General features: G+C 48.2%; 4 protein-coding genes across 5 annotated transcripts; all 4 read left to right on the top strand.

Annotated features, from left to right (window-relative positions):
• Positions 1–10,667: 10,667 nt before the first annotated feature.
• On the top strand, positions 10,668–26,402 carry LOC128324530 (lymphocyte antigen 6E-like). The gene is made up of 3 exons (XM_053249218.1): positions 10,668–11,069; positions 23,287–23,406; positions 25,026–26,402. Exons 1-3 carry the CDS (start codon positions 11,018–11,020, stop codon positions 25,232–25,234), a joined length of 381 nt encoding a protein of 126 aa, XP_053105193.1. The 5' UTR covers positions 10,668–11,017; the 3' UTR covers positions 25,235–26,402.
• A 4,791-nt stretch (positions 26,403–31,193) lies between these two features.
• LOC128325222 (lymphocyte antigen 6E-like) lies at positions 31,194–50,702 on the top strand. The gene is made up of 3 exons (XM_053250786.1): positions 31,194–31,529; positions 45,495–45,614; positions 49,887–50,702. Exons 1-3 carry the CDS (start codon positions 31,478–31,480, stop codon positions 50,093–50,095), a joined length of 381 nt encoding a protein of 126 aa, XP_053106761.1. The 5' UTR covers positions 31,194–31,477; the 3' UTR covers positions 50,096–50,702.
• A 9,605-nt stretch (positions 50,703–60,307) lies between these two features.
• Positions 60,308–72,397, top strand: LOC128324510 (weak toxin 2-like). 2 transcript variants are annotated; one of them, XR_008306907.1, is made up of 4 exons: positions 60,308–60,829; positions 66,505–66,609; positions 68,047–68,148; positions 71,472–72,397. XR_008306907.1 is itself a non-coding variant. In XM_053249180.1 (3 exons), the coding sequence occupies exons 1-3, from the start codon at positions 66,555–66,557 to the stop codon at positions 71,675–71,677; spliced, it is 363 nt and encodes a 120-aa protein (XP_053105155.1). In that variant the 5' UTR covers positions 65,574–66,554; the 3' UTR covers positions 71,678–72,397. The 2 variants fall into 2 exon arrangements, 1 of the variants encoding a protein (XP_053105155.1); XM_053249180.1 differs by lacking the exon at positions 60,308–60,829 and having other exon boundaries at positions 65,574–66,609.
• Positions 72,398–84,197: 11,800 nt separating this feature from the next.
• Positions 84,198–91,315, top strand: LOC128324227 (ly6/PLAUR domain-containing protein 2-like). Its single transcript, XM_053248503.1, has 3 exons — positions 84,198–84,328; positions 86,700–86,819; positions 90,909–91,315. Exons 1-3 carry the CDS (start codon positions 84,250–84,252, stop codon positions 91,118–91,120), a joined length of 411 nt encoding a protein of 136 aa, XP_053104478.1. The 5' UTR covers positions 84,198–84,249; the 3' UTR covers positions 91,121–91,315.
• The last annotated feature ends 10,693 nt before the right edge of the window (positions 91,316–102,008 follow it).

Here is a 102,008-nt window from a genome sequence, read left to right as displayed (position 1 = left end):
CTGTCACCAATGCTTTTCAATGTCTACATGAAACCACTGGGTGAGGTCATCAAGAGATTTGGCGCTGGGTGTTATCAGTATGCTGATGACATCCAAATCTATTTCTCCTTTTCATCTTTAGGAAATGGCACTCATTCTCTAAATGCCTGCCTACAGGCAGTAATGGGCTGGATGAGAGATAACAAATTGAAGCTGAATCCATGCAAGACAGAGGTGCTCATTGTGGGGGCTCAGAATCTGAGGGGTGAGTTAGATCTTCCTATGCTGGATGGGGTTACACTCTCCCAGAAGGTGCAGATGTGCAGCTTGGGAGTACTCCTGGACCCAGGCCTCACCCTGGTATCTCAGGTGGAGGCCATGGCCAGGAGTGCTTTCTATCAGCTTCGGATGATTTGACAGCTGTGACCATTCCTTGAAGAGGATGACCTCAAAACAGTGGTGCATCAGCTGGTAACCTCCTGGCTTGACTATTGCAATGCGCTCTACTTGGGGCTGCCTTTGAACATGGTCCAGAAACTTCAGTTAGTTCAGAATGTGACAGCCAGATTGTTCTCTGGGGCAACTCGGAGAGACAATATGATGCCTGTTTTGAAACAATTACACTGACTGCCGAAATGTTTCCAGGCAAAATACAAAGTGCTGGTTATTACCTTTAAAGCCCTGAACGGCTTGGGTCCGAGATATCGTGGAGAGCTCCTTCTTTTACATGATCCCCACCGCACGTTAAGGTCATCTGAGGAGGTCCATCTCCAGTTACCACTGCTTCGTTTGGTGGCGACACAGAGGCGGGCCTTCTCTGTAGCTGCTCCTGGGCTGTGGAATGCACACCCGGCAGAAATTCGTAGTCTTAATTCTTTACTGACCTTCAAGAGAGCCCTTAAAACCCATCTGTTTGGCCTGGCCTTTCAGGGTTTTTAATTAGTTTTAATTGTTTTAATGTAAACCTGGTTTTCAGGGTTTTAATTGTTTTGATAGTTTAATTGTTTTTTAAGATGTTTTTAAATTAGTGTTTATATTTGCATTTCTGTTTTAATTGTTTTTAATGATTTCTGTTTTTCATTGTAAACTGCCCTGAGCCAGTTCGGAAGGGCGGTATAAAAACTGAATAAATAAATAAATAATCATCCATTAAGAACATAAGAACAGCCCTGCTGGATCAGGCCCAAAGCCCATCAAGTCCAGCATCCCATCTCACACAGTGGCTCACCAGATGCCACTGGAAGCCTACAGGCAGGAGGTGAAAGGGGCCTGCCCTCTCCCCTGCTGTTACTCTCCTGCAACTGTTACTCAGAGGCATCCTGCCTTTGAGGTTAGAGGTGGCCTATAGGCCTCTGACTAGTAGCCGTTGATAGACCTCTCCTCCATGAAGTGATCCAAATCCCTCTTCAAGCCATCCAGGTTGTGGGCTGTCAACACATCTTGTGGCAGAGAATTCCACAAGTGCATTATGCTTTGTGTGAAAAAGTACCTCCGCTTGCTGGTCCCAAATTACCTGGCAATCAGTTTCATGGAGTGACCCCTGGTTCTAGTGTTATGTGAGAGGGAGAAGAATGTCTCTCTATCCACTTTCTCCGAGAGAAGCTGCACACTGGCCAGTCGTGTGTGTGTGTGTGTGTGTGTGTGTGTGTGTGTGAAGCCTCCGCTGCTGCAGCCACCACAGGGGGTGGCCTGCACCCCTTGGCAGTGAAGATTATGGGCAGTATGAGTGGCAGGGCTGCAGCGGAGTGGAGGGCAATGACGGAGTGAGTAAACCTCCCCCCCCATCAAGGGTCCGCCTCACAGATGGAGGGGCCGTGGATTGGGTGGTGTGGTGCACGTGCGAAGCACGCACACCACACCCCCCCCCCCCGTGGAACTTTGTCCCTGGGCCGCCGGGCAGCTTGCTACACGCCTGCTTGGAAGGAGGGAGGCCCCGCTTCGTGCCTCTCTCCAGAGAGGAGTGAGCTGGGGTCCTCAAGACGTTGTTGGATTACAGCACCCATCATCACTATTCCAAGCGCCTCCCAAGCCCGATGGGGATAGACAGTGTGCCTGCCCTTTGATCCCAAAACAGGGCATTCCGTTCCTCCTGCTGTGTGTCCCCCACCTCGAACTTGATGGCCAGTGGAGATGGGTAGCAGCAGCAGCTGCGGCAGGCATCAGCCTGTGCTAGGAGCCACCTTGGCAAATGGGGGGGGGGTGGCGGCAAGCTACTGAGGGTCCCTTGAGGGTCCCATACCTGTCAGGGGACTGTGTTCTTTGAACACAGAGAAAAACGGGTATCTTTGCTGCTGGGTCCAACAACGTCTGCAGACCCAGATCTGAGAACCGCTGGGGTATACCACCAACATTTATAGATATACATAAATACTTGGCTAACCTGTTTTTGGAAATTACTTGGTGTTACCCTTGAGTCAGCTAAAGACATTGTAGATTATGTAGATTATGCATAGTCTAATTGCAGATGATGATGATGATGGGCAAATGCATAACAAGATAATTTACAAATTTCTTGCATATTCCCTGCAGGTGATTTTCATAACATGCAAATAGGTTCTTCTGTTTATAGGGGCAGCTATCATTATGTTATTTGTGCTTTCTGAGCAAGCCACAGCTTTTCTCACTGCACCCACGCAGAAGTCCTCATTATGCCAAGCGGAAAACAAAAAGCAGAGAGCAAGATAATGTGGCTTTAACTGATATGTCAGGTCTTCTTCTGAATCACCATCCACTGCTTTCATCTAGTAGGCCCTAGAAAACCCAACCCTAACCCTACTGTGGTGTCATGTTGAATGATCATTGGAGCAAAGGTTCTCAAATTTTGGTCCTCAGATGTTGTTGGATCACAACTCCCATCATCCCTAGCAAAGGCCATTGTGGCTGGAGATGATGGGAGTTGCAGTCCAAGAATATCCTGGGACCCAAGTTTGAGAACTACCCTAGAGGAATAATATCTAGGTAAGGGGCAGACCTAAAGGTTCACTAATCCAACCCCTTGTTGTGCATATACCCCAACTGTGGAGGTTGTGCATACTCCACAATTCCAACCAGGTTATAAAATTTTAATTGATTGATCCAGATTTTTTGTAAAAGGGAAAATGTAGAACCGCACAGTGGTATGTGAGTGCAATTTATGCACGTATCAGGTGCTGTCAGAACACACACCTGTGAATTTTCTTTGTTTACTTGGTTGCCTAGAATTAAATTCAATGACATTGAGAAGGTTACGTAGAGTGGGAGAAAATCTTCAGAACCAGGAAACTGGCAGCACTGACTGTTGCAGAAGGGTGTGATATTCCTTGCTGAAGGCTTTGTGGGAAGTAGCCATGGAGTTTCTAGGAAGCATCTTTGGCAGGAAGAAGAGAAATGGGGATGTTTGGTCAGTGATTAGGCTCTAGATTACTCACTTCACTTTTCTCTTTCTTATCAGTCACTTTTTCACAAACATAACACAACATTTTCACAACTTGGATTTTTGAACTGCGCAGATGTCCTTTTATAGCTGTACATTGTTTTTGGCACGGCATGTTTTGTGTCTGGTTGCCCTTTAAAAAAATAAAAAATCCCTTGATAAATCATTGTTGGCACAGAAAGGCAGGGATGGATAGATGAAGAAGTTATGTTTCTTGGTTTATTATTTACATTTATAGTGGAAATGGGGTCCAAGAGGCCACATCTAAGAGACCACAGTGGTGCTGCAGGTGATTCTGTCGATGCCCTGGTGGGAACCTGGGATAAGGAACTTGCCAGAGCAGTAGACATGATAAGTGTTCCTCCAGACCCGCTTCAAAGTTGGCTCCCTGGTATACCAAGGAGTTGTGAGGGTTGAACCGGCTGGGTACGCAACTGGAGCACAGGTGGAGGAGAACTCGGCTCGAATTTGACAGGATGGAGCATGTGACCCACTTGAGGGCTTACGCGGAGGCAGTGCGTACAGTAAAAAAGAAGTTCTGGTTGGCTCGCATTGCTTCCACGGGTTCACGTTCGGCGGAGTTATCCTGGGTAGTGAGGAGTCTAATTTCTACTCCTTCTGTTTCTAATCAGCTCTTGGAGGTGCTCTGCTGTGATGCCCTCAGTGGGTTCTTTGCGGATAAAATATCCTGTATTCAGGCCAACTTGGATTCCACTTTTTCTGCAGGGTCTACGGAGGAGGTGTCCAGCAATCCTTCTTGCAGTGTTAGGTTGGATCAGTTTCAGTCAGTGATTCCTGAGGATGTGGACAAGCTGCTTGGAGCGGTGCGGTCCACCACTTGTTCTCTGGACCCTTGCCCGACTTGGCTGCTTCGATCTAGCAGGGAGATTATTCGAGGAGGCCTGGTGAATATCATAAATGCATCGCTGGGGGAGGGTAAGGTGCCTCCATGCTTGAAGGAGGCAATAATTAGACATTTTCTTAAGAAGCCTTCCCTGGATCCCTCGGCGATGGATAGTTATAGGCCAGTCTCTAATATCCCTTGGTTGGGCAAGGTGATTGAGAGGGTGGTGGCCGACCAGCTCCAGGTGGTTTTGGAGGAAACTGATTATCTAGACCCATTTCAAACTGGCTTTAGAGCGGGCTATGGGGTTGAGTCAGCCTTGGTCGGCCTGATGGATGACCTATACCAAGGAATCAACAGAGGGAGTGTGACTCTGTTGGTTCTCTTGGATCTCTCAGTGGCGTTTGATACCATCGACCATGCTTCTGTGTCGCCTGGAGGAGTTGGGGATAGGAGGCACTGCTTTGCAGTGGTTCCGTTCCTATCTCTCGGGCAGATCTCAGATGGTGGAGCTCGGTGACAGTTCTAAATGAGAGCTGTTATATGGAGTCCCTCATGGCTCCATTCTGTCACCAATGCTTTTCAATATCTACATGAAACTGCTGGGTGAGGTCATCAGGAGATTTGGTGCTGGGTGTTATCAGTATGCTGATGACACCCAAATCTACTTCTCTCTTTCATCTGCTTCATCAGGAAATGGTGTTCATTCCCTAAATGCCTGCCTACAGGCAGTAATGGGCTAGATGAGGGATAACAAATTGAAGTTGAAAACAAGCAAGACGGAGATGCTCATTGTAGGGGCTCAGAATCTGAGGGATGAGTTGATCTCCCTGTGCTGGATGGGGTCACACTCCCCTGGAAGGAGCAGGTACACTGCTTGGGGGTACTCCTGGATCCAGTCCTCACCCTGGTATCTCAGGTGGAGGCTGTGGCCAGGAATGCTTTTTATGGTGCACCAGCTGGTAACCTCCAGGCTTGATTACTGTAATGCGCTCTATGTGGGGCTGCCTTTGTACATAGTTCGGAAACTTCAGTTAGTTCAAAATGCAGCAGCCAGGCTGGTCTCTGGGGCAACTCGGAGAGACCATATGATGCCTGTTTTGAAACAGTTACACTGGCTGCCGATATGTTTCCAGGCAAAATACAAAGTGCTGGTTATTACCTTTAAAGCCCTGAATGGCTGAGGTCTAGGTTAACTTAGAGAGCGCCTTCTTCGGTCTGATCCCCACCGCACGCTAAGATCACCTGAGGAGGTCTGGCTCCAGTTGCCACCGGCTCCTCTGGTGGCGACCCAGTGGGGGCCTTCTCTGTAGCCGCTCCTAGATTGTGGAATGCATTCCCTGCAGAAATCCATAATTTGAATTCTTTATTGGCATTTAGGAGAGCCCTAAAGACCTACAAGTTTGGCCTGGCCTTCCAGGGTTTTAACATTGTTTTAAATGGTTTTTAATGTATTTGGTTTTTATAAGGTTTTGAATAGTGGTGGTTTTTTTTAGCTGCTTTATTGTATTTTAAAATCTTTATTCCTGATCATTGATTGATTTTAACCGTTTTGTGATATTTGTGAACCGCCCTGAGCTATTCTGTAAGGGTGGTCTAGAAATTGAACAAATAGATAGATAGATAGATAGATAGATAGATAGATAGATAGATAGATAGATAGATAGATAATCTTGGGAAAATACACCAGGGAGAGAGATTAAGTGCAGGACCTGAGCCAATCTCCAGTCTTAAAGAGCTGCCAAGATGTTCTCGATCTGGTTACCCATCTCCCAGTTTGGACTGGGTTGTGGCTTGTGGCTCCTTCCTAGCACCTTTCCCCATCATCTGAAGCTATATCCCAACAGGTATTTACTCTCTGAGTCATCCTGCTAAGTGATTAACTTTGCTTTTGTTCTTCCCTCCTCTGCAACATTCCTCTCCTTCTCATGCTCACAATTCCAGCACGGAATCCTCCCAGGTGACCTTTAAATCAGGGAAAATCCCAGCCAAGGCTAAATGCAAACCCAAACAACTAATTACATCAGCGGCATATAAATAATCTCTAACAACTAATTTTGGGGTTTAGAATGTCATGGGAGAAGATGATATAGATCAAGCAACAAGAGAAGGTTGTGCAAAGAAAAGAAAGATGTATTAAAAATAGTTCATAACCAAAACGATGGAGGACAAGGTGTTGCATTAATCTTCATTAAGGCCACAGAATGCCTGTCTGTTTGTATTCATTTTTGTCTTGATTTTTTAACTTCTAACATGCCTTTTGCCCAAACTGCTCAATCCTCCAGAGAGCTTGCATCACTTGGATTTTTGAACTGCACACATGCTCTTTTAGAACTGCACATTTTGAGGGGTGGGGAGGGAAACTGCACATATTGGCCAAGTTCAGACATTTTGCAAAACCAGAGTTAAATGGAGCACAGGTTGGAACTCCAGAACGTTCGAACGCGTGGAAACCACGGTTTCTCAGGAAAAGTGACTTCCTGTTTGCCTCGCCAAACTCCAAATGAATGAATGAATGAATGAATGAATGAATAAAACCTTCGATTTTCACAAAGATTCGCCACTGAGACCTCCAGTTTGGCCACTGAAGCATTACATCCGACTCCAGATGTTGCCTTAACTGTGGTTTTGCTCCAATTCCCAAGCCACAATCATAGAAGCAGCGGCACAGACCCACCCAGGGATGTGGCAGCCCTATGCCAGTGGTGCTTCTTGCGGGCCGCCTCTCAGAGAACCAGCCCCGCCCCTCCTGTCACCTATCCAGCATCTCTGGAGTTGCCTGGCGATAGAGATGCTGCCACATCCCATTGCAGGCTTGTCACCCTCTCAAGAGGGACATTCCATCTTCCCACACTGTCCCTTGCTCCCACCCACCCACCCCCACCGGGCAAGCGGGATGATAGGAAGGGCACTCAGTGCTTTGCTCCTGGAGAAGGAAGCGACTGTGATGTATGTTCAGAAGCACAAACATTCCAGTTGGCTATATAAGCAAGGCACCCCATCACAGTGCTGGGAGGGGGAAACATAGTGGGGTGTGTGTGTGTGTGTGTGTGTGCGCGCGCGCCCAGGGTTAGGTCCAAAAGAGAGCCCCAAGCAGGAATTATGGAGCAGCCAAGTTCTGTTTTTTTTTTTAATAGAAGGATTGGCGGAGGGGACCCGAGCCCTAGGCCTGCTCATGAGAAGAACCACCTGTGAACAACAGGCTCAAATTTACTAGGTGGAATACTCGTTGTGTTTTGTGAGTTTGCCCCATTTCCCAAGGATTGCTCGCTCATGAGAGTGTCAGGCCGTTGGGGATCGAAATTGAGCCAGGATGCTCTGTGGAGGAAAGCTGCAGGGACGGGTACCTGGGCGAGTGCTGTCATGGTCCTGCTGACTGCCGCCAAGCAGCTGTCAGAGCATGCCCCCGGCCAGCCTGTCCGCCCATGTGGCATGTGCACCCTTGCCTGTGCCCTGAAATGGTGACCCCGCTATTTGGAGACTGCTGGAAACCAGGGCTCCCCTGTCGCACGATTCCATGTGATGGCAGATCTGCATACGGTGCAACTCTGGACCAAACCTGGGAATTTTGAATGGGTGCATGCAAGGCTTCACAGAGAATTGGGGTGGGGTGGAGTTTGCAAACATCCTCTTCTATTTTTTGTCATGGAGAGTTGGAGGCTCCACATAAGTGGCGCCCCTTTAGGTGGGTTGGTTCAACATGTGAGCACACAGTCCAAGGGTGGACCAGCACCTTCACAGCCACATGGCCCTCCCCAGTAGACTGGCCCTCTCATGAAAGGGCAAGCCAATCGGCAGCTAGCTTCCAGTGGACCTGGATGTTGGTCGGGTCTGCATGGCTTGCTTTGCAGAGGTTACTGCTGGCATCATCATCCCAGGTTACGGTGGGACAGACACACCTCTCCTCCAGCATCCTTTGCCCTTCCTCATCCCCTCCTAGAATGTCTTCATGTTCCCCTCCCTTTCCTGAATAACAGGGAAATAGGGCCCCCCAAGACACCCCACCCAAGAATTGTCCTTGTGAGGGATTATGTGGGTGCAGGTCTCTTGCGGGGGGGGGGGCGGTGGTGCTGGCATGGCATCTAAAGGGGTCAAAATGCCCATTCCATGCCGAGGGCAGGTGGTTTGCTCCAAAAATGCATGATCGCATGCAGCACACCCCTTCTGAGATCGTGACCAATCACGGCCTCTCTGCTGACATGCTGATGCTTTGCCCACTGTCTGGCTGTGGAGCTTGCTGAGATTGGCCGTGGCAGCCGGGCTGCAGGGAGGGGCTCCCTTCTCTTGCAACTGTAAGTTGGCAGGCTGTGGTTTGATAAACGTCTGCGGTGCGATTCACAGTTAGACATTGAAACCGTGGGTTCGCCAACCTCCGGTTTTGTGCTACGTCTGAACTCAGCCATCATATCTGATTGCACATCTTTCAAAGCCCTGGATTGCAAACTCAGGACTTCTTAACCCTTATGACAGAGGCTTCCAAAGGCTGTTTTGTTTGGGGACGATGGGGAGTTGCAGTCCAACAACATCTGGCGGACCCAAGGTTGAGAACCCCTGTGGGTGTAGCTATAATTGAGTGGATGGGTTCAAAGAACATGGGCCCCACAGCTCCTGAGGGGCTCCCAGTTCCACCCCTCCCTATCTTCTTCATTATCTCCCTCACTCCGAGAGGCTGCCAGGAGAAGGGTGAACATGGGGCCCCTCTCCCCTAGCTACGCCCCTGGTTTCTGAATTATTCTGGGTGCTTTCTTAGCTCTGTATGAGCAGCAGCTGGAGCCTGATGAGATTTGAAACCAGTTTAACTAGCATAAGGAGTGACATTTTGTTTTCTAAGCTGTGGAAAAGCTTGGAGGGATATAATGTTCACTTAGATTAGTTTCTGAGCATTATAAACTGGGCAATCCCTCCCCACAACCGCAGCCACGGCATGCTGAGTTTTAGCAACATCACTGTCCCTAGCATTTGAAACTTCCTCTCTGAAAGGCTACAGGACCTGCCTCTTTTCCAGGTTTTTGGAGGGGCCATTACGCTTTCTTTTTCAGTAGGCCATGCCTGATGTGTGGTTTTTCTTTCCCCTGATTTGTAGCTCGTCTTTTCTTTTATGGGTTTGGATTTCTTATTCTTTTCAATATTGCTGTTTTAAGTTTGCATCTTTTCTTTTTTGGTAAACAGCTTTGGCATATATTTGAAAAGCAGTATGTAAATGTGTTGAATGAGTGAAGACCAGGTCCAGATGTAACCACAAGTGTAGTTGGCTATTAAGTGTCCAGGCTGGAGGCTCACACCTTTGGCATTCACCTTGCATGTTCCCTTCCAGCGCTACAGGCAGCTGTCAATTTCCTGTTACACCTGAGCTCAGGAAATGGTGGTTTGCACAAAGCCAACCTTAATTAACAAGCCAGGATACTCCCCACAACTTCTGCACTTCTTAATTTTGCAGGTTTTTTTTAAAAAAATCTTGTCTTATATCTGTGTGTTTTTTATAAATGCTCTTGGCTTCTATGGAAAGCCTTTTGGTGGGGCTGCAACAAAGCAGCCTATACATTTTGAAACAAACACATTGGTAAACCAGTCCATGTCTACTGAAGCAGGCGAAGCAGATACTGGCCAGGTTCATACACAATGACAGACCCTGCTTGTTGCTACAAGCCCCCACTGCCAGCATGGGGCATCGCGTGAGCCTATGAAGCTGCCCATTGGTGCATCTGTCCATTGGCTCATGGCGCCCAGGGGTTCTCAAAGTTGGGTCCCCAGACCTCAGATGTTCGACTACAACTCCCATCATCCCCAGCCATGTGTCCTTTGGCCATTGCGGCGAAGGATGATGGGAACTGCCGTCTGACATCTGGGGACCCCACTTTGAGAATGCCTGAGCCAGCCTAATCAGGAGCCTTTCCAAATGGTGAATGGATGCAGCTTCAGGCTAGGGGCCGGGGTGGGAGCGTCCATATGAGGGAACCATTTACAGCGGCATCAGGATGGCGTCGCAGAAAGTGCCGTCCACACAGCCAATGGCCATATCCAGCTTTCCCCCTGATGATTCGCAGCTACGGCGCATTCTGTGCATCCTGAAGAAGCAGCACATATGTGCCATGCTCGGAATGGCTTGACTTTAGGAGGCCGCAGTCAAGCTGCCTGTCTGGGGAAACTCCAGTAGCCTCCGTGCTTCGTTGCCAAGGGTTCTCCGAGGCGCTTGGCCTCCTGGACCTCCTAGAGGTGCCGGGGACTGGAGAGGGGAGCTTTTGCAGTCCAAGCATGTGCTCGTCTGCTCTGCTGCCGCTGTGCCGTGTGGCCCCTCCCAGCCTGTCCCCATTTCAGTCTGCTTGCAAAATGCCAGCTGGGTTTCGTGGCGCACAGCAGTCATTGGTGCTTGTGTTTCTTTTCAGGGAGAGAGCCTCTCTCTTGAGAGTGCAGCTGCACCCCAGCCAAGGAGGAGAAGCCGTCCGGGTTGAGAAGCACAGTCCTTTGTCCTCCTTTGGCTGAGGGAGAATGCGCCACTGTTTCCCACAGGAGCTCAGCTGAGGGCTGCACACTTACCTCACTTGGAAATACATGAAGCAAAGCAGCCTGGTGAAAGCCAGCCCCTTCCAGCCTCACCCTCCTCCCTGTGGTGTGGAGCCGGAGACTGGTGAGGAGCTGGCCAACCCTCCCTGAGTCCACACCCCTTTGCCTCTCTCTTGCTACATATTCAGCTGACACACTGCTTTTAAGGGAAGAGCAAGCAGTGTCTGGGTCGCCAAGAGAAGCTGAGCCTGCCTGCCTGGATTGCAAGCACAGCCCTGAGAATGAAGACTTCCTTTGCAGTGGTGCTGGCCGCCCTCCTGTGCGTGGAGAGAGGTAAGGCCTTTTGCTCCTCTGTTGCTAGGCTCGGACGCAGCCCCATCTTAGATGCTCCTGCAAAGCTGCAAGCCAGACCCATCAGAAAATGGGTGCCTAGGATCTTACGCTTCTTTTTGGGTGGTGTGAGCCCTCTGGGGACAGGGAATCGATGGTCCTTGCTTTGAGCCTTTTTGTGGTAATTCCACACGGAAGAATATTACTGTATCAGTCATTTTTTTCCTGGTTTTTTTTTTAACCTTTATTTTAACAGCTGTCATTTTAACTTCTTTTTAAAATTATTATTATTATTTACTGTCATGATATTATTGTTGTGAACCACCTTGGGAATCAGTTGTGATGGGAAAGTGGGCAATACACATTTGTAATGAACAGGTAAATGTCCTCCTTCATCCTGCTGGAAACGGAAAAAAAAGGCTTTATCAGGTCACAACCACCTACTTTTTGGCTTCCCTTCTTTTGCAAATGGTTAGTATTAATGATGACCTTTGTGGGTGTGGTACCACTGCACACACACACACCCCTTACTACGGGGATTCTCAATCTTGGGTCTCCAGATACTATTGGACTATGATTCCCATCGTCCCCAGCCACAAGGGCTGTTGGATGATGGGGAGCTGTATTCCTGCATCACCTGGGGGACCCAGTTTGAGAACCTGTACCTTCTGGGTCAGCAGTGGCTCATCCAGGGGCCGGAGGGGCGTCAAATGAGGCGCAGTGATCCCGCCCTACCTCAGCGTTAATGAGAGCCATACTGGCTGCAGGCTGGTCATTCACCAGGTACAGCTGTGCAGGCCAGGGGGTGTCCATCCCCCCATATCCCTGCATTTGCTGTGCTGAATGGGTAGCCAGCAGGCAGCCCAGGGACAGGGCTGGATAGGAGAAACGGGTGCAATTGGGTTGTTGGGAACCACAGGCAGCTGTGCCTGGTTGGGCACCCCCCACAACCTGGCTCGTTAGAATGAGTCACAGCTGTGCTGAGTTGAGAAATCCCGAGTCTATATTTGTGCTTAAGAAGCAACTTGCAGCAGCAAAGCCTGCCGGATCTCTTCAGGCAGTCTCCGTCGGCGGGATTTCCACTGAGTGCAAAGGTCAATCCCGTGTGTGTGTGTGTAAAAAATGCAGTTGCCTGGTTGCACTGCAGGAAAGACCAAGACGCCTGTGAGGTTTGGCAAGAGGATGAAGCAAGCGAATCAGTCGGATGCTTCGGACCATGTGAAGATTCCTCTTTGCGCGCGTGGGTGGGTGGGGGAAACCCCTGCAAAAGCTGGGCAAAGAGGCACCTTTTAAGGTGGCGATTCTCTTGACTGAGCAGGGGGAGAGTCACTGGCTTCCGTCCTCTCCTCCAAGTGATGTCTGCAAATGTGAGAGGCTCCGTCGTGGCAGCCCCCTGCGCTCTGATCCCGTGACAGAGGTCAGCCGCGGCAGGTCTTGCCCCAGGATGCACAAGTGCCTTTCCTGAGCCAGGGGTGGGAGAGGAGGAGTCCCTTCTCTCTCTCTCTCCTCCTTCCCTTCTCCATCCCCCGGGTTGCTGTGGCCAGAGGGGTGGGTGAAGCCAGAGAGAGGGAGAGGGAGGGAGAAGTGTCTGCGGAAGAGAAGAAGCCGGGTCCGCTGGCACAATCACGGCTGGGGTAACAAGTCACAATGTTTTCAAGGCCTGAAGCCGCATTCCTGTCTTCAGAGGCCCAGCCTCGCCTTGGCAGGCTCCTTTGTTTACACCCGGGTCTGCCCCCCCCTCAATTGTATATAAAATGGGGGGGGGGCTTGGAAAGATCTGAGTTTCCCAGCATAGGGCTGTGCAGTGGTGGTGGTGGGTTTAATTCTGCAGAAGCCCACCCCCACCTCCAGGGTCCCTCCTTGGCACCTCTCCCCACAAGGTGCCCCCTCCCCGGGCTCATTTTTGGCCCTGGAGGAGCTGACTCGGCAGAGGGGGAGAGCAGTGGGGGCCCCTCCGTCCAGGGGCCTGTCGCCTTCGCACTAAAACCCAAACCTCGCCCCCCCGCCCACCTCAAAGCAGACAGGCCTGCCGCCCCCATGGCTGCTCTGAGTCCCAGGAAGAGGGGCACCGCCATACTCTGGGCATCGCTTTCTTTCCAGAGGAGAGGTGATGACTAGCAAGCAGTTATGAGAAACTAGGTCAGCAGAGGAGAGAGAGCCGGGGAGGGGAAGGAATGCGCAGGGCGGGGGACTCCTCTGAGGATACAGGCGGTAGCAAGCCCCCTCCCACGCAACATCAGCCTCGGGACCGAGCCCCCTTCAAACCAGCTGATCCGGATCCTGCCCGGAATAGGAGCTGAGGAGGCGGCTCTTCCCCTTCCCGGATTCCCACGCAGGATCGGCTGGCATTTTGTCAGGGCACGTGCCAGGCCTGCAGAAGGCCCCAGGTTCTCATCCTGCCATCTGCAGCAAAGGGATCTGAATCCAGATGAGGAGAGAGAGACTCCTCGCCGCTTGAGACCCTGGGCTGCTGCTGCTGCTGTGCATGAGAGCAGTTGCAACTGAGAGCAGCTGCAAGGGGGAATGATGGCCAGAATACGATAACTACGCTGAATATTTCTATGCCATTTTAGATTGTACTGATATGCCACTGATGTAACGCTAAACTTCAGTCTGGGTGCATGGGGTGTGTGCATCTGCGTGCGCATGTGCGCCCTTGATAGTTTCTTCCAGGCAGGGGCTCGCTGAATGTCACACAGGAGATGCACCGACAGCCCCACACTATCAAGGGCGGCTCGTCCTTAGAAATCAGGGGGTTGCCAAAAGAGGCCCAGCTGCTTCTCTTTCCTGGCGGCTCTATTTGCTCCTCTCCCCCCACCCCCGTCCCGCCCAGCCCAGGTCTTAGCAAGACCGGCGCTGCCTGCAGGCCGGCCATTCATCAGGTAGAGCTGTTGTGCACAACAGCTCTACCTGGTGAGTGGCCAGCCTGCAGGAAGTGTGGCTCTAGGGGGAGCAAGATGGGGTCGCAAATGGAGCCGCCGGGAAGGAGAGGCCTTGTTTGGCACCCTCCCGTCTCGTTAGGCCGAGCCGCTCCGGCCCCCCCCTTTTGACCGAAGAGTAGCTGGGAGAGGCGGCCAGTAGGAATGGAGTAATGGCCTTGAGGGGCTGAGTAACCCTTTCCCACCTGCCCTCTCCAAACCCCTCTCCCTCAAGCTGCTTTCCTCTTTGCAAAAGAGAGAACCTACGGAGTCCCTGCTGGTTCTCTTTCCCTACGGGTGGGGGAGCAGCTTGAAGGACCATCTGGAGTGGATAATGCTGGCAGGAAGGGAAGGGTTGAGCTCCCCACCACCCGCCCAGCCCATTGCTCCTCTGTGCCCAGTCGTGGGTGGTTTTTCCTTTTCCCTTTAAATCCTGCCAGGAGACCTCTGCCCGTGGCCCTCTGGGACTGCCTGCTTGCCCTGGTATAATTAAATCCGATGTTGTTTGAAGGACACACCCAAGCTTCAGATGCTTTCTGCTTTTGGAAATATAGCTCTGGCTGCCTACCAGTCCCGATGAGCAAGACACTCCAGTCTTGTTTCATCTCAGTGGGACGGGGGCGCCACCTTCAGGGGGGAAAGGAATAACCCAGGACATGATCTGGGAGCTGGCCACAGTGCCTCGGCTCCCAGGCTCGGGGTCCCCCGGATGTTGTTGGACTACAACTCCCATCACCCCCGGCCATGCTGGCAGTGGATGATGGGAGTTGTAGTCCAACGCCGCCCAGAAACCCCACGCTTGGGAACTGTGGCCATGATGAACAGAGTGAAACGGCTCCAAGAAGACCCTTAAACCTTGTGAAGGTGGCCCGCCGCGTGGCTTCCCCTCCCACGCCCTCACTCTGCTTGTCCTTCTGTATGTTGCCCTTGCTGGTGCTTCTTATCAGCTGGCCTTCATTCCTCACCACATGCATCATCACAGCTCTCCCCCCTCCCACCGCCCCCGCTGGCTTACACAGGCAATCCTGAAGTCCTGTGGTCTCCTTGTGAGGTGTGCCTTGGAAATCTCCGCCCACAGAGTCGGCTTGCCTGCAGGTGTCTGCCAAGGCACTGCGTGACTGTTTGGGGCATCCTTCCCTGGGTCCAGCCACATCAACTTGCTCAGAGTTGCCTCCAGAGGGTGGGAGGTCAGGCATTGCACCCCACCCCGTAAGGGCTTCTTCCTCCGCCAGAAGCATGGGGTGATTCTCAACTTGTTTTCTTCCTGTTTTTTACATGAATCCAAAATGACTTAATATCAGCATGCAGACGACGTACAAAGAGGGTAAACTGTAAGCACTGAATTGCCATACATTACATGACATAGATACTGAATTGAGGAGAAGAAGAAGAAGAAGAAAATCATTCTTAACAAATGTACAGGGATACGTCAGAACTTTGCTGGATCAGGCTCTCAATCTAGTCCAGCATCCTGTTTCCCACAGTGGCCCAGCAGATGCCTCTGGGAAGCAACTGGGATTCAGAGCCATCCTGCCTCTGAGGCTGGAGGTGGCCTATAGCCATCAGTACTAGTAGCCATTGATGGACCTGTCCTCCATGAATTTGTCTAAGCCCCGCTTAAACCCATCAAAGCTGGTGGTCATCATAATCGCATCCTGTGGCAGAGAATTCCATAGGTTAATTGTGGGTTCTGTGAAAAAGTACTTCATTTTGCTGTTCCTAAATTTCCTGGCCATTAGTTTCATGAAATAACCTCGTCTCTAGTGTTGTGAGAGAGGGAGCGGCCGGGGGAAATCCCCGCACTAGGCATAATTTTATCAACCTCTACCATGTTTCACACAGTGAAATTAAAAGCTTGGGAGAACTCTTTAGGGCCATTTAAAGCACTTTAAAGTCAGATGTTGTTGTGTTACCTCATAAGGAAGGATGATGCTTGTAGGAAATTATTATTAACGTGGGACAGTCACTTTTCTCCACTGAGATATGGCCAGTCTGCCCAGCAGACGCGTCCTGAACTTATAGTCAGACCCTCCAGAACTTGCTTCATTAACCCACTGAAAAATGGTCGGACAATTATCTAGTTAAAGATACACAAACTTGCTTTATTATGCTTACCACCGACCAAGATGAAAGCATTCGTTTTCAGCTAGCTGAGGTTTCATACACCTCAGTCATGTCTCCCCGTAGTCGCCTCTTTTCCAAGGTAAAGAGTCCCAGATGCTGTAGCCTAGCCTCATAAGGAAGGTGCTCCAGGCCCCTGATCATCTTGGTTGCCTTCTTCTGCACCTTTTCCAGTTCTACAGTGTCCTTCTTAAGATGGGGGCAGTGGGGGGTGTGTGTGCCCCTGAGCCTTGAGCCGACCCTGCTCCTGAGCACCCACCTTGTTTCCATCAATGGGACAATTTAGCTGAAAGTTGTGAACTTAGGCCTTTTGCAAAAGATGTTGGCATGCCACAGCCGGCAGACCCCATATTGAGCTAGGCGCCAATGGTCTGACGCAGCTTGGTGTAGCCTCCTTGTTCTGTTAAAACATACGTGTTTACTGACACTGCTTATTGGACCTTTTAACTCGGGACTCACCTGTGCACGGAATGGCATTTATTTATTATTTATTTATTTACTAGTATTTTGAAGCCCGTTATAATAACGGGTGCTAGCCTTTTCCTCTCCCTCTTTTTTTTTTTTAAAGTACTGCCGCCGCCGTTGCCGCCGAAGTCCCACCCTCCCTCCCTCCCAACTTCCGAAACCACCTCACCCCGGCCCGTGACAGTTGAGGAAAGGAAGAGCTCAATTGAAGAGGGAAAGAGGAGCTCGCAAGCAGTGCTCCTCCCTCTGCAAAGCCTCTTTCCGAACTGGTGCTTGGGGCCGAAAGGACGCCTCTTGCGTCCTTTCCGCCTAAAGCGCCAGTTCGGGCAGAGCCTTTGTAGAGGGAGGAGCACTGCTTGCGAGCTCCTCTTTCCCTCTTCAATTGAGCTCTTCCTTTCCTCAACTGTCACGGGCCGGGGTAAGGTGGTTTCGGAAGTTGGGAGGGAGGGAGGGTGGGACTTCGGCGGTGGCAGCATTTTCGTCTCCCTGGGCCGGTCTGGACCCCCGCCGCCATTCCCCCTCCCGCCACCCACCACGGCCCGCGTCTCCGGCCGGGCCGGCCACCCAGGTCTCCGGCGGGCCTGCCACCCGCCGCAGCTCCGGCCGGGCCCTCCGCTGCCCGGGCCCATTCCTGTCTTCCTGGGGCGGCTTTTTCTGGCCACCCAAGATGTTTGGCGGCTCCTGGCGCTTGGTCCTTTGCCGCTGCTAATGGCCGAGGCGGCGGCTCTGCCGCCGCCTCAGCCAGTCTCTCCCTCCTCCGCAGTCCCGGCTTCTTCGGGGCGGACGTTTGTGGCCGCTCAACATGGCCGCCGGGTGCTGGCGGTCGTGTCTCTCTTGGACTGTTCTGAGCATGCGCTCTGCGCATGCTCAAAACAGTCAAGGCACGAACGCACGCTTGGTGTCCGTCCACGGATGGACACCAAGCGTTTTATTAGAGAGGATTGTTAAATTTATATACCACCTTTCATTAAAGCAATCCCAAGGCGGTTTACAGCAAAAATTTTTAACACAAGATGGTAAAAAAGACACAATTAAAATATTAAGTGGGGAAAAAAATTAAACAAATCTGATTTTTTAAAAAAATTTTTAAAAAGGCATGATAGCATAAGGGGAGACAAGAGAAGCTTCTAACGCATAATACTGCTATTCATTAAAGAAGATCCTGATTGGTTCAGAGAGAGCTAAAGGGAATTGGCAATAATGCACTGAATTCAAATCGTAAATCTATATAGTAAGACGATGACGATGGTATCATGCATTTCGCCAGGGAGTGCAGAGACTAGAGAGAGTGGAGGACCCCAGAGAGGGCGGTTCAAGCAGGCAAGGGAGTCTGAAGAGAGGAGCGGGAGGCAAAGCAATAGAGCCACCAGGCCTGCTGTTAATCAAAGACACTGGTGCAGTCCCAAATTCAGAGGTGCAGGTGCTGTCCATGACAGCCCCCACAATAATTTGGGGGGTGGGGTGGGGCTTCTGTAACAGGAAGTCAAGGAGAGGAGAGCTGGCAAGCATGACTTGTCCCCTTAGCTAAGCAGGGTCCACCCTGGTTGCATATGAAAGGGAGACTAGAAGTGTGAGTGCAGCAAGATATTCCCCTCAGGGGATGGAGCCACTCTGGGAAGAGCAGAAGGTTTCAAGTTCCCTCCCTGGCGGCATCTCCAAGAGAGGGCTGAGAGAGATTCCTGCCTGCAACCTTGGAGACGCCGCTGCCAGTCTGTGTAGACAATACTGAGCTAGATGGATCAATGGTCTGACTCAGTATATGGCAGCTTCCTATGTTCCTAATCCTATAGAGCTTGAGCTGCTTGTGGTTATTCACATAAGAACAGCCCTGCTGGATCAGGTCCAAGGCCCATCTAGTCCAGCATCCTGTTTTCCTACAGTGGCCCACCACAGCAACCTTGGAGAAGGCGCTGCCAGTCTGTGTAGACGATACTGAGCTAGATGGGCCAGCAGTCTGACTCAGTAGAAGGCAGCTTCCCATGCCTCTGGGAAGCTCACAGGCAAGAGGTGAGGGCCTGCCCTCTCTCCTGCTGTTCCTCCCCTGCAACTGGTGTTCAGAGGCATCTTGCCTCTGAGGCTGGAGGTGGCCCAGAAGGGCCATCTGGATGGTCAACCACAGACTGCTCCCGTCAGACCGCAGACAGCAGTGGTGGACGGGAAGGTAGGAAGGATGGCCATAAAACCAATTGTAGTCTGATTCAATTATGTTAACATAACTGAATTGCAAGAGCAGCAGCATAATAGTAGCCATGTTTTATGCTTTGTGGAATTTTATTGTTGCTACCTGCCCTGGGGTCTTAGGATGGTATATCAATATAGACATCTAAATAACACTCAACAGCCTGTGGATCCCACTGAAGGTGTGACCTTTCCTTAGTCTGTGCAGAGATCTGGGAAGCAGGGGTAGCAGTGGGTGATGAAGGGCAGAGACGCTGGGGGATAACCATCTCCCCCCTCAGTGCCGGGTCGGGCAGTCTGGTTCTTATCTGGCAGTCATAACTCCTGCTCTAGAGTATAAGAATCAGACTTTGAAAGTGGTGACTCTCTTATATTTACAAGGGGTAACAGTCCCTATTGAAGCCCAGCCACTCTTGCTGGTGTCTACTGTGTGTTTTTGTTTGTGGGCCCTTTTTGGACAGGGAATCCTCTTATTTCTATATTGTGACCTTTTTAGGGGGTGGGTGGGTCAAAAAGCTGTCTCGAAAGATTTGTAAAACTAATGACCGACGGCCCAATAATGTTGTGTGCGTGCAAGTTGCACAAGTTCAAGATCTGCACATTGCACTACAGCAAGCCCATGATTCCCAACGGGCTTACTCTTGCATGGCCTTTATCCAATTTTGGCACTCCCCCGATTTGCACAGCTTGCGTGCACGCAGTATTCCTGGGCTGATGTATCCTTGCATGGCGTGTCAGCCACCAGCAAGAAGCTGGAATTTGCTAGGCAAAGGAATTTCTAAAGAATGGATTGTCCTGCAAAGCTGGGTCTTTTCAGATGGACAGACAGTAACCAGGTGTAGGACTAAGTGGTTTCCTCTTTCCTCCCCCCCTCCCCATCGGCAATGGCGTGAATCCCTTTCCATGGTAGGGCTTTCTGTTAGCTAAGAGTAAAATGTAGGTGGGGGAATTTCTGGGTGTTTCTTTCCCACAGGAAGGTGGGACTTTTGATTGCCTGGTTTCTCCTAATCTTGTAGCCTTCCTTTGTGAGCGAAGTGTAACATGATGGATAGCAGGACATTCTGATCTGTTGCCAGCCAGGTCTTCGCTTTGGAGACTGGAAATATCTGGAATTCCTGAGGAGGAGTCATTAAATGTTGCGTTCTGGAGGAGGCTTCCTTGAGACAATCTCACCCTTGAGGGGTTCACCTACCGGAAAGTCTTAAGCCTTCCCTGCTTTCAAGGGCTTTCTCTGCTTGCCTGCTGTTTCTGCATAGGTGAACTGGGTGGGGGGTTGTCCTCTCTCTAATGGGGAGATAGCTGAGAGTGGGTTACACAGAAACAGGGGTGCTCATAACAGTTCATTGGGAACATGATAAAGAAACAAGGTTTAAAAGGATTTTCGGTGCCGCACACCTCATTGTTGTTTGCTTATTTATCAAATTTTTATATCGCCCCAAACTTGCATCTCTGGGTGGTTTACAACACCATAAAACAAGTTAAAACACAGAAAACAAAAATCTTAAAACAATTTAAAGCCACAAATTAAAATCTTGAGTGAAGAGAGGTATGAGCCCTATGGGAATTGGTAGGAGAATGGTGAACTGTCAACATGGTGACATTCAGGATGTGGTTTTATATTCAGCGAGCAGAGCAGGTGTTATTTCCTGAAAATAACATTGTCTTGAAAACAATGATCTGATGACACGACCCTTATCTTAATCCAAAGGCATGGTAAACAATATGCCATTACCAGGACCAACAGAGGTTCACAATGTAGGGTGTAAACATTTGATTACACAAAACTCTCACTCAGCCTGAGCAATTTTAAAAGGGGAAAATGTTTCTGGGTGGGAGTATGCTGTTGTGTCTTCCTAGAACACAATGCTGAAACAAACATTCAGCCTGAGAAAAAATTCTGTGTAACTCAAAGGCACACATACTATGCTGGGGGTTTCTTTTGGTCCCAATAACGGTTTACTGTGCCTGTGAATTTTGTTCAAAGGGGCCAGCATGGTGAAGTAGAGGCAACGCCCCTTGGTAACCCATGTTCTGCTCATTCAAGTGGGCCAGCATGGCTACCTGTTTTCTAATGAATCTTCACTTGGGTTGCATTCGGTGGTAGCGCCACACCAGTGGAATTCTCTTCCCATAAAGGTCTGCCAGGAACCAGCATGAACAAGCTTCAGTGAAAACCCCTTTTATTCCATGAGACTTTGAACTGACCTTTTAGCTGGTCTTCTCTGCAATCCTATTGTCAAACATCTTACATTTGCTACTGTTTTATCTCACCTGTGATTATTTTTAGCCTGCTTGCCAAACAGAAAAAGGCTTACAATAGGGAAGTTGAGCCGGCTTCCACCTGAACTGGCCTTGAGCCTGACTGGGCTCAGATCCGGCCACGCAAATGTCCAGTACTCATGTGCAACGGCCTCCAAAAGACCACTAGCAGCACAGAGAGGCCTGGAATGTGCTGAAAACGGCCCCAAACAGGCCATTTGGGGCAGGCTGGCAGCGGGGAGGGGGGACCTCAGGAGACAACCCCCCCGTGGCCACAACAGCACCTCCCAAAGCCCTGCAATGGCAGTAAGCTCACCATTTTAAAAAAAGTTTGCCCCCCCCCCACCACCGGGATCGAACTGGTTCAGACTTGAGCTGAACTGGACCCGGTTCAAGTCCAGTTCTACTAAAACCGAATCTGGTTTTGTGCATACCCCTAGCTCACAAGAGGGTGGCGGTGGTCCTAGGGGACGCTGATGTATGGTTATTACTTTTACCGATCCACCAATTTGTTTTAAGGTGGTGGCCAAAGTACAGGCAACACCCCTTTGTAACCCATGTTCTGACCGTCATAGACCAGTAGCAGCCCATATGGGCGGACCAGGTGTGTCAGTAAAGGAGCTGCTGGTGTGCCTCGTTCCTGCTCACCACCACTCCCTGCCCCAGCTGTCTCGGTCTGCCTTGCTTTCCCCACCACTGCGGTAACCCCAGGTATATGGGCTGCCCCGCACGCCTGGGGTTAACACTGCGGTTGGAATGGGGAGAGGTGAGAGGGGTAGGGAGAGGGAACCAGCCATTCCTGCGGCTCCTTTACTGCCCCACCCATATAGGGCTGCTACTGTCATATGCAAACCAAATTGGCATAACATGGGAGGGGGTCCGAGGTAAGAGCCACTGTGTTAAAAGAAGCAGCAAGTCGTCCCCATTTGTTCTGCTTTGACTTACTCCTTATGCTGCTCTTTTGGCTTTTACTCTGCTGTAATGTTTTTGTTTGCTGCTTTTTAAATGCACCTTTTTACATTGTGAGTTGCCTTGCAAGGCCTTGTGAGTCTGAGAGGTGGGGTAAAGCCCTATTATATAAATAAATAGTAGGACTGGGTGTATGTTGGAAAAATGGCCATTCCAGTGTTGGAATTCCTAGTCCCCACCACCAGGGGGCATCAGAGTACAGGGGAGGTGGCGGTGGCTGGGAATTCCGACGTCGGAATCCCCGTTTTTTCCAACATGAACAGTCCTAATAAATATAGATACATTTCAAAAATTTCTTAATAACCGCACAGTATTTCTGTAATGCTGTCGGAGGCTTCAAGCACTCCAAATATTTCTGTTTAATTAATTAATTAGTATACTGGCCAGTGCCCTTGCGGCGGTTTACAATCAAAAGATAAAAATAGACGGCATTAAAAATAAACACTAGAATGAAGATATTTTTTAAAAACTAAAGTAATAAAACAGCCAGTGAAGCAGATAAAACCAGAAAAAAACACCTAAGAACCATCATTTTAATTAATGCAAACTTTCAGTTTAAACAACCCTGTAAGTTGACTCAGTATTATTATCTTCACCTTGCCTATCAGTGGAGAGGAACATCAGCCAGTTCTTCTATATCCAGATTTCACAGTCCTGTAAGGGTCCTTCTGGACAACCATCAGCTCTGCTGCCTGTTGGCCAGCTTTCTGGGAAGAACAAGCCTTTCCCCCCATTTGCTGGAAAAGCAGTAATCCATGGATCCCAGCCTGTGGTCCTCCAGATGTTGCGAACTACAACTCCCATCATCCCCAGCCACAACTGGCTGGGGGTGATGGGAGCTGTAGTTCAGCAACATCTGGAGGACCACAGAATTGGGAACCCCTATAGTAACCGGTTCTTTCCAGAAAGCAAGAGTTGGCCAGCAGGTGGCGCTGCAAAAATCACACAAGGTCCTCACGGGTCACCCAAGGATAAGACGGCACTGAGAAGGAAGATGGAAGCCAGCCCTAGTGTGTGGAGGGCGAGTAAACTGATGACTGCAACTTGCGGGCAGGCGTACAGTTTCTTGCCGTCTGGAAGTAAACTAAACTTTGTACGAGTGAGAGTGTGGGAGATGCTACAGCTGTGTGATTAGTGGATTTCATTCAAAGAGAGGGGAAAGGGCAGGGAGATGGCTGCAATTCAAGATCCAAGCATCCTGGCAACTGGGCTGCTTGTGACCCCTGAGCTGGGGCCCTGCACGGATTCCACCCCCCTGTTTTCCTCTATGTCTAATGAGTGTGTGTTTTTCTGTGTGAAATCTTTTGCAGTGTCCTCGCTGATGTGCTTTCACTGTGACAATGCCGAAAACAACTGGGGCTGCATGAGCGTGAAGACGTGTAGCGATGCGGACAATTACTGCATCACCAAGTATTTGGGAGGAGGCATGGGTAGGTGTTTCTGCATTATGGATGCTCTTGGGTCCAGTCGTGCTGGAATAACAAGACAGTACCAGATCAGGCCTGCAGAACTCACGGCCTTGGCTAGAAGCAGTCCAGAGTCCAAGTGTGCACTCAAAGTGCCAGACACTTGACAGCCCAATTGGGTCTGTTTCTCCCATCCCGCCCCGTGTTAAGGAGAACCGTGCTGCCTGCAGGCTGGTCATTCATCAGGTAGAGCTGTGCATCCACACAGCTTACCTGATGAATGGCTAGCCTGCAGGCAACGCAGCTCTCCTTAACACGGGGCAGTGCGCGAAACAGGTGCAGTTGGGCTGCCGGGAACCAGAGGCAGCTGTGCCCCCAGCGTGGCTTGTCAGGACAAGTTGTTTCTGCCCTGTACATAGGGGTGATGGCCATAAACGAGAGCAGCAATTAACCCACGAGTGCAATTTAGACACCACCTAGGCCAGTTACAGAACTGTCCCAGCTAGAAGATGACTCTGGATTTAAGACTACTCTCTTAAAATTATAGATTAAATCCAGGCTATTTCTGTATTTAACCAAGAGAAAGAGGACTCTGGAATTAAGACACACACACACACACACACACACACACACACACACACACACACCAATTTCTAAAATCAAAGAATGTGGGGAAGAACCTAGTCTTGGATACAGGTAAATACAGGAAGCCAGGAAACTTGGGCTCTTGGATACTGTTGAACTACAACTCCCATCCTCCCCAGCAGTGTTCCCTCTAACAGGGGATTCCAGATGTTGTTGACCACAATTCCCGCAATTCCTAGCCAAAGGCCTTCACAGCTGGGGATGCTGGGAGTTGTCGTCAATAACATCTGGAATTCCCTGTTTGAGGGGGCTGATCCCCAGCCACGATGACCGAGAACCCCTGAATTAAGTTGTGCATTAGAATAGCTCACAGAGACACCATATTCAGTGTTGTTGGCCAGTCTTCCAGGAATCTTCCTTGCCAGACAGCACCCGCCCCCGCTGCCCTGGCAAGGGTATTTGTTGAACCTCATGGTGGGGTGGCCCAGGGCATTTTGGTACCGGAGGTTTGCCAGCCTTGCCCCTCTGGAGGGTTAAGAGGGCACTGGTTGAAGCAAGCAGACCAGCTGGATCGGACTCTCCCAATCTGACCCTCCCAAGCCTCTGCAAGGAGTGCCGAGAGAGGAGGAAGGACGTTGCCAGGAGCCCCTTAGGAACCTCGGTTCATGCACGTCCCTAGAGCACCCTGCCCAGCATGCAAAGGCTCTCAAGGACTGGGCCCAAGGCGGCCACTGCAGCTGGGGATGGGTTGCACGCAGTCCAGCAACAGCTGGGCACCCAAGTCTGAGAACCCCTGAAGTAGGTCATGCTTTCAGCACCCTTTTGCCCCCCTGCACCTGCCGGGATTTCAGGCCAATAGCTCCAACGCGAGAACGTTCCGTGCAGCTCTAACAAAAAGCACAAGAGCAGCAGGCTGCTTTTGATCCGGACAGTTGGCAACCCCAGGAAGCACAGTGATCTGAGGGGACAAGTGATTGTCTGAGCTGCTTTTATCATGCAAATGGGCAATCGCCAGGGATTAACCTTTCTCTCCCTCCCCCCCACCCCCTTTCTCTTAGGGGAAAACCACAAGCAGTCCATCAGCAAAGGATGCTCTCCCATATGCCCCGAAGGAGGAATTGACCTGGGCCTGATGGCATTCTCCGTGAAATGCTGCAAGACCAGCTTGTGCAACACCAGTGGGGCCGTCAGTGTGAAAAGCAGCACCCTGATGCTGGCCGTGGGCGCCCTGCTCAGCTTATTCTACATCCTCGGGGCCAAGCTGTGATGGGACCCCCGAGTGCTGAAGAAGCTTCTCCCGCAGAGAGAAGCCCCAGCCCTGTCCTATGCAAAGTTGTGTGTAAATAGAGATTTGCGGGCCCCCCCGGCACTTCCTGTGACCCTGTTAGCTAATCATAGCATTGGGCTTTTGTACTTTTGGGGGACGCCTATCCTGGGTCTGCAGCAGCACAGGTGTTTTTGCAGGGCCAAGGAGGGGTAGGCAGTCCTTCCCCCCCCCCTCGGGACATTCTTGTGCTGCTCTTTGCACACTGACAACCCATCCGCACAAAGAGCAGGGCTGGAATTCCGGCAAGGTTGCTCCTTGCTCAGGCAGGTTGGGGCCTCTCACCCAGTGAGCAGATCCACTCCAAAGCCAGCAGCCCCAGCCTCTTGCTGGAAGGAGAAGGCCGGGACACTTATCTGTGAGCCAAGCTACTTACGGGGAAGCAGCCTAGCTGGCTTACCTGCAAGTGGGTTTACTCACGAGTAAGCACCTTGCCATTTCAAAGGGCCCGCCGACGAGGATCGCCTTCCTCCCGATGTCTGTCCACAAGGGATATTGTGGGGGAAGTGAGCAGCCCTTTCCTAAGAGTCTGACTCCACGGCAAGAAAACCTGGAAGCAGGGTTTAGGTTAGGGTTGTTATGACACCACCTGGGACAAAGAATAAACCGCACTAACGTCTCCTGGGACGCATCCTGGAAGAAACAGCTGAGGCAGACACAAACTCCTAGAGGGTATGCTTGGACAGAGGCTGTCATCCTCGGGCCCCTAGATGTTGTTGGACTACAACTCCCATCATTCCCAGATGCAATTGCCATAGAGGCAGTCTTCCTGCCCCCTGGGAGAATCAAATCATTCCTTAATTTTCCTTTTTTTGTACTGCTGTGGGCTTTTTAAGGCTCTAGTCCTGTGCTTACTGACTGAGGAGTAAGACCCACTGAGCACATAGGATTGCAATGAATGTCTGCTTTTTGTAGGAGTCACAGGAAGGTCAGGGATACAAACCCCACCTAAGGGGGTGGACAACCCACCCCCTGAGGATCTAAGTATTGCACTAACTGATTGGAACTTGGTATTTTTGCTTGTTTCATATTTCCTCCACCGCCTCCCCATGTAAAGTGTGTATTTTTCATTGAGTCTTCTGAAGCTGAATAAAAAACAATCTAACTCCAAGTGCGTTTTCTCTGCGTCTCTGTGGATTCCAATACTTCTTTTTGTCCATTTATTTTTGTGTGGGTTGGCTTTCACTCTCTCGGGGCAAGCAACCTCAGCTCCCCAGCTGTGTGGAACTACAGCTCCTACATCTCCAGCGGCAATAAACTGCTGGTGGGCCAAGGTGGCCAACCCAATCACTAAAAAAATAAAATAGAATGGTAGACCTGCAGGAGATAAAAAGGCCATCTATTCCAAACGGAGAACCGGAAGAAGGTGCACCCAGAGAAACCCTCTTAGTGGAAGACAAACCACCGCGTGACTCAGGGAAGTGAGCCAGGCTGCAGGCCACGGTTAGCAGGGGTGGCTCTCCCGCGAGGCGAGGCGATGCGAGAGAGGAAACCGCCTCAGGCGGTGAGTGTGCAATGGGGCAGCCAGTGCAGGCACCCCACTCCACTCCAGGCATCTCTCCTGGCATGCTTCTTCCTGTTGCCCCTCTCCTGCCAGCCTCAGCAGAACTGGGCATGCCAGAAGGTGAGGGAGAAGCTGGGTGGTGTCAGCTAGGGATGGGCCCGGACCGGTCCGGAGGCCATTGAAAAGGCCTCCGGACCTGGGTGGTTTGGTCTGGGGGTGGGGGGTAGCTTTAAGAGCGGCGGGAGGGTTTACTTACCCCTCCCACCGCTTTCCCGCTCTGGCGCCGTAATGTAACAAGTAATTGGGGCGGCAGGATACCTCCCTGCCACCCCCTCCCCAATCCTGCTCTACCAAAACTGCCAGTAATTCTTTGTGCACGCGCATGTCGTGCGCGCGCTTCACATCACTGACATGCGCACCCGCAAAGGATTCCTGGGAGTTTTTTTACAGCGACAGCGGGGAAGGGGCGGCAGGGAGGTATCCTGCCGCCCCAATTACTCATTACATTACGGCGCCAGAGCAGGAAAGCGGCGGGAGGGGTAAGTAAACCCTCCCGCCGCTCTTAAAGCTACCCCCCACCCCAGTGCCGGACCGCAGTGTGGCGGTTCCGTGCACACCCCTAGTGTCAGCCCCAGGCTTGGAGGTGGGGCCACAGCTGAACCGCTGCTGTGCTGCAGACAGGGCTGGATGATGACCTGCCGAGGCCTTAAGCGATGGCAAGCTCAAGGGGCCCCATGGCCTTGCAAAATGGGTCTGAACTCCTGCCCCGGCGTGTCACTCAGTCAGTCCCCCTTGACACGCTGTATCTCCAAGGAGGGCTGGCAGAAACTCCTGCTTGTAACCTTAGCAAGTCACTGCCAGTCAGTGGCCAAGACTGAGCTAGTTGGACCAAGAGTGTGTGGAGGAACAGCCCCCTATCCCTCCTCACTGCTGCCACCAAGGCGCTTTCCAGATTGCACGCTGTTCAGCAGTAAAATGCTTCGGCTTCGCCGGATCATTCGGAAAACGTAAATAGCTTGCGCAACCCTCCTACAACGGGAAAATGCGGCGATCCTGCTGAGCCGGAGCATTTTACTGCAGAACGGCGGGTCATCTGGAAAGGGCCTACAGCTATTTATTTGCGACGCACATGCAACGTTGTAGGACTAAAATGCAAGGATGAAACCTGAAAGGAAGCATCGAGAACGTGAACACCGCCTTGCTGACAGCGCAGGGAGATGATGTCGAAGCACACTTATTAGACAGTCGTGACACTGTTGTCGCAGCTAATCTGGAAGGCACCCAAGTGGACATTTGGTGTGGCCGGGTCCACTACAACAGCCCTTCACCTTTATCAAGAATTACAAGCAGCAACAACAATAACAAAACCCTCAGCTTAGAGGCGTGGGGTGGAGACGAATTTTAGAAGAACTTTTAGAAAATCTGGTTCAATTGAAACATGACCTTTGCAGCAAAAAATGCAAATTCAAAACAGTTACTTACAGAGCAGGCCAGGGAGAAATAAAAACTGGGGAAATGCAGTCACTACCTGACTCTATCCTGGTCCCTACTCAGAGTCCTCTGTGCTTTCTTTCCAGCTTCTGGCTTGCTGGGTAGTCTCTTGTTCTAATTACAGCCCAGGTCTGGGGCTCCATCCAGCCTGGCTCTTGCTTTTCTTCCAGCGATTTCAGCGAGAAGGCTTCTCTTCTTCTTGCTGGCTGGCTGCTCGCTCTCTGCATGGATTCACTGGATTCACTCTAGTCTAGCAGTCTTCCAGACTCTCTTCCTTCTTCTGCAACCTCCAGCACTGACTTGCTCCAGCAGCAGACTCTCTCTTGACCTCTCTGCCCTCCCTCTGGACACATTCCCAGTTTCTCTGGCCCATCAGTTCCTCAGCCCAGCCAATCAGAACAAACAAAATTTTTCCTCCATTTCTTTAAACTCTCTTTTCCCTCCAAAAACCAACTGTCAAACTACATGTACAAAAAAACAAGTTTAAACTTTTGACCCTGCCAGCCTACTCCATGCACGGGGATTTGCAACCCCAGAATCCTATTTACAATAATGTGCTTTTGGGAATATAATCCATAATACAAGGACTATTTACAAAAAGAAGTTTGGGAATATTAACAACCACACAGGGGCTTCTTTACAGAAAACCAAGAGGTCTAGGCCTTGTTCCTCCACAGTCTGACTCTATATAAGGCAGCTTTCTATGTTCCTATAAGGTCCTGACCTCTGAAATCCTCAAGGTGATAAAATTCTAGGGTCCAAGGGGAGGGAGGATGTGGGTGTGGCTGTGTTTATTCAGAGGAAGTGCAGAACAAAGGGGCTCTCTTGGCTTCAGTCTGCATAACTGGATTGGGTACCTGGCCTTGATTGCATTCCAGGAAATATTTATACAGGTCTGGTATCCCTTATCCAGACTGCTCCGGACCAGCAGTGTTCCGGATTTTGGAAATGTCCGGTATATTCTATCGTGAGGTGGAACTCTCATGAGAGCGCACGAGAGTCCCAGGCGCTACAATCAATGGTGGCAGCGAGGAGGAGGAGGAGGATGGCTGAAGAGGCGAGCGGAGGAGGTGGGAGGTGCTGGTGGAGGTGAGCGAGCAGTGGTGCTGGGGGTGGATGAGTGGCGGCGGGATGGCCTGGCCCAGCCCGGCCCTGAGGGAGGCGGCTTGACTGCGTTTTAAAAGAGAGTTGAGGTGCTCCCCCCCCCGCGCCGCATCCTGTCTGGATTCTGGAGTATTCCGGATTTCAGGTGTCCAGATAAGGGATACCCAACCTGTAGGCTAACTGCTCACCAACCTCCTGTGTTTTGGGCACCTCTTTTGTTTCTCAGGAACTCAGGCTTACTCACTCAGGAGGACTGCATATGAACCAATGCAAGTGTGCTTCCCTGTTTGCCAGGAGGCTCCCCCACGGGCAGAGACAGCATTAAGCCCAGACTTCTGGGCGCACGTTTGGCCTCCCTGCTCCCCAGCAGCGTACCTGGCGGACTGGTGCTGGCCATCCAGAGACTCACTGGCCTACTCCAGTGGTCTAGCATGCTTGAGTTGCCAGTAGGTTGCCTATGCTGAGTTGTGTCAAGTCAGAGTTTCCTAATGGGGGTGGGACGGGGAGTGAGCTGGACGTCTGCTAACAATACAAGGCATGGTCCCAGGGGCGTAACTACCATTAGGCAAGGGGAGGCAGTCGTCTTGGGGCCCCACAGCCTCGAGGGGCCCCCCAGAGGCACATCACATGACTCCCCACCCGCCCGTGTTGCACCCCCTATGAATTATGTTGAGTCTCTTGGAGATCGGCAGGAGCAGAGAGGAAAAAAACTAGATTCAATGTGAACTAGATATCCACCGTATTCATAATGGGGATGTGAGTGTGAGTGCACGATATATTGTGAAGTGTGTTTGTGTGTGTATCAGCGAGGGGCCCATTTTAAATTCTTGTCTCTGGGCCCCCTCCAACCTTGCTACGCCCCTGAACGGTCCCACGGACCCTCTTCCCACTGTGCTGTTCTTCTGATGCTCACCCCCCCACCCCCCCACTGCACCAGTTGCCCCCAAGTCTGATGTGCAGTGTAACCCCCTGCCCCCTCTATCACATGGCAGGGGGAGGGCAGTGCAAGCTTTTCGGGTACAAAAGGTCCAAGCCATTTCATCAAATTCTTTCCTCCCGGGTGGGTGTGGGTGGGGTTGCCAACCGACTAGCAAAAAGCTACTGCAGCCTGCTCTTTTACCTAGGTCAGCTCGTTGTGCAGAAACCGGTAGGCCATCATCCCCCCACCCTGGCCCAACAGCATGGAGAAAAACAGGATGGGCACCAGCTTGGAGGGCTGTAAAGGGGGCTTAGACAGATTCATGGTGGACGGGTCTATCCATGGCTACTAGTCTGGTGGCTGTGGGCCACCTCCAGCCTCTGAGGTAGGATGCCTCTGAGTACCAGTTGCAGGGGAGCCACGACAGCAGGAGAGAGGGCATGCACAGACCCCTTACCTGTGGGCTCCCCAGAGGCATCTGGTGGGCCACTGTGCGAAACAGGATGCTGGGCTAGGTGGGCCTTCTTGTTGGGCCTGCTCCAGCTGGGGCCTGGGGAGAGTGCACAGCTACAACTGCTGCTGGAGAAGCGGGCTGCCTTTGGGTCTTTCCCCCAGGGAAGCTTGCCCAGATGATCCACTCCCTAGATGTTGTGGAACTGTCTCTCCCGTCAGGATGTCAACTGGGTCCCCAAAACATCTGGCGAGCCAGAAGCTCGGCGAGCCCCCAGAGGCAGGCGGCCAGGGCGCGCGCCCCCCCCCCCCCCCGCTCTTCTTGGAGGCATGCCAGTTTTAAGAAAGCCCCCCCCCCGCCCCCGGGCTAGGCAGGATGCGCGCGGGGGCTGGCTTCAGGCGGGGGAGCTGGAGGTGACCCAGCAGGTGTGGCTGCTGGCGGCGCGCCCGGGCGGGCAGCGGGCTTTCGTTTTTTGGGGAGGCAGAGGATGCCGAGGAAACGAAAGGGAACGGCGGCTGGCGCGAGGGGGGCGAGGGGGAGGCGCTCCTTGCAGCCACCCCGATTCGAGGAGAGCAGCACGTGGGCCGCCCCACCCAGCCCCTCCGAGCAGCCCCAGCAGCAGCAGCAGCAGCACAGGAGGGGAGCAGGAGCCGCCGCCGCCGCCGCCCGTCTAGTCGCCCTGCCTGCGCTCCAGTGTCGTTCCGCGCGCCAGCCAGCATGAAGGCATCCCTGGCGGTCCTTTTGGCAGCCCTGCTGGGCGTACAGAGAGGTGAGCGAGGCCCCACCCACCCCCGCATCCCTGGCTGCGTGGCTCTACCGGACGAATGGCCAGCCTGCAGGTTAACACCCAGGCGGCGGCAGCGCGGTTCGCCTGAGCGACCCTCCTTTGGTTGGGTAGGACGCGCTCGCGCCTGGGGCTGCTGCGGCGGCGGCTCTCCCTCCGCCCCTTGCTCGCCCCCCCCCCCGTTGATGGCAGTCCTGAGCAGACCCCCCGCCGCCCCCGTTCTGCAGGAGCAACAGCTGGACTCCCCCCCCCCGCCCCCAATGGAGGAATGGTGGCTTTGGGCGCCGCTTGGGGCTGCTGCGCGGCATTTCTTCGAAGGCGTAAGCCGGCCGGCGGGGCACGCTCTGGAGAGGGAGGGGGCCCGCTGGGTGCCCCGGGGCTTACTCCTGGGTCACTGCGCCTTGGATCGGGGTGGAGGGGGGCAGGAAAGAAGGGGTCGGGGGGTGCCTCCCGGCTTGCAAGCCGCGCTCGGCCTGGCAGGGCAGGAGGCCGCCGCCGCCGCCTCCTCCGCCTCCAAGCAGCGGCTTCACGTCGGGAGGGACTGGCTGAGAAAGCCCTCCAACGTTTTCCTTTGGGAGGAAGCCCGGATTTTGGGTCGCGGTTGCCCCTTGAGAGGGGTCCCGAGCTCCCCTTTGGAGTTCCATTTCGCAGCGGTGCTCAGAGGCCCCCCCCCCCGCCCTGGTCTGGCTCCTGCGCCCTCCCCACACACGTCCCACCGCCCTCTCAGTGCCCCCAGTCCGGCTGGGTAGGCTGGCGGTGCTTCCCGAGCCTCAGGGCAGCACCTGCAAATGGAGAATGGCCTGTGACATAACAGGGTGTGGACGGGCTTCTGCTCCCCACGTGGGGTTATGTGTACCCTAGAGGAGGTAGGGGCAGTTGACACCCTAGGGAATGCTTGCAGACCTCGTGTTTGGGACACCCCAGCAGAATCCAGGGGGCTGGTCCCAATGTTCTAAAAGGGCCTCGCTGCAGCTGTTTACATAGGGGCAAAGGGGGAGGACGTACCCCCACCTCTGCCATATCAAGTCACCCTCATGCCCTGCCTCTCTCATTTTCAGTGGGGCTAGCCGTATCCATGATGGTGGGCACTTCTGTGACCGCAAGGTGGTAGGATAGATCCAGTCTTGCAGTCACCCACCATCTACCATCTTCATGCATTGGGCTTTCCCCTCTTCGGAGGAGCCCAGTTGCAAGCGTGAGGGGCTGGGGGTGAAAGTCATTGACATGGTAGAGGGCAGGACCTTCTCCCCCCTTCACCTCACGGTTCCCTGGCTACACTGGGGGTGATTTTATAGTGTCCGAATGAGGCCTGAACCTTAGAGTTGCACAATTTCCCCAGAGTCTCAGGAAGGTCTGCTTCCCCCTCCCACCCACATGTGAGCATCTGCTTCCTACCAGGCTTTTGCTTGTGTGGGTGCTTTTTCAGCTGGGAATTTGCTCCTCGAGCTCTACTTCTGTTCCTTCTGTAATTTGGATTTGCATCGTCACTTTCCGGGCAACAGGCTTTATCACATAAGAACAGGCCTGCTGGATCAGGCCCAAGGAGGCCCATCTAATCCAGCATCCTGTTTTGCACAGTGGCCCACCAGATGCCACTGGGAAACCCACAGGCAGGAACTGAAGGTATGCCCTCCCTCCTGCTGTTACTCCCCTGCAAGCAGGAACTCAGAGGCATCCTGCCTTTGAGGCTGGAGGTGGCCTATAGCCTTCCTGCTATGGTAGTAGCTGATGATAGACCTCTCCTCCATGAAGTTATCCAAACCCCAATTAAAGCCGACCAGGTTGTTGGCTGTCACCACATCTTGTGGCAAAGAATTCCACAAGTTGATTATGCGTTGTGTGAAAAAGTACTTCCATTTGTTGCTCCTAAATTTCCTGGCAATCAATTTCATGGGATGACCCCCTGGTTCTAGTGTTATGTGAGAGGAAGAAGAATTTCTCTCTATCCACTTTCTCCACACCATGCATGATTTTATAGACCTCTATCATGTCTCCCCGCAGTCGTCTTTTTTCTAAATAACCCCAGGTGTTGTAATCTAGCCTCATAAGGAAGATGCTCTAAGTCCCTGATCTTCTTGGTTGCCCTCTTCTGTACCTTTTCCAGTTCTACAACGTCCTTTTTAAAATGTGGTGACCAGAATTGTACGAAGTACTCCAAGTGTGGTCGCACCATAGTTTGGTATAAGGGCATTATAATATTAGCCGTTTTATTTTCAATCCCCTTCCTAATGATCCCTAGCATGGAATTGGCCTTTTTCACCACAGCTGCCGCACATTGAGTCGACACTTTCAACGAGCTGTCCACTGCGACCCCAAGATCCCTCTCCTGGTCAGTCACCGACAGCTCGGATCCCATCGGTGTATACTTGAAGTTGGGGTTTTCCGTCCCAATGTGCATCACTTTACACTTGCCAACATTGAACCGCTTTTGCCATTTTGTCGCCTCCCTCGCCATGAGGCAGGAAGACCACCCTTAGTGGTCATTGCTTCTGGTTGCTACAACACATATTTGTGTACTATTGTGAGGATGAGCAGAAAGTGGGTTGGGACCTGCTGGTAGATCTCTGGGTGTTCTGCAATTGATTAGCAAGGGTTTCCAGTGCTCAGTAGTGACTCCTCCCAGTTACTGTGCTGCTGAGATGGTTCCTGGTTTCCAGTTCCTTATTCCTCACAGGCTGCATAAGCAACCTAAATAAGGAACAAAGTGTTGCATCACTGCACACTAAAATGACCTTTGGATTACCGCCACTCCTATACTCCACCACCAGGAAAATGTCCGATGCAGAAGGATTCTGCCTGGCTTGGTAGTCAAGCCATTTCCCCGCTGCGCCATTAGGTGGCCTAATGCTAATTTAGGCTTCATTAATTGAACCACAGGATCCGAGGACAAGTAGTAAAAGTTTCCTCTTGTTAGTCCACATGTGGGGTAGTCTGTCCAGCTCTCGACACCACACTTCAAGAAGCATGGAGAGAACTTGTTATGGGTCCAGAGGAGAGCCGTAAAGATAGTTGGGGATCTGGACAATAAGTCCAATGAGGAAAGGTTGAAAGGACTGGCAGTGTTCAGCCTGGAAGAGCAAAGACTTTAGGGGGAGGGATGCTCAGAGGCACCAAAGGCTTCCCCACAAAACCCGAGTTTTAAGAACGGCTTGGAAGGCAAGAAGAGAGGAGGTCTTGCACAAGTGTTCGGGCATCAGAGGCAGAAAGGGAAGAAGGATGGAGGAGCAGGAGACCTTTGCCGGGTTGAGGGTGGTGGGGCTGGAGTAGGGAAGGCCATTGCGGCATGGCTTGTCCCCAAAGCTAAGCAGGGTCCACCCTGGTTGCATATGAATGGGAGACTAGAAGTGTGAGCACTGGAAGAGATTCCCCTCAGGCAGTCGTGTCCCGTGAATGTGCCGCTGGGGAGGCAGTGGGAGGCACAGTTATATACAAAGTGGTGGTTTGTACATCATATATCTACAAAGATCTACACACACAGGATTTGGAGACCCACAGGATTATAAAGTATATGCAGGCAGTACTGTAACTTGGGGATGGGGGATTACAAGGCACATCAGGTAATCGGGGGGGGGGTACGTCCAACGTCCATTTCCACAATTTGTCTCATTGCTGTCTATTTTTTAAAAATTAAATTTTTATTAATTTTAACAATAATCATTCACAACACATTAAGCAAATATGGACTTCCCACTCATACCTCCTCGTGAATCACCAACTATATAATTGACCCTTGCTATAATAATAATTCAAAACATAGATTTAAACCTTACAAACATAATTTTGATCTACTCAACCTGCTAATATTACTAAATTTCAAACCCTGTTGTAAAATCAATATTAGGAAAATAGTTCTTTAAGTACAATAAAAATGGTTTCCAATCTTCTTTAAAACATTCTAAATTTTGATCTCTTATCCGTACTGTAAGTTTTGCCATCTCCGCATATTCCAAAGTTTTTATCAGCCAATCTTCTTTTGAAGGCAGTTCATTGCTCTTCCATTTCTGTGCATATATTATTCTGGCCGCCGTGGTAGCGTACATAAAGAATGTTAAATTAGTTGCAGAAAGCACTCCTTGTGTTATTCGCAGCAGGAAGGATTCTGGCTTCTTAGGAAATGTCATTTTAAATATTTTCTTTAACTCATTATATATCATGTCCCAAAATGCTTTAGCCTTCCTACAAGTCCACCACATATGAATCCAACTTTAAGATCCTTCTTATAAACTTCATTCAGCTGATGGTACTGAAACCAATCACTAACCAAATTTTGTACTTCAATTAGACTTTTTAACTTACAGTCCCTTTCCTGAAAGTATAACAAATCCCTATAAGTACCCCATTGCGATTGGATATTTACCTCTTTACATGCTAAAGCTTCAATCGGAGATAGCCATAACGGAGTTTTAGGTTCCAGCCATTTTTTGTATTTTACCCATACCCTCATGAGACTCCTTCTTACATAGTGATTCAGAAAATCTTTATGTATTTTACTTTTGTCATACCACAAATATGAATGCCATCCAAACCTTCTGTCAAATCCTTCCAAATCAAGTATTCTAGGATTTCTTAATGTTATCCATTCTTTTAACCACGTCAAACAAACAGCATCAAAATACAACCTTAAGTCTGGTAGGGCAAGACCACCTCTTTCCTTTGCATCTGTTAAATTCTTAAAATTAATTCTTGGTCTTTTCCCTTGCCAAACAGATTTAGTTACGTATGTCCTTCAGTCCCATTGCTGTTTAGAAGAGATACTCTTGTCTTTCTGCACATAACCATACAAACTTTTCCAGAAGAGATTTACTGTCTCATCTACGTGAACCTCTTGGTCGCGTCTTCCCTCCCTGTTCCTATGCAGGAGCATTGCATAAATGACACACGGGTTTACTAACCTGATTACGAGAAGGGGGACGTTCCAATTCCCTAGTAGGAGAGAGAGACTCCTGCCTGCAACCTTGGAGAAGCTGCTGCCAGTCTGTGAAGACAATACTGAGCTAGAGGGACCAATGGCCTGACTCAGAATAGGGCAGCTTCCTATGTTCCTATGAGAGGGGTGGGCCATGGAGAGCTTTGGCAGAATGACAAGAAGCTTGTGCTGTTTCCAGGCCCAGACAGGAAGCCAGTGAAGAGATTTAAGAAGGCGTAGAAAGTGGCGAGGTTTAAAACATTCGCTTTTGTTTCTTTATACAGTGGACTCTTTTCCTCTGTATAAAGGACAGGTTGCAAGGTTTTTATGTTGCAAAGAGAGCTGGCAGGGTCAAAGGTTTCTGCTTTTGAGTTCAGAGTTCAGGCTTCTGCTCACAAGATTCATTTGAAGACGATGCAAAATACCGAGTTAATTGTGGAGGGAAAGGAAACGTTGATATGAGATTGGTTGCATTTTGTTAATTTAATGTTGTAAACCACCTAGAGACTTCGGTAGTGGGTGGTATACAAATAAGCTAAATAAATACATTTTGTAAAATGAAGGGAACTTGCATTACACTGATTGGATTGTTTAAAAAGCTGTTAAGCAAAAATTGTGTATTAAAGGGATTGCTTTTAGCACAGTTCAGTGGAGTTTTGGAAGTCAGCAGTCAGAGTTCAGTTTGGAAGACAGAAGAGTCAACCGTGGAAGAGTGAAGAAGTTCAGTGTGGGAAGTCAGCAGTAATGTTCTCTCGAATTTTTTTCATCTGTGTGCAGAATGAGTTTTGTTCTGGGCAGCAGTATGAAGTCAGTGTGTGTGCATGTGCACTCAGAGTGAGGCCTTCCTGATTCAACCTGAGCGGGATCTAAAATCAACTGAGTGGACATCCAAAAACTTGTGAGCGCGCACACAGGCGCACGCCTTAGAGGGAACCTTGGTCAGCCGTGAGAGTTCGGTGTGGAGATCCCCATGTGCAAGTCAGAGCTGAGAGTCAGAAGGAAGACAAGTAGCGCAGTCAAGAAACTACAAGTTGGAGAATCTTAGGAGCCAAGTCCAGTCCGAGGGAAGGAGCTGAGTCCAGCTGAAGGTTTGCTAGCACAGACTGGGAGAGTCAGTGCTGTGGTTATAGCAGTTGCTGGAATCACTTGCAGAGAGTGGAGATGCTCTGATAAGGGCTGAAATCACAGAAGAACCAGGCTGGATTGAACCCCAGGTCTGTAACTGTGACCAGGACCTGAGACTGCACTAGGAACAAGCCAAATTGCTGCAAAGTCTGAGATGACGAAAAAGGGGGAAAGAGCTAGGCGTGGGCATAGCAAGGCTGGAGTGGGCCCAGGGACGAGATTTCAAAATGGTCCCCTCGCTGCCTTCCTCTCCTTCTCCTGGCCCCATGTCCTAAGCTTATAGTAGTAGTAGTAGTAGTAGTAGTAGTAGTAGTAGTAGTAGTGAACTCAGAATCAAATTCAAATAGCCCTTTTTACACCAATCACAGCAGAAAAAAGCAGTCTAGTTTGATCGTTTTCTACTACTACAACAAATATGTATATGCCGCTTTTCAACAAAAGTTTCCAAATCGGTTTACATAGGAAAACAATAAAGAAAGAAAGTTGGATCCTTGTCCTTAGTGGGCAGGGATATTTCTTTCTTTCTCTTCCTTTCCTCTTATTTTTCTAGATCTCTTCTATGAACTACATTTAGTGTATGTCTATCCACTACAGAAGGAAAAATCACCAATTTTATTTCAAACGGCAGCAGAATTTAATATATGGAGCTACCCCATTATTTTAGCATTTAAAAACAAGTCAGCATTTATAAGGCTTTTAAAATGGAGTTTTCTATGATGGAGCAAGTGTACATAAATAGGACTTTTGGTGGGGAAGGGGGAAATGCTTAATGTTCATTTTAGCAATTTGTCAAGACACTTTCAATAAGTTTTCACAATGGAGGAAAGTAAGAAGTGGGGTCCCCCAGGGATCTGTACTGGGACCGTTGCTTTTACATTTATTCATAAATGATCTAGGAGTAGGGGTAAGCAGTGAGGTGGCCAAATTTGCAGATGATACCAAACTCTTTCGGGTAGTGAAATCCAAAACGGATTGTGAGGAGCTCCAAGATGATCTCTCCAAACTGGGGGAGTGGGCGACAAAGTGGCAAATGCGGTTCAGTGTTGGAAAGTGTAAAGTGATGCACATTGGGAGGAGAAACCCCAACTTCAAGTGTATGCTGATGGGATCTGAGCTGTTGGTGACTGACCGGGAGATGGATCTTGGGGTTATGGTAGACTGCTCGTTGAAAGTGTCGACTCAGTGTGTGGCAGCTGTGAAAAAGGCCAATTCCATGCTAGGGATCATTAGGAAGGGGATTGAAAATAAAATGGCTAATATTATAATGCTCTTGTACAAAACGATGGTGCGGCGATACCTGGAGTATTGCGTACAATTCTGGTCACCACATTTAAAAAAAGACATTGTGGAACTGGAGAAGGTGCAGAAGAGGGCAACCAAGATAATCAGGGGCCTAGAGCACTTTTCTTATGAGGCAAGGCTACAACACCTGGGAGCCAGTGTGGTGTAGTGGTTAGAATGCTGGACTAGGATTGAGGAGACCCGAGTTCAAATCCCCATTCAGCCATGAGGAAACTAGCTGGGTGACTCTGGGCCAGTCACTTCTCTCTCAGCCTAACGTACTTCACAGGGTTGTTGTGATGAAAACCTAAGTATGTAGTACACTGCTCTGGGCTTCCTTGAGGAACAGCGGGATATAAAATGTAACAATAATAAATAATAATTTTTGGTTTAGAAAAATGATGACTGCGGGGAGACATGATAGAGGTCTATAAAATCATGCATGGAGTGGAGAAAGTGGATAGAGAGAAATTCTTCTCCCCCTCCCATAACACTAGAACTAGGGGTCATCCCATGAAACAGATTGCCAGGACCAACAATCTAGGACCAACAAACGGAAGTACTTTTTCACACAATGCATAATCAACTTGTGGAATTCTCTGCCACAAGATGTGGTGACAGTCAACAACCTGGATGGCTTTAAGAGGGGTTTGGATCATTTCATGGAGGAGAGGTGTGACATTTGTGTGTGACATTTGTATTTGTGTGACAGTTGGAAGGCTACTCTGGGAAGAGCAGACACAGCTGGGAAGGTGAGAAAGCCTTTCTAAACATCTAGCCTTTTCCCCTTCAAACAAACTAACAGGAAGAGGGGAGTTTTGCAGGGGCTGTTTCTCTTTAAGGGTTAGGTCTTCGTCTCTCTATCTCTGTGTGTGTTACTTGTTAGGGTTACTTGTTTACGCAGTGGTGGGGGTGGAGTCAGCTAGGGCTGGGAGAGGCCCACATTCCTTTCCTGTGACTCACATCCTGTGTGACAGTTGGAAGGCTACTCTACATATGAGGTGTAGGCCCGAGAGCATAGCGAACAGAGCATAGCGAACAGGGATAGCAAACAGGACGTAGGAGTTTTGCAGGAGTTTAGCGGGAAGTGTGTGGGGGAGCCTGGAACAAGCCCCTGCGATCACAAGGATCACAAGGAGCCTGGTGGAGAAGAGAACATAAGTACACATCCCTCCCTCGTATCCCTCATATTCTTGGGAAAGGCTGTTTGGACAGTTAAATAGTTGACCATTACAGCTGAGACCTATCTTAGTAAACTATCTAATAAATGGACAATAAGCTCCCTAAATACTGTAAAGAGCCAACCAAAACAGTATGAAGATAGAAGGTCAGCAGGGGAAGGGGCACTTCCCAGTGTATTGCACAGAGTGCCACATGTACGACTATTTGCCCCATGGGCAGAAGTCATGGGTGTGTGCTCGGTGCAAGGAGCTCCTGGCTCTCAGGGAGCAAGTTCGTTCCCTTGAGACCAAGGTGGCGGATCTGGAGAAGCTCAGGGAGACAGAGAGGCATGTGGATGAGACCTTCAGGGATCTGATAGAGGCATCCCACTCCAGGGCTGGTAGCTCCTCTGCTGTCAGGGAGAATGAAGGTCTTGGGCAAGGAGGACATCGGTCTGAGGAAGAGGGAAATGCTCCTTTAGAAGGGACCCCTTCCGTGGATGATGAGCCCATATCCTCTCGCATGGGGGATACTCCTCTGGGGGGTGGGGGCCTCCTTGTAGTGGGTGATTCAAGGGATAGAGAGATGGGTTTGTGACCCGCGTGTTGACTGCACGGTGACTTGCCTGCCTGGTGTGAAGGTTGCGGACATTACGCAGCGTCTAGATAGGCTCCTAGGCAGTGCTGGGGAGGAGACAGCTGTCGTGGTGCATGCCGGCACCAACGATGTGAGGAAATGAAGTCCAGAGGTCCTGGAAGTCAAATTTAGGCTGATAGGTAGCATTTTGAAGTCCAGAATCCCCAAGGTAGCATTCTCAGAAATGCTGCCTGTTCCACGCGCAAGTACAGTGAGACAGGCAGAGCTGAGGAGCTTCAATGCGTGGATGAGACGTTGGTGCTGGGAGGAGGGGTTTAGATTTGCTAGGCACTGGGACACATTTTGGGGCAAGCAAGGCCTGTACAAAAGGGACAGGCTGCACTTGAACCAAGATGGAACCAGACTGCTGGCGCTTAAAATCAAAAAGGTTGCAGAGCAGCTTTTAAAATGACACCTGGAGAATAGCCAACAGAAGCTGGACAGTATCCAGTTCAGCAAATGCCATCCTTTAAAGTGTGAGGGTGCAGAGGATTCAGATAAAATAGAAGGGGACAGAGCAGAACCACATAAAGAGCAGACAGAAGGCTGTGCCAGCTGGTCAAAGAGTCAAAAGAAAGGAGATACCAGGGAAAAGATTAAGCGTAGGTGCTTGTATGCCAATGCCAGAAGCCTCCGAGCCAAGATGGGTGAGCTGGAGTGCTTGGTTGCTAACGCAGAAATAGACATAGTGGGCATAACAGAAACATGGTGGAACAGTGAGAACCAGTGGGACACTGTTATCCCTGGGTATAAACTCTACAGAAAGGACAGGGAGGGGCGCCTTGGAGGTGGAGAAGCACTGTATGTTAAAGAAGGGATAGAATCTAACAAGCTAGAATACCTAGGTGGACTGGAGTCCTCCACAGAAACCCTGTGGGTGACTATACAAGGCTGGAAAGGAATCGTGCTACTGGGGACGTGCTATCGCCCTCTGGATCAAAATGCCGACAGTGACTGGGAGTTGCAGGAGGAAATCAGGGAGGCATCAAGGAGAGGCAGGGCTGTAATTATGGGTGATTTCAACCACCCACACATAGACTGGGTAAATTCACATTCAAGTCAGGACAAAGAGGTCAAATTTCTAGATACACTAAATGACTGTGCCCTAGAACAGTTGGTCATGGAACCAACCAGAGAGAAGGTGACCTTGGATCTAATTCTGAGTGACACCCAGGACCTGGTGCGTGATGTCAGTGTCATCGACCCTTTAGGGAACAGTGACCACAGTGCCATCAATTTCAGCATACATGCGGGGAGAAAATCACCAAGGATGTCTAACACAGATATTTTGAATTTCAGAAGAGGAAACTTCTCCAAAATGAGGAGTATGGTGAAAAGAAAGCTGAGGGGGGAAATCAGGAGAGTCACTTTGCTCCAGAGTGCATGGAGTTTACTCAAAACCACAATACTAGAAGCCCAGTTAGATTGTATACCCAAAAGGAGGAAAGGTACCACTAAGTCCAGGAGGATGCCAGCATGGCTAACGGGTACCGTCAAGGAAGCCATAAAAGGGAAGAAGACTTCCTTCCAAAATTGGAAGGCCTGTCTAAACGAAGAGAACAGAAAGGAACACAAACTCTGGCAAAAGAAATGCAAGGTGACCATAAGGGAGGCAAAAAGAGAGTTTGAGGAACATTTAGCCAAAAGTATCAAGGGGAATAACAAAAACTTCTTTAAGTACATCAGAAGCAGGAAACCTGCCAGGGAGGCAGTTGGACCATTAGACAATGAGGGAGTGAAAGGGATTATTAAGGAGGATATGGAGGTTGCAGAGAAGCTGAATGAGTTCTTTGCATCTGTCTTCACGGCAGAGGATACTGAGCATATACCTGCTCCTGAACCAGGCTTTTTAGGGATGGAGGCTAGAGATCTGAGTCGGATAGAAGTGACAAGGGATGATGTTCTATCTAAACTGTCTGGAAAAACTGAAAGCTAACAAATCACCAGGGCCGGATGGCATCCATCCAAGAGTCCTCAAAGAACTCAAATGTGAAATTGCCCACCTCCTTGCCAAAATATTTAACTTATCCCTGAAATTGGGCTCTGTACCAGAGGACTGGAGAGTAGCAAATGTAACACCGATTTTCAAAAAGGGATCCAGGGGCGATCCGGGAAATTACAGGCCGGTTAGCCTAACGTCCGTTCCAGGCAAATTGATGGAAAACATCCTCAAGGATAAAATTGTAAAGCACCTAGAAGAACAAGCCCTGCTGGGAGTGAGCCAGCATGGCTTCCGCAAAGGTAAATCTTGCCTCACCAACCTTTTGGACTTCTTTGATGGTGTCAACAAGTGTGTGGATCAAGGTGATCTAGTTGACATAGTCTACCTGGACTTCCAAAAAGCTTTTGACAAAGTTCCTCATCAAAGACTCCTGAGGAAACTTGGCTGTCATGGGATAAAGGGACAAGTACATGTGTGGATTGCTAACTGGTTGAAAGACAGGAAACAGAGGGTAGGTATAAATGGAGAGTTTTCACAATGGAGGGAAGTAAGAAGTGGGATCTGTACTGGGACCGGTGCTTTTTAATGTGTTCATAAATGATCTAGAAGCAGGGGTAAGCAGCGATGTGGCCAAATTTGCAGATGATACCAAACTCTTCCGGGTAGTGAAATCCCAAATGGATTGTGAGGAGCTCCAAAAGGATCTCTCCAAACTGGGTGAGTGGGCGACAAAATGGCAAATGTGGTTCAATGTTGGCAAGTGTAAAGTGATGCACATTGGGACGGAAAACCCCAAATTCAAGTATATGCTGATGGGACCCGAGCTGTCGGTGACGGACCAGGAGAGGGATCTTGGGGTCATGGGGGGCAGCTCGTTGAAAGTGTCGACTCAATGTGCGGCAGCTGTGAAAAAGGCAAATTCCATGCTAGGGATCATTAGAAAGGGGATTGAAAATAAAACGGCTAACATTATAATGCCCTTATACAAAACTATGGTGCGACCACACTTGGAGTACTGCGTACAATTCTGGTCACCACAACTTAAAAAGGACATTGTTGAACTGGAGAAGGTACAGAAGAGGGCAACCAAGATGATCAGGGGCCTAGAGCACCTTTCTTATGAGGCAAGACTACAACACCTGGGGCTTTTTAGTTTAGAAAAAAGATGACTGCAGGGAGACATGATAGAGGTCTATAAAATCATGCATGGTGTCGAGAAAGTGGAGAGAGAGAGATTCTTTTCCCTCTCACACAACACTAGAACCAGGGGTCACTCCATGAAATTGATTGCCAGGAGGTCTAGGACCAACAAACGGAAGTACTTTTTCACACAACGCGTGATCCACTTGTGGAACTCTCTGCCACAGGATGTGGTGACAGCCAACAACCTGGATGGCTTTAAGAGGGGTTTGGATGACCTCATGGAGGAGAGGTCTATCAATGGCTACTAGTCGGAGGGCTGTGGGCCACCTCCAGCATCAAGGGCAGGGTGCCTCTGAGTACCAGTTGCAGGGGAGTAATGGCAGGAGAGAGGGCACGCCCTCAACTCCTGCCTGTGGCTTCCAGCGGCATCTGGTGGGCCACTGTGCGAAACAGGATGCTGGACTAGATGGGCCTCCTGGGGCCTGATCCAGCAGGGCTGTTCTTATGTAAGTTGGGATATTTTAGTCCATTACAAGCTTATTAAAAAGACAATATATGAACTACTGTTACACGCATAAAGCTAAATAAAATATTTATTTTAAGGAGAAACATGGTGAAATAATCATTTTTTCATTATATTTAGCTATTCTAACCCATTATGAGAACTTTGCTGCTAAAAAATCAGCACACAGTATAAATATTCTTAATATAAACCCAACAGCACATGCTAAACCAAAAGGCAGAACCAACAACACACAGATCTATTTTGTTAGAGCATCCCCCCCCCCGTTTTTTAAAACGTTAAAAACCTTTACTGATTGCTTTCCTCACAAGAAGGTATACTGTTGGGCCGTGGGTGGATTTTTATTAATGCAGAGTGAGATTAGTTTCAGACCAGGGGGCAGGGGAGAAAAAACACAAGCAGGCTGGCTTTTCAAATGCAGGCACACACACACAGTGGCTTAATCCAAGGGAACAATCAAGCAAAGGTATATGGGATGGGGTTTTGGCTTTACTGTGCTCAGCTGGGCTGAGGCTCCCTCCTTGCCTCCTGGGATGGGGAGAGGGGTGGGGCTCCTAGGGTCCACCCTTTACTGGTGCTGCTGACGATTTCACCGCCGCCGCAGGTAAATCCAAACTCCCAGCCAGCTAGTGCTAAGTTTGCAGGGCGACTCGTGGGCAAGCGGTCCAGGTTCAACTGGCCTCCCTTGTACAATGGACCCTACGCCCATGGAACTATAAGGACCATGCCTCCCCCCCCACACCCCTTTTATTTCTTCCGCTGTGCTTAAATGGTACCTGTTTTGTTTTCTAAAAGATTCCACTGTATGGTAAAACGAAAGCTAACATGCTAAATTGACCAGATTTTTCCAAAGTGAACTTTCTTGTTGCATTTAAAGATTAAAAGCTGTGTCTTGGATTGTCTCCACCCCGTGCCTATACGCCTTTCCATTCTACTGAGGGTTTTTTGGTGGTTTGGTATTACAGCAAAGGCTGAAGGGCTGTTTTAGTAGACAAAGTCTACTTGGTGGCAGCAGCAAAGAATTGGTATCACTGGCTTGGTGAGATCAGTAAGGATCCTTCACATGAGGTATCCCACAGGTGCGACAGGCAGCTATTTCCCCACACCTGTATTTTTAAAAATGGAAGCAAAACAAATTTACAGTTCCTTGCGCAGCTCAAGCCAAGCCTGTTTCCATTTCTCCAGTCCTTTTGCACCATGCATCTAAAGCAGGATGTGTCCTTTGTTTTGCAGTTTCTTCGCTGGTGTGCTGGTATTGTGATGGAGCAGAGTCTAACTGGGGCTGCTGGAGGTGGCAGACGTGTTCAAGCTTGGAAACTTCCTGCGCTACAATATATATGGGTGCAGGGATTGGTAGGTAATTTTATGCGATGGTCTCAGATTCTTAGAGATGCTTTGCTGGGTCAGGCCAAATATCCGTCAAGGCCAGCCTCTGGTGGAGGCGAAATGCCCTTGTTGCATTCTTCTCAGCATCTGGTGTTCAGTGATAGACTTCACTTATACATGGGGGCTCCCTTCAGCTCTCCTCCTGGCTAATAGCCATGGAGAGACCTAGCGTCCATGAATGGGATCTCAAACAAGTAGGTATACATGGAGTTCCTGTATGGAACCTCATTAGTTATCCATTTACTTTCTTATGTTTTTGTTTACAAAATAAAAAGGCAGCTGCCATTTTTTCATGCTCATGGCCATTTTTAAACACGCTGACCTAAAATGATGCTATGTCCCAGGGTCAAATGGGCACAGTCTACCTGGAGAGTGACTGCAAACTGCAGCTCCCGCGATGGCCAACAGGTGGCAGCAAAATCCTAAGTTAAAACAGACACACTGCACCTGAAAATGAATTCTGAAATAAATCGGGATTCTCTGAATGGGTCCCAAACGGAATGGCCTCTGAGTGATAATGCAAGCAATGAAAATGAATATTGTCCTGTGCTTGTGCATACCTCTCACACCTTGGCATTCTTACGATACTTCAGAATGGGCTAGATCTGACGATACGTTTGAGCCAGTGTGCGTATCGTGCAATTAAGGACATGCATCAGCTGCGGTCACTCCTGGTGCATCTTCTCCTTTCTCCTAATTATGTATGTGGGGGGATTTGGATTACTGTGTGACTGAAGAAGTGGAATGCACCTGGGAGGCGGAAGTACCTGTGCCGGTTCTGATATATTGTCTGAACTGACCCTGTAGTGAAGCTGCTCAGTGCAATCACCATTGTGAATCAGTGATCTGCAGTTGTGATCACAGTCATTCTAGCCTACTTTACAAGGTTGTTGTGATCAGCTCTGTAGGGTCATTGGACATGAACCCCACCGCCTACTGAGATTTTATTTATTTGTTTAAAATATTTCTATACTGTCCAAAACCTATGTCTCTTGAGTGGTTTACAATTAAAATCATTTTAAAAATCAAATCAATTAACAATTAAAATCATTAAAAACATTTAAAACCCATTATAATTATAATTATAATTATTATTGTTATTTTTAAAAAACACCCTATACATCTAATTAAAAGCCTGGGTGAATAAATATGTCTTCAGTGCCTTTTTAAAAGTTGCCAGAGATGGGGAGGCTCTTATTTCAATAGGGGGCGCATTCCGAAGTCCAGGGGCAGCAATGGAGAAGGCCCGTTCCCAAGTAGTCACCAAATGAGTTGGCAGCAACTGCAGACGAACCTCGCCAGATGACCTCGACAGGCGGTGGGGCTCATGGCAAAGAAGACGTTCTCTTAAATAACGTCAGATAATGTGGGGAGATCTGGTTACAATTGCCACTGGCTTGTTTGGTGGCGACCCGGGACTGACTCGGTGGCTGCCTAGGGCTTTGGAATGCACTCCCTGTCAATATAAGAACTTCTCCATCTCTGGCTGCCTTTAAAAAGACCCTCAAGACACACTGTTTTCTCAGGCTTTTTGTTAAAAAGATTTTTAAATGTTGTTAATTGTTCTTATTGCTTTCATTCTGTTTTTATGCTTGTTTTTTAAACCATGTGCACCACCTAGGGATACCCATAGCAGGCAGTCTATAGGCCAGGGCTGGGCAAACATGGCTGTCTAGATGTTGTTGAACCACAGCTCCCATCATCTTATGATGGGAGCTGTAGCTCAATAAAATGAAATTTAAAAGACCCGTGACTAAGTTCACTCACAATCAAAACTGAAATCCAAAAGAACCCAGATTGACATAATTACAAATTTGTATTAATAATAATTGTTATTAACCATAAAAGCAGACAATACCTCTTACAAATACAATAATAAAAATTAATACTAATTGATTGATAGATAGTTGACAGTAAGTGCCGTCAAGTCGATGTCGACTCTTAGCGACCACATAGATAGATTCTCTCCAGGAGGAGCACCAAATACAGCCCACCCACTCCCCAAAAAATCCCCCAAGAAACTCTAATCACAAAAATGGATAAATATCTCAGAAATACAATAATACACAAAACCTTATAAAAACCTTATTAATACACAAAACCTTATTATACACAAAAGTTAATGTTCAGTTGTAACCTCCACAGGACTTGATCCTGTGGTTTCTGCATCTTCACGGAACTTGATTGCCAGCAGTCGTAGATCATCAGACGCGTTTCAGCCTATTCAGGCCTTCTTCAGGGGCAAGAGTCTAATTTATTCACAACATCCCAATGGCCAGATGAGAGAGCTTCTCCTTAGAGCCTAGCAAATGGAGAGTCCTCCTTGGAATTGAAGAATTGTTGATGGGTGTTTCTTCCATTGGGATATTGTGAATAAATGGACTGATGCCACTGAAGAAGGCCTGAAGAGGCCGAGACGCATTCGGCGATATAGGACTGCTGGCAATCAAGTTCCGTGATCCAAGTTCCACAGGATCATGAGGATCACGTCCTGTGGCAATGGCTGCAGCTTTCCCTTGCAGGACTTCTATTTGTTTATTGGTGCTAGCCCCTGTAGAACGTGTCAGGAGGTTATCTTATTTATATACCGCCTATGTGCCTTTCTAGGTGGTGTATACATTTTAAAACACAACAAATACAAACCAGACTAAGAACAGTTAAAACAATTTCACAGAACAAAAAGTTAAAACAATCACAAGATAAAAACAATTGAAAAGTTTAACATCAATTTTAAAAGCCTGAGAAAACTGGTGTGTCTTGAGGCTCTTATATTTGAATAGTAACGTTTGTGTGTTTTATAATAAGGCTTTGTGTATTACTGTATTTCTGAGATGTTTATCCATTTTTGTGAATAGTTTGTTTTAGGGTGGTTTTTTTTGCCATATTAGTATTTATTTTTATCATTGTATTTGTATGAGTTATTGTTTGCGTTAATGGTTATTTAACAACAGTTGTATCTGAGCAACATCTTGAGGGCCAAGTTTGCCTAGCCCTGATATAGGCCCATTCACATGATGTTCAGTACTCATTCAATGGGTGTACAGTGTACACAGGTACAGATCCGTACACAGCTACAGTCATTCACATGTTATGCTAAATGCAGGTACAGAAGAATGCTTCCTAACTGTACCATGCTTTTGAAGGGCCTGTGTCCAGGTTCACATTTAAAATGAATACAGTTACAGTTATTCACATAAACCACCTTGGGATTGTTTTTAATGAAAGGCAGTATATAAGTCTAACAATAACAATAAAGAAACACAATGTCTGAATTGGGCTTATGAATATGATAAATAATAAATAGGAACATAGGAAGCTGCCATATATTGAGTCAGACCATTGGTCTATCTAGCTCAGTATTGTCTTCACAGACTGGCAGTGGCTTCTCCAAGGTTGCAGGCAGGAGTCTCTCTCAGCCCAATCTTGGAGATGCTGCCAGGGAGGAAACTTGGAACCTTCTGCTCTTCCCAGAGCGGCCCCATCATCCCCTGAAGGGAATATCTTGCAGTGCTCACACATCAAGTCTCCCATTCATATGCAACCAGGGCAGACCCTGCTTAGCTATGGGGACAAGTCATGCTTGCTACCACGAGACCAGCTCTCCTCTCCTAATAGGCTGATAAATAGGCTGTCTGGTGGCTTGCCTGAAGCCCCTTGGTGATTTTAGCTACCTACCAACCTCCTGATATATACATCTCTAGGCAGTGTACACATTCCAAATTACAATATAAAACCAAACACAAACAAAACACATTCACACGATAAAGGCAATTCACAGAGCGAAACAATTAAAATAATTTCACAGAATAAAAACAATTACAATTCATTTTAATTAAAACCCTGAGAAACCAAGTGTGTCTTAAGGGTCTTTCTAAAAGCAACCAGAGAGGGATAAGCTCTTATTTTGACAGGGAGTGCATGCCAAAGTCTTGGGGCAGCCACAGAGACGTGGACCTCCCCAGATTTTCTGGCTGAGCAGTGAGCTCTTGTCCTGACCTCCCATCCGACAACATCTCAGTTGAGTCCCACATGTAGACTTGGAAAGAATATTTGCCAATGCATTAATTAGAACTGAAGATAATATTTCAGAGAATTATTCTCTGTCCATTCTATTAAACAATTGGAGTATATTCTTTTCCACTGCTTCTGTCTCTGCTAAGCAAAGAGGAGTTGTCTTCTGTGCTGTGTTTGCAGAGCTTCTGTCTGTGGGAACCTTTTCAATGTCTTCCTTTCTGCCAGGTGGAGCTTCGGTGCAGTCGATCTCCAAGGGCTGTGTTCCGATTTGCCCATCTATGAAGGTGGACTACCTCATTGCGGCTGCCTCTGTGAAATGCTGCTCGTCTTTCTTGTGCAACATCAGCGGAGCCGGCAGCGTCCAGACCAACCACCTGGTCTTGGCCCTCGGGATCCTGGCCAGCTTCTTCTGCCTCTTTGGAGCCCGTATGTGAAAAGAGACCTTCGTACTCCAAGGCATCTGCTCGGCCTTCTCTAGAGAGGAGCCAGAAATGTTGCAAGATCTTTTCTATAAATGACATTAACTGTGATGTTTTTGACACTGCATGATACTTTATCACCAGCTTCTGCCTTTTGTATAGCACTAATGTTTCCCCACCTTGAAGTAATTTGCTGGACAACACTGCCCTCTTGCGGCTGCAGAGATCTAAACTCTGATGATTGTTTTTTTAAAACACATTTTAAAATAAATTAAAAATAATTTTAAAAAAAACAAAACAAAAAAACAACAACACCTCATGTTGTACCAGATTCTCAGAACAAAACATTCCTGATCTCTTGAAAGGGCTTTAAATCATTCCAGGGGCATGATTGCAAAATCAAAATATTTTGCTTACATGGTCCCCAAGAGGTAAAATCTTGGCAAGGGGTGGGGGGTGGGGTGGGGTAGGTTTCTGTTTGCAAACCATGGAGTTGAATGTGTTTTTTGCCTTTTACTGTTTCACCTAGTAAGGTTTTTGGGGGTGGGATGAAAAGGGAGCAATGCTGTCAAGCATGTTTTACTCTGCTGTCTGTACCTGAATAAACATGCTTCCGTTCTTATCTCTTTGATAAACTTACAGTATTATTCATAGTATTCCACCAACTCCATACAACACAGTCTCCAGCGGTGCGTGTGTGTTCTTGTTTGTTTAAGAACATAAGCACAGCCCTACTGGATCAGGCCCAAGGCCCATCCAGTCCAGCATCCTGTTTCACACAGTGACCCACCGGATGCGTCTGGGAAGCCCAAACGTAAGAGGTGAGGGCATGCCCTCTCCTGCTGTTAATTCCCCGGATCTGGTATTTAGAGGCATCTTGCCTCTGAGGCTGGAGGTGGCTTATAGCCACCAGACTAGTAGCCATTGGTAGACCTGTCCATGAATTTGCCTAAGCCCCTTTTAATGCCACCCAGGCTGGTGGCCCACACCACATCATGTGGCAGAGCATTCCACAAGTTAATTATGTGCTGCATTCCACAGATAGATTATGTAAAGGGGAAGTATAATTCATGTAAAGGGGAAGTATAATTCCTCCATTTTAATGGAATATGCCACGATTCGGTTTCTGAATCGTGTTCCGTGCACATTCCTGGCTTTTGTTCTTACCTCTCAGGTAACACATACAAAACAATCAAACTTTAAACATTCCTGAAATGTTGGGCCATGACTTCACAGGGATTGCTGAATGAATGAACGAGGGCTCCAGTCAGCAGTACCCCAACTACTGGGAATCCAGTCACCTTCAACTGGAAATAAATTACCATAGTGGGGCAGGGTGAGTGGGAATCAAGGAGCGAGAAATAGGACGGGGTAGGTAATTACTGTTTTAAATTGATTTTAATATTTTAGTGTAATTTTTCATGGAATTTTATTGAATTGCAACTATTGTAAACTGCCTTGAAATGAATTTTATGAAAGGCAGAATAAAATTTGAATTTATTTATGGGCAGGGATGGGTAAAGTGGCTTGAGAGCCAGACAAGTATAAAGGCTGAAATTTCTTGAGCAAGGGGGTGCAGTGTTCCACACCCCATGGGCCCCCTTTCTCTCCCCTCAAATTCCTCCTTTCCCCTTGAGGGTCTTGGCATATGCCAGACTTCAAGTCCTCAACTGAAGAGAAGGTTCAGTCCTTGGATTTTCATTTGCCATCCCTTGTAAGCCCTGCCTCTTCTCTCTTTCCTCTGTGGCCTCTCTTTACTGTCACCATTTAGACTGGAAGTTCCTTGGGGCAGGGGCCTAACCTGCTGAAGATCCATGATGTGGTCTGAAGGCACATTATGCAGATGCCTCACTGATGCTAAGCAGCACTCTCTCTGGACGGTGTCCAGAAAGGAGGCTGCTGGGATCCTCCTTTGAGTTCCACAGTGGAGGAGAGAGAAATCCTAAATGGAGGGTCCCATGTCCCCAAAGGGCTCATAGTTGCCACAGAGAGAGCAAGGGTACCAGAGGGTAGGTCCTTGCACAGCTGTTTATCTGAGATACCTAGAGGGATCAGGTGAAGCCAGGTGCCATTCGGAGAGCCTCTGCTTCATGCACAAAGTCCCAGGTTCAGACTGGCAGCATCCTCAGGCAGGGCTGGGAAGGACTCCTGCCTGAAACCCTGAAGAGCTGCTGCCAGTCAGGGTAGACAATACTGAGCGAGATGGACCAAGGGTCTGACTCGGTAATGATGGCAGCTTCCTATGTAACCCATGGAATAGGTGGGCCCTCTTCCTCCGCCTGCCTCCAGCTCACTATCCAGAGGTGCACCCAGGTCATTTTGGAGCCTGGACCCAAAGGCTTTTGGAGCACCCCCCACCCCCACTTCAAGGTAAGCATCACCCCCCCCCCCCGCACACACAAACACTGTGTTACATCTTTAACACGTGGGTTCCTGTGGGCACAAACAGCCACTGAAGCCACAAGAATGTAAAACGGGTATAGTTCTGCAAATATGCACCAGCAGGAACATTTCGACACACGAGTGAACATATTCCCATCCCACATGTTTCTTTCCCCGCTCCCCTCTCTGTCGCTAAAGCAGAGGTTAGGCTCGGCCGCCTGGCGCAGGACACAGTCACGCTTGGCCACCTGACAACCACACCACACCTGGGGCAGACTAAAGGATGGGGGGGGGCAGGGTGTGTGGAGGCCCTGGACTTTGGCCCGGAAGTCCTGGGGTAAGAGCACCTCTGCTCCAGTCAGGGAGGAAATGAAGGAAGAAAGAGTCCAAACTTGGCATTAGGAAACGCTTAAAAACCAGGAAGCTAACGGAGACACAGATCCATCCTGGTATCCACCACCCTGCTGCTGCTGCTTGCAAAAGTCCCAGTTGGTGAAAAGAGTAAGGGGCAGGAGGGTAAGCCCTCCCTTCCCAGTGGGTTGTGAAAGCAGCAATTGATTGCCCTCTGTAATTAGGAAAAGAAGCCCAAAGAGCACAGATTTCGGACACATTCTTTAAAAGCGGGCGGGAGGGGAGGTTCCATCTATAAACCTGAGTGAGCAGTTGTAGTTGATACACACCTACTGCCCACCTTCCACCCCCACTTAAGAAAAAAGTCTGAACACTGAGGTTTGGTCTAGACTGGGACCCCTGTGGATGGCAGCTCCCATCATCCCCAGCTGCCATGGTCAAAGGGGGATGATGGGAGCTGTAGTTCAACAAACCCCGGCCATATACTGTGCCAGACTGCTGGTCCATCAGAGTCCGCATTGCTTACCCAGAGCGGCCGCAGCTCTGCAGAGTTTTAGAGGGGTCTTCCCCAGCCCTGCCTGGGCGCTTTCCAGATTGGACACTAGGACAGTGTCACTACGTGTCCGTTAACTGTGTTTGGACATCCCAATCCCTGTGCTGACATCAAGGTGCCGTTAACCTTTCCGATGCCTCCTTTCAGGTTTTACTGCCACGTTACAGTCCTATAACGTCGCATGTGCGGCGCAAATAAATAGCTGTATTTCCCCACTGTGGAGTTTCCGCAAGACTGCTCCCCCTGCTGGGGGCTTTGCGCAACAGGCTTTACAGTGTCAACGTGCTCTGCCCAAAAGGCCAAAGTGTTTCACTGTTGTTGAGCGGGTAACCGGGAAAGCACCCTGGAGGTGCTGCCGGGGACTGAATCAGAGACCTTCTGGATGCACAGCTTGCTTGCTTGCTTGCTTGCTTGCTTGCTTATTTATTTATTCATACATACATACATACATACAGCCCTTCCAAAATGGCTCAGGGTGGTTTACAATACTGTAAAAACAATTAAAACAAGTTAAGAGTTGAAATCAAACTATAAAAACAGAATAAAACCAATTTAACATTCAAGCAGGTTAAAAAAAAAAACAACCCTGGAAAATCAGGGCAGCAATGTAAAACAATTTAAAACAGTTTGTGAATCATTTAAAAACCCTGGAAGGCCAGGCCAAACAGATAGGTTTTAAGGGCTCTCCTGAAGGACAGTAATGATCTCAGATTATGGATTTGTGCTGGGACTGAATTCCACAGCCCAGGAGCAGCTACAGAGAAGACCCACCTCTGAGTTGCCACCAGACGAACTGGTGGCAACTGGATAAAAACCTCTTCAGATGACCTTAACGTGCGGTGGGGATCATGCAGAAGAAGAAGGCACTCTCTAAGACATTGAGTTACAGTTCTCGGCTGGTGTAGGAGGTCACCCAAGCTTGGGATTACATCCCCCCCACATGCTCCAAAAGGCAGGAAGTCGTCATACTTGAAGATCCTTAATCCAGTGCATGTGGGCGGATCTCCTCAGTTCTACTTCCTGCCTTTGCTCCAGAAGGCTCGCATTACAGCTCGCAGGCTTTGGCCTAGTTAACTAGGCCTCTTCTTTTCTTCTGCTTATATTCCTATTGTTTTTGACTATTTCCAATCTATTCTTCACCTGGTATTCTACTACTATTAGTTCTCTCTAGTTACTAAAGAAAAAAGAAATAATAATAATAATAATTTTAATTTTTTTAAAAAAAAATTCATATCTGTTCTTCTACTGTCCTTTCTGTTATTCGTTACCTCTCCTCACCTCTTGCCGACCTTTTGGCCGATGTCCGCTAAAAAGACCTTCGGACTCCTGGCTATTAGGGAGAGATCCGCCCATCAGCGCCTGTTCCCGCCAAAAACTCGGGACTGCGCAAATCCTGTAAGAAAAATGGCAGATGTATCAGATGACCTTGCTGGCGCCTGTAGGCCACAGCGGTCCTCTCTGTTGCCAGATACTGGTGAGGAGACTGGGCGCAATTCATGCCACCAGCAATCCACCGAAGCAGGACGCAGGTGGCGGCACCAGAATCGGAGGCTTTCCTACAAGGAGGCCCCGTTGGTGGCCAGATACCGGTGGGGAGACTGGGTGCAATCCATGCCACCAGCAATCCACCGAAGCAGGACGCAGGTGGCGGCACCAGAGGCTTCCCTACAAGGAGGCCCCGTTGGTGGCCAGATACCGGTGAGGAGACTGGGCGCAATTCATGCCACCAGCAATCCACCGAAGCAGGACGCAGGTGGCGGCACCAGAATCGGAGGCTTTCCTACAAGGAGGCCCCGTTGGTGGCCAGATACCGGTGGGGAGACTGGGTGCAATCCATGCCACCAGCAATCCACCGAAGCAGGACGCAGGTGGCGGCACCAGAGGCTTCCCTACAAGGAGGCCCCGTTGGTGGCCAGATACCGGTGAGGAGACTGGGCGCAATTCATGCCACCAGCAATCCACCGAAGCAGGACGCAGGTGGCGGCACCAGAGGCTTCCCTACAAGGAGGCCCCGTTGGTGGCCAGATACCGGTGAGGAGACTGGGCGCAATTCATGCCACCAGCAATCCACCGTAGCAGGACACAAGTGGCAGCACCAGAATCGGAGGCTTCCCTACAAGGAGGCCCCGTTGGTGAGAGAGCTTTCGCCTGGCAGCGCAAGCAAGGTAAGCCTGTGATGTTTGGCCTCGCCCCCCCCCCCCAACTCCTTTCCCTAGCAGTTGGGCGTGCAGGAGGAGGACTGCCTCAGCGAGTATTGGGGCCACGCTGAAAGGAACGTCAGCAGGAGTGGCCGCCCCAGAGCCTGTCGAATCAGACGGGGAAGACGTGCAGGATGATGAGGCAGGTGGTGCTGAGCCCGTGGATGGGGCGTCAGAGCACCCAGAAGGCCATGAACAGCTCCCCCCGGTAAGATCGGGACTTGCTCGGGGGGGAGGAGGTGAGTGCAGATGCCCCCTATGTGGCCCCTCCCTCAGGGCCTACTCCTACAGGGAATGTGGGGGTTCCCCCTGATGCTTCCACTGTAAAGGGCTGGATTCAGGAGGCCGTTCAGGTCTCACTGGCAGCGGCGCTTAAAGCGCGGAAGCCTGCAAGGCATTGCAAGGCAGGCTGTGATCCATGTGTCGCCCTCAGACTCTCAGGAGGAGACGGTGCCCGCTAAGCAGCCCAGGGTGGCTATACGCCAGGACTCTGTGCCCTTGTGTAGGGGGAGGTCTTCAGATGAGTCTGGAGAGGACTCCCCAGATCTATTGTGACCCAGGGTCAGTGGGTCAGAGACATTGCTGGGCAACCCAGACAAGGGGCCCTCCTCCTCGGAAGAGGGGGAGATGATTGAGGACTCTGCTGCAAACTTACACAGTCAGAGGCTCTCTCTTATGGTGGATTTTCAGCCACTAATTAACCAGGCTATTGCTGCGCTTGATCTGTAGCCAGTTACAGAGGAACAGATCTCTCCTGTGTCCAAGGGCTCCTTGGTGCTGCCTAAGGCTAAGGTACCGCAGATTAAATCAGTGATACCTGAGGGCTTTACTAAGACCATCAAGGAGGAATGGGCAGCTATTGCGACTCCCAAAGCGTATGTTGACATTGGCTAGCAAATTGTACAACTTTGAGGAGGAGACTCTGGACTTGCTGAAGGTGCCACTTACGGTTGCTCACTTTGGGGCCCTACTTAGTAGCACAGTGGTACCCAAGGATGGGGACTCCTCTTCTAAGGAGCCAGAAAACAGAAAAGCAGAATCTGCACTGCGCAGGGCCCACGAGGCTTGAGCAGTGGCCATCAGAGCTGACACCACTGTGTCCTTGGTGTCTAGAGCATCGGTCTTGTGGATTGGCGAGTTACCCAATGACCCTCCCACTAATCAATCTAAGATGTGGCGTAAGCTACTTCGTCTGCAGAGGACGGCTGCCTTTTCAGCGGATGCTACTCTGGACAGTGTTCAGTTCTCGGCACGTGCGGTCAGTGCAGGTGTCCTGGCAAGACGCAACATATGGCTAAAATTTTGGAAGTTGATAATACGTCTAGGGCTAAATTAGCCGCTGTTCCCTATGCTGGGGGGAAAGCTAATTGGGAATGAGGCCCTGAAAGAGGTCCTCATTGAAACTAAGGATAACCGCAGGGCTCTGCCATCAGCTCCTAGGAAGAAGGACAAGAGTTTTAATCATAGACCGATGCAAACCTTCAGGGCGTTTAGACCTCAGTTTGTCAGAGGGAGCCTTTTAGGCCTTTTCGATCGCAGTGGAACAGATCCAGAGGCCAAGGCAGGCAAGGGTTCACTCAGCAGAACCATCAGTCTCTCGGAAACCAGCAGCGGGGCCCCCATGCAGCAGTCCTGACTCCCACTCAGGCAAAGTGGGGGTCTGCCATTTGGACTGTTTTGGAAAGAATCCATCAACAGGTGGGTTCTTTCCATTAGCCTACACGGGTACGAAGTGGAGCTGGCCAGCCCCCCAGGAAACAGATTCCTCCTTACGCCTAGATCTGGGAAACCGGAAAAGCACAAGGGGTTGTCCATGGCCATTCAGTATCTGGTGGCTATAGGGGCCATAGAGGAGGTCCCACCTCTTCAGAGAGGCAAGGGCATCTATTCTGTGATTTTACGGTGCCAAAAAAGGACGGATCGGCCAGGGCAGTTCTCAACCTACGCCCAGTCAACCGTTTTGTGATAAAAAGGAGGTTCAGGATGGAAACCCTTTGTACCATCTCAGAGGCATTGCAGATGGGGGACTACATGGCTTCAATAGATCTCCAGGAGGCCTATTTACACATCCCCATTCATCCACGCAGTCGACATATACTCCACTTCTGCTACATGGGGAGGCATTATCAGTACAGAGCCCTTCCTTTTGGTCTCTCATCAGCCACCCGAGTTTTTATGAAGGTTCTAGTCTGCTAGTGGCCACTTTATGCACTGAGAGGGTCCACCTGTATTGTTACCTCGACAACTTGCTCAAGAAGGGGCAGTTCAGTCGGCTTTGTCCAGAACAATGTCTGTGTTACGTGCGCATGGGTTTCTGATAAATGTGGGCAAGGGTCACCTGATGCCCACACAGAGCCTTCGTCATTTGGGCATGGTAATGGACACCTCAGTAGGCAAACTGTTTCTGCCACAGGATCGGATGGAGGTCTTAACGTCACTGGCTCGTGTGATTGCTTCGAGACTGTGGGCCAGCCTTCTCAATCTAGCAAGTTTGTTGGGTCTCATGGTGGCGGCTATGGTCTCGGTGCCTTGGGCGAGGTTTTCATCTACGCCAGTTACAGTGGGGTTTCCTCCTTTACCAGCACAGGATTGCCCTCAAATGTGACAAGAACATTCCTCTCTAGGTGTCTCTTCGCGAGTCGATTCGTTGGACGGCCCGGGGAACCTAGACAAGGGCAAGATGTTCATAGAACCCGAGAGAGTGATGGTCACGACGGACACCAGTCTATCGGGCTGGGGGGCTCACTGTTGGAACAGTTCTGCCCAGGGGCTTTGGTCGGTGGAAGAGTTGCTCCATAGCATAAACTGGCTCGAGCTGTGGGCTGTCTTTCTGGCCCTAAGAGCCTTCACGCCCTTGGTGAAGGGAAGGAATATCTTAATGTGTACAGAACAACTTAATATCCATTCTGGACCATCATGTAAACAGAATTTCCAATGTTCGGGCAGATTGGCTAAGACGGCAGGAGATCCAGCCGGCAGAATGGGGCCTGCACCCTCAAGTATTTAGGTGGCTGACAGAGCAGCTGGGGTGTCCCCAGATAGACTTGTTTGCATATCCTCAGAATGCCAAGATTCAGAAGTTTTACTCACGTTTCCCGATGTTGGGGGCAGAAGAGACGGATACGCTATCGGTGCCATGGCCTCCGTGTCTGCTGAATGCATTTCCTCCAGTGCCGCTGCTCTCCCGTTACCTCAGGAAGCTGCGGGGTTTCCGGGCATCCCTGATAATGATTGCGTCTTTTTGGCCCAGAGGGCCTTGGTTTTCCGAGATCGTCGACTTGACCGTAGGTCATCCACTCAGTTTGCCAGACCATCCAGTTCTGCTGTGTCAAGGTCCGATTTACCATCCTTGCATCTAGAAAGTGTTCAGCCAACAAGATTTACCAATCGACTTGGCGTAGTTTTCTGCACTGGAGGGCAAAGCTCTCCCTGCAGCTGGACAAGTGCAGGTCGAGGGGATTACTAGGTTTTCTTCAGGATGGCCTTGCGCTTGGTCTGAAACCCAACACGCTTAAACACCAGGCGGCATGCTTGATCCAGATGTTGTTTCCTCATCAGCGTTTGTTCAGGCGTGGCACCCTCTTCTACGCAAGTTCTTGAGGGGGGCAGCTTTGTTGTCTCCTCTGGTCTGCCATCGTTTTCCGTCATGGGATTTGCATATTGTGTTGTGGGGTCTGCAGTTTCTGCCATTTGAACCACTTTGATCTGTATCATTGCAGATGCTGTCCTGGAAGGTGGCCTTTTTAGTAGCTGTAACATCAGCCAGGAGGGTTTCTGAATCGCAGGCTCTGTCAGTTCAGAGTAATTTGTGTAATTTCTCTAAGGACTCTGTGAGACTTATCCCGGATCCTTCGTTTATCCCTAAGGTAAAGTCTCAGTTTAATCGTGAGGCGGTCATTTAATTACCTTCTTTTTGTCCGGATGCTCGTCACCCTGCAGAGAAGGAGTGCAACCGGACGCAGGCTTTTCGTAAGTCAGATGCTCTTTTTGTGGCCTTTAAGGCTTCTAAGATGGGATGCAAGGTCTCTTCAGCCATTATTGCTCGATGGGATCATTCATGCATTACGATGTTGTATGAAGCCCAGAAACTTTCGGTGCCTGGTCAGATTACGGCGCACTCAACTACATCGGCAGCCACTTCCACTGTGTTATCTTCACCGGTGTCCCATGAAGAGATTTGCAAGGCGGCTACTTGGTCGTCGCCTTTTACATTTTCAAGGCATTACAAGTTGGATGAACATGAAGCTGCCAGAGCAGCATTTGGTCGGAGGGTCCTGCAACAGGTCCTTCCGGGTCAGTAGCTCCAGCTTGGGTATTTCCCTCCCGTGGTTGGTGCTGTGGTATGTCCCAAGCTTGGGTGACCTCCTACACCAGCCGAGAAAGGTACATTGGTACTCACCGCGAAGGTGTCTTCTGGCTGGTGTAGAAGAGGTCACCCAAGGCCCGCCCGGGTTGTGTTAGGCTGGAGCTGACGATCTGGTTGTAGGGGGACAGTTTTTCTGTCTTTCTCTGCATTATTGTTTGTATATTGTTGTATATTCTCAGTTGTGTTCTGTGGTTTTCATTCCGTAGCTTGAGCTGTTGTAAGCACTGAGGAGATCCGCCCACATGCACTGGGTTAAGGATCTTCAAGTATGACGACTTCCTGCCTTTTGGAGCATGTGGGGGGGATGTAATCCCAAGCTTGGGTGACCTCTTCTACACCAGCCAGAAGACACCTTCACGGTGAGTACCAATGTACCTTTCCTCCCCAAAGCTGGGGAGATGCATAGCGTGGCTTCAGCTTGTGACCAAAGGGAGCAGGCAGGCTTGCCCTTAAAGCATCAGAGTCTCAAGGGCTAGTGCCTGCACTTTGAGTTGGTCCCAGAAGCAAACAGACAGCCTGCGCCCAAAATCAGACAGATTCCAGTGCACAACGCACAACTGAATTGTGCTGAAATGGAGAATTGGTTGCTGGAATGCCCGCTGGTGGGAAGGAGTTGTGGGACAAAGGGATAAGGGTGGGTTGTAGGCTTCCCTTTGGGAAGTGAAGGAGACACAAGGGCACCCACTTTCCCCACTTTCCGACTCAGAAAAGGCTCCCTTGCCCAGGACCCTGACAGGCATGTCACTCGCTGTGGCTCCACAGTTCTCTGGTTCCGGCAGAACAATAGCCACAGAATTCTGAGGCAGTTAGCAGGGGCTGCCTGTGGGAAAGGGCGGTGCGTTTCCGCTGATTTCTTTAGAGAGTGCTGGCGTGGGAAGAGAGGCAGTGGCTGGAAGCAGGTAAGGGGGCCTGGGGACACCGGCAGGTGAAACTGGGTGGGGACCAGGGCAGTTCTCAGCGGCCCCAGGAGGTGGTGAGGGCCACCAGCTTGGATGGCTTCAAGTGAGGCTTAGACGGGTTCGTGGCGGGCCGGTCTAGCAGGAGAGGGGGCATGCTCACCTCTCTTGCCTGTGGGCTTCCCAGACGCAACTGTTGGGTGTTGGACAAGATGGGCCTCATCCAGCAGGGCTGCTCTAAGGAAAGAGGGGCATGATGAGGTTGTAGCCAAGTGACAGAGTGTGGATTTTGTACAACGTAAATCCCATGTGGGAGAGTTCAGTTGTGCGGGGTGGCGGTGGGGGTGGTAAGCAGACCTGTGTGCTTTGGATCAGCTGGTTAAGCAGGTTAAGGATACGGTGGGCTGTGACTGGCACTCCTCTGGGTAGTCCGTTGTTTATTATTATTATTATTATTATTATTATTAATATTATTATCATTGTTATTTTACATTTATTTTTATTTTTATTATATTATTTATATATTTATATATATTATATAAATTTATAAATTTATATTTATAATTACATTTTATATTACATTTATCTTCCTCCAAGAAGCCCAGAGCGGTTTACTATATACTTGAGTTTCTCTTTCACAACAACCCTGTGAAGTAGGTTAGGCCAAGAGAGAAGTGACTGGCCCAGAGTCACCCAGCTAGTTTCATGGCTGAATGGGGATTTGAACTCGGGTCTCCCCGCTCCTAGTCCAGCACTCTAACCACTACACCACGCTGGCTCCTTTACTAACAAGCAAGCATCCCCCACCCTGCCTCCCGTCTTTGGGACTTTAAGCAAATCATGCCAGTGCCTGACTCTTTCTCGCACCTCGCTTGAAGGTGAAAGAGAGGAAGCAAAGTTATAGCTTCCAATTAAAACAAGGCATTTTAGCTGAAATGACTAATCATTGGACCACTTCACAGACCCTGTTTGAAATGCGTGTGTCTTTAATGCAGGAATATATCCTTCTTTTTAAAGAATTCTGAGATTATTGCCTGCTTCTCTTCATCGACAGCCTAACGGGCACAGCTTGGAAACCAGGCCAGTCCAAAATACTCAAGTCGCTTCACCACTCCATAGCCCTTGTGCCAGTTTTTGTCTGCTGTAGGTTGGTTATTTTGTGTTAAAAAATAACACAATAACACTTTTTGGGGGGGTGAGTGGTAGGAGTGTTAAAAGGGGAGGTCCTCAGTGTAAGTGAGTTATATGGTGTATTTTTCAAATTTGACAAAGGATTCTCTCAAGTAAATGTTGCATAGAACTGCAGCAAATTCTATACAGTTTATTCCAAGTAAAGCTTTAATGAACTCATTGCAGCTTACTCACAAGTAATTGCTGTGTGCATAGGATTGCTGCTCAAGGACATATCCTAGAAATGTTTATATTGTGTGTGAGAGAAATAAGGTTTGCCTTAAAAAAAAAAAAAATTAAAAATCCAGGCCCAGGGCCTCCCCATCTCTGACAACTTTTAAAAAATCGGTAAAGATACATTTATTCACCCAAGGTTTTTAACTAGGCTGAGACTGAAATTTGGGGTGGTTGGTAAACAAACAAACAAGTAAGTAAATGAATAAGTGTGAGAAGAAAGGAAACGAGTGGGCAAGTGGGCTCCCTCTGTGTGTGGCGAAATACCCTGTGGTATTTTCAAGCGGTGTGATATGCAGGAATAGGTGCTCAAGATTCAAAACCTGCCCTCCACCTAGGGTTGCCAGCATTGCGTTGGCTGAAATCGGGATGCTGGGCGGGTGGGTGGGTGGGGGTGCTAGGGGGCCACCTAGGTTCAGGGCTTGTTTGGGCTCTAGGTGGCAGCCACCGGGCGTGCTTACCTAGTGGTGGGCATCACCACCAGATGGCTGGCTGCTGCTGCACGCAGGGTCGGTGCTACCGTTAGGCCAGTTAGGCAGCTGCCTAGGGCGCAGACCTCAGAGAAGCGCAGAGTGTAGTGTGTCCATGTGTTTGCCTAGGGTGCAGAATAGTCTGGCACCAGCCCTGGCTGCGCGGCTGTGTCAGAGCGGGACGGTGGTGAGAGCTCTCCTGCCTCCCAGACTATTGTGAAGTTATTATTATTATTTTATTATTATTATTTTACATGTTATATCCCGCTCTTCCTCCAAGGAGCCCATAGCTGTGTACTACATACTTGAGTTTCTCTTTCACAACAACCCTGTGAAGTAGGTTAGGCTGAGAGAGAAGTGACTGGCCCAGAGTCACCCAGCTAGTTTCCTCATGGCTGAATGGGGATTTGAACTCGGGTCTCCCCAGTCCTAGTCCAGCACTCTAACCACTACACCATGCTGGGGCATGCGCGCTGGCAACAGGTGTGCTGTACGGGCAAGACTAGGAGAGGCGAAAGACCCCCTTACCTGACCTGCCTTCCTCCCAAATGAAGCCGATCCAGCCGATTTCAGGCCTCTGCACATGCACATTTAGGAGGAAGGCAGGTTGGGTAAGGGGAGTGTTCTGCCGCCCCTGGTCTTGCCAGTCCAGCGCGTCTGTCACCAGTATGCGCGCCCCGAGCCCCCGACCCACTTCACAATCGTTTGGGAGGTGGGAGAGTTCTCGCCGCCGCCCCACTCCGCCGTGCAGTGGCAGCTTTAAAAGTTTTTTCAGTTTACATATTTTAAATATGTAAAATTTAAAATGGCGCAGTGGTAAAACTGCCGCCCTGTAACCAGAAGGTTACAAGTTCGATCCTGACCAGGGGCTCAAGGTTGACTCAGCCTTCCATCCTTCCGAGGTCGGTAAAATGAGTACCCAGAATGTTGGGGGCAATATGCTAAATCATTGTAAACCGCTTAGAGAGCTCCGGCTATAGAGCGGTATATAAATGTAAGTGCTATTGCTATTGCTATTGCTATTGCTAAATATATTATAAATATATAAATATATTAAATAAAGTTTAAGTGTTACAAGTTCGATCCTGACCAGGGGCTCAAGGTTGACTCAGCCTTCCATCCTTCCGAGGTCGGTAAAATGAGTACCCAGAATGTTGGGGGCAATATGCTAAATCATTGTAAACCGCTTAGAGAGCTCCGGCTATAGAGCGGTATATAAATGTAAGTGCTATTGCTATTGCTATTGCTATTGCTAAATATATTATAAATATATAAATATATTAAATAAAGTTTAAGTGTTACAAGTTCGATCCTGACCAGGGGCTCAAGGTTGACTCAGCCTTCCATCCTTCCGAGGTCAGTAAAATGAGTACCCAGAATGTTGGGGGGCAATATGCTAAATCATTGTAAACCGCTTAGAGAGCTCCGGCTATAGAGCGGTATATAAATGTAAGTGCTATTGCTATTGCTATTGCTAAGTGTAGGCTATACCTGAATTCACCCCGAAGAAACGCTGAATTCAAGGTTGACTCCCACCCTCACTCCAATATCTAACAGGAAAGAAATGGAGGGAAACCTCATCTTGGATTTGGGTAAAGATGGGAGGTGTGAAGTGGCCCAGCTCACCAAATTCAATGGGAGGTTCTTGGGAATGGGCAGCAGGAAGCCATCAGCGGAGACAACAGTGAGATAATTTTGAAGGCTGAGGGAGTCACTCTCTGCCTGTTACACAGTTTGCTAATGAATAGAAGATTGGCAGGGAAGAGAAAAGGGATCCTGCAAGCCTGTGCAGGTTTACTCAGAAGTAAGTCCATCTGAACATAGAGGGACTTGAACAAAAATATCTGGTATCTTTTCATTTTCACGCTTCTACCCAGCTAGCTACTTGTGTTTGTTTGCATCTGCATACATGTGTTTCTATTGTATGTGTTGTGTGCATCGCTGTGTGTATGTTTCTCTGTGCCTGTGTGTATGTTTCTTCCTCTGTGTGTGTGTGTGTGTATGTGTGTGTGTGTTGGGGTGTATGACTTTCTGTTGTGTGAGTTTGTGTTGTGTGTGTTGTTTTCCTGTGCTGTGTGCATGGGCGTGTGTTTGTGTTATGTCTTTGTGTTTCTGCAAGGGTGTGTGTGTGTGTGTGTGTGTGCATGTGCTTGTGTTTCTGTGCGCATGCACTTCTTTTGCATGTGTTTGTGTTTCTGTGTGTATTGTGGTTCACCCAGAGACTGGCCCAGGGCAGACGGAATCAGAGGAAGAGGGAGAATCCACCCTGGTTTGGAAACGAGATCCTGATGGCAGCCCCTCAGACCCATTAGAGCTGATTGCTCCCTTGGAGGAGCCCTTGAGCACAGAGGATCTGGTGTCCCCCAGTAGGGTTGCAACAACTCCTTCCCTAGAGCTCCTCCATTGCCCCCAGGCCCTCAAAAGCAGGGCTGAGCTGTGGGTCCAAAGGCAGAGTGCACGCCAGGCTGCTGGGGCTTCTTTCCCAATGGGTCTACTTGGGAGGAAGGGCAGCCAGCTTGGGTGCCTCCTTGGGCACCGTGCCCTAGGAGTCCAGGAAGGGGAGGACCCTTGCAAGACTTCAGTGCCTTCAGTTGTCGCTGGTTCTATGGTGGTTCAACAGCTCTCCTGCGTCCAGCTTGCTTTGCTCCATTGCTGCCTGGGGTTGTGGGTTCTGCCATGTATCTACAGCAGTGCCACAAAGGAACTCTGGGCTGGATGTGCATTAAAGTGAAACAGAATAACCCAAGAAGAGCCCTGCTGGCTGAGACCAAGGTCCATCTAGGGCAGGCGTCCCCAATCTGCGGCCCTCCAGATGTTGCTGAACTACAACTCCCAGCATACCCAGCCACAATAAATTGTGGCTAGGGATGATGGGAGTTGTAGTTCCGCAACATCTGGAGGGCCACAGATTGGGGACGCCTGATCTAGGGCATCATCCTGCTTCGTACAGCAGCCAAGCTGATGCCTCCAGGAAGCTCACAAGCAGGGCAGGAAGGCAAGAGTTCCACCAGTATTGTTTGCACAATTGCCCCCGTCCTCCAGTTTAGTATTCTGTTGCATCCTGCCTCTGAACCTGATATTTCCAGGTAGTCATCATAACTGATAGCCAATGACAGACATGTCTACCTCCATGAATTTCTCTTAACCCTTTCGAAGCCATCTGAGTTGGTGGGCCATCTTGCCACCTCTTGCAGCAGTGAATTCCCTAAATCAATTATGTGATGGGAACCTATTTTCATCTTTGGTGGACCTGCCCACCAGAGTGTTTTTTCAGACCTGTCGCATTAGTTGCAGAGATCTAGATGCTTCTATCTTATCAAAGAGAAATCAAATCTGCCATTTTCCAACCTGGAGGCTTTCCCCAAGCTGGATTCTTTGGGACTCTCATTGACTGACAGATCTGCTCTGCCTCCAGAACTGCTTGGTGCCACTCAAATATATGCCCCTGAGGGCTGTGTGACCCTCAAGGGCATTTTTTTCAAGTGGCTCTGGGCACTTCCAGAGGCAGAGCAGAGCACTGGAATTTGCTTTCCGATGCTGCACAGCTAGGAAAACTCTTTGCAGCACAGCTGTATCTTTCTGGGGATTCCATGCTGCGTTAGTGAGGACCCCAGCTCGTATGTTTATCACAGCTATTAAATGAACTTACCCTGAAATATGCAGCTTTTTGCTTTAAATGTCTGGGTTAAGCACTAATCTCACTGGATGATTGACCATCTGCTAGCATAATATGCATTCTGGGGGCTGAAGGGAATTGTGTATTTTTAAATTTAATTATTGAAAAGATGACTTTCTGCACTAAAGGGAAGCAGGCGGTTATCGAGACAGGCTGATCCATCCCAAGAGGCTGAGAAATGATGAAGGTTCCTCCTGTTCTGTTACTGGCTGTTGCCCTGTGGGCTAGGCAAGGTGAGTCTTTGCCATGGTGATTTGCTATGAGAGACTTCTTCTTGGGGTGTGATGAAGGGCTAGAAGGAAGGAGGGAGGGACAGAGCTGGTCTTGTGGTAGCAAGCATCAATGGTCCTCTTTACTAAGCAGGGTTTTCCCTGGTTTGAATTTGAATGGGAGAGGACCATTCAAATTGTATGAGCCCAGTTCATACACAACATGAAACCGGAGGTTGGCGAACCCGCGGTTTCAGTTCTAAACTGTAAATTGTGTGGCAGTTGTTCGTCAAACCGCAGCCCGCTGACATGCAGTTCCAAGGGATGGGAGGCCCTCCCTGCTGCTTGCCCACCAAGGCTGATCCTCGCAAGCTCCACGGCCAGACTGCGGTCAAAGCGTCTGCACATCAGTGCAGCGGCCGCAATTGCCCACGATCTCGAAGGGGGTGTGCTGAGTGTGATTGTGCATTTTCAGTGTGCTCTGCCCAACCTTGGCATGAAAGGGCATTTAAATCCTCTTAAATGCCATGCCATGCCATGCCAGCACTCTGGCAGTGATGGCACTGCCCCCCCTCCCCCGCAAAGAGCCCTGCACCAAAATAGTTCCACACAAGCACAATTTCAGGGTGGGGGTGGTGTTGGGGGGTTGCACTATTTCCCTGTGACTCATGGAAAGGAGAGGGATAGGAAGACTTCCTAGAAGGGGATATGTAGAGGAGGAAGGGCAAGGGATGCTGGGGGTGTGTGTCTGTCCCACCGTAACCTTGGATGATGTTGCAAAGGATCACCCCATCAAATCACTCCATGCAGACCAAACTGAAATCCTACTCCACTGGCAGCTTCCTGCCGGTGGGCTTGCCCTCTCAGGAGAAGGCCAGTCTACTGGGGAGGACCATGCGGCTTTGAGGTCCCCCTTCAGACTGCATGCTCACAAGTTGAGCTCTCACTTGTGTGGGGTCCCAAACTCTCCATGATAAAAAAGAAGAGATTCTCTGCCAACCCCTCCAAACCCCCACCCCATTCCCTGTGAAGCCTTGCAACCACCCAAAGGAGATTTTCACACTCCATGTGCTATATGGGTATTTAAGAGAGCGTCTTCTTCATTATGAGCCCCACCGCCCATTGAGGTCATCTGGAGAGGTCCGTCTCCAGTTGCCGCCAGCTCGGCTGGTGGCCACACAGGGACAGGCCTTCTTGGTTGCTGCCCCGAGACTGTGGAATGCACTCCCTACTCAGCTACGATCCTCCCCATGTCTGACAATTTTTAAAAAGCATTTGAAAACCCACCTCTTCACCCAAGCTTTTTCAGCTTTTTAACTTTTAAAAAAGTTTTTTTTAATGATTGCAAGGGTGTTGATAGACTTCCCTATTGAATGGGATGAAGGCCACCTTTTTCCCCTCAGGGTAGGACAAACTGCCTGTGCTTAAACATACAAATAAAAAGGTTCTTCCTCTCCATAGCTTGGTCCCTGGAATGCTACGTCTGCAACGTCTCTACATACAGAGGTTGTCAAGAGATCGTGAACTGTTCATCTACCGAACGCTTCTGCACAAGATATGCAGGTAAGCATGCACCTGGATCATTGACAGGGTCACAGCAGATCACAGTCAATTTCGGAAATCTTCTAAGAGGAAAAATGGAGGCTGCTTTTCGAAACACGAAAAATTTGCCCCCCATGGCTTCTATGGGTTGACCTTGATTGGAATTCAGACCATATCCATCATACCTCTCGAACAGTGGTAGGCAACCATGGCTCTCCAACTGTTGTTGAACTACAACTCCCATCATCCCTGGCCACAATTTATTGTAGCTGGGGATGATGGGAGTTGGTAGTTTGGCAGCAGCTGGAAAGCTATAGTTGCCTATCCCTGCTCTAGAATGTACACTAACAACAAAAAGACTGAATGCAAATAAACCTTCTAAGGCAGAGGTGCTCTACCTTGGGTCCCCAGATGCTGTTGGACACCAACTCCCATCATCCCCAGGCACAAGGCAAGGGCCTTTGACCATTGTGGCTGGGGCTGAGGGCAGCCCAACAAGATTTGGGGATCAAAGGCTGAGTATTCCTGCCTCGGTGTGCTTTATACTACAGGGAACATGGGTGGTCTTGAAACGTAAACTGATGGCTTGCAAATTCTAGCTCATTTGCCTTGCCAACAAAGGATCTCACCACCACGATGTTCTTTGGCACAATTTGGGATTTGTTTATTTATTTATTTATTTTTAATGGTTCAGTTTTCATACCTCCTTTCATAATGCATCCTAAGGTGGGTAGGTGGGTGGTTTGCAAAAATTAATGCAGCCTAAGGTGGTTTACAAAAACAAGACCCCTTGGCAAAGGCAGTGCCGCAGCTACTGCTGGGCAAGGAGGGGACCAGTATCCCTGGGTAAATGGCTTTGGAGGCCTCCACATGTCCCAGTGCTGGACACTGCCGGAGTGGGCAGCAATGCAGTAGGGTGCTGACCAGCCCCCTTTGCCCCTGGACACAGGCCGAGCTAAAACATGTTGGGCCAGGACTAAAGTTTAATACAGAGGCATTTGGGGCTCTCCCTCTCTTCTTACCTTTATTCAATACTGGAATAATACAACAAAAGATGATGTTAGTCTCTCCTTCTGGAGGAGGTGCCCTCACCCCGTCATTGTTTTAGCTGCTCTTTTCAACGCCTTTCCCAGATCTACACTCCCCTGTTTGACATGACAAACAGTCATCAGAACTGTTGATCAGAAGTGTGATCACAAACGGGTGACCAGAAGTGTGCACAGTATTCCACATACTTCTGCACCCACAATTTAAAAATAGAGCCAATATGATAGTGGCCCTTTTAACATGTTCAATCTGTTGCCTAATCATCTCCGATACTGATATGGTCTGGCCTGCTGTTGTTCATTGCAAAGCCCAGGGATCAGTGGCAGCCTCCATCCACCCTCCGTGTGGCTCCCTGACGAATTGGGCTGAACCTCTGGCTGAAGCTGAGTACTCTGGATAGTCCCCATGGCACCACATGGAGGCAGCCATTCCCATCCTGCGGTGCTGTTCTTTGCCCAGTGCTGGGGTGTGTGTGTGGGAGGGGGGCTTCTTTAAGGGAGACAGAGCCCTTTTGAGCCCATGTGCCATCTTGGACAAGGTGCATGGAATGCTGGGAAGTCTAGCCTTTCCCAGAACTTTCCCCTTCGATCTCTCAAAAGAAGCCTCCATGGTCTTTCCCAGATGGCGGGCTTAATCACGGGATTACGCGACTTGTCGTTAGTCACATAGAAGCCGTAGCTTGAAGCCGAAATAATAACAATTCTGGGGATGTTTACATAGGGCTGCTTTGATGTGGTGTCCCTCTGTTCCTTTCAAATTTGTCCCATGGACCGTTCATACCACTTGCCCCTGGGTCTTTCTCGGGTCCCTTCTGGCCAATGGCTTTTAATAGTATGTATGTATGTATTTTATTTAACATATTTTTATACTTACATCTCTGGGTGTAATGCCTTCCCGCCCCCGTCCTCTGCACATGCATGTTGGGCGTTTCTAAAAACTTTCATTTTAATGAATAAAAAACATTTATTTTATCAAAACTATTTTATTTTATTTTTAACTTCTTGTTAGGGGGACTTCTGCAAGACCACCAACTTGCAATGCCACATAACCCCCTCCCACGCAAGTCTCTGTAAAAAATGGCACTCTTCTCCTAGCAATTTTGAGCCTGAAATTTCCATTTGTATCAATGGATCCCCCCCACCTTGCCCCCATTTGGTGTTCTGTAAGATCAGCCAGCTGGCTGCCCTCCATCCCGCCCTGCCCTGCCCGCCCTTCCAGCTGGAAAAAAGCAGCTGCAGAGGAAGCCAGGAGAGCAAGCCAGGCGGGTGGAGAAGCACGGAGGTCGGTGGGCCAAATCCTTTCTCTCTCTCTTCCCCCCCCCCGCCGCCATGTTGACTTGTGCAAGATCACTGACTCAGCAAAGAAAGTGGTCTTGCTGGGTGTCACACAAGATCACCCAGCAAAATGTTTAAAAAGAATGCAAAAATAAAGTTGCCACTCTATCACTATGGCCCCTCCTTACACCTCAGAAGAAACATCGGGGTACTTTGAAGTTTCCCCAAAAGCTGCCGCAGAAAGTGGAACTTTTTAGCATGGGGATGGTTTGGGCAACGCTCCAACGTACAGGGGAAATCCCAAATCATGTCTGGAGTGCTCCCTGGTGCCTCGCAGGGACTTCAAGGTAAATCCCCCCTGATGTATGCACCCCCACCCCACCCCAGGATACTTCGAAGTAAATCTGCCATCTGGGAACAGCCCAACTCTCTTAAAGGGCCCTCCCAGCAGATCTGACCAAGAAAAATGCAGAGGTCAGCAGATTTTTTGGCGAAGTGGCTCTCACTTTTTCAATAGTGAAGATCAGTGGTCTAGACCAGTGTATCTCAACCACTGGTCCGTGGACTGGTGCCGGTCCATGAGGAGTTGACCGTGAAGAGTTGGACCGTGCTGGTCCATGAGGAATTTATTCCCTGCACCAAACAATTTTGAGTTGGTGGGGGCCACTGCTGCTGGGAGCTCTCCAGAGCTAATTTCAAGGCAGGCAGCCCTCACTGCTGGGATAATGTTAATTTTGAGGAAGCTAAATGAGTATTATCCCAGCAGCGAGGGCTGCCTGCCTAGAAATGAGCTCTGGAGAGCTCCCATCGGCGGTGCCCCCCCAGCTTGAAATTGTTTTGGGGGGTGCATGGGGGTGAGGGTGAGGGGGGTGGCCCCTTTACTAACTGCTGGTCCTGGAAACTGCGCACAAAGGATGTACCGGTCCATGACTCCAAAAACGTTGAGAAACACTGGTCTAGACAGTGCTTGGTCTGAGCGAGCCTTTTGACCACAATTCTTCCCCATTCCCTTCTTACATCTAGCTATAAGCACCACAATTGGATACTCAATGCTCCAAGGCTGTGCAGCCGTCTGCCCGATCGGAAAAGCATTTCCAGAATTCTACACCTTGACGTGCTGCCAGGAAAACAGGTGCAACGGAGCAGGCGGTATCCAGGGCTGCACATCTCTGCTCGCAGCAAGCCTCTTCATGAGCTTCACCCCAGCTTTGACTCTTACAGGACTCTGACATGGCAAACAGAAAGGAACCTGCCCTGTGTGGAAGTCAGGAGATTCCCCCTTGCCATTCCTTCCATCCAGTTTAAACCACTGTGTCAAAGGCAATCCTCGGCCTCACTCTTGCTGTAATTTTTCATTTCTGGGTCAATTCTCGATGCTGCCTGCTTGGTCAGAGCTTTCAGGAGGAACATGCAACGCCCTCGGCAACAGCCTGACTCACTGCAGGAGGTTCTGCTGACCACTGAATCCGTCACGGCAGGGCTGAACAAGAATGTCCCGCTTCCCAAAGCTCGCCACCTGATTGCTGCCTTGCTTGGTGTGCTGGATCCATCAGGGGCTTGGTATTGCAGCGAGGATCTCCTGCCGCAGGTTCACTGGGGTCTGTTTCATGCTGTGTAATATCGTCTCTGGCTCATCCTTGCTTTTATAGCTTTGCAGGTGCCGTATCCACCGACAGAAAAACGAAAAAAGGGGGAAACTGGAGCACAATTTGTAGCCTGTTGTTCTTTTCAGTGTACAAAATGCCACAGAGTTGTGAACTGCGCGGCTAGGTTAGGGAGTCCAAGGGAGAAGCATTTCTCAAGGCCACCGAGTGAACTTCCTGCATGCCCAGATATTTGAAGAATAAAGGATGGATCCCTTTGCAATAATTAGCAGTCCAAAAGAAATAGTATTATTTCATTGTAATGAATAAAATAACACTGTATTATAATATCAATAAATCATACTTTAGGAGGTTTGAATGGTCTCTTTGTGGCCCACATGATTCAAAAGGAGCCATGTCAAAAGAGGGCCACTCAGGACGTCTTCTGCAGACATTCCGACACCCTCCCAGGATCTCTCTTCCAAGGAGCCTGTTCTCACGACCAGAGATTCCTGGGTACTAGGATTCACCCAGGAATCTGTGGTTATCTGGGATACCGGGAGTCCTCCCAACCCAGCAGCTCTGAACCTGGATAGCCCAGGTCCACTACACAGGTTAAAGGTGAAGTAGGATAAAAATGGAGCCAATCCTACCTTTTGTTTTGGTTATCTGTGGGGCCGCACTGTTTTAAACTGTCCCCAGGCAGCTGGTGGCCATGTTTACCATAGAGCCCTTTGGCTTGTGGGACCAGGAGGAGCAGAACTGAGGGCTGCCTTTCCACTGCCCACACAATGTATTGTGGGAGAGCTGGAGACCCCCAGCTCCCAGTATCAGCAATGGAGATCGCCCCTGTAACTGCCGTGTGGGTATGCAAGCTGCAGAGCCAAAAGGAAGCTCTGGCCATCTGGCAGGCATGAGATAGGAGTGCGCCTTCCCTCCAGCTCATCCTCCTACCGCAGGCTCCTGGGAACCTTGGGTTGCAAAGGTGAAACTTAATTCAGCCCAAGGGTTTAGACCAGAGTCCCAACCCTGAACCCTTTGTTTTGCTGCCGCGCCTGACTGTGGTTCCCCACATTTGGACGTAATGTCAGTGGAACCGCAGACATATTCAACTGCAGCTCCACATTACGTGTGCATGCGGCCAAGAAAAACACTGTATCCTGTATCAGCATGTTGTGCATTTCATAGAAATGGTGTTGGACTGACACTCTAAGAACATAAGAAGAGCCCTGCTGGATCAGGCCCAAGTCCTATCTAGTCCAGCCTAGTCTTGCCCACAGGCAAGAGCTGAGGGCATGCCCTCCCTCCTACTGTTGCTCCCCTGCAACTGGTATTAGAGACATCTTGCCTCTGAGGCTGGAGGTGGCCTATAGCTGTCAGACTAGTAGCCAGAGTTGTGTGGCTCTGTTCGAGGGAGAAAAATGTTTTTCTGTCTACTTTTTCTGCATAATTATATAAGCCCCAGTCATATCCTTCCTTCCTTCCTTCCTTCCTTCCTATCTATCTATCTATCTATCTATCTATCTATCTATCTATCTATCTATCATATTTACTTAATCTGTTTAGTACATTTCCACACTGCCCCATACAAAAATATCCCTGGGCAGTTCACAATCTAAAAAAAACCATTAAAACATTGACATGATTAAAATACAAATAAAAACCCTAAAATGCTTTAAAACTGTAACTAACTAAAGAAGCTTTAAAACTGTAAACTAACCCCCCAGTTCTCATTGCTCTAATGCCGTTATTCGCAGATTCGGTATCTGCGGATTCGTATCCGTGGCTCCCCCATGGAATGGAACCCCCACGAACAATGGAGTTCTCCTTTATACACACCCAGCTTGTGTGGGGACCAATGATGTAGTCACAAATTCAGACATGCAGGTGCTCTCCATGACAGCTCCCATAGCCACATCCACCACGACAGCCACACACATCTCAGTGGCTACACTCCCCACTTAGATAGATGCAATAATTGAGTGGGTTCTGTTACAATAAGTCAAAGATCATGTAGACTCTAGGGAATGTATTAGAATGAATGACAGGGAATGCCCATTGAAATGCACTGGTTCTTTCCAAATGGCCCTAGGAATGCATGGGATTTCCAAATGGCAATTCAGAAATTCAGTGCATTCAATGGCCATTTGGAAAGGACTAGTGCATTTCCGTGGACATTCCCTGGCATTCATTTTCAGATGTCTTGACACTGGTCCACCGTAGGACTTGCATGCTGACAGTCCCAGGTTCAATCCCTGGCAGCATCTCCAGGAAAGGCTGGGAAACACTCCCGTCTGAAACCATGGAGAGCCACTGCCAGTCAGCGTAGACAATTCTGAGATAGATGGAGCAAGGCTCTGACTCAGTATAATGCAGATTCCCAGGTGTGGAGCCAGCCGAGCGGTGGCCTGCATCCAGCCCTGCTCGGCGGACCCCTCCAATACGCCCCTGCGTGTGTTGTCACATGCATGGGGGCCGGCTTGGGCTCTGGAGGAACCCAGACCGAACTCCCCCCTCCCACGCCTGGGCCGCCAGGAGCCCGGGTGAACTCTTCGCCAATTATTTCAGGAAGCTCCGACTGCCTGATATAATATGCAGGGCTGTTCTTATGTTTTTATGTACTTAACAGTTGCAGGGGACTAATGGCAGGAGAGAGGGCACGCCCTCAACTCCTGTCTGTGGCTTCCAGCGGCATCTGGTGGGCCACTGTGCGAAACAGGATGCTGGACTAGATGGGCCTCCTTGGGCCTGACCCAGCAGGACTGTCCTGATGTTCTTATGTTAACCCTTTCCTCACCCACCATTCCTGTACTCAAAATCCTGTAGGGGGACTCTGCTGGGGTTGTGGATTTGGAGCTGAGAAATGCGCCCCTCTACAGTCTTCTCTCCTGCAGCTGCTTTTCTTCTTTTTACACTATGGAGCCTGTTATGCTTATAACATGTTCGCCCCTAATCGATCTTCCCTTCGAATGCAATACTTCTGCATTCTCTAGCTCAGCAACGAGTCAGGCACAGGACAGCAAGAGAAACTTTTTACCTTTCCGTGGGTGTGCATGTGTCACTTGCACATGTATTAATAGCATTCATGACGCTGACACCCTTAGCAGAAGGAATGCTAGAATATAAATTCATTTGCCGGAATAAAGGCCATAACAGGGAGAACCAAGATGGTGTACATTCTGTCAGGGCCTGCTGACTGGATTATGGGCAGCTGCATTCAGATCCAGACCGGAAGGGCAAATTCTGTGCTTCAAGGTCCTTGAGCCCAAAGTCTGAGGTGCAGCAAACAGAGTGCACCGTTCTGTTGACTAGGAAAAGCAGAAGACCAGGCTAGGCTACTAAGATTCATTCCAGGGCAGTACAAAGGCCAAGCACAGAGGCTGAGAAAGCAAACCATTATTCCCTTGTATGCCTGAGGAGAGCACAGAGACCTGAGCACATGTGGCAACTTACCACATGATGTCCCACCTCTCAGCAGCACAGTCTGAGGTGTTCACCTGTTTTGAATGCTGAGGTGAAAGTAGGTAATGCTTTGATGGGGGATCCATTTCCTCACAAAAGTCCTTTGTGTGGGAATGTTCACCTTTTTGCAGTCCTGTTCACTGCCATCGCTTTCTCCAACCCGTCTCCAATTCTTCTACACCATTTTTTCTGGGTAGGACTTCCTCTTCTTTCTCAGAGTGACCCCAGCCAATCAGGAGTCACAAGTTTGGGTCCGACAGAAGTGTTGAGTGCGGTGAGGGGACTTATACAGCCCCCTTCCACTTTGGAGTTATCAGTTAGCCACTGTGAAGCTTTTAATGATTTTTTTGTGGACAAAATCTTTTGTATTCGGGCCAACCTGGATTCCATTGTCAGTGTAGAGTTTTTAGTGGGGGTATCCAGTAACTGCTCTTGTGTGGTTAAACTGACCAGTTTTGGCTTGTGACTCCTGAGGTGGTGAACAAGTTGCTTGGAACTGTGCATCCTATCACCTGTTCTCTTGACCCTTGTCCAACATGGCATTTACTAACAAGCAGGGAAATTATTGGAGGGGGCCTGGTTGAGATCATAAATGCTTCTCTGAGGGAAGGTAGGATACCTCCTTGTTTAAAGGAGGCAATTATTAGACCTTTAAAGCAGCTAGACTTGCCTCAGAGTGAGGCAATTATAGGCCTGCTCCAATATCCCATGGTTGGCCAAGGTGATTGAGAAGCCTTTATGGTCTCTTTGGGACATTCTAGAGACCAATCTGGCAGCAGCGTTCTGCACCAATTGCAGCTTCCAGACTATGTACAAAAGCAGCCTGGAGGTTACCAGCACGGACATCACTGTCTTAAGGTACAGAATTCTGCTGCCAGATTGGTCTCTGGAATGTCCTGAAGAGACCATATTACTCCAGTTTTAAAAGAACTACATTGGCTACTAATAGGTCTCCGGACAAAATACAAAATGCTGGTTATTACTTATAAAGCCCTTAATGGCTCAGACCCAGGGTATTAAAGAGAACACCTTTTTCATTATGAACCCCGTTGCCTATTAAGATCTTCAGGGGAGATTTATCTGAGGGTGTCACCAGCTTGTCTGGTGGTGACTCAAAGGCGTGCTTTCTCTGTAGCTGCCCCAGAACTGTGGAATGCACTTCCTGCTGAGATGAGAGCTACTCCATCCTGTTGGCTTTTAGGAAACAACAAAAGATGCATTTCTTTAGTCAAGCTTTTTAGCGGTTTGGTAGTTTTAATAGATAGCCACCTAATAGCACAGCAGGGAAATGACTTGCCTAGCGAGCAAGAGGTTGCTGGTTTGAATCCCCGCTGATATGTTTCCCAGACTATGGGAAAACACCTACTGTATATTGGGCAGAAGCGATCTAGGAAGATGCTGAAAGGCATAATCTCATACTGTGCGGGAGGAGGCAATGGTAAACCCCTCCTGTATTCTACCAAAGACAACCACGGGGCTCTATGGTTGCCAGGAGCCGACACCGACTTGATGGCACGACTTTACTTTACCTAGTTTTAATAGATAGCTATTTTAATTTGAACTTCTTATATGTTTTAACTGTTCTAAAGTTTCTTGGTTTGTTTTATTGTTGCAAACCACCTAGAGAGTTCGGTAGTGGGTGGTATACAAATATGTTAAATAAATAAAATAAACAAAACATTATGCTGCGACATGGCTCATCAGTTCTGGCGATGTGCTGCTGTCACTGATGGCAAGAGAAACGGCGTTAGAATGAGGGCATTGCTTCTCGGATGGATGACTCCAATGGTCCTAGACAGACAGAGATCACATAATGTACTGATGACATTTCTGAGGTCAAATGAAGCCTGCTCAGGGCAATGTTTCCTGAACAGGTTCATACTTGTGACAGCTTTAGCCCCAAAGGAAACAGATACCCGTAGACGTTGACAAAAATGGTCATGAAACTTGCTTTCCCCTTTTGCTTTAGCCCTGCCTTAGACCTTGAGGTTCCTAGTTCAAGTTCTAGAGCAGGGATTCAACATTGGGTCCCCAGATGTTATTGGACTTCAACTCCCATAATCCCTAGCCTCAGTGGCTTTTGGTTGGGGATTATGGGAGTTGAAGTCCAATAACATCTGTGGATCCAATGTTGAGAATCCCTGTTCTAGAGTATCTGGCACATATTTATAATACCTTCACTGTAGAGTGCTTGCAGTTTCTTAATGTACCAAAGGCCTGTTATGAGCGCAAAATAGCAACTACTGTTACTACTACCACAACAAACTACCACCACCACATCAATCATCATCATCATCATTATCATCATCATCATCAGCTTTGTTTCTACTTAATCTTGCCCAAAGAGGTGCACAACATGCAGCTGACTGATAGTGTCTATACTAAAAAGAATAACTCTGTGAACAGGTGGAGGTGCCAGTCAAGCAGAGACCATGCCTCAATGACAGAGGGGGACAGACTAGTGAGTCAGAGGGCTAGAGGGGTCAAGACATTGGTCATTCCTCCTCTCTACTGCTCTGACACTATCCCTTTGATATGTAGATTGCTACTCTCAGGGATTTCCTTCCTCCCTTCCCTTCTTCTCCCTAACACACACATTCACCCCTCTCTCTGAACCATGTGTGCAGAGATGAAGACAGCATCTCTCTGCATCCACCTAGCTTGCTGATTAGAGATACTGTCTCTCCACTTTCCTATCTAGAATGAAGTTCTCCAATAAAGACTCCTTATATTGATTTGAAACTATGAACTGGCTCCAAGTTTCTTTTGCTCTCAGCAAACACGCATGCCTGGTCATAGGAACATAGGAACATAGGAAACTGCCATATACTGAGTCAGACCATTGGTCTATCTAGCTCAGTATTGTCTTCACAGACTGGCAGCGGCTTCTCCAAGGTTGCAGGCAGGAATCTCTCTCAGCCCTATCTAAGCCCGCTCTCCCCGCAGAACCCTGTCAGGTGCTTCATATGTGTCATGTGAAGCACCTCAAACTCTGGCAAAATAAATGCAAGGAGACAAGAAGGGATGCAAAAAGAGAGTTTGAAGAGCATATAGTTAGAAGTGTCAAGGGGAATAACAAAAACTCTTTAAATATATCAGAAGCAGAAAACCTTCTAGGGAGGCGGTGGACCCTTAGATGATGAGGGTGTGAAAGGGATTATTAAGGAGGATAAAGAGATTGCAGAGAAGCTGAATGAGTTCTTCACATCTGTCTTCACAGCAGAGAAAACTGACCATGTACCCTTTCCAGAACTGAGCTTCTCAGGCTCAGAGGCTGAAGAACTGGGGCAATTTGAGGTGATGAGGGAAGATGTTCTAAACTGTCTTGGAAAACTAAAAGTGAAGAAATTGCCAGGGCCAGATGGCATCCACCCAAGAGTTCTGAAGGAACTCAAATGTGAAATTGCTGATCTCTTAGCAAAACTATGTAACTTGTCCCTACAATCAGGCTCTGTACTAGAGAACTGGAAAGTAGCTAATATAAATCCGATTTTCAAGAAGGGATCAAGGGGGTATCCAGGAAATTACAGGACAGTTAGGTTAACTCTTCTGTGCCAGGTAAATTGATGGAAAGCATACTTAAAGACCTTGCTGAAGGAGAACCAGCATTGCTTCTGCAAGGGCTAGTTTTGCCTCACTAACCTTTTGGAGTTCTTTGAGAGCATCAACTGGCATGTGGACAAAGGTGATCTGGTTGACATAGTATACTTGGACTTCCAAAAAGCTTTTGACAAAGTTCCCCACCAAAGGCTCTTGAGTAAACTTAGCAGTCATGGGATAAGGGGACAGGTTCGTGTGTGGATTGGTACCCACTTCTTCTGTTTAAAGGGCTGCAGCTGTGTGGATGGGTTGACTGCATGGATATTTCTCATGGAAACATCCTCATCCTGATTGATTCTCAATCAGCACCAGCACAACCTCTGCACCAGGACCAACTAACCTCAGGTGTCTCAAATTCTGTATTGGACTGTATTGGACAAATTCTGTATTGGACTTCCAAAAGGCTTTTGACCAAAGTCTCTCGAGAAAACTTAGCAGTCATAGGGTAAGAGACAGGGTTCATGTGTGGATTGGTAACTGCTTGATGGACAGGAAACAGAAGGTAGGAATAAAAGGACAGTTTTCACAATGGAAGTAAGTAAGAAGTGGGGTCCTCCAGAGATCTGAATTGGGACCAGTGCTCTTTAGCTTGTTCATAAATGATCTAGAAGTTGGGGTAAGCAGCGAAGTGGCCTAATTTGCAGATGACACAAAACTATTCAGGGTTGTGAAATCCAAAACAGATTGTGAGGTGCTCCAAAAAGATCTCTCCAAATTGGGGGAGTGGGTGACAAAATGGTAAATGAGTTCAGTGTAAGCAAGTAAAGTGATGCATATTGGGGAACCCATACCCCAACTTCACATATACACTGATGGGATCTGAGCTGTCAGTGACTCATCAGGAGAGGGGTCTTGGGGTCATGGTCAACAACTAATTGAAAGTTTCAACTCAATGCATGGCAGCCGTGAAAAAGCCAAATTCCATTCTAGGGATCATTAGGAAGGGAACTGGAAATAAAAATGCTAGTGATATAATGTCCTTATACAATTCCATGGTGCAGCCACATTTGAAGTACTGCGTACAGTTTTGGTCACCGTATCTTAAGAAGGAGACTGTAGAACTGGAAAAGGTGCGAAAGAGGACAAGCAAGATGATCAGGGGCCTGGAGCACCTTCCTTATGAGGCAAGGCTACAGCTTCTGGGACTTTTTAGTTTGGAAAACAGGCAACTTTGAGGAGACATAATTGAGGTGTGTAAAATTATGCTTTGAGGAGAGAGAGTGGATAAAGAGAAATTTATCTCTCTCACACACACAACACTAGAACCAGAAGTTATCCCATGAAACTGGAGGTTGGGAAATTTAGGACCGATAAAAGGAAGTATGTTTTTACACAGCACATAATTAACTCATGGAATTCTTTGCCATGGGATGTGTTGATGGCCACTAGCTTGGATGGCTTTAAAAGGGGCTTAGACAAAATCATGGAGGACAGGTCTATCAATGGCTACTAGTCTGGGGATGGGCGGGGGCACTTCCAGCCTCAGAGGAATGATGCCTCTCAGTACCAGTTGTAGGGGAGCAACAGCAGGAGAGAGGCCATGCCCTCACCTCTTGCCTGTGGGCATTAACTTCTTTTGTCTGATGTGGATTTGTTTCCTACCACAAGGGAGGAAACACACACACACACACACACACACACCCCAATTAAAAAGCCAAAAATACAGGTGTGTTCAGTAAAATGCTCGAGCCAAGGAGTACACACATTCATTGGACAAAAGGAGTAGCTCAGCCTGTTTCAGGTGTGACACACGAAACCCAGCCAGCCTTCTCATGTGTGTGGATTTAAGCAATTTAATACCAGAAAACTACCCAACCACATCAGTCCAATCACAACTTTCTTAACAGAATATGACAGCATTGGTGCTCTGTGTATGTGTGTGTGAGAGGGAGAGGGAGAGTTTCTCCTAAAGTTCTGTGTTAGTGAAACAAGAACTAAGGATGGATTTGAGTTAGCACAGATAACTAGAGCAGCTTCACGTTCAGGGAAAAGCTGCAGAATTATACAATACATCCCAGGTGGAGTCACTGATTCCTAGTGGAGACATATCGGGGTTTTTTTGTTTTGTTTTTGTAAAAAAGAGTTCCATGTTAAAAGGTCATCACTTCCCCATGATGTCACCGTGTAGATGAAACTGTTAGATGATGAATGGAGAGGTTGTTCTCACGACTGGGTGGGGCGGTGGTTGGCAAATGCTGCAGAAGCCCTCCTTTCCCACAGATGATCACCGAGGACTGTCTGGGCCCACGCATCGCACACCCAGATGGTCCGCTGCTGCGCCAGGACCATGGAGGTGCAGGGGGTGCTTCTTCTTCCTACTTCTGGAATCATTCACATGGGTGATCACAAACTATCAGGGATCTAGTAGTGAGCAAGGTGACATGATGCTGCTGTCTTTCATTGTGACATTGCTGGCTGATTTCCTGATTAACAAAACACTGGTGCAATGGGAGAAGCACTGGTCTTGCACTGTTGTGCCTGACGAGTTATAGACTAATGCTGCACTGGTGCTTGTGTGTGTGTGTGTGTGTGTGTGTGTGAATTTCCCTTCATCTGGAAGCCCTCTCTGTCACCAGAAAATATATCCCTGCAACCTGCACAACCCTCAGGAACATATTTTTGGATGGCACAGAGCACTTCCTGAGGAAGTCATCAAAATTTGCCCCCACTGCAAAGCCAGAAGTGGAATGGAATTAGCTGAATTTGTCAGAAGCACTGGTCAGAAGCTTCTGCCATTGCACTGGTGCGTCTCTCTCTCTCTCTCTCTCTAGCATATTTATATCCCACCCAAAACTTATGTCTCTGGGTGGCTTACAATAAAATACAAATTACAACAATAATTAAATAATTACAACAAAATACAATACAAAAATACAAATTACAACAAAATAAAAAGGAAAAATATAAAATAATTTAAAATTTAAACAATGTTTAAAACTATCAAACATTATCTAATTATAAATCTGGGTGAACAAATGTGTCTTGACTGACTTTTCAAAAGTTGTCAGAGATGGGGCAGCAACAGAAAAGGCCCGTCCCTGAGAAGCCACCAGACAAACCAGTGGCAACTGCAGACGAACCTCCTCTGATGATCTCAATGGGCGATGGGGTTCATAGCGAAGAAGACGTTCTCTTAAATACTCAGGGCCTAAGCTGTTTAGGGCTTTATAGGTTATAACCAGCATCTTGTATCGAGTGTAGCTCTCTCAATACTGGAGTGGTATGGTCTCTCCAAGATGACCCAGAGACCAATCTGGCTGCCGCGTTCTAGACCAACTGCAGTTTCTGGACTATGTACAAAGGCAGCCCCACATAGAGCGCATTTCAGCAGTCAAGTCTGGAGGTTACCAGCAGATGTACCACTGTTCTGAGGTAATTTGTTTCAAGAAATGGATGCAGCTGGAGTATCAGCCGAAGCTGATAGAAAGCACTTCTGGCCACCACCTCAACCTGGGAGACCAGGGAGAGGTGCAGGTCCAGACGCACCCCCAGACTGCGTACCTGTTCCTTCTGGGGAAGTGTGACCCATTCCAGAACTGGCAGATCAAAATCATCTCCTGAGTTCCAACCACACATAATAAGTACTTCCGTCTTATCTGGATTCAGTCTCAGTTGTCATCCCTCATCCAGCCCATCACCGCTTCCAGGCAGGCATTTAGGGAAGTTATGCCTTCTCCCAATTATGTTGAAATGGAGAAATAGATTTGAGTGTCATCAGAATACTGATAACACCCTGCACCAAATCTCTTGATGATCACTACCAGCAGTTTCATGTAGGTATGTTAAACAACATTGGAGATAATATGGATCCCTGAGGGACATCATACAGTTCACATTTTGAAGAGCAACAGTCCCCGAGGGACACCATCTGGAATCTGCCCAAGGGAGAACCACCGCAAAGCAGTGCCTCCCACCCCAAACCCCCTCAGACTCTCCAGAAGGATACTATGGTTGATAGTATCAAAAGCCGCCAAAAGATCCAAAAGGACCAACAGAGTCACACTTCCTCTGTCAATCCCTAACTGGAGATCATCCATCAGACTGACCAAGGCAGTCTCCACCCAAAATCCAGTCTGAAATGGCTTTCAGGCTGTCAGCCAGTGAATGTAAGTAAATGAAAATATTGTTGACAGAACCATCAGATTTGGCTATATGATGACCCCTGAAGCCAAATTAGGGCAATTGACGGTGGGTGGGATTGGATGACAAAGTTGCTGGCCCCCATACCCAACACCTTGTTCTACAGTCACGTAACTGTGTGGATGAAATGCTAGTCTAGAGTAGCATTTAATCTGCACATTGAAGTGTGGTTTGGACAGGCTGCCCCCTCTGTGATTAGGTGGTGCCGGGACTGAGTGGCGGATTGTGAGGCATGGGGGTGGAATCTGTGCCCATTCTAGTTGCCCACAAGAGCAAGAGGGCCAGCAGGTGACAGGTGTATAATCTGAACCAGCCCATGCATGGCAAGCGAGGGAAGTTTAAGCAACAGCACATTTTCACAACTAATGCAAAAAGTCTCCAGAAGTGGGGTTTTTATTTGTATTTATTTTTTGCTACAGACTTTCACAGAGGCTAGTGAGCAGTTCCATTTCAGTTCTGAGTCATTCCCAAGTCACACTAAAGCTCATTAAATAATTCCCACTATATAATTCCCAAAGCTAGCTTGTGTTGAATTCAACCAGTACACAAAAAAAGGGGGGGCCATATGAATCAGAGAAAGGGAAAGAAACCATTTGCCAGAAGGAGAGCAGGATGAACCCCGAGGACCTTGGCCACAGATGGCATATTGCTTTGTGTGTCAGGAGATGTGAGGGGAGCCATACCCTACAATGAAGACAGAAACTCATGTAAAATGAGCATTGCTATTGTCTGATGCTCTTTTTCCTCCCCAAAGGGAGAAAACTGATTCATTTCCCTTTGTGAGCACTATGGAAAGCTCCAGAAATGCAAAGAGGCAGGGAAGCGTGACTCTCTGGTTTTAGATAATCTCCTTTTAAATCCTTAAGATGTAAAGCAAACTTGTTGTTTCAGTACAATATCGTTGGCACAGAGAGGAGGGGTGGGTAGAAAGAGCCAGTCACCAATAGTAGTTAAAAGCAGAGCACACAGAATGTGCCCTGCTTGGGACAACTGAGCCGCCAAACCGGAATGCTAAGATGGTGAGGCGTTGCTCAGGAGTTGAGATGAAGGTATTTCCCTCTATGCTGCTGGTTGCTGTTTTGTACGCCGAGCTTGGTAAGGCCTTTCTCCATTATGCAGACTCTTTTATGTTTGGGTTCAAGGAAAAAGAACTTTGGGGCATAATTGAATGCCTAGCCATTAAACGCTACTGCATTCATCAGATTCTTCAGAACTATTGCTTCTGTTACGTTTTAAAAGAGTGCTGCGGTCCTACTCTACAGTACATGTTTGCAAAGGAAGGTCGGAGAGTGGGGGTCAGTCATCAATATCTGATAGCAGCAGCAACTAGATGAGGTCTGGACAGGGTGAGTAATAGCTTGATGGAGCATTTCCTTCACAGCTCTCTGTATCGCCCCCAATACTTATACTCATCTCCCCTGACCTTACCTACTGCTCACCAGCTGGGTTGGGATGGAATGGGAACATGTTTCCAAAGGTCTCAAAATGTTCCAAAGGGAACATGTTCCCAATTCTCCGATTTGGGTGCCACACAATTACATTTGCAGTTGGGACACACACAGCCCTTAATCCCAGAGTGGGAAGAGACACTACTGTTGCTCTGAAAAGAGAATGTGTAGCTACCACATGAAATGAAACGGCATTAGTTGATTGGTTAGTCAAATTATATAGTATTTCAGTGGTGTGTGTTAATGCTGATTTGCACATATAACATTTCAGCTACATTTGCTCAAGTGTTCAGTACTGAATAGAAAGCATCATATGTGGTCATATGATTTGATTTGAAAGTTCTGTTTGTTAACTGGAAGCTGCAGCAATCAAATAACGTGTGTGTGTGTGACTAACTGAGAAAAAGAGCAAGAGAAAGAGAGAGATCCCAGAACTTATTTGCCTTTTGATGAGATTGCCAAAATGGGGTTGCTGGAATTCAAAAGCTTGATTTTTGATCAATATGCTGATTAATCAGCAAAATGCTGATAATTCTGGTTTAAACTGGTTTGGTGAGGGGAATGGGGTGGAGAGGACAACTGGCTCAGCAAAGTGGCCTTGGGTCAAAACAGATGAAAGGGGAGCAGACATATTGCTTAAACATATACCTGTTGCATTCAATACTACTACTACTACTATTACTAGTGGTGCAGCTTTATTTTAACATGAAAAGGAGTGCATGGGTAAGGAGAGCTGAAGCCTTCCCTGTCTTACCCCTTGGATCTTTATTGCAGGCACTTTTCTCCCCAGCCTGAATTGCTTCTGGTATCTAAGCCATAATGTAGTAGATGATGATGAAGAAGAAGATGATGATTAATATTATTCCCCATTCATGGTGTTTTACCAAAAATAGAGAACATTAATTTTGTTAATGCTCTGACATTAAATTCAGCATCGTTTTTCTTTGGGGTAAATAGTATAACCTATGTTTAACTCATATTTTAAAAGGTCTTAAATTCAGGTCTTAAATTCAGGATCATCTTCGATTTGGGTAAATATGGTATGTGTGCTGTACCTCTGTAGGTCCTCCAAGTATCCCATGATGCATTGCGCTGCCAGTTGAGAGGCAGCCCTCAGTACAACAGTGGCTGTCCTCTGACTGGTCGCTCTAGTTACGGACTCTATGATAAACATGGCTGGGAACAGTTTAAAACAGGAAATCCAGCACATGTCCAAACTCCAAGTTAGGGCAGCTGCTGTTTTTCTCCTACCTCTGTTAAAATCAAGGTTAAAAAGTCAGGGTATTCACATTTAGGGATATGCATGTATCCTGGTCTGTGCACAGGTTCAAATACGAACCAGTTCATGGTTCTGCAAACCGGTTTGTGCTGGTTCAGGTCCCAGACAGCCCAGGCACGCGGCAGCACGGCAGTGGCATGCACAAGGCCTCCACACATTGTAGAGGCCATGTGTGTGCTGGCACCATGCTGCTGCCATGTGTGGGCTGTTGTGGAGAGTGCTGCAGCAGCAGGAAGCTGCATGGAGTGGTGGCATGCAGGTATAGGACCTACTCTACTCATTTTTAAAAGTGCCGCTCGCTGCCCCCCCAGTGCTGCCCTTGAACCACCAAGCTGGTTTGTGGTTCGGCCGAACTGGCCTGAACCGGTTTGCAGAACCACAAACCGGTTTCTATTTGAACCTCTGCATGGACCAAGGTTCATACACATCCCTACTCAAATTTTAGTGGGCTGAGTTGGAGGGCTTCCCATCAGTTCTTACAAGCCACAAAAGCTGGGTTTGCTGCCCTCTGCCTTTATGTTGATGATGAGCTCATTATATCTTAGATTGGCCTACCCCACAATACGAAGAGGGAGACTCTTGTAAGAAGTTTCTTGGAAACAGGTTCTAGAGACTGAGGTTTACCGTGCCCTTGGTGCTAATCAAGTTTTGCAAGAAGCCTTTGTTAATGAAGATTTCCCCCTTCTAAGAATAGTAGAGGGCATTAATTGTGTGTGTTTTTCCTCTCTCTTTCTGGCAGGCCAAGCTTTACAGTGCTACTCATGCTCAGAGCCCACAAATGTTGAAAAATGCACAACAGTGGCCAACTGCACACAGAATGACACCATGTGCAAGACAACAATGTACTCCCTTGAGGAAGGTGAGAGACTGATGACCGGGATAGCTTTTGTGATGTTGTACACTTAGGCTAGGGGTTCACTGAAGGTTACCCCGGGAAGAAAAGAAATAGACTGAGATTGTGCACCTTGTAAAACTCAGGGACAATGCACACAACCTGTTTTAGTCCACAAAGATGTTTTATCTCCCACTGAATGTGTGTTTGGTGCACCATTTTGAGTGGTGGGATGAGAAGATCTGCCTGCAAGGGCGCAAACTGCCAACATGTGCATGATAGCAATAGCAATAGCAATAGCACTTACATTTATATACCGCTCTATAGCCGGAGCTCTCTAAGCGGTTTACAATGATTTTAGCATATTGCCCCCAACATTCTGGGTACTCATGATGAGCTGCAAGTGTTCTCATACGGGTGATGGCATGTAAGAAGCAGGTCTATTATAGGAAAATATTTTGTTTGTCAAGGAAAGCTGAGATGCAGCCTCTGCATCAGAACCATAAACACTGTACACATGAAGACACTTGGGCCTAACTGACTGGCTTTCTGACTGACTGACTGACTAGGATATCAGAATTGTGTTGAGCATAGGTGGAACTAGGGGGGCAGGCAGGGCACATGCCCTAGGCACCACTGAGGTGGGGGTGCCACGTTAGTTCCTGCCACCCCCACCCCATTGCCCACCTGCCCAGCCCCAGGGCCCCTCAGCCACTTGCCTCCAGCTCCGGCCTAGAATCGGCAAGGAGGCCTAGGATGGGAGCAGCCTGCAAACTGCAGAGCTCTTCTCTCCCCACCTCTCGGCTGATCGGCGGGTGGGCTGGGCTTCCAGAGAGGCCTCCGAGTAGGCCTCCCTGAAGCCTGAACTGGGCAGGCCCCAGCAAGCCAGGAAGGAGGCTGGCGGAGCTCCCTGCAGCAGACCAGACCATCCAGCACAGCTTTTGCCAGGTAGGCTGTGAATTCCTTTTTGTGGTTACCCCCGTATATAGGGATCTGCTTGCCATAGGGCTTTGATATGGGGGGGTGGGGCGAGACTGAGAAGTCTCTGAATATTTAATTTAAAACAGACTGAAAAATGTGCTGGCTTTAAAAACAAAAACTATCTAAGTCCTATAAGTGGCTTGTTTCATGTCAGAAAATTACAAAAACTTCTGGAACAAATATTTATTTATTCATTCTTTCTTTCATTCATTTATAAATGCACTTATGTTCAAGTTGTTTTGCAACCCAGAAGGTCTGAGTGAGAACTGTGGAGCATGTGTGGTGCTTTTATTTTATTTTATTTTTCTTGTGTGTGAACTGCTCTCCAATAACTTGCAGGGACTTCAGGGTAAATCTGGCCAACATGTGAATGCAGCACCTCCATTCCAGAGGAGATGTGTGTTAAAGGGCTTTAAAAGCCTCATGTGAAAAACCTCCTGGAATCAAACTTTACTGAATTTGTTCAGAATTCTGAGAAAACAAACATAGGTTCACCCTGCATGGTTGAAAGTCTCCTTTGCTAATCTGCAGCGAGGGGGCCATTTTAATAATTAGCATTGCTAGTGTGTTCTAGGCATTAAAAGTAGCACAAATATATAGTACTCAATGTATATCACTATATACTGTGAAGTGTGCATGTGTGTATTCAGTGAAATGTATTTCCAGGCAGCATACTTATTTTGAAATATCAGACTTAAATCCTTGGGGGCCTGGGATGTGTGGAGGCCCTGGACTTTGAAGGGCTGGGGGCCCATTTTAAAATCTCATTTTGGCCCATTCCAACCTTGCTATGCCCCTGGCAGTCACTACACATGGGTTTCTGCACAGCACCTGCACAGAAGAAACTTCCATGTAGAAAATGTGTCTCTTGTCAATTGACCCTGAATTTTCCATCCATGACTGGGATATTTGAGAGTTAGTCAATAATAAAAGAACAGCACACTGCTTGTGACAGGGAGGGGCAAATTACAATGATTTCTTAGTTGGGCAGGGGCTGGTTTTGGCCCTGGCAGAACTTGGCTGTCTGCTCCTGTTGCAAATGCCTCTGTCTAGTGTGGCAAACTAATGTATCCTCCTCCCTCTTGGTGTCAAAGTAAGCACTAGTGTGGTGAATGCACATATACCCCATCATGAGCCAACAGTCATCATAAGACAAAGGCTGGCAGGAATCATTCAGTGGTTTATAGACAGACACACACACACACACACCCCAGCACCTTCTTCCTCCCCTATTTTGCTAGTGGCTGTTTGGACAGGTGATCCTCTAGGACAGGCATTCCCAAACTGCGGCCCTCCAGATGTTGCTGAACTACAACTCCCAGCATCCCTAGAAACAATTTTTTGTGGCTGGGTATGCTGGAAGTTATAGTTCAGCAACATCTGGAGGGCCGCAGTTTGGGGATGCCTGCTCTAGGACAAAGACATGTTTTTTAAAAAAAGAATGAGATGAGACAGAAAAAATGACACTTGGAATCCTCGCATAACTCCTGACTGTTGTTCTAAGTCTTTTACAGAGATGGCTCATGTTTTCAGGTTTTGATCAACAACCATGTCTAGATGGTACAGTGTTCCTTTTAACAAGGATTTCCAGATATTGTTGACTACAAGTCCCATCATTCCTGTTTGGACAGGGGCGCAATTTCAGTGCTTGCCCTAGGCGCTATTTTCCCTAGTTACGCCTCTGGTGTTGAGAGCTGAAATTTGGTGCAGCACACATACCATATTTACCTAAATCGAAGATGACCCTGAAGAGATTTAAGAAGCGGGTATGATGACAGGGGAGGGGGACAATTTTAGCAGCAAAGTGAAGGGACAGAGATAAGCCAAGGGAAGGCCAAAGAGCAGGTGGCAGCAGTAGAAAGATGAGGTGAGAGACAACAGGGTCATGAACTAGAGTTTTTGCAGAGGAAACAGAGAGGAAAAGCTGTGTTCTTGCAACCTTATAAAGGGAGAACTGGCAAGATCGTTCTGGCAATAGACTGAACATGTGGAATAAAGGAGAGAGAGAGAGGTCCAAGAGAAAGCCAAGGCTTTGTGCCCCTTAAACAGGATGGATGGTGACCTTGTCCCTGGATGAAGAGAGAGTATGATTTCAGGAGGGCTTGGAAGGAAAGATAATCAGTTCGGTCTTGGACATATTGAGCCTGAGACAGTCATGAAGCATCACAATTGACATGTCAGGCAGGCAGTCTGAGATGTGGGAAGAAGAAAACTTTGGGGTAGAGAGCAAAGCAAGCTTAGCCCACGGATGGTACTGAATACCATGGGATTTAATGAGATCACCCCAGGGCACCGTGTAGCAAGAGAATAGTAAGGGGTCAAGAACAGAACCCTGAGGGTTGCTGGTGTACAGAGAGCAGGGAGGGCTTCCCCCTACAGAAACACAGAAAGGTAGGAAGAGAAGTGTTTGAGGACAGAATCATAGAGTCGAAAGGCTTGGAGGGATTTGACTTGTGAAGAGGATCTCTGGTATTCTGCTAGTTTTCAGGAGGACAGCTATCCTCCTAATACCTAATTTAGAAAAGGGTTGCAGCTCTGGGGGAGAGGGAGGTTCCTCCATACCATTTTCCTAATTGAAATCTTCTCCTGAAAAAGTGCAAAACCTACAAGTACCGCATAGGTACTTGCAGCTATTGATGTGTGCATTGATTGTCCTCTCTGGATTGTAGGATTAGGTTCGATGACCAAGCGTTTTCTTGCTAGATGTTAAGATGCCTTAAAACTCCCTTAAAATAATCATCTCCAAGATGGCTGCTCCCTTATGCAATCACAAGCTAGCAATAACTATGATTCATAGTTGTGGGGAATTTGAAATGTGAATGATTAAAATGCAAACGAGGAGCATAGGACTGGAGTCCCTCTCTTCTGTATAGTGGTAGATTTCAGATGAAGTATCCCTGCTGGTACTATATGGGGCAGCAGCAATATAGGAAGATGCTGGAAGGCATCATCTCATACTGCACGGGAGGAGGCAATGGTCAACCCCTCTTGTATTCTACCAAAGAAAACCACGTGGCTCTGTGGGCGCCAGGAGTCGAAATCAACTTGACGGCACACTTTACCTTTATGGGAAGCAAGAACTGATTTGCCTCCAGTTCTTGCTGATTTCTTATTTTGCTGGCATTTTTGTTTTAGTGTACCCGTTCCTGGGTGAAGCGACGGTCACACGGGCTTGTTCTTCAAGATGCATTCCATCAGATGTGGATGGGATTGGTTTGACACGCCCAGTTACCTGCTGCAACACCAACCTCTGCAATACCGATGGTGCAGCCAACATGCAGATCAGCTACCTCACAGTGGCAACTTCGACCGCTGCCTTCTTCATCCTCCTCCAGACTGGACTGTGACACAGAAAGCAGCACACCTTGCAGAACCTGTTGAAGAGTTCCAGTTGGCTGAGCATTCCCAGGTGGTGGTTTGGCTTACTTCCTAGGTAGATTTCTCAGATAGATCTTGCCTGCACAGTTACAGACTCCACCAATTTAAGAAACCAGGGACAGAAACACTGGGGAAATGGCTATCCTATCCTATCTCCTCATAGCTGCAAAGCCAATTAGAAACCTGATCCTGAGGTCAGTCATTTAGTTGCCTGTTAATCCTTTGCCCCCTCATTTGAGTCCAGTTCATCTTTTTCTTTCTCTCTCTCTGATTCTGTGGCTTTGTCCTAAACACCTGCACTGTAAGCACATTTTAAAATTTAGTTGTATCAGTCACAGGCCACAATGTGAGCTACACTAAATATGGTCACAGGGGGACAGAAAATTGATGGGCACATGAGCCGAAGGTGGCAGGCATGACGAGGCAATAAAGGCTGTGGATGTTTTTAGGCTGTTTCACTTCAATCAAGTTCCGTTCACTTTCTATGATTCCATGATGTCAGGGGAAAGCACAGCTAGCCTAGCTTCTTCCTGACATGTCAGTTTTCTATGTGCAGGGATTTATTTATTCATTTATTTATTTTGTATGGAAGAACATTGGGTCATGGGAACTCTTGTCTGCAGTCTGTAGCAGGACATCCCAGACACATGTTTACAATCTCAGTTTAAAAAAACAAAACAAAACAAAAAGAATTGATGAGATGGCAATCCCTGCATCATTTCAGAGGAATCCTGGGATTTTCTTCCTTCTCAGGATTTTATATCAATGAGAAAGTAGAACATAATCAGGTAGATCTTCAATTCCACCCCGCCTGCCCACCGCCACATGGGTAAGTCCTTTCAGAATATGGGACATTATGAAAACATCCACACTTTACTAGAGATGCCACTAACAGGAAGCAGAAAGAAAGAAATCCCTGCTTTAAGGTGCTAAGGGAATTCAATAATTTGCTCATTTCGGGGGTTGCTACAAAGAAAAAATAATAATCTAAGGGAAGTCCTTGAAGCTTGAGTTCCTTCTCAATTCTCTTGAAGCTCAGTTTAGAAAAGCCTGCTAGTAAGTAGGGCCTTGCTGCAAGAAGAATCCTTCCAAACATCCACATCTTCTTAATAGTTTGTGTGGACTTGAATAACCAATCATTTTTATAAAGAAGGTCATGAGAGGTCAATTATCCTCAGCTCTTAGAGGACTGAGCTGTTTGCTTGGATGCTTTGTCCTGAGGGTTGTTAGCACTGAATGAACCTAGGAATAATGTGCCTTTAGCCCGAATCTTGCTCCATGGACCAATGGACCAGATAGCCCATAGAAAACTCACTACAAATACCAAATGGGAGAACAGGCAGTTGCAGTATTACTATCACGGGGGTGGGGGGTGGGGTTCCTTTAAGACGGGCACCTGCTTAAGCCAGCAAGAAGATGTTTCGAAATGTATATGGTTTGCTGCTACTTTGAGATGTATATTCCTTGCTCTGAAATACATGGCAGCATATTAAATGTTTGAGTGAGGCTTGTGGCCTGTCTAGAAATCCAGCTGTGGCATAGTCAAAATTAGGAAATTATGAAAAATTAGTCAAAATTAGGAAATTATGAGGCTATTCACACAACTGCTCGAAAGCAGGATAAGGGAGCCCAGCCCGCTTTTGAGCGGTCGTGAAAACCGCTGGGAGCTGTGCGGCTCCCAGGGGTTAGCCTGCTTAAGTTGCCCCCTGCCTTAAATGAGGTTAGCGAAGCAAGTGCTGCACTAACCCCATTTTGGTTATTGTGAGTCGCCACAGTGTGGCTCTGTGCCATGGCAACCCACAAGACCCCCAACTGGTAGGATTCAACAAGCCTCCCCACCTCAGAGGTCTCCCCAGAATGCCCCGCGCATTTGCACGGGGCATTCTGGGACTTCCCCACCACCCCTACCGGCTCCGTGACAGAGCTGGTATTCGTGTGGGTGGCCGATCCAGCCACCCAGGGACAGCTGGATGCTTGTCTGCAGGGAGAACGGGTCAAGCCATTTCCCCCACAGAAGCCCTGCAGGCTCTGCACACGGATCGTGTGTAAAGCCTCCATGAGTTAAGTAGTAGCCATGTTTTCAATAATTTGTTCATTTGGGGGATTACTACAAAGGGGGGAAACTAATCTGAGGGAATCCCTGGATGCTTGAGCCATTTATGTTCAGGGGACATAAGGAACCAGAGAGAGGGCCAAATTTTAGCAGAACGTTTAGCAGACATGAAGACGCCTTGTGCTCAGGTGTATAATGTGGACACTGGGGTTAGCTCATCACCTGATAATAACATTTGACCTCGGGTCAAGTCACACCATCATTCATCGTCAGTGACAAATCTTGACCATAATCCCATGATCATGCCACCAGGTCTCTGGTCAGTCTAAACCAGGGATTCTCAAACTTGGGTCCTCAGGTGTTATTGGACTTCAACTCCCATAATCCCCAGCCTCAGTGGCCTTTGGTTGGGGATTATGGGAGTTGAAGTCCAATAACACCTGAGGACCCAAGTTTGAGAATCACTAAACCATGAAAGAAAGACTTCCAGGAGAATCTCCCACCAGCACGACCATGTGCATGCTGGTCTCTGAGAAGGACAGACCCCGACTTTCACCCAGTGCCTGGCCAACACTGCAGTGGAAGGCAAGGCAGTGAAGCATAGTGAGTAAGATTAAGCTAGCAACAGGGTTAATTTAAAAAGCTAGTGGGTAAGCTAAGATCTTATTTAGTCTGCAGGTATGTACGTGTTTGACGTGGAAATAGGAATTGTAATTGGAAACTGAACTGTGTTATGGAAGGGATGTTTTATTTTGGGACAACAGCATTATCCCTTATGCTAATCTGTCGTTATGTTATTTGGGATGCAAATTCTCTGATCCTGGAAACCCAGTTTCTGTCAAGCAATAAAAAATTTTCTTCTACGTAACATACGATTTGTGGTTTACTTCTCCATCTCAGGTGAAAAAGCCAGGTTGCAATCAGCGTCTCCAAGATATATGCAGTCCCCTGCACTCAATTTTTTTGCTCCCTTATATCTAGTATAAGGTATAAGTATAGTACCCCTGCTAACTTGGCAAAGAGGCACCTTTTAACGTGGTGATTCTCTTTATTTAGCAGGGGGAGAGTAATTGGCCCTCTCCACCCCCAGCACAGGACCTCCAGTGACTGTTGCTGGTGTCTATCTTGCGTGTTTTTTTAGAATGTGAACCCTTTGGGGACAGGGATCCATCTTATTTATTTATTATTTCTCTGTGTAAATCACCCTGAGCCATTTTTGGAAGGGCGGTATAGAAATCGAATTAATAATAATAATAATAGCACCCACTCCCTGTATCTTCTTATATAAAAAACCAGGCTCCCTTAGGTCTAATATCTATCCTGCAGTAGGAATTGGCTGACATCCTGACGAAGCACTGGCACCTCTAGGGAGTGCCAGTGTGCTGCATTCGTGGAGACATGATGGTTCTCCTGGAGCCCCTTCCCCTGGGGGAGTGCAATTGTGCAAGAGCCAGTCAACTCTGGTGTGCTCCTTGCACCCTGGAAGGGCTCTGCAAGAGAGAAAGCACATTGTTGCGGGTCGGGAGATGCTAAGGCCCCTCAGCGATGGGCTCCTGCTCTTGCAGGTGCGCTTCAGGGTCTACCGGCCATTGTGCAACTTTGCTTGCACGGGGGAATGGAGGAGGTGCCCAAGGGCTCCTGTTGTAGCCCCTGGAGGCACAAGGACTCCATTAGTCAGGAGGTCATAACTGCCCTGCCACCGACTGTAAAAGGATTCTTTGTATTTGGACTTATTAGTGCCATAGTTGTCATTCTTTCCCACTAAGCTTTCTTCTATCACTGCCTTTCCAGGAGCTCGGCTCTTCCTCTGGTTTCTAATGACAAAAGCAGGAGCATTAAAAATCAGCTACAAAGGAAGGATTAAGCAGGTCTGGTGGTAGCAAGCCTGGCTTGTCCCCTTAGCTAAGCAGGGTCTGTTGGAGATGAACTTCCAGTGCATTGACCTTTTGCACCAACTGTCCAAATGACCACTAGGGGCATTGGGAGTAGAGACAGTGAGTCAGGGTCTCCCTATCTGTCCCTCCTGTATGACCCCTGAACTGACTCTGCAGCACTTCCTGTGCTGAGTCACAATCCTTCCTTTCTTCCTAGAGAGCAGATGGGAACATCTCTCTCTCTCCTTACCTATCCACTATGTAGTCCTTTAGATTAGAGATAGGTCTTTCCTATCTAAGTGTATTTAACCAATACATATTTAGTGTTTAGTCATACAAGGATCTCCATGTGTTTTCTCTAAACAGCTGCAATATACAAACCATCCTCTGCTACCTACTCTGTAACTGGAGTGTGTGCTCATTCCTTAGTGCTCTGCTGTTTTACCTATTGTGGGTAAAAATCAACAACCTCTAACAGGGTCCACCCTGGTTCCATTTGAATGGGAGACTTGATGTGTGAGCACTGTAAGAGATTCCCATCAGGGGATGGAGTCGCTCTGGGAAGAGCAAAAGGTTCCAAGTTCCCTCCCTGGCTTTTCCAAGATAGGGCTGAGAGAGATTCCTGCCTGTAATCTTGGAGAAGCCACTGCCAGTCTGTGAAGACGATACTGAGCTAGATGGACCAATGGTCTGACTCAGTATATGGCAGTTTCCTATGTTCCCATGTTCTTGATTAGCATGTGACGACCGGCTATTTGCATTGCTTAGCTAGGCAAGCATACAGGCATTTCTTGTATGAAAATAAATGAAAGTAAATCATTCTCTGTGAATGACTGCAGTAACTGGAGCTTCTCCCTCAGGGCTCCGTATTATCTCCATGTTGTTTAACATCTACATGAAAGTACTGGGAGAGATCATCAGGAGATTTGGTGCAGGGTGCTATCAGTATGCTGATGACACCCAAATCTGTTTCTTCATATCAACATTATTGGGAGAGGGCATAACCTCCCTAAATGCCTGCCTAGAGGTGGTGATGGGCTGGATGAGGGCTAACAAACTGAGCCTGAATCCAGATAAGATGAAGATATTCATTGTGCAGGGTTGAAACTCGGGAGATTAATTTGATTTGCCTCTTCTGGATGGGTTCACACTTCCCCAGAACGAACAGGTATGCAGTCTGGGAGTGCTTCTGGATCCAAGCCTCTCCCTGGTGTCCCAGGTTGAGGCGGTGGCCAGAAGTGCCTTCTATCAGCTTTGGCTGATATGCCAGCTGTATCTGTTTCTTGAGACAGACCTTAGAACAGTGGTACATATGCTGGTAACCTCCAGACTGGATTACTGCAATGCGCTCCATGTGGGGCTGCTCTTGTGTGGAAGTTTCCTTGTCCGGAAACTACAATTGGTACAGAATGTGGCGGCCGGGTTGGTCTCTGGGTCATCTAGGAGAGACCATATTACTCTTGAATTGAAAGAGTGACACTGACTGCCGATAAGTTTCTGGGCAAAATACAAGGTGCTGGTTATATCCTATAAAGCCCTAAACAGCTTGGGCCCTGGGTATTTAAGAGAATGTCTTCTTCGTCATGAACTCCACTGCCCACTGAGATCATCTGGAGAGGTCCGTCTGCAGTTTCCACCGGCTTGTTTGGTGGCTACTTGGGGATGGGCCTTCTCCACTGCTGCCCCAAAGCTTTGGAACTCTCTCCCTGCTGAAAAAAGAGCCTCCCCATCTCTGATAACTTTTAAAGTCTTTAAAGACACATCTATTCACCCAGGCTTTTAATTAAATATTGTTTTAATAGTTTTAACATTGTTTTAATCTTTTAAAATTGTTGTAATGTTTTAACTTTTTATTTATCATTTATTTTGTTTTAACTCATTTTTTAACCTTTTCTGTTTGTTTGCTTTGCTGTAAACCGACCGGAGAAGTGCATTTTGGGCGGTATAAAAATATGTTAAAGAATAAAATAATAATAATAAATAAACCTCTAAACACCTTGCAATTAATCATGAGGGGAGCCACTGGGCTGGGCGGGCTTCACAGAAATGGGGACTGCAGCTTTACTCTGCACTGCAGATCCATTTTGACATGGATCTGTATCAGAAAGATGAGTCATATATTTCTCCTGCTTCATGAGAGCAAAGGAGAGGTACTTCTAGCTGGAGTGCTAGATGATTAAAAAGCAAACCAATCCCAAACACTCTACAAGTTGTGATAAGGAGGATTTGCAGCATTGCAAATATCAGTTTTACAGTCAATCTGAGAAGATGAGCCATCTTGGGAGATGAGGATTTCAATATGGTGGCCTGGTACAAATTGTGGCCTTTATGGCATACTGGCCGACATGTTCCTGTTTTCCTATTCAGGGGAATGGAAAAATAGGGACATGTTGGCAGGTATATTAGAACATAAGAACAGCCCTGCTGGATCAGGCCCAAGGCGGCCCATCTAGTCCAGCATCCTGTCTCACACAGTGGCCCACCAGATGCTTCTAGAAGCCTACAGGCAAGAGTTGAGGGCATGCCTTCTCTCCTGCTGTTACTCCCCTGCAACTGGTACTCAGAGGCATCTTGCCTTCGAGGCTGGAGGTGGCCCACAGCCCTCCGACTAGTAGCCGATGATAGACCTCTCCTCCATGAAGTTATCCAAACCCCTCTTCAAGCCATCCAGGTTGTTGACTGTCACCACATCTTGTGGCAGAGAATTCCATAAGTTGATTATGCGTTGTGTGAAAAAGTACTTCCATTTGTTGGTCCTAGATTTCCTGGCAATCGATTTCTGGGATGACCCCTAGTTCTAGTGTGATGGGAGAGGGAGAAGAATTTCTCTATATCCACTTTCTCCGCACCATGCATGATTTTATAGACCTCTATCATGTCTCCCCGCATGTTGTTGTTAAAGCATAAGTGCCACATAGGTTTAAACTCAGAAACTTTGTCTTTTGAAAGCAATCACTGTCCATAGACATTCAAATTTTTATCCTTGATTGATTGATTAAGTGCTGTCAAGTCGGTGTCGACTCCTAGGGACTACATCCTTAGGGCTCTTAAATTTATTTATTTATTTATTGTTACATTTATATCTCGCTCTTCCTCCCAGGAGCCCAGAGTGGTGTGCTACATACTTGAGTTTCTCCTCACAACAACCCTGTGAAGTAGGTTAAGCTGAGAGAGAAGTGACTGGCCCAGAGTCACCCAGCAAGTACCATGGCAGAATGGGGATTTGAACTCGGTTCTCCCCGGTCCTAGTCCAGCACTCTAACCACTAGACCACGCTGGCTCTCTTTTGATCTTTTCAGGGATGCATTTTGTTTTTACAGAATGCAATTGCTGAGGCTGCAATGTGAAGTGGGGAGGGACAGAGCAGAGAGGGTCTTCTTTACCCACTCCCCTCAGATCGTTTTCCTTGCAAAAATCATTCCAATCAAGTTTGGGAAAAGATACAGATACTCATGTGTTTTGTCTTGCAGAGCTAAAGGCAGCTTAAAGAAGACTGTCATTTGCAAAATGACTGAGGGAAAAGAGTAAAGTGCAAAAAGTACAGCCTCTCCCACCATGCTCTCAAATTGCCAGTGGAATGGCGGCATTCTATTGAAATTAAAACCACCAAAGAACTGAATAATAGGGGCATGCACGAAACACATTTTGTGTTCCTTTCTGAGTTCAGAATATATAGCAAAATGTGTGAAATGTTTCGTCGGGACTGTTCCAGCTGTCATTTTGGATTCCAAAATGGCCATTTGCATGGTCAGCACCACCACACAAGTAGCTGCTGCACATGCACAGAGACCAGAAAGACTGCCATTTTGGAATCCAAAATGGTGGTCAGAATGGTTGGAACATTCCGGCTGAAATGAGGTTGTTCTGTTCCGATCTCTGAACAGAACGCTTTTCTTAAGGGTGTTCTGAGCTTGGAACACTCAAAATGCTCCCCTTTGAGGCAGAACATTCCACTATTGGAATGTCCTGCACATGCCTACTGCATAACTACAAAAGATCAGGGAGGATGCAGGTTATGCCCAGAATAACCTTTCTATGCAAGCTGAGCTAAGAGCTTAAATACTCTTGTTTCACTTATTTAGCAGTGCATCTGGTGTGTTGTAGTAGGCATCGCCTTCTTTAAAAAAAAAACAATTTATTTCCCAATCTATCCCATAGGCTCAGGGCAATATCTCATGCAACCTGGAGCTCAGCAGTCTGAAAGTTAATTAAACAGATGGCCTGAATGAGAAGTATAAGTGAGCTCTTCTGTAGTTCAGTTTTCTCATTTTATCTTGGCATCTTCCTGCCTTTTACCATGGAGGAGCCAGAAGTGATCCTCCTTGCTGAGGATCTGGCAGGATGAGGCTCTCTCCTCTTTAGCACTTGCTGTTTTTTGTTCAGTTTACAGCCCCGCTTGCGTGAGGATGAAAAATGGAACAGTGTGCAGAGAGGGAGAATGGGGCATACATATTCACATCATTAATCCTGTGGAAGGCAGGACTGGGTGCTTTCCAGATCAGACCCTGCAACGGGGACATGTCGTATCTCGGAAGTGTGCTTCCCCACTTCCTGTGTTGTGACACCACAGTCCCTACACAGACAGCAGGGTGCCATTCACATTCCCAATGCCTTGTTTTGAATCTAATTGCTGCGATATAGAGCTAGGATGTCGTATATCCGGCGTGAAAGATTTGCTGTTTTTTCAGGTTGTTAGTTTCCATAAGACTGCTCCCCCTGCTGTTTACGTTTCGAATGCGACTTGCCTGAGTGGAGACATTTTGCTGCAGTTGAGCAGTTAGTCTGGAAAGCACCCTGGCTGGACGGCCAACTTGAACCAGTCCACAGCAACCTTGTGAAGAAACCTAGTGGCTTTTCCCAGACTGCTCAGCAAGCTTTATAGTTGGAACAAATATTTGAATTCAACCCTGTGTTTCCAGTATATTACGCTATCTGCATGGACAAATCTGCCCACAAAACCTCACCTTCTCTGACTTCTAGGACAGGAGTTGGCCCAATAAGGATAATTCTAGATGTTTTTGAATTTTCATTACTTTCCGTTTTCTTCAGAACTAACCCCCCAATATGGGTTTATATATAGGCGCCTTTGCACGTTTGGACTGGATTCGGAGGAAATGAATAAAGGTGATGACTGGCGTGACAGGTATGAGGAAAAGGTGAGAGAACCATGTGTGCTTAGCTTGCCCTGAAGAACAGAAGACTGGGACAGGGTGAAAGGAAATATATCTCCAACTGTCAATATGCAAAAGGTTTACCTTATCTGGTTTCATCTTATTTGCCAAAGACTCAAAAACTAACAATGGGATAGAATGTTAAGGCCTAGGAAAGACTTCCTTCTGCTCATAATGGCAGTTCTACAGTGAAATAACCTGCCAATGGAGATGGGAGGCCAGACAGAAATTTTTCAGGGTTGCTCCAAGTATACAGAATAATTTAGGATTTTATATTTTATGACAAAAAATAAAAGCTATTTTCTGATTTAAAGGCTGTTCAGGTAACACCTTAACAATACCTCAAAATGGGTTCTGGCATCATTAGCAGTCAAGGGATAAGGGGGGCAGGTTCACGTGTGCCTTCATACAGTATTTTGGTTGAAGGACAGGAAACAGAGGGTGGAAATAAATGGAGAGCTTTCACAATGGAGGGAAGTAGGAAGTGGGTCCCCTAGAGATCAGTACTGGGACCAGTGCTCTTTAACTTTTCCATAAACGATCTAGAAGGTAAGCAATGGCCAAGTTTGCAGATGATACCAAACTCTTTTGGGTAGTGAAATCCAAAACAGATTGTGAGGAGCTCCAAAAGGATCTCTCCAAACTGGGTGAGTGGGTGACAAAAGGCAAATGCGATCCAATGTAAGCAAGTGTCAAGTGGTGCATATTGGGGCAACCCCTCCCCCACAACTTCACATATACACTGATGTCAGTAACTAATCTCAGGGTTGTGATGGATAACTCATTGAAAGTGTTGACACAGTGTGAAAATAACCTTTCTATGCAAGTTGATCTAAGAGCTTAAATAGTCTGGTTTCACCTATTTAGTAGTGCATCTGGTGTATTGTATTAAGCACTACCTTAAAAAACCACACAATTTATTTCCCATCCTATCCCATAGGCTCAGGGCAATATCTCATGCAAACTGGAGCTCAGCAGTCTGAAAGTTAATTAAACAGATGGCATAAAAACATAAAAACAGCCCTGCTGGATCAGGCCCAAGACCCATCTAGTCCAGCATCCTGTTTCATACAGTGGCCCACCAGATGCTTTCAAGAACCTTACAGCCAGAGGTTGAAGGCTTGCCTCTCTCCTGCCGTTGCTCCCCTGCAACTGGTATTTAGAAGATCTTGTCTCTGAGGCTGGAGGTGGCCTATAGCCACCAGGCAAGTAGCCATTGATAGACCTCTGTGACTTTGTCTAAGTCCCTTTTAAAGCTGTCCAGGCTAGTGGCCATCACCACATCCTGTGGCAGAGAGTTCTGTAAGTTAATTATGAGCTGTGTGAAGAATGCAAAGTATGTGGCATCTTCTGCGGTTCAGTTTCTCATTTTATTTTAGCACCTTCCTGCCTTTTAGCATGAAGAGCCAAATTTGAGAGTCTAGCTGAGGATCTGGCAGGATGAGGCCCTCTCCCCTTTAGCACTTGCCATTTTTGTGTTACATTTACAGCCCCGCTTGTGTGAGTATGCAAAATGGGGTCATTCTGTTCCATAAGGGGAAGAGTGGGCTATCAAGTCAAATATAAAGAAATAAATGAAATAAAGCTGTCAATCTGGATCTGGGCAACACAGAGCACGAGTCAGTGTTCATAATTAATTGCTATTTCTCTCTCATTTCCAAAAACAGCAGCTTTGGGTGTCAAAGTTATATACTCTGAAAGAACACCTGTCTGTTGGGGAAATGCTTAACTGAACACTTCTTATTTGCAACACAAGGAG

This window comes from Hemicordylus capensis, chromosome 4, assembly GCF_027244095.1.
Source record: "Hemicordylus capensis ecotype Gifberg chromosome 4, rHemCap1.1.pri, whole genome shotgun sequence".
In the NCBI taxonomy this organism is placed as follows: Eukaryota; Metazoa; Chordata; class Lepidosauria; order Squamata; family Cordylidae; genus Hemicordylus; species Hemicordylus capensis.
This window is presented reverse-complemented; position numbering and strand designations above follow the sequence as displayed.

Excerpts from the sequence above, each read along its gene's own strand:
- LOC128324227 (XM_053248503.1), top strand. The coding sequence starts at position 84,250 with ATGGTGAGGCGTTGCTCAGGAGTTGAGATGAAGGTATTTCCCTCTATG. Across the intron at positions 84,329-86,699 it reads TGTTTTGTACGCCGAGCTTG|GCCAAGCTTTACAGTGCTAC; the intron begins GTAAGGCCTTTC and ends TCTTTCTGGCAG. Across the intron at positions 86,820-90,908 it reads AATGTACTCCCTTGAGGAAG|TGTACCCGTTCCTGGGTGAA; the intron begins GTGAGAGACTGA and ends TTTTTGTTTTAG.
- LOC128324530 (XM_053249218.1), top strand. The coding sequence starts at position 11,018 with ATGAAGACTTCCTTTGCAGTGGTGCTGGCCGCCCTCCTGTGCGTGGAG. Across the intron at positions 11,070-23,286 it reads CCTCCTGTGCGTGGAGAGAG|TGTCCTCGCTGATGTGCTTT; the intron begins GTAAGGCCTTTT and ends AATCTTTTGCAG. Across the intron at positions 23,407-25,025 it reads GTATTTGGGAGGAGGCATGG|GGGAAAACCACAAGCAGTCC; the intron begins GTAGGTGTTTCT and ends CCTTTCTCTTAG.
- LOC128324510 (XM_053249180.1), top strand. The coding sequence starts at position 66,555 with ATGATGAAGGTTCCTCCTGTTCTGTTACTGGCTGTTGCCCTGTGGGCT. Across the intron at positions 66,610-68,046 it reads TGCCCTGTGGGCTAGGCAAG|CTTGGTCCCTGGAATGCTAC; the intron begins GTGAGTCTTTGC and ends TCCTCTCCATAG. Across the intron at positions 68,149-71,471 it reads CTTCTGCACAAGATATGCAG|CTATAAGCACCACAATTGGA; the intron begins GTAAGCATGCAC and ends TCTTACATCTAG.
- LOC128325222 (XM_053250786.1), top strand. The coding sequence starts at position 31,478 with ATGAAGGCATCCCTGGCGGTCCTTTTGGCAGCCCTGCTGGGCGTACAG. Across the intron at positions 31,530-45,494 it reads CCTGCTGGGCGTACAGAGAG|TTTCTTCGCTGGTGTGCTGG; the intron begins GTGAGCGAGGCC and ends TTTGTTTTGCAG. Across the intron at positions 45,615-49,886 it reads ATATATGGGTGCAGGGATTG|GTGGAGCTTCGGTGCAGTCG; the intron begins GTAGGTAATTTT and ends CCTTTCTGCCAG.